Raw genomic sequence first — 144,179 nt, 5'->3', positions numbered from 1 at the left:
AAGAATGCACATCATTACCATCATTTGATATAAACAGACAACATTATTATCAAGTTCAAAAACGGTATGCATTAATAATGAACAATAATCCAAATGAATATTATTATTTTTAATATTGAGAAGGACAATGTTTGATAAAATTACTCAAGGACAACATCTCATTAACAATGCAGTTCATTTATTTTGTATAAAATCTATTTGGTAACTGTAATACACAATCTGCTGAAAATATCGTTAAAATGTAATACAACTTTGTGTTATGGCTGAATGCATTTATGAACACACATGTGACTGAAATGGTATGACAATAGTTGTATTATAAAAACCTGATCAATCACATCAAAACACAATGACTTCTGGCCTTAACATAGTCACACCATTGGCACTTTCTTTATATGAAATTAAACCGTTTGGTTGAGAGTAGAGACAGAAAACAGCTCCACCCATAAAGATAAATGTAGTGTTTTTGTTATGTTGAACAATAATACAGATCTCAGTTAAGAAGAAAGAAGTGGTTATAAAGACCTAGATAAAGCAGTATTGATCAAAATGATGGTTTCTTATTTGCACCAACAAAAAAAAAGATGCAACGTTTCAGTTGTGTGTCAGGAATAAGGTTCTCAGCCATTCAGGTTTTCATGTGAATAACAACCACAGGGGGACATGTCTGACAAGTTCTGCAATATGATGGTGAAGTAATCAAAGCAACAAGATCAAATGTGTAATGATAAAATAAATTATAGTTTGATGATGCTTCTATACCACATCTATACAAATCATTTATCTTTTTCACAGAAACCGTTTTCGCCCCTGCACCTCAGAAAGATGCCAAAGAGGCCAATAGTTTAATATGCGCTATTTTTTATTAAAAGCATAATAAATAAATACATATGTACAAAAAAAATGTTTGAAAAATGTACAGGCACTTGTAAAACAACCTTTTTTCTGACACTTCAGCTTCTGGATTCAATATACAGTGCTTTCTCTTGCATCATTCTCAGTAACCAAATATTGCTATTTACTGCGTTATTTTCATTGTTTTTGGTCTTTAAGGAATGGTTGCTATAAAGTGAGCTTCCATCAGAAATCCCCCTACATGTTTACATACAGCACTATGTAACAAGTCCATCCGGATGTCCTAGATTGTCATTTGAGAAAACAGTAAAACATAAAGGTTTAAGCAGCAGGGAAAGCGTATTTTCAGTGGCATGAAGACAGGATGGGATACTAACAAACATGTACTAACCTGAGACGACTGTCCTGATCAGAAGCATAGTTGGACAGGATGAGCAGCCCGCTAGACTAGATGATTTGTTTATTATCTAGACAGAGGACGTTTAATGCAGTGTTTCCAGTTCCAGTAAACAGCTTCTTTCTAAAAAAACGCCAGTCGATAACCTCACCTCAACAGGTTGCATAACAAAATTCCCATAGGGATATACAGTAAGTTTGTATACAAAGTATTTACAGTGAAACTGTTTATTATTTAGTAGATGACACTAGATAGTGGGGACATCAGATTACAGCTGCATTTTTTTAAAGGTATGCATACAAGTCATGTAATGGGGAATACTATGCAGCCTGTAAAAGTGTTTTATGACGTACTCGAGGAGCTTTGTCAAGTCCCAGAGAAAAACCCTGATCTTAAATTACATTGAAAAGATAAAAAGGAAAGCTGCAAATTAAAGTGAGGGCATGGAGTTTAAAGATGATGGCACTTAGGTAGGGAAGGTATAAAAAAGATTATTCAGCAGGGCTCCAAACTCACTTCTTGATACCCTTTTGGCACAACATGGTATTTATCAATGAGATTAACCAAATCAGACGGACTGGCTAAAGTGCCAGAGTGTTTGTGGTGCATGCAATGGCTTGCAGCAGAAAAATTGAAAAATACCTAACATTTGAAGAAACATAGCCTACATGTTCATGCATCATGTAACCAGCGAGTACTGTACACGTCCTGCCCTCACTCCAGCAGCGACACCTTGAACGTATATACAGTCAGAAGCCCTGTATATAGCTGTATTAAGGGAAATGTAGGCAATAATTAATCATTGGAGTACCCCCGTTGTTTTCCATCCTTGATAGACAAATGCAAGCAAACAGTGGTAAATGTGATATGAGACAAACAGGTTGCTCTTTTAAAAAAAAAAAAATGGTGGATAGTTCAGGATCAGAACAATAAAAAAAACACCAGAAGTATCTGAGGTTGAGATCAACAGTAAATCTATTTGTGGTACCTGAGGAAAAAGACGATTAGTCAGAAACTCTTTTAGAAAGACTTCTTTAGAATTAATTTGTGTCCATAGAGAACCACACCTGACCTGAGCACACAGTTGGTGTTGACTCTCCAGGTAGCAGGTAACAACACCTGCTCTAACACGGAACTGCACTTCATTGGCAGATAAAAAGTCTATTGTAACCACTCTTTTATAACCTGACACACACTTCCCGAACGCAGAGCTTATTTTCATAAAAGCAAACACTTTTCAAGGCGTTCTGGAATCAGTAGTGCATTGTTGAGTTCCCGCCCATGGAACCTGAATGATTGATATATTATGATTCCATTGCTCCCACGTTTTACCTCCAAGTCTCAGCTTTTAAGGTCCTTTTGGTCAAAGGTGATTTGACTGCCCAAATAGATGGCGATGGCACCGAAAATGGCGGAGCAGGCGATGTAGGCAGTGACGGACTGCGCAAACTGAACGATCATGCCCATGAAGAGGGTGGGGAAAACCTGAGAGAGGAGGAAGGTGCTGTCTAAGATGGCAAAGTCCAAACCCACGCCACGTTTCTCAAACCCCGACTCCACCTCCTCCTGTTCCGTGCCACCGGGGCTGTGAGACGAGCCGTTCTGCTTCAGGGGACCCGGGTAGTACTCATAACTGTCCTTGTTGAACAAAGGGAGCTCGTCTTCCACAGGAGGCGAATAGTCCCGCTTGGGTGGAATACCATTTATATGCACGCTTTTGGTTTTCCTTTTTGGCATATAGATCTGAAATGAGATAAGAAAGGTGTCAAGTCGCCAAAATATACAGATTAAGGGCCTAGAAAAATACATGTGGACACATTCTCCATAGTTAAGACATCTTTACGTACCTCTTTCTCCTTGTGGTAGTGGCAGGTGAGCGTGTAGGGCAGAGTCTGCAGTGTGGCGTACGCATATCCAGTGAGGGAAGCCATTACAGTGACCAAGACCACACTTTTGGACAGGCAGATGACCAAAGCAGAGAAGGTGAAGGTCACCATGCTGCTCATGTAGACCCACCGAGAGCCAAAGTGTCGAACCAAGCGACTCATGACCAGGGAGAAGAAGGTTGAGGTAGCACACTGCAGGAACAGGCCCAGGCTGCCCATACGGATACCTGGAAGAATACAATGGAAGTTGTGTTTACATTAAGTCGTCAGTACAGATGATCTTGGATGATGTGAATACCTAAATAAACACATTTAGTCAGTTACAGTTGACCTTAACATGTATCAGTGATTTTACTCTTGTGATGTGTCTTAATGGCAATCTCATTCCAACCCATAGTAGCAATGGGAAACTTGAGAAAAACCAACAGTCACTACCACTAAAGGTAAACACAATGCTCAAACAATAATATTACAACTGCTTTTCATAAGAAACTCACCTAATGTGTTTTTTAACCAGTCCAGAACAATCACACAAGCTTTTGCAGCCTCTATTTGACCTCTGCCACTACACTTGATGTGAAAATGAGCATTTACATCTTCAGACAGAATCACAGAAAGCTAGTTTTCAGTCATGACAACATTTTTATACATTTTAACCTTAAGGCTTGGAAAATTGTTCCATCTTTCCCGTTTATCCACACATATGCTTCATCCCTGAATACAAGGTCTTTTTTCATTAAAGTAATAATCTATGGAAGAGGGAGTGACGACATGTGTGGCTTTTATTTATTTCTGCGTGCTATCAGCCTGATCTCCCGGCTCTCAGAACAGTGAGGGTCAGGAGTTCAGCAGCGGAGCAGAGAATCCCTTCCGTGAAAGGAGTACCTGGATCATATTACTCCTGGAAAGCAAAGCTGCTGAGCCCACTTTACAAACACTACAGAAGCTAATGAGCACCGAAATGCAACCCTACGAGATACGGGGCAGAGCTACAATGCTACTGAATCAGTGCAAAGGGAAACTGCTGCATTATGGGTTAAAGCTTAACTACTTTGTATCCCAGTAGGAACATGATCACAACAAGAAAAGCAGCTACTGTTAAAACAACAAGCAACTACAGACAAAGCAGAATACTTTGAGCAACATCTGCAGGGTGTAAGATGTGGTTAAATAACATCTGCTGTGTTTCAGATTAAACAACCGCAGCTCAGTCTCAGACAGGCCTCAGAATTGTGTGCTTTGGCCGTCTACCTGACTTGAATGAACATGCTCTTTGTGTGCCGATTCCTTGACATTCATTCTTTGCGAGTGTGACATTCCTCGTGGTCCAGCAGGCACAGGGCGGAGAGACAGAGGGAAAGTAAAAGGTAAACAAAGTAGGGAGGGAGGGAGAAGAAAAGAATGTGGATGGAGGGATGAAAATGTGAAATGAAAGAGGGAGAATGGTGTGAGAGAGAAAGCGAGGATTAGGGGAGGAGAAAACAGGTGGAGGGCAGTAGGAAAGTTACCATTTAAATCATAAAGGAATGAGGGATGATGGAAAAGGAAACAAAGGGCAAGACAAATGGTGGAAGAGAAGAAGTTTGGCTGAACAATAAACTACACTTGACTCCGACATGACTCACTGTGTTAATAAATATCATGGACAATAGTTCTAACTCATCAATTAACATCGGCGAAACCTTTCCCCTTTTACGGTTCTTTCTCAAATTGTCTGTTAAAATCTACCAAAGAAAGAAGTCTTCCTCTTACACCACTTACAGCAGATTTGGTTGGGTCTATCTAAAAAGTTATAAGTAGGTAGAAACATAGGCACAGCATTTGCATAGCTTTACACTTTAGCCATTCAACTGTCTCGCAGGATTTGTTAATCAAGATTAAAGAGCAGGAACAGGAAAAGCTGTATTTTTGTTGGTGCTATTTATAAGTGCCAGGGTAAGAAGTTATACCTGAAACTCCTTGGAATGACAATGCGATAAACATACTTGTCCAAAGGCATACCTACACAAAATGTTCACCATCTCATTTAAAGTGTCCTGACAAAGAATCTATGGCAACTTCTTCTCTGCTGTCTGACACTTTGACAGGAGCTTAAATGAGGGCAGCAGCAGCAGCAGCAGGAACACAGGCTCCGTCATCCACCGGTGCCCGAGGAATGTGAGAGCATCCTGCCCAGCTGGGACAGCTCAGCCAGGACCCCGAGCCACTTTATGGTGGAGGAGGTGAAGACATGTTGACCAAGGAAGGACATGTCTCACTAGCTCAATGTGAGTTTGTTTCATTCTATGTTGTTACGATGAGGCAAATGAGAAAAAGACTTTGATCAAAAATGTTTTCTGTACTATGTTACCAGTTATGTACCAGGTTAAAAAAAGGCTTTGTAACATTTTGTATCTCAGTTCCTTAAATAAATGGATTTTGAGTAACATGCCGGGAAATATAGGATGCCAGGGTTCATTTGTTTGTTGTTGTAATACTCATTTCAGCCACAAGAGGCTGAGAAGCACCCCTTCCTCGTGTAATGAGTTTTCATTTCTTCAATTGGAACAAAAGGGACATAAAAATTGACAAAAGGAAAGAAACCCAGAAAAAGATGTTAAAGATAAAAATCTTGGTCGAAGAAATGAAGCTAACATAACACATTATTGTACTGTATAACGAGGAGATCTGACCTTCATCGTATCGTTGCTTGGACACGCTTCCCGGTGATGCGCTGGGCACGCCCTCGTACAGGCCTTCCCCCACAAAGTCTGTGTAGAAAAGCATAAAAGACATGACGGCCATCCAGCTGCAGAGCTGAGCCACACACAGCTGCCGCATCACCCGCGGGACGTGGCAGTAGCTCCTGTAGATGGCGGGGGTCATGGTCCAGCAGGTCCTCAGCAGGCACAGCAGGGGGCCGGACTTCAGGAGCCTCAGCTTGCACTTCAGCAGGTAGCAGCAGGAGCGCGGCACCCCGCACCGGGCCCCCTCTATCGTACCGGGCCCCGCCTCCAGCAGAGATCCAGGTCCCGCCAAGACGCTGCTGGGACACGAGGGTTCCTCAGACACCTTCATGGTGATGAGCACACTGGTGACGAAGATGATGATGAGGATGGAAAAGAGGCACTCGGCCTGGCCTCCTAGGTAAACAGAGAGCAGACCACTACTCCAGTCCAGTGAGGGGAGCAAATATCCCACACAGCCTCCCAAGCTGACCATGAAGGAGAACATGGCAAAGGCCTGCCCGCAGTCCTCCTCGTCCTTGTAAAGGTCCGACAGGAGAGCCTCTAGTGGTGTGAAGCACACCTGTCCACAGAAGTCAAGAAGCCCAACCCCGAGGATAAGGAAGCCCACCTGTAGCAAATGGTAGAAAATGTGTTAATTCCCGTCTTGTAGGAAGAATTCATAAAGACAATAAGCTGGTGTCTTACCTGGAGGGTGCGCCCGCCCCAGGCAAAGCGTGCAGCCAGTAAGTCGGCGTTGGGAATGATGAAAAGTGCCAGAAGAACTCCTAAAGACAGCAGCCAGATGAACGGCCGCCGCCTTCCATAACTGCTGTTGCACTGGTCACTGGCTGAGCCAATGAGAGGGATGAACAGCAGGCCGAGCACTGGACCAATACCTGTGGACAGAACCAGAAGTACAATGTGGTTAGGATAGAAGAACACGAGGAGGAGAGAAAGATGCAGGTGTCAGGAGCAAAGTAGAAAGAAATGTGGATATAGGAACAAGGTATTTTCCTTCTAAAACACAGTCACACTTGTCAAATTGGTATGACATCTTTGAATCACACTTAGCATTTCCACTGATACTTTCAGAGCAGATTTTCACAATATCCCACGCCAGAAACACAGGTGTCGGATCAAATCGCTGTCAGTTTTAGTGGCTTAAAACAGCTTCTGACTGGTAGACTGGCGTTTCCCTCAGCATGTCTTCGAACAGTCGTGTCTAGTCTTCCTTGTTGCCGCCATCATCTCAGACTGCTGGTGCTGTTTTCTACAGATGGCCCGCTGCCTGAAGGTAACCCTCCCTCAGCTCAGCCTCCACACGTTGTCGGTCTGGCTAATTAGAACACACCATGATACATGGGATGTTCACATACAGCCACACATGCAAGATCGAACGCCACCCGGTCTTCGCAACAGGGTTTGACTTTTAAGAAGTAGCCTGTGGAGTTTTCATTATAGACAGGGATGATTTTTCTTGCAATGTTTCTCATCAACAGGCAATTTGTGTACGGTGTACGTGCTGTCAATATTTCGGTATTTAAATCAAAACCAATTCTGGATTCAGTAGATAGAAAAGATTATTTCGTCATCTACTGCAGTCCACTGTTTAGCAAGTCATGGCATGAAAGCAGATTAAAGTGGGTATAATATTTTGGTTTTCACGACATCAATTCAAACAAAGACAATCAAATCTTACGTTGATTGATTTTTCACCTGATCCGTAATGCATGCAAGACATCAAATACTAAGAATTCTGGGACATTTTTATCAAAACATCGCTGTTAAAGCACCACAGGAGTGAAAATGACTCCACAGCAAGGAAGAATGAATGAAATATACAACCTTCGAGCTTTCTACAGTTAGACAAGAAACCCAGACAACACTTTGTGCCTTTCTTGTGTCTGAAATAAAGCTTCAAAACCTTGAAAAAGCAGAAAGACCATTCAGAGAGACGGTTAGACAGACACGAGGACTGCAGACCCCCACCACATTTCTTCTTGCTGCAGCTGTGAAGGCCCGTCATAACAATCCTCACCATACAGCTGGAAGACTTACTGTCTCACATATATCCCCACTCAGTAGCTTCTCACTGCTATATTCTATACATCACACCAAAGCATGCTTTACAGCCTCTGAATACATTACAAGCTGTCCACACACACACAAATTAGAGCGTTGTTTAACACACACAATCGATATAACATGTCACATTCCCCAATGCACTTTGTTACTTATAGACCAAAAGAATGCTTTAAATAACACGAGTAACGGACACCTCAGTGTCTTCTCGACTATCAGAGAGGAAACTAGAGAAAGACAGTAACAACTGGAGGATGAAGCAGCCAACAAATGGCTTTCAGATAAAGTAGAAAGCAGCCATCTGAGAAGCCGACACTTATGCGCAGGGAAATTAGCTTTAACCCTCCCAAGACACATTATCTATCTTCATGCAGATAACACTCAGGCACTCCATTATAACAAAGCGAGATTAGAATTAGGTTGAGTGCCATTTCCAGATTTGTTTACAGGAACCACAATCACATCATTTTTCTTGATATCACCGGCAGCTCTGTTAGAGGAGTAGAAGTGTATACTGTTTAATTCTTTATACTTGAATAGTCACTTCTGTGGAAGACGCCTTTAGTGAAGACCATGTGAAGGCCATATGGGATAGGATAATGCAACTATGCACACAAGTACTCTCAGTTACAGTGAGCAAACATATAGCGTACCGGCGATGCTGTCAGTGGGGACACGCATGCCACTCATTTGTGAGCAACCAGATGAGTGCCCTTTTTCTAAAATAAACCCGACCAGCTTGATGTTTGCATTAGGAAGTGTTTGGATAAATTCCTCCAGGCTATTGATAGATTGAAAAGGTCTGACGCAACTGAAGCCACGAATACACAACCAGAGACCAAACTGAATTATACGTTATCCAGACATAATGGAGCAGTCATCAGCTGCTCCACAAGGCCACAGAGCTAAATTAGCCACGTTTTACGACTCTTCCCAGAATCCCTAGATGATGTCGGTGTGTCTCATTGTAAAAATGAGTCAAATCTTTGGCTTCTTGTGCGAAGAAAAGAGAAAGATATAATCACATTAACCACCCTAGATTAAAATGTTATTTTTTCATTGAACCCGTTACAGATTCCTTCCACAGTATACTCATTTTAGAGGATATAGTGTTGTAATGCAATATATTTTAAACATGTTCTTGCGCTTTTCCATTATCAAAAATAACTTGCCTGAAATACATTTCAAAATTGCATGACCACAATATACTTTTTTGAAGATGTCTGTGCCATTTTGATTCAAACACAAGCTGCATGCATGATACTTATATTTAAAATGTGTGTATTGAATTTAGTCAATGTGTACATTTTCCACATTTTAAAAGATATTTCAGTAAAAACAATGTTTTCTATTTTTTTCCCTTTGTTTTTTGGTGGCAACCCTATTTTAGACTTATGTTAGAGGCTCTCAGTTTATCCTACTAACATCTTGCATTTTTTTATACCAAGGAGGGGTGTCTTTAACAGCAGGGGAACAATGTCTCTAAATTGCTGCTATAATGCCAAATGCTTCTTCCAGTTCAGATCCACACTGTAACTCAAACTCCTGACAGATCCCATGCTAATAAATACAGGACATTACATAAAACAGCATAACAAATACTTGCACATATTACACCGTAATTACACTACAATTACACCCATTTTAGACATGGACACAGCCTGCCAAATGACTGTATCCCCTAGGATACGGATAACCATTTAAGGGTTCAAGGTCACCTATCATGCAATTTTTAGGCAATAGCATATGTCTCAGATATATAATAATGTATACAAATAAAACTTGTCTCTGAAGTGTTTTGCTCAAAATACCAAACAGATCACCCATTCTAGCCATGCCTCATAGCCCTTTATGTAACTTCCTGTTACTAAAGTGCTGATTCAGGGTATAAAGCTTTAAAAAAAAAAAGAGAGAGAGAGGGGGCGGAGCTTAAGCCTGCTCATGCGGGAGCCGGCTTCTTCAAACATACTCTCTCCAGTACTGGTTAGCTCTGAGTGTTAGCGATGCTTGCTATAAACAAGACCAAATTACCTCCAAAACAGGTCGGCATTGATTCTGATAGCGAGTTTCTGATAGTGCTGTGGGTGCCATCCGATATGACGTAAATAACGTCATATCGGACACAAATCTGGATCAGCCCCGTTGTACCACCGTTTTCAGAGGTTTGCGCACCGAGGAAAAGAGAGAGGGTTTTATTTTCTGACACTTTGCGAGTTCCCTGATACACCGGGGACACATATGTATGTATAAAAGACATCAAAAAGTGCATTTTGCATGATAGGAGACCTTTAAGTGAATATATGCATCTGCCCTATAAAAAAGTAATAAAAAATACACAAGTTTACTTAGACCATGACGAAAATGTTATCCTTTCATAAAAAAGCAGATGAGATTTAGTGGAATCAAAGTTGCTTTTTGTTTTATAATGTTGGAGGTGAAGTGAATTCCATGAAATGTAAGAAGCAACCGTAAGGGTCGGTCTGCAGATGGTGGCTCTTCCTGCGGTACTTTGCTCTCCTGCTGCTTTTCAATTAGTGCCGATAACCACCTCAACAAAACAACAGGTGATTTGTGTTACGGCCTCAATTATGTCTTAATGACCTGCATGGAACGGAAGATAGGAGCCCTGCGGCAAAGGTACGCCTCCCCCTCCACCTCATAAACTTGGCTGCTACTGGACAAGTTCACATCTTTATGTATACTAGTTAACAGTCCTTGGACGGTACCAGCCTACTCCTCTCATGGTGTTTAAGGCAATTAATTAAATAATATTCCATTTGTATTATGACTAGGGATGCACGATATTGGTTTTTTGAAACCGATACCGATAACTTCCTGCTTCTCAAGACCGATACCGATAACCGATAATAATATAATATATATATATTAAATGTACCTGTAGTTTTTACACACCTGGTGGTAAAAAAAAAGACTAGTAGTGAGCAAATGACATGAGCATTACTACTATGAACAAAACTAACCCTGGGGTCGTCTCTGGCAAACTTCTTGCCTTTTTCAAAAACCTCGTCGATAGGTAGAAGCCCCGGTGCCTTTGCAGCTGGCTTTGGATTCGCCGCTAGTTTAGCAGCGCAGGCGTCTTCGTACGCTTTTAACACACCATCGTAGCGATGGCGATGTTTCAGGTGACTAATCAGGTTGGAAGTATTATAGCTCGTTGCCTTTTTCCCTCCTCGTGGAACTTCTGCATTGCATTTGTTAATACAAATAGCAAGCGAACTATCTAACTCTGAAACTTTGAAATAGTCCCATACTACCGACGACATGTTTGTTTACTGTCCTGGCTTCACGGCTGCACACCATTTACGTCACAGCCAGGCATGAGTTAGGGAACCCTCTTCCTAAACCACTAATACAGTGTTTCTCAAACTTTTTCATACCAAGGACCACTTAACCAATAAAAAAACACTCGCGGACCACCTAACTCCACAAATATCCAAAAACACATCGTTTTTTACAAATCGCCTGAAAATTGTACAAACAAGTGGCAACATGTGTGATGAAGGTGCTTATCTGGGCTATATCATGCAATCAAAAGTGAAACTTAAGCTCGTTCCATTGCGGAGATATTCCCGCGAGAGTGCGAAAAACTTAAATAAATTTGTGAAATTTTACCAATATACTCACGGACCACTAGGGGGCGCTCACGGACCACCAGTGGTCCGCGGACCACTAGGGGGCGCTCACGGACCACCAGTGGTCCGCGGACCATTAGGGGGCGCTCACGGACCACCAGTGGTCCGCGGACCACTAGGGGGCGCTCACAGACCACCAGTGGTCCGCGGACCACTAGGGGGCGCTCACAGACCACCAGTGGTCCGCGGACCACTAGGGGGCGCTCACAGACCACCAGTGGTCCGCGGACCACTAGGGGGCGCTTACGGACCACACTTTGAGAAGCACTGCACAAATACCACAGTACTGGCAAAACGGGAGGAGCCGAGGGAAAAACAAGCGCCCCTCATCCCAATCCACCCACACCGCAGTATTTTTTTCTTTTTTTTACCCAAAAAATATATTGTATATTATCGGGGCTATTAATACTTTTATCGGGTTTATCGGGATGACGTCATCATTCCTAATAATATCGGACCGATAATTATCGGACCGATAATTATCGTGCACCACTAATGACTTAAATGTTATACAGCTAACAGAGTCTTCAGACTGAAAACAACAACCTATTTATCTCTAGCCCCAGGACCATAGACTGTATATATAAATGGACGTAGTGTCCGTGACGTCACCCATAGGATTCTGCAGAGTTGCCGTGAAGCCCTTAGTAGGCGGAGTCGGCCACTAACGGCTCGACTGTGACGTCAGAGTCTAATCCCGCCTGCTCCAAATAAGGGCAAAGAGGCGGAACCGAGGCGGGACCTGCTGCCTCCGAACTGGAAGTAAACAGAGCTAGCTCAGGCTAAGAAGCTAAGCTAAGCTAACATGAAATACATGCATACCAAGTTACTGCTAACAGTGTAGTTCCCCTATATAAACGTTACATTCATAATCAAATGAGACAATCTGCAAGAGAATTAGCTATATTTTGTTATTCTTAATGCTTGTCATTCACACGTTGAGAAAAGACGGACTCCACCGCCCGGACCTAATGGAGCCGCAGTGGGCTAGCTCTGGGACGCCGGCTGGAGCTAGCCCCCTGCGGCTCCGTTAGCTCCGGCGGCCACCACTGGGATAATTGGGTCCCCTATTAACATTTGCTCCCATTTAGCATTATGGGCGTCATAGCCATAGACTATAAAAGTCTTACCCAAGGCTGAATCATAAACTAAAATGTATATGTATGCATAAAGGGTTATGTCCTTAGCTGGCTAATAAGTAACAAGCTAAGCTACCAAGCACACAAACACCAGCGAACGGGGTTAACATGTATAATATTATCATTTGATTGAGCCTTCTATTCCCATAGCACTCAGTAGTAATGATTTTATGTGCTTTTTTAACGATAAAATTGTTACTATTAGAAACAAAATTAATGACCTCTTGCCTTTGACCAGTATAGTTTTATCAACAGCTCCCGGAAACGTAAGTTCTAATATTACACTAGATAGTAAACTAGAATGCTTTTCAGCCATAAACCTTGAACAATTAAATTCAATGATTCTCTCTTCTAAACCATCAACGTGTATGTTAGACCCAATTCCAACTAAGCTGTTGAAGGAAGTTTTTCCATTAATTAGCACTTATTTATTAAATATTATGAATATGTCTTTATTATCAGGCTATGTTCCACAATCATTCAAAGTAGCAGTGATAAAACCGCTTCTTAAAAAGCACAACCTCGATCCAGAGGTTTTAGCCAATTATAGACCTATTTCCAATCTTCCGTTCCTCTCAAAAATTCTTGAGAAAGCGGTCGCAAAACAGTTGTGTGATTACTTAAAAAACAATGATTTATCTGAAGATTTTCAGTCTGGCTTTAGAACACATCATAGCACAGAGACAGCTCTGGTTAAAGTCACAAATGACATTCTAATAGCCTCTGACAAGGGACGTGTCTCTATTCTTGTTTTGCTCGATCTCAGTGCTGCATTTGATACTATCGACCATGATATCTTATTGCAAAGACTAGAGCACTTAGTTGGCATACAGGGAACTGCTTTAGACTGGTTTAGGTCCTATCTATCTGAACGCTCTCAGTTTGTACGTGTCAATGATGAATCTTCCACGCAAACCAAAGTTAGCCATGGAGTGCCACAGGGCTCAGTGCTCGGACCTATTTTGTTCACATTATATATGCTTCCGTTAGGCAATATTATAAGGAATCATTCTGTACATTTTCATTGTTATGCGGATGATACTCAACTATATTTATCAATCAAGCCTGATGAAATTAATCATCTAAATAAAATTCAAGACTGCCTTAAGGACTTAAAAACGTGGATGACCTTAAACTTTTTGATGTTAAACACGACCAAAACTGAAGTTATTGTACTTGGCCCGAAGAATCTACGAAACAAATTATCTAAGGATATACTAACTATGGATGGCATTAATTTGGCCTCCAGTGAGACTGTAAGGAATCTTGGTGTTATATTTGATCAGGATTTATCCTTTAACGCCCACATAAAATCAATTTCAAGGACCGCCTACTTCCATCTACGTAACATTGCAAAAATCAGGCATATCTTGCCTCAAAACGATGCAGAGAAACTAGTCCATGCATTTGTTACTTCAAGGCTGGATTATTGTAACTCTTTATTATCAGGGTGTACCAAGAAGTCAGTCAAGTCGCTTCAGCTGATTCAAAATGCTGCAGCTCGTGTACTAACCAGAGTTAGGAAAAGGGACCACATTACTCCTGTTCTGGCTGCCTTACACTGGCTCCCTATAGAACACAGGATATAATTTAAAATCCTTCTTCTCACCTACAAAGCCCTTAATGGGCAGGCGCCATCTTACCTTAAAGAACTCATTATACCCTACTGTCCTACTAGGGCATTGCGTTCCAAGAATGCAGGGTTGTTTGTTGTTCCTAGAGTCTCTAAAAGTACAATGGGAGCCAGAGCCTTTTCTTATCAAGCTCCACATTTGTGGAATCAGCTTCCAGTTTGTGTTCGGACGGCAGACGCCCTAAACGTTTTTAAGAGTACGCTTAAGACCTTCCTTTTTGATAAAGCTTATAGTTAGGGCTGATTAGATTCAGCCCCTAGTTTTGCTGATATAGGCTTAGTTTGTCGGGGGACATCTTACTTCTTCCTTCTCTCTGTCTATACCTGTGTACTCTCATGTTCCGATTAACCCAGCTTCCCCAAATGTCTTTCTTTTTGGTGTCTATATACGCCGGGATCCGGAGTCATGGATGATCCTGCACTCCTCTGTCCTGGATTGCGAGCCCTGGATCTTGAGTCGTGGCTGTGGTCCTGGATCATAGGTCCTGGATGGATATCCTCGTGGATTCATCTTCCTATTATACACACATGCATTTCCAAACATTTGGACTACCTATGTTGCAAATGTATTATCTTTTCAATTTACACACGGCATCTATTGCACGTCTGTCCGTCCTGGGAGAGGGATCCCTCCTCTGTTGCTCTCCCTGAGATTTCTCCCATTTTCCCCTTTAAACTGTGGGTTTTCTTCGGAAGTTTTTCCTTGTACGATGTGAGGGTCTAAGGACAGAGGGTGTCGTATTGTCATACTGATATTTTGTACAAACTGTAAAGTCCACTGAGACAAATGTAACATTTGTGATATTGGGCTATATAAATAAACATTGATTGATTGATTGATTGATCATTTTAGACTTCTTGGAAGTTCTGTTAGTACATTCAAGCGCACAGCACGACATTTTAATTGTCTGGTATTTGTAACAATATTCCCTAAAAGGCACAATCACCACGAACACGGCTAAAGCTAAAGGGTCAAGTACAGTACTATGACTAACTAACGTTGTAGCCTCTATGGTTGTAGCCTAGCAGAGTGGACAAGTTGCTGTTAGCTGACAGTGAGGCATGTACGTGTCCATCAAAGTGACCACGCCCTAATTTATGCAAAAACTTCAAGACCTAATATAAATAAAAGGGTCATGTTAGAAAACAATTCACTCACAGATTCATAATCATGAAGGTGGAATCTAACTATATCGATAATAATATGTATTGCATCCATGGGTAGAAACATGTTTTTTTCTGCTGTAAAGTTGGGCATTTTAACATGGGGGTCTATGGAAATTGCTCCTTTCTGCAGCCAGTCCCTAGCGGCCCATGTATGAACTGCAGTGTGTGGCACTTCCATATTGGCGTCCCGGCTGTTCCCCAGAGTTTGCCGCTTGCCCAGGACAATAGACTAAGTAATGCAAAGTAAATAAATGGCCCTCAAGATGTGTCATTTGTAACACTTGCACAAGGAACACTCACTTGTGTGGTCAATCAACCAGCCACAGAGAGCATGGTCGATTCATAGTGTGTATGCACGATAACTAGAAACATTTTGCCTTTCATGTTAGATGGATAATCTGTCAGACAGCGACAGAGGGAGAAATTATGAGTCGTTGAGACCTGCATTGATTACAATAGGTAAACTGTACAATTAATTGATCAACCCAAAAATACTCAACTATTTTGACACACACACACACACACACACACACACACACACACACACACACACACACACACACACACACACACACACACACACACACACACACACACACACACACACACACACACCACACACACACACACACACACACACACACACACACACACACACACACACACACACACACACACACCACACACACACACACACACACACACACACACACACACACACACACACACACACACACACACACACACACACACACACACACACACACACACACACACACACTGAGGTAACTAGAGGTAGCCAGACCCCACTCTTTCGATCTTAACCAAGTCCTTACCTAACACCATGGTCATGTAGCGCTCCTCCACGCCCGCCTCCAGCAGCAGGGGGGGCACGTATGTGATCCCAGCTGCCACACAGATCTCCAGGCCACAGGTCAGGGAGTTCAGCAGGACGAGACGCCACTGAGACCTCCATCCAGGCATATTTACAGCGGCTGGCTCGCCTTTCCTTTCCTCTGGGATGGACACTAGTGGGGGCAGGGGAGGGGGGAAGCACCCGGGCAGCGAGCGAGGGATCGTGGAGAGGCAGATGGTTACCCGCTGGGACGAGAGGGCTGTCGGGGAGGGACAGCAGCAAAGACACGTGGATGTCTCGGATGACCTGAAGGATTCATCCTCTTCTCAGCATTCTGTATCTGAAGAGCGGGGGAAGAGAGAATAATACACTTTTAACTATTTTTGAACAACAAGGTAAAGCGCCTAATGACACACACCATAAGCCTGTCATACAGAATAAGATGTGTGACGTTTTAGATTGTGAGAAATTGTGAGTAAGGGCTAAGGTATGCAGGTCATGCGTGACATGCTGACAAAAGAATCCCATCATGTCACATTCCAACATATTTCCATACATATTTTAACAGAAAAACTAGCAACAGCCCCAAGGATATACAGGGCTTGACAATAAACCAGTAATATACCATTATTGTGACATAATCATTTGCAGTGAAGTTTGTAATCTGGCATTTTTCTATTTCTGTAAACTGCACTACAGTCAAATTATGTAATTTTCTGAATTTACAGAACAGCTCAACCGTGCTTTTTTGCCTTTAAATCACTAAGTCATGATATCCACATTGCTGATTATTATAAATCAAATAAAAGCTGGTAATATTTAAGAAAGAAAAAAATAGTGTCTCAATATTGTAACTCTTCAGTATCGTCACAATATTGATAAAAGTATTTGATCAAAAACATTAGATTTCCTCCATATCACCCAGCACTAATATGAGATGGATGTGTTCTCAGAGCTCCTCACTAACAGCTTCAGGACAGCAGGGGAAACAACAGGCAGACAGACGAGATGAGTCAGCTGGAGCGACTTTGCAAACACACCAAAGTGTTTGCCAAGAGAATCCTTTTTTCCACTGCTGCTTTTTCTGCCTTTATTTAAGTCTCAAATGAGAGGTTTCAAAGATAAACCTTTAGAAAAAGGGACGTCATTTTCCCATCTCTCCCTACTACATGGACCTTTCCCTTCTTCATAATAACACCAGTATTAGTGGGAGCCTTTCCTTGGCTGACCCTGTTGTTAACTGTATTATTAAGCTCTGATTGGAGGGTCCTCCATTCTAGAATATTTAACAGATTACTACCATTGTTCAGCTGAGTGGGTCTGAGAAAGTCTTTAGCCCGTAAAAAGATTCTAGAAAGACAATAAGAAAAATGGGAGAAGAATGATATTAAACCTGTTATGTTTGGCCAGATGCAAGAACAATGACAACAAAGTCACTATGTTGTCAAGGTGATGTGAAGTCAGGGGTTGAGCTGCATCCAATCACATGAGCTTACCCCTAACCCTGTAACAAAAAACCCAAGGTGAATCACAACAGCTTTGTCCTCGTTATTTTCTGCACTATATCCCACAATGACAGACAAGTCAACCACATATTACAGGATCATTTTCTCCAGTGGCAATAGCTGACATGCTCGATACGGTATTGTCAACATGCCATATGTTCATCCTATCTCTGTTCTCCCACCCCCAAGTATAGGCTTCAATTCAACTCATATTCAGCTGAAGGAGAGAGGTGGGACTTTCATTCTAAAGACACAAAGATCTGGCTGCCTCCAGTGCATTCAGTGAAAAGTCAGACCAAGATTTCCGACATCGTCATCCACCAGCGGAGACGAAACGGGTCGTATCCGCTACAGTTCTCTATCTTATAGACGGTTCGGCCACACAAGGCCGCCAGGGAAACGCAGATAACGATAACGGGTCCCAAGGTGGGTAGATCTGCGGACGCAACGCTCTGGGGGGCCAAACGGCTCCGTGTCTACGCCCTATACGATCATTTCCTGATGACGCAATAGCCCCGCCTCTCCCCACCTCTGCTGCTCACTGCTGGTCAGTAGCTACTGACCATGCTACTGACCATGCTACAGATGTTAGTGCAAAATCTACAGCTCCTCTACCACAACCATCAGCCGGCAGTGGCTCAGTCAGTAGGGGCTTGGACTGGGAGCCGTAGGGTCCCCGGTTCAAGTCCCCGACCAGACCTAAATACGGAGTGTGGACTTCTACTTGGAGAGGTCCCAGTTCACCCCCTGCCCTTGAGCAAGGCACCGGAACTCCCCCTTCCGCCCCTCACTCCCCGGGCGCTGTACAATAGCTGCCCACTGCTCCTAGTACTACACTCCTGGTACTAGGATGGGTTAAATGCAGAGAACACATTTCACTGTGTGCTCTGCATGTGTGACCATTAAAGAGGGTTCATCTCTCCCAATTCTATTCTCTACAAGTGGACATGGAGAACTACATGAACTACATGTTGCTAAATCCACCACGGAGAATAAACAGAAGGGCAACCAGGCAACCATGGCAACCATGCTCGGGGGGGGTCTTCTTCGCTGCTTTTGGTGTATTTTGTGGCGGAAGTACAGCGCCACTTACAGGCCCAGCCGTACTACAGCGCCTCCAGCGGGTCGGAATACTTTTTTGATATCGAATTCGATTCGTTTTCGTTATCGTCTCCGTGTGGCTCCAGCAGAGATGTTCACAAGTCTTTTTTTGCAAGTCCAAGTCAAGTCTCAAGTCTTTGGTCACGAGTCCAAGTCAAGTCTCAAGTCTTTGTGGGGTGAGACTTGATCAAGTCTCAAGTCTTTGGTCACGAGTCCAAGTCAAGTCTCAAGTCTCTAAAAAATAAAAGTCTCATATCTCTTCTGGTTGTAATAAGCCTTCTATTGTCTGCTGCTATCCAGTCTGTTAAGAATACTGCACAGCTATATCTAAGAAATTCAAAGCATTTACTGTATTATTATCACTCCTATATCTATTAGCATACAGTATCAGTACTGATTAGTTTTTTGTTATATGATCACTTTAAACAGGCTATTGCAATGCAATATGAGGAAAAACATCACACTTTAGCTAAATGAAAACAACTTATAAGCAAAACACTTCAGTATCACAAATACTTTATTAATCCCCCGCAGGGAAACTGTGTTAAAAGTACTTAAAAGTAAACATTTGTTCTGTGCCATTTGCAACTAAAAAACTATTGCTGCAATATTATCTGAAATATACTGAACTGGTGATATTAAAACATGACCTGTTCCAAAAGAGATATCTACCATTAACACCATTTACCAGCCAAATGCTGGTAAATCATGCAAGTGGCTGGTACTGTATGTTGCATGCACCAGCCAAAAATAACAATGGCAATCTATTGAGTGGCTGGTAACATTTCAACATTCACTAGGATAGCCATTTGGCCAGTGGACAAAAATGTTAAAATTTGACATCTGCAACCGTATTGTTTAATTACACTGGGTCTCTAATGACATCTTTTAAGTCTACTATAAATAAACATATTCCTCTATCCTCTCACTCAAACCCAGTGTAATGGTAACCTGATAAACCTGTAACATTAACGTTACATGGTCAACAATAAACCTGTAACCTGCCTATAAACCGACAGATGTATTTATGTATGTAACTATGTATTTTTCTACGTTTAACGTTAGCGAGTAGATGGTGGCAGCGGAACGTAATGATTAACGTTACCGACCTTTTTTATGTCATGTCAAGAGTTGGATGTCAACGCCACTCAACGCAAACAAGTGTGACAAGCAAACATTCACTCATATTTTCAAATATTCAGTTACAAAGCTAGTAGCAAGCTAAGTTAACATTACATAGCTGATGCTGAGCTAAACATGTTTGCTAACCGTCCATTATGCGTTAATGTGACTGACCTCTCCGGGTGAATTTTCAAGTGCCTGATGAAATTTGACGTTGTTGCACCAGCATCCTTGATTTTAATATTGCAGACTTTGCAGTGTGCGCTCCTTTTGTTGGTGCCGCCGGCATTTTGATCGAAGTTTTTAATAGTTGAACCTAATTACAAGCGGTACAGCTGCAGGTGTGCCGCCGGTCGCCATGGTGTTACCATGATGTTAATGTTAAAGGTGGGGTAGGTAAGTTTGAGAAACCGGCTCGAGATACACTTTTTGTTATATTAGTCCATGGGCCAGACCAAATATCGGTACCACCCGAGGTGGCAAAACATTTGTGGTACCATTTTGTTCATAGGGTCCATATAAGTACATTAAGCCATGATAGACTTTCCAACTGAGTAGCTTAGCGGAGTTACATGCTACCCCATTATTGATCAAATAATGCATTTTGTCACTTACAAAGTTTGGCGGTATGTTCTGTGTTTGTCCCTGCTATGTGGAAAATGGTAATGAAACTTGCCTGAATGAATATTATATAAGCTTTGTATGTTCTATTTGGAATATATTTTCAGATTTTTGGGGAAGAAGCTCATTTTGTTGCTTTTCAGATAATGTTATTGGAGCCGCATGTTATTGCCATTTTACATGTTATCGGACACTGCGTCTGATGTACCGGTATGTAGACATACATTTTTAGTAAAGATGTATAGTTAAGATTAAGTTAATATTTCAGTCCCAGAGGCAGGACCCAGCGGCACGGCACCAAAGCGGCCACGCCTGGAGTGCCTCATTCATTGCACATCTCAAGATGAAGACTCAACCCTGGTATCACCAAAAGACATTGGTTCCTGGAAAACCCTGCTGAGAGCAGCAGAAATCAGACAGCATGCACCGATCTTAGACATCGCAAAGGACTTGCCAGATGATGTCATACCACCTGTCACCTACCATAGGAAGTGCAGAAGCATCTTTACTGGAGAGAGGCTCCAGGACAAGTCGCTGTACGTGACCTGTGGCGAGGCATGCTACCTGATCACCAAGGATCACTGGCATGAAATCCAAGATCTGAGATCAACCCAAGAAGAAGCTGATGCTACTTCATGCCAGACATGCTTCAGGTGATGGTTATAATAATAATAATAATAATAATAATAATAGATTTAATTTGTTAGCGCTTTTACAGGTGCTCAAAGACGCTTTACAGATATAGTGAAGGGAAAAGAAAAGGAAGGAACAACAAATAAATATATAGTTAAAGTTAAAGTCAAATAATACAAAAACAATCACACATTAAAAGCCAGATTGAAGAGGTGAGTTTTTGTGAGTTTTTTGAAGGTGGTGAGGTCAGTGCAGTCTCTGATGGGTTGGGGGAGTGAGTTCCAGAGGGATGGGGCAGCGACGGAGAAGGCTCTGTCCCCCCAGGTCCGGTGATTGGTGCGGGTGGGGATGGATAGGAGGTTGGCTTCTGATGAGCGGAGGCAGCGGGAAGGGGCATGGTGGTGCAGCAGGTCTGTGAGGTAGGGGAGGGCCTGATTGTTGAGGGTAGGGGTGCACCGAATGGGAAATTCTTGGCCGAAACCGATACCGAAAATAGGAAACAGTTGGCCGAAAACCGAATGCCGAAAGGCCGAAAATGATTAATAGAAATATATATATATAATGTATACATTTTTTACCAATGTTGTTCTGATTATGGAAATAGACATGATTATGGCAAAACTTAACTTAAATAATAATCACTATTATGGGTCCATAAAACATTTATTCAGCACTTTTGAATGCATACAGTACATTTATATATGTCATGTATTATTGCTAAAAAACATTATATCGCAGTCATAGTGTCGCCAACTCGTTTCTAATATGCAAAGACAACAAATGCGTCTATGATGTATTTTCGATCAGACGAGATCTCTCCCCCGTCTGTGTGCGAGGGGGCGGGGCAGTTTACACACACGCAGCTGCTACATGCAGCGGAGCACACTGCGGAGATGGCGGAGAGAACGCGCTCCAAGGTGTGGTTAAACTTTACCCGTCTCGATGTGGAGAATACTTGTTACCATAAGTGCAATAAGAGTTTAGCATGTAAGCACGAGCAATTTGTCTAAACATTTAGCAAAAGTGCACCGCATGCAGACGGAGGAATGTACCGGGTTCGACCGTCTTTCTAGCAGCTCTGTAGCCCCATCCACGAGTAACGTTTCCACGTCAGGTGTTATGTATGCTAGCAGCAACACACGGAGTTAACTACATGATACAAACATGGGTTAATGATTAGAGGAAACTGAGTTATTTAGTCTGTTAAAATTTCAGCTATTCTGTTTACAGTCTGTCATCAGATTATTGAATACGATTTGTTAAAGGCTCAGGGCAATCTCGATGACAAAGGTCAATGTTCCCCCCCCCCCCCTCTGAGCCAGCCGCGAGCATGGTCGCCGCGTCTTTATTACGTCATCACAACAACACGTTAGGTTACCAACGTAAGCCTGTTCTGACATTCGGTGATATTTTTTTTTCGGCCGAAAACCGAAAGGGCCTTTTTAACCATTTTCGGCCGATAATTTTCGGTGGCCGAATATTCGGTGCATCCCTAGTTGAGGGCTTTGTGAGTAATGAGGAGGACTTTGAAGTTGATTATTTGACGGACGGGGAGCCAGTGGAGGTTCTGGAGGACGGGAGTGATGTGGTCTCGGGAGCGGGTGTGGGTGAGGAGGCGGGCAGCAGAGTTCTGGATATGTTGGAGTTTATTGATTAGGTTGGATGGTATGCCGTAGAGGATGCTATTGCAGTAGTCGAGTCGTGAAGTGATGAATGCATGAATCAGGGTTTCAGCAGCAGAGGAGGAGAGTGATGGGCGGAGACGGGCAATGTTTTTTAGGTGGAAAAAGGCGGTCCTGGTGATGTGATTTAGGTGGTGGTTGAATTTGAGCTGACTGTCGAAGATGACTCCGAGGTTGCGGATGTGAGGGGGGGGAGATAGAGTGTGGCTGTCAATGGTGAAGTTGAAATTATGGATGTCTTTGATACGGGATGGGGGGCCGATGATGATGATGTCTGATTTGGCACTGTTCAGTTGGAGATAGTTTGTTTGCATCCATGCTTTTATTTCTGAGAGACAGTTGGTGAGAGTGGAGTGTGTTGTGGGGGTGATGGTTTTTGTTGAGATATAAAGTTGGATGTCATCGGCGTAGCAGTGAAATTGAAGGTTGTGGCGACTAATTATTTTGCCAAGGGGGAGCATGTAGAGGATGAAGAGGAGGGGGCCAAGCACCGAACACTGGGGGACACCTTGGGACAGAGGAGCAGTGGAGGAGGTGCAGTTGTTGATGTTGATAAACTGATGTCTGTCGGTGAGGTAGGATTTCAGCCAGGAGAGTGCAGTGTCGGTGATGTTGAGTGATGATTGGAGGAGGGACAGCAGGATGGCGTGGTTGATGGTGTCGAATGCTGCGGTGAGGTCGAGGAGGATGAGGATGTTAAGGTTGCCGGAGTCAGAGGAGAGGAGGAGGTCATTTGTGATTTTGAGAAGAGCTCAATGGGTCCATAATCATCACAGCTGAAGACACTGATGTGCTGATACTGTGGCTTTGCTTCAGCAAGACGATGGCCTGCCCTCTGTATCAGAAGTGTGGTACACAGAATCGTACACGATACATAGACATTGGTAAACTAGCGAGCTCCCTGGGCGAGGAAGTCTGCCAAGGTCTTGTTGGACTACATTCTCTCACTGGGTGTGACACGGTCAGTGCATTCACTGGTCGTGGAAAGTTAAGTGCACTGAAGCATCTGAAGGAGAATGAGACCTACCAGGAGGCCTTCAAGCGTCTTGGTGAAGCATGGGATGTATCTGCTGACCTATTTGATAAGATGCAGGACTTTGTTTGCCGGTTGTATGCATCCTCATCCACCACCTCTGATGTCAATGAACTCCGCTACCAACTCTTCTGTGCACAACGGGGAGAGGTGGAATCCAGCCAACTGCCACCATGCAAGGATTGCTTGCACATGCACGTCCTCCGCGCGAACTATCAGACCGCGATTTGGCGACGCTGTCTTGTGAGTGAACCTGTTGTGCCAGACCCCAAGGGCTGTGGCTGGACTACAGGTGACGACGGCAGTCTGGAAATAGAATGGATGCAGGGATCACCGGCACCTGATGCAGTATTGCAGCTGATGTCCTGCAAGTGTGCACATATCTGCAAAAACTTCCAGCCTGTGTGTGCCTGGAGAACCAGCACGGACATGTGCAAACTGCAGACATGCACCAACCAGAGAAGTGAAGATGAGGACGAAGTCGCAGTGGAACTGGACGAGTCTGACACTGATGATGAAGAGAACTGACAATGTTTTGTTTAGGCAATGGTCTGGACTTTATAGTCAGGGCTGCACATAACTGGTGCGCAGGTGCGCATGCGCACCTCCGCCAAAAAAAGAGCACCGGGTCATTTGAAACAAAGCGCATTTGCGTACCAACATTGAGAGAGGGAGAGAGGGAGAGAGAGAAGGGAAAAGAGAAAAGAGAAAATAGAGGATAGATGAGAGAGAGAGAAGAGAGAGAGAGAGAAAGATATTTGCGAGTTGTTATGAACAATATTCATAATTAAGTAAATGTAACAACCTTTTTACCCCGGTTACACGTTTCATTTGCCCTGTACGATGGGCGCTGTAAGTGATGAAAATGGGGGATGTTGGCTTATCTGGCGCCCGCAGCTCACAGCTAAAATGCGAGTGAGCGAGGGAGAGAGGGAGGGTGCACCGGTACCAGCGCTGTTGTTATTAGAATCTGGTGCCGTGCTAGCTGCTCTAACGGATATAAGAAGAAGATGTTTCTACAATAATGTGGAGGAAGAGTCCTCTCCAGTCAGACTGAGAGGCTGATACTACAGCTCAGTGAGGTAAAGGTGTTTAGATAGTTCACTTTAGTCTAAGTTCAAACGGTTTGGTCACAATTTATGTAAACACATATTTCCAAGGCACTCCTTTATAATTATTGGGATAAACAGGTTTGAAATCATTCCAATGTATATACTATAGGACAGTAAACCAGAAATATCCTTTAAAACTGAAGATAAAAAAAAATGCATAAATAAATAAATGTTAAGGTAAAATAAGATATGAATGAACAACACAAATAAAATAAGTTACATTCATTTGTTATTGGCTATGGTAGGTTATTGGTTATGTTCACATACTTATTTGATTACATCCACTTGTCTAAGATGACAACAGAGACTTTCGACCCAAAACCAGCTGTTGACTTGTGGATGCAAGCAGCTAATCGCAGACTCAACCAGAGAGAAAGAAGTAGGCCTACATCATCAGCTACCATGTCTGACAGAGAGGAAGACAGTGAGGAGAACAGTCAGGAGGGTATGATGACAGCTTGTAGGATGTCATGCTAATGTTGTCTTGTGTTCACCTCTGCATGTGTGTTCAGTGCCGTGTGTCTGGCAAATAAAGTCCAGACCCCCTCAAAAGTTACGGTTTATTTCATTTTAAGGATGAGCACCAAGCAACATCTCCAGGTGCTCCTTTGAGAACCAGGGCAAAAAAGTTATGTGCACCCCTGTTTATAGTCATACCGGTACAACTTCAGATGAATGTATAGTACCCATGAAGTGCATGGCAAGTCACTGTCGATGAGTATAAACTGATGTATACTCAAGTACTGGGTAAATATGTAAGTAAATCAAACTAGACTTGCCCCCATGAATATTTCTTGACCTTGTGAAGGAGTTCTACATGTAAAACTGGTAGTATAGTTGACTTTGTCTAGTTGGCTGGTCAAAGCTAGACACTACAGACATGTACATGTAACTATGTTATGCAGTTTCATGTTTTATGTTTTGTTTTTTTCAAGTAATAATAATTTTATTTGGCTAAAATATTGTCCAAGTTACTTTAGAATGACCTGTCTAACTAAACAACACCATAAGAACAATGCATTAGCCATTAAATGGTTGACTTCATGTTGGTATTTGAGTTATATGTACATTCAAGCCACATTTTACGCCTTCGAATTTGGCACTTCGGGTCATTGTATTCAATAGCTGATTTCTATGACTAAGCTACCACTCTGGAATGTCTATCATACCAAAATATCATCTATAGATATATGCCACTTGAAAACACTTCACTAAAATGTGCCACTTTGGGTGGTACCGATAAGTGGAAATCCAGGTATGGGCCCATGAACTATATTCCATGGAATGCTCTTAACATCCCGATAGCCGGCCCGGCTAAAATAACTGGATGGCCTACCTGCCTGTCAGCCTCCCATCGGGGCACAAACTTATCTCGTGCCCTCATTGGTCATGTGCGCGTTCGTGTGTGTTGGAGGAGGGGCTCTGTGAGGAAGTGGCAGATTTTCTCCGGTTGTGTATTTTCAAATTCTAGCGATCTCGAGCTGGTTTCTCAAACGTACCTACCCCACCTTTAATACGCCAAAAATAGAAAACACAATGATTGTTCGCGAGTCCCAAAACACGAGTCCAAGTCGAGTCCGAAGTCTTTTGAGCAGGAGTCCAAGTCAAGTCTGAAGTCTCTGTGTGTGCGACTTAAGTGCGACTCGAGTCCGAGTCACAAACTTGAGTCCCCATCTCTGGGCTCCAGCCTAAAGCAGGAAGAGCAGGAACAGTCAGAGCAGCCGCAAACACAGGAACAACAAGGTGCTATATTTGCATTTGGTGTGACATTTCTCAGCCAATGCTTCCCATCTGCTCTCTCTGTGCAAAATATAAATGGATTTCATCTCCAGTGAGATGTCACAGAAATGTGCTCAGATCAATAAATGAAGAGACAGAACAGATGACGTACTGTTTCCGCAAGGAACTAGAGTTGCTTCTTACAGCATAGTACTATCTGTGATTTAGTTGGACGATTTAAATGTTGTAGTTTAACACCACTAGCACAAAATACTGTCATCAGCAACGTTAGAAAAAGTACTCGGATTATTTACTTAAAGGTGGGGTAGGTAAGTTTCAGAAACCGGCTCGAGATACACTTTTTGTTATATTCCATGGAATGCTTTTAACATCCCGAAAGCAATGAATATCTTAAGTGCTTTGACAAAAAATCCATAAAAAAATGTCATCTGTGGAAGCCGTAATACTGTAAAAAGCACGACCAATCCGTTTAGCCGGGCCGGCTAAACGGATTGGATTGCCGCCCTGTCTGTCAGCCTTCCATCTCGTGCACGCACAAATGTATCTCGTGCCGTCATTGGGCGTGCCGTCATTGGGCGTGCATTGCAGCAGTACTTCAATGACTCGCCAGCAACAGGCGGCCACTTTCACCAGTCTGCTGACGTCATGTGCGCGTTCATGTGTGTTGGAGGAGGTGCTCTGTAAGGAAGTCTGAAGAAAGGGGCGGATTCTTTTCGGCTGTGTACTTTCAAATTTTAGTGCACTTGAGCCGGTTTCTGAAACTTACCTACCCCACCTTTAAGTAAAAGTAGCAATACTACAGTGTAAAAATGCTCAGCAGAAGTCCTGCATTCATAATTGTACTTAAGTCAAATAAAAAGGTTTTATCATAAAAATGCAAAATGGCCATTTTAAGCACCAGATATTTTGACATTATTTTATAAAATTGTTCGTTTATGTGTTGATCACTTCAATGGTGCACTTGGTGCACGTGGGGTTTATTTGAATGTATTTATACACTTCTGAGTAGCTTAACATACAGAATTATATTATAATTTGCGTTGACTTGTGTTATTAAGACATTTAAAGGTGGGGTAGGTAAGTTTGAGAAACCGGCTCGAGATACACCGTTTGTTATATTCCATGGAATGCTCTTAACATCCGATAGCAATGAATATCTGAAGTGCTTTGACAAAATATCCATAAAAAAAATGTCATCTGTGGAAGCCGTAGTGCTGTAAAAAGCACGACCATCATTTTAGCCGGCCCGGCTAAAACAACTGGATGGCCTACCTGCCTGTCAGCCTTCCATCTGTGCACAAACTTATCTCGTGCACTCATTGGTTATGTGCGTGTTCGTGTGTGTTGGAGGAGGGGCTCTTTAAGGAAGTGGCAGATTTGTTCCGGTTGTGTATTTTCAAATTCTAGCGCACTCGAACTGGTTTTCCCAAAATTACCTACCCCACCTTTAAATAAACACAAATTATAAAATAATATTATAGGAGTAAAACTTTTTTCAAGTACTTGAGTAAAATGACTTTTACATTACATCATCAGGCATACTCTTGAGTTGTGCACATTGTTATGATCAAATATGTGAACTGGTTTCCATCAGTGATGCTATCAGAGGTTCTGCAGCAGTCACATTCCCAGCTCGGTCATTATGAGTCCTTTGATACATGCTCTTTGAGGGTCCAAAGGACAAAGCGACAGTGTTGGAGCAGTGCCCTGGGTCACTGGGAGAGAGGACCATTTCACACCCGTCAGATCCCATTCCCACCCAGCCTGGGCACTCTGAAAGGCACCCATCGGGGGACCAGCCTTCGCCCCTACGGCCTGTCTGGCCAACACAACCCCCTGCCAACATATTCTCAGTGTGTATGTGTACATTCCCCCTCCCTCTCACTCTCCTCTGCATTTCTTCCTCATCCTTCCCCGAGCCCTGGGGTCAGCTCCGTCTCTGACCTGCATTCTAAAAGCACCCTTTTGACATATCTGTCCACGACTGGTCATGCCTTTGTGGTTTAGAATCTCAGTGAGAATGCTTTCTATTGGAGCCTCAGCTGACTTACTGTCAGAAGTTCTCACTGAAAACAGAAGCCCCCCCCCCCTCCCCCGGTGGCACGAATACAGAAATCTGATTTGTCTACTCAAGCGGCTGCGGCTTGTCTGCACGCCTACCCAAATGCAAGTCAGATTCCAGGGTTTTGAAAATTGAATGTTTGCTTGAGTCTTGACCCGTATGGCGCGGGAAGGAAGCGAGAGATGAAAGACGGTGGCAAGAGGAGAAAAGCGAGAGCAGCTCACAGACACATTCAAGTCCATTTATCCACCTCAAAGTCAAACATACAAATACAAATCCATTTGTTTGTTTGAAATATGGTGCTCGTAAGCCAATCCAATGTTTGTGGAATTGGCTAAAACAGAACAGAGCTCTCCAGCTTGCGTTTTAGGGAGAGAGGAGAGAAACAGGCACACACTGGCAACCCACACAGTCATTACACCACTCACTTATTGACACCTCTGACTCGGCAATGGATTCCAGTCATGCCCTTCATCGTCTTCCCATAGCCTCTGAGGCTCAGACGCATGCACACTGTTAGACAAACGGCTCTTCGTGTCACCTTATGTGTTTAAACTCTACAATCTGAGCCTTGGGGGTGAGAAGGGGGAGTGATGTGGGCGGTGGGCAGCTTTTGTCAGCTCTCCCACTGCTCCATTACCATGCCCCATTCAGCCGCAGGCCCCCCAAAAATCGCTCCTAATGACTCCGAGCAGTATTCTTACAATACAAAACGGCCTTTGTACACATTGTGCCAGAGAGAGTCATTTGATATAGTGGGGTATCAAGTCCATTTCCAAGTCTTTTATTAATGCGGTGTTCAAATAGATGGTAGGCTTTATAGAGTGTGTAGTGTGTGTGTGTGTGTGGTTGGATGGGCAGGGGTGGGGGGTCTCACAGCAGACAGCAGGGTTTTTGGGAGAGAAGAGGGAAATTAATTGCTCTGAGATGACATCAGAACCACAAGCACGGTGGATGTGTGCAGAAACCTCAGGAGGAGCTCTGGTTGTGTTTGGCTCAGGCTGAATGGCTGCAGCACCATGGCCATTCTCCCTTTTGAGTTCCGGCACAATAATGGACCCGGCCCTCTGCATTTATACACACTGCTTCCCTGGCTTACTTCCTGCAAACCTTCCTTTGTGGCTCTCCTTCTCTGCTCCTTGAATAACACCGACAAGTTAAGATGGAGCAAATCCTAATGAACGCTGCCAACAATGCTGCCATAATATCACTAGCTCAGCAGTTGTGAGCGGTGCCAACTTGGCATTGTCGTGGAGGTCATGGGAATGATGTTGAGCTTACAGGTTCCTTCTAGACAAAGTCCTCAGCATGTCCTCTGATATAAACGCCAGAATCCAGAACTGACGAACGATAAAAGTCGTAATGAACAGACCGGTGCACAAACTCAGAATATGTAAAACATTTTTTACGTGGATTAACTAAGATCCATGTTTACACTTCCAGTCCCACTCTGCACCACAAATTATTCACCTTGCATCCTCCAGGTAAAGGTGACCGCTAGCTAGCATCGAACACAATGACCACGTGCGTTATGGTGTGTGTGTGTGTTCAGCTCAGGCTATGACTGAAGTCAGCAGAAAATCGGGTCACCCTGTTTTTTCCCCTCCAGCTACTTTTACATATTTACTTTTACATCAATGTTTTTTATTACATTGATGTTTTATGACTCGGTGGTCTCCAGTGTGATCTTCTTTGCTGTAGTGTGTTGGGGCAGCGGGGTGAAGACAGCTGATGCCAACAGACTCAACAAGCTCATCAGGAGAGCAGGCTCTGTCCTAGGAGTGGATCAGGAGTCGTTGGCAGTGGTGTCGGAGGGGGGAATGCTGAGGAAACTTCTCAGCATTCTGGACAACGGGTCTCACCCCCTGCATGCCACACTGGTTTCCTACCGGAGGACTTTCAGCCATAGACTGAGATCACCGATAACCGATAACCACCACACAGCGCCACAGGAGGTCTTTCCTCCCAGTGGCCATCAAACTCTTTAACTCTTCACCCCTAAGTAAAGGGCACTGAGAACTTCCACACCAACACTATGTGCAATATACATATCAATATAATAACCATCATTACAATACACTCGCTGCTATATATAACAATGTGCAATATTATTATTATTAGTAGTATTAATAATGCTATGATAACGTGAAATTTACGTAACTGCCACTACGTTTTATTTTTTGCACTACTAACTACTAAATACTGCTAATAATTGCATTGATTGTGTGACCATCTATGTTTCTATGTTTCATGTTGTCTGTGGATGTTTAATTGCTCTTTTTGCTGCACTTTTAGTGTACAGTTTTGCTGCTGTGTTTATTGTGTTTATTGTATTTTGTTACTCTGGCACAACAATTTCCTTCGGGATAAATAAAGTCTTATCTTATCTTATCTATTCTCGTCTGTACCTTTACAAAAGCAGTTTCATGGAGCCCTGACACACACACACACACTCATTTTGTTGTTACTTATGCAAATGTCCTACATTTGCATTTAATCTGGACTTCATGTTGACTTTGTATGCCAACTAGAATGTGGTTGGTGCTATCTGAGAACACGGTTACACTTCAATGACATACCAGCTATTTACAAAGCTTCCCTTTACTATAAATAGATAATGTGTGTTTATGTAGGGGTGCAAACATGTGCATCTGACCACAGCAAATGTTGCACACTACCTGACCCATCAGCCTTTATCGTTGGTGCAAAGCTACGTCAATACAAATGCTTAGTGTTTGATTTGTGCTCTGCCTCTTCTCAATTGAAAGGCAGCACTGACAGTGCTGACCCTACCCCGCCCCCCCCAGCCTGTAATCTTAAGCCCACATCCGTCACTGTGACCCCTGACCCTGCCTTTCACCGCAAATCATGTGACCAACCTTACATTTCAAAGCCAGCGCCAGCATGCGGACGGCTGCTTGCTGCTAGTATTCTCCTCCTGTACGTTGCTACCTAGAGAATGAAAAGTGAACCTGTTGCCAGTTCTTTTAAAATTGTGCTTCGGGAAAGAAGATACGATATAAGGACATCAATCATGTGATGGAGAGGGAAAGACAACCTCGTCTTATTTCCGGAAGGCCTAATGACACCCTTTGCTGTGCCAAAATGTGAAGTGCTCTTTCCATCTCTGAACCTAATTAGGCCGATGACTCAGATCAAGTCCCTTAAGTTTAAAAGACGAATAGTTCATGTCTCCTGAGAGAGAAATGCGTTCAGTGTTTTCAAATTCATTTTAGGATGTCATTTATGGTTATAGGAGGGAAAACTATTATCAAAGCAATCATTAGATGTCCTTCATTCACAACATAGCAATTCCCCAGAACTGTTTAAAAAAGTATCCAAACACAAAAGGACTGAGAGTATCTGCTAATCCCAAGGACAGCGGATCCACGCAGGAAAACACACACAAACACCCACACAAAACGCACTTATCAGGGGTACGTTGGAGGAATGCAGGCTAGGTTTGGCTGCCCTGCTGTGGGATTAGCGTGTGTTTGTATCAGTGGGTGAACTGAAGGAACCCTCTGTCCACACCAGAGAATGCAAACGGCTACGGCTCAGGGTGGTGACCGTTATCATACCGTCCCATGCAAATAGCTCAACAATGGAGTGCAGCAGAGTTCAGTGTTGTAGCCTCTTGTGAGTCAATGTGGCTGATAACGTGCCTCCCCAGACTGTGGCTCTCCAGTAGCTGAGAACCTTTTGTGTCAAGGTGAAAGGACTAATAGGAGGGAATGCAAACGCTAATGAGTTCCAGTCAACCATGATAAAGACCGTTTACATTTAGTTAATAGAGCAGTCACAATTTTAATTAGGTTTAATCAATAAACAGTTCATTGCTGTAAGATGGTATTTGTGATCAACAGAATGTTGTTACAGGCAAGCATGAAATCCTGTTTATAAAATTGCATTTGTGTGCTCAGGTATTCAACTCAATTGAACTTACCTATTTACCTTGTATTTTAAGTCAATAATATATATTTACTTACTTTCATTTTAGCCAAATGTAAGGGAAATGTTCCTATAATCATGATAAGGTAAGCACTTTTTAGTTCAACGTGGCTTGAATTCCACTTTCCATTAAAAGAGAAACAGCTGACCTTTAGCTACCATTAGCTGTCACAAAACGGAGGTTCAGGTCATCTCATACGCTACAATGAGCTCATCACATTCAGAGGCAATTCATCATGCTTGAATGACAGCAGCTAGAAACCCCAAATGCATGACTAGAAATGTGCCATTACAAAGAAATATGTTTCCTTCAGTTGATTCTATGCTGTGCATTTACACCTCTTGTATTTAACACATTGAGGGAAGACGATAACAGAGAGTGTGATATAAAAGCAAAAACATGATGAGCCACAAAGGAGTTATTTCACAAAATTATACTCACCAGCCAAAGAAGCGAAGCTCAAAAGTGTAAATGACATCTACAGATTTGCATTGGAGCATCTCATCTATTTTAGCGGCTGCTCACACTCTTTATCCAATCAACACACTCCGCTCACTTGCAGAGCACATCTGCACTGACTCTGGACCACCTGCTTTAACTCCATGCTCCAGAGTCTGACTCGGTTTTTAGCCTGCTTCTGTTTGTGTCTCTCCTCTCTTATTTAGCCCACCTCCTTTTGCATCCCTCCCATGATTCTCACTCCCTCTCACTTGTGCCTCAGCCTGTTGTAAGGGGGGAATTGGGAAACTCCCAAAGCACATGAGGAATCCTGTCCGTCTGTGTTTGTCTCAAAATGACATGTTTCTGCCCCTGATTTGATCTGAAACACACACACGTTTTAATAGGCACACAAAAGGTGGTTAGAAAAAAAAAGCATGAATTGATATAATCTCACAACCCCACCCCTACTCTCACTATCTTTAACCTACCCCTGAAAGTTCTTTATTATAGACCCTGACCCAGTATCATGTTCAGCCGCCTTATCAGGGCCGGGCCAGCACTCCCCCCTCTCTCATTACCTCCCCCCTGCAGCCTAGTCTTAGTTAAGCCCATACTCCTGCATGACTGCTTGTCCATGGACTGCTTTAACCCTTTTCCTGGTTCACCAGCTCAGCCAGCAATAAGCCTATTTGAGTAGACACGTACATGCACACACACAGCGCATACTTACACTCAAGATTGTTTGCACGCACGGCACGCACGCACACACACACACACACACACACACACTCACACACCATCACTCAACCCCCGGCTGGCTGCCATGTCGGTACCCCACGCCTGGAGGCCAGGACCAGCCCTCTGTAGAAAGGCTTTTAATTAGATAACAGTGAGAAGGGGAAAAAAAGTGGAGCGGAGGGAGCTCTAGAATGGGGAGGGTGGTTAATGGTGGGAGGGGAGGGGTGTCCAGTAATGCCATTAGACTACGGCAGGCTTTAAGGAATCCCTGTTTCTGGAGCCCAGAGGCAGATCAATATGAAGACAGAGTGGAGAGCGGCTGCTGGCAGCTTTCTCTCTGCAACAGGAGCGGCTTGCCTGGAATTAAAAGAATTCTGAAAATCCCTTTTTGGAGAAAAGCCTGGCCCGACCCGCTCAGCGAGGACTTTGCTGACTCACCAAATATGTCCTACCCCTTTAAAAATATGTTGTCCGGATAAATCCGGAACATAAACAAGCACACATAAAACTAATGAAGTCACGCCCATCTACTTCCGGTCCATGGGACCTTATTTCGGAAAAATAATGTATTGAAGTCAATGAAGAGAGAAAACGTATCTTTCGATCCCGTTTGAATTGTGCCATGAATTACACATATGATGTTTGTCAATCTTAACAAATAATTTCCATGTCAAAAAAGTCACAGTTTTGTCGTAAAACTGTTGAAAAATACGCAACTAGAAAGACTACAAATCCCAGAATCGCGTAAGTGATGTCACAATTGTTTTCCTCCACTAAGAGATAGATTATCTATATGGCGCTGATTTTAGCTATCTATATGGCGCTGATTTTAGCTATCTATATGGCACTGGCTAAGATAAGATAACGTTAACAAGATGCCTGTGTGCTTAGTACCAGGTTGTTATCATACCAGCAATGGGTCTTGCTCGTTCTTTCGCTTCCCGTCTGATGAAAGGACCACGAGTGGCTGGATCAAGTTAGCTACCTAGCTAGTAGCTAGCACATTAGTTAGCATTACAGCCTTGTCATTTTTATTAGCCTTAATATAAAGTAACATTAAGTAACCCAAAATGTTAAACAGTAAGAGTAGTAGTCATATTTCGTGAACCCTTTGAAGAGTACTGTCACCGGTGTGATCATTCTATAATACACAATTTAAGCCCGGGGGAGAAATGCTAACGCTAGCATCGGCGATCGCCGATCTTTTCTACTTCATGCTATCTGCACAAATGGTTGACATTAAACATTAAAAAGACCATGCAGTTCAGAGAGAATCAAAGGAAGGCAGGCAGGCAGCTTTGCATGACATTCTTCTGGACGTGTTTCATTGTGGTGATAGTGAGGGTAGTCAATCGTTTTGTTGACAGTAGTGACGGCCATCTTGGTGACGTGTGTTGTTGTGAGAGTCTGCGAGACCAGAGATGTAGTTCATTGAGCGTTTCACACAAACAAATGTGTTACTTCACAGTTTTACGACACATTTTTATTTTTTTGACTTGCAAAATTATCTTTTAAATCAGGGGTGGGGAACCTTTTTCCTCTCAAGGGCCATTTCAATGTTTTCAACATCGTCCGAGGGCCGTACAAATTATTGACCTCTGCTTAAAAATACTCATTTCACCTTTCTTTCATGCTGTGCAAAGAAAAAGCAACCTCTTAATCCAGATATCTTACCATGACTCGTGCATGCATGCACATGCACAGTTGTGGCATGACCACCAAAACAGAAAGTTATGGACACAAGATGTGTGCAAATGTATTTAGTTTCCTATCCATTTAAATGGGGGGGACCTAACCTCTTCTAGGGGGGTCCGGGGGCATGCTCCCCCGGGAAGATTTTTTTTTAAATGTTGAAGTTAAAAGCATCAATCTGGTGCACTTTGAGAGCAACATTAGATCTATGGATACATCTCTCAACATCCAGATGAAACATAACTGTAAGCAGATTTTCTTTTTCTTTATGGATATTTTACAAATCACTCTCCTTTTAAACTGTATTCTTGTTTATTAATAACAACTTTTTTTACTGTCATATAGTATTTTATACCCGTTTAATTTATTCTCTTATTTTTTTATAACTATAATGTTCATATAAAGATGTGCCTTTACCTCACTGGTTGTAGAAAAAGCTTCTTATATTCGTTAGCATAGCTAGCTAACCAGATGCTAATAACAACAAAGTTATTGACTGTATGATCAGTATGACAGATCGCCACTGGGCTTACAACTAAGACACAGCCACGCAAAAACTGCAGCATGTGTACGGCTCCTTATGGGTAGCCTACTGCAATTTTTGGAAGTGCCGGAGCGGAGCTGCGTTCTGGTGCTCCCCGAACTACACCCCTGTCAGACGACACATATACCAGGTGAACATGGTGATTACACGTTAGGCTTGTGTTGTGTTCAAGGACCCTGACCTTGGCCAGGAAAAACAGGCACTCACTTGTTTAATTATTTTGCGGTCTAGATTTGTTTAATTTTTTGCGTGTGTTTATAAATTACCTCGAGGGCCACACCAAATGGTCTCGCGGGCCGTATACGGCCCGGGGGCCGGAGGTTCCCCACCCCTGTTTTAAATTAACAAACATCATGTGTAATTCGTGGCACAATTCAAACGGGATCGAAAGATAATCTTTCTCTCTTCGAAATAAGGTCCCATGGAGCTCCCCCGGAAGGGGAGGGACTTCGCCACTCTATAATGCCCTTCCTTGCAAAGATATATTATATCAACGGTGTGCAATCACACACCCCAAGTACAAATACGCATATATTTAAGCACACACACTCCTAGTTGTCTATTAATTAACTAGTAATGGAAAACTGCAAAATAAAATAAAAAGGTATTCACATTAGGGCTGCACGATTTGGGGAAATAATCTAATTGCGATTTTTCTGACAGATATTGCGATTCGATTTGCGATATTTGTTTTTAAGTGACCCAACGGAAGTTTATTGTAAAATGCGGCCATATCTCCGGCTAGGAAGGTCGCATCAACATGCTCCCGTCTCTAGCACCCCCGCAGCCCGAGCTACGAGTGAAAGAACTAAACTTACATGAAACTTCCGTTGGGTTGCTTTAAAGCCAAGCTTCAGTTTAAGATTCACCCTGTAATAGAAACATGTGATGGAGCATTACTAACCTGACTCAGATGCTTTGTTTCACCAAACCATCTAAGAAAGCTCCATTGGAAGCCATTTGGAAAGGGCAGGCACTTTCAAAAATACTTGGCAGGTGATTGGATCAATCCGTCTATCACCTTCTATCATGGGCCACTTCTGATTGGTTAACAATGGCTGGTAAATGTGGAGCACAGCACTTCTGATTGGTGTGGATGACTGACACACGAGAAGAACAAAACAAAACAAACAACAAAGAATTTGCAGGCTTTGCGATTTGATAATTGCAGCATTTAAAAACGTGATTTCGATTTAAAATCGATTAATCGTTCAGCCCTAATTCACATGACGTGTGGAGTTTTTCAGACAACTGTACTTCCCCAACCAGCCTACAGCTCTTTCTACCAAAGGCTCTGTTGATACATACAATTATCCTGCCCCAGAACCTTTCAAATCTTCAAATTGTTGTTCTCAGATGGTTGTTAACATAGTGTACTTGACTATAGCTTTTGCTAGAGATGCTTTAGCAATCTGGGCAGGCGCAGAAGGCTTTAATTCCACGTTAGCCTTTCCACAAACCAGACTTTCTTCAGCACTGGCCAAACCCTACGTGCCCATAATAAGCTACAACACACTGCTCTCCGCTTTGATAAACCAAGGAAACCAAAACAGTGTGTCAGAAATAGAATTCAGGGGCCACTTCTCTTGGCATAGCAGCAGGATCCCAATAAAGCCTGAATGTCACCCACATTACACATAGCAAGAAGGATGAGACAGATCAATCACTCATTGTGTGCTCTCCCAGCAAATTAACCTTTAAGTAAATCCGTGACGTTGATGCTTAAACACAGAGCTTCTACACATACATAGCTTTTAACATGTAGCGCCCTCAGGATTAGCACTACTCCAATGGCCATAAGAGCACATGACAGTTAACAGTCTCCAGGAGTTGAGGACATAAGATAGATTGTCCAAGAGTCTTCTGTAGTCCCTAAAGGCTCAAGAATCCTATCAGTGGGGTTTTTTTTACGCAGGGCCAACTGTTGCACACCGCCACAGGACTGTCTCAACTACCTCGCTATTATTTATAATGAAAATGTAATTATGCAATGTTGAATCGATCCTTTAAGCTGCACCACGAGGCAAACGTGGTGCATCCCAGGCCTACACAGAACTGTTTAACACGTTTGTTCTTGCGTCTGAGAAGAGAAGAAGAACTCGTAGCAACAAAGATAACTTCGGTTTCTAGGGTTTTTCCTGCGTACCGGATTTCAGGACGGAAACATGTGACACTTTCAAAATCTTAATGAAAATTAGACGAGATATGCAGGGTTTTCCCCAAAGAATGCAGTTTCTATTTTGATATGGCTGCGCATATATGTAGTTAGTTTAATTAATGTAAGGCAAGGCAAGGCAAGTTTATTTATATAGCACTTTTCAACACAAGGCAATTCAAAGTGCTTTACAAAAAACGAAAGACATTAAGAAAAAGACATTTAAAATCAGTCATTAAAAAGAAAAGCTAATAAAATAAACATTAAAAGAAAAAATACATGGATAAAAGTTTCAGTGCAGTCTAAGATATGAATAGTTCAATTAAAAGCAGCGACAAAAAGAAAAGTCTTCAGCCTGGATTTAAAAGTAGTCAAGAGTTGCAGCGGACCTGCAGGTTTCTGGGAGTTTGTTCCAGATATTTGGAGCATAATAACTGAATGCTGCTTTACCATGTTTAGTTCTGACTCTGGGGACAGAAAGCTGACCAGTCCCTGAAGACCTGAGAGATCTGGGTGGTTCATCATTTAGCAGGAGGTCGGAAATGTATTTTGGGCCTAAACCATTCAGTGCTTTATAAACCATCCATCCATCTTCTCCCGCTTATCCGTGGTCGGGTCGCGGGGGTAGCAGTTCCAGCAGAGAGCCCCAAACTTTCTTTTCCCTGGCGACATCAACCAGCTCTGACTGGGGGATCCCAAGGCGCTCCCAGGCCAGCGAAGAGATATAATCCCTCCACCTGGTCCTAGGTCTACCCCTTGGTCTCTTCCCAGCTGGACGTGCCTGGAACACCTCCCTAGGGAGGCGCCCAGGTGGCATCCTAACTAGGTGCCCGAACCACCTCAACTGGCTCCTTTCGACGCGAAGGAGAAGCGGCTCAACTCCGAGTCCCTCCCTGATGACCGAACTTCTCACCTTATCCCTAAGGGAGACACCAGCCACCCTGCGGAGAAAAACCCATCTCGGCCGCTTGTATCCGCGATCTCGTTCTTTCGGTCATGACCCATCCTTCATGACCATAGGTGAGGGTAGGAACGAAAATGGCCCGGAAGACCGAGAGCTTTGCCTTCTGGCTCAGCTCCCTTTTCGTCACAACGGTGCGGTAAAGCGACTGCAGTACCGCTCCCGCTGCTCCGATTCTCCGGCCCATCTCACGCTCCATTGTTCCCTCACTCGAGAACAAGACCCCGAGATACTTGAACTCCTTCACTTGGGGTAAGGACTCATTCCCTACCTGGAGTGGACAGTCCATCGGTTTCCTGCTGAGAACCATGGCCTCAGATTTGGAGGTGCTGATCCTCATCCCAGCCGCTTCACACTCGGTTGCGAACCGATCCAGTGAGTGCTGAAGGTCGCAGACCGATGAAGCCATTAGAACCACATCATCTGCAAAAAGCAGTGGTGCAATCCTTAGTCCACCAAACTGCAGACCCCCTCCCCCATGACTACGCCTCGAAATCCGATCCATGTATATTATAAACAGGATTGGTGACAAAGCGCAGCCCTGGCGGAGGCCAACCCTCACCGGAAATGGGTCCGACTTACTGCCGAGGACCCGGACACAGCTCTCGCTTTGGGAGTACAGAGATTGGATGGCCCTGAGTAGAGACCCCCTCACCCCATACTCCCGCAGCACCTCCCACAGTACCTCCCTGGGAACTCGGTCATACGCCTTCTCCAAGTCTACAAAACACATGTAGACCGGATAAGCGTACTCCCAGGCCCCCTCCAGGATCCTTGCGAGAGTAAAAAGCTGATCCGTCGTTCCACGACCAGGACGGAATCCGCATTGTTCCTCCTCAATCTGAGGTTCGACAATCGGCCTGACCCTCCTTTCGAGTACCTTAGAGTAAACTTTCCCGGGGAGGCTGAGTAGTGTGATGCCTCTGTAATTGGCACACACCCTCTGATCCCCCTTTTTAAATAGGGGAACCACCACCCCGGTCTGCCACTCCTTCGGTACCGTTTCCGACTTCCACGCAACGTTGATGAGACGTGTCAACCATGACAGTCCCTCAACACCCAGAGCCTTCAGCATTTCCGGGCGGATCTCATCCACCCCCGGGGCTTTGCCACTGTGGAGTTGTGCTTTATAAACCAGCAGCAGTATTTTGAAATCTATTCTTTGACACACAGGAAGCCAGTGTAAAGACTTCAGAACAGGAGTGATGTGATCCACTTTCTTAGTGTTAGTGAGGACTCGAGCAGCGGCGTTCTGAATCAGCTGCAGCTTCCTAATAGATTTTTTAGTGAGACCTGTGAAAACACCATTGCAGTAGTCGAGTCTACTGAAGATAAAGCATGGACAAGTTTTTCCAAATCCTGCTGTGACATTAGTCTTTTAATCCTAGATATATTCTTTAGGTGATAGTAGGCTGATTTAGTAACTGTTTTAATGTGACAGTTGAAACTCAGGTCAGAGTCCATGACTACACCTAGATTTCTGGCTTTATCTGTTGTTTTGAACATTGCAGACTGAAGCTCAGCGCTAACTTTTATACGTTCTGACTTGGCTCCAAAAACCATTACCTCAGTTTTATCTTTGTTTAATTGGAGAAAGTTCTGACACATCCAGTCATTGATTTGTTCAATGCACTTACTCAGTGTTTGAATTGGAGCATAGTCTCCTGGTGAAATTGTTACGTACATTTGTGTGTCATCTGCATAGCTATGGTAACTTATTTTGTTGTTTTTCATTATCTGAGCCAGTGGTAGCATGTAGATGTTAAAGAGAAGAGGCCCCAAGATGGAGCCTTGAGGAACCCCACATGTCATATTTGTCAACTCAGATGTGTATTTACCTATAGAAACAAAGTTGTTTCTGTCCTTTAAGTAGGATTCAAACCAATTTAGAACTATTTCCGAAAGTCCCACCCAGTTTTCCAGTCGGTCTAGTAATATGCTGTGGTCAACAGTGTCAAACGCAGCACTGAGATCTAATAATACTAACACTGAAGTTCTGCCACTGTCTGTGTTTAAGTGGATGTCATTGAAGACCTTTACAAGAGCAGTCTCAGTGCTGTGGTTTGGACGAAAGCCTGACTGGAACACATTGAAACAGTTGTTTAAATGCAAGAAATTACTCAACTGTTGAAAAACAACTTTTTCAATGATTTTACCTAGAAATGGGAGGTTTGATATGGGCCTGTAATTGTTCATTACTGAAGCATCTAGATTATTCTTTTTTAAGAGCGGTTTAATGACTGCAGTTTTCAGGGTCTGTGGAAAAATACCTGAGTGAAGAGATTTGTTTACTATATGAAGTAGATCTGAGGCCATGCAAGGCAAAACATCGTTGAAAAATCCTGTTGGAATAATATCAAGGCAGCAAGAGGAGGATTTCAGAAGTTGTATAATGTCCTCTAGGTTTTTATCATTAATCTGATGGAATTGTGTCATGGTGTCTGAATTGATTTTAAGTGGACACAGAGACAACACATCTGCTGTTCCTGATGCAGAGGCACTGACTGCTTGTCTGATTTCCTGAATTTTGTCAGTGAAAAAGGAGGCAAAATCATTGCACGCCCTGGAAATTCAGAGGCTACTGACACTGGGGGGGTTAGTTAGTCTGTCGACGATAGCAAACAAGGCACGTGCGTTGTTTTTGGTAATGATGTCAGAGAAGGACGATTATCGTGCGTTTTTCAATTCCAAATTATAAAGGCCCAGTCTCTCTTTATAGATTTCAAAGTGAACCTGGAGATTTGTTTTTCGCCACCTGCGTTCAGCTTTTCGACATTCTCTTTTTTCTGTTTTCACGCTCATGGCCTTTCTCCATGGAGATATTTTCTTGCCAGACACTTCCTTTACCTTAGTTGGAGCAATGGCATCTATAACATTTTTAATTTTTGAATTAAAATGATCTACTAGCTCATTTACTGAGATGTTAGCAGGGGCAAGTGTGGAAGAAAAATTCTGAGTAAACATTTCCCTAGTATTTTCAGTTAAATATCGCTTTGTGGTTATCTCTTTTTGAACATTTTTGTGAACAGAAATAGAGCTCTTAAAGAAAACACAGGAATGGTCAGACAGTGCAACATCAGTCACCACAACCTTAGAGATATTCAGACCCTTTGAGATAATTAAGTCCAGAGTGTGCCCCTTATTGTGCGTGGGCTCCGTCACATGCTGAGTCAGTCCATAGCTATCAAGAACACAAAACAGTTCTTTAGCCCCTCTGTCCTGGGGGTTGTCAACATGGATGTTAAAATCACCAACAATGACTAGACGGTCAAAGTCAATACATACTATAGACAGCAGTTCAGTAAAGTCATCAAAAAAGCTTGCACAGTATTTGGGTGGTCTATAGATATTTAGGAACAGAGCTCGAGAGGAGCATTTCAGCTGAAGGGCCACATATTCAAAAGAATCAAAGTTTGTAGACATTTATAAAAAGAATAACCTTGGAAGCACAACATGCTCTGTACATATTTTATCTCATTTCAAACAACAGTTAAATAATACATATAAGCATCACATAATTACGCCGAGATTTAATTTAAACCCTTTTAAATCAAATGTAGTTAGATGCGACATCTGACATAGCTTTAAGTAAGCGTAAGCGCAGACAGATTCAGACGTTGATAAGAGGAATGAGTGGAATTCTGAAATGGCTGCAACAACATAAAAACAGTGGTGAAGCAAAAATAACAGAACAAGATCGGGGTCTGAAACAGCTTTAAATGCTTGTTCAAACAAAAGACTCCAATAAAAAAAGAACCATTGTTGCATTTTAAGGGACCATTTTTTCGTGCTGATGCTGAAGATATCCCTCACGGCCATATTGCATTTAAGGGTCTTTCACGCCCTGTTTAACGCAATACCCATAAATATATTGGGCAGCCCTACCTGACTGTTTGTGCAGACATTTAAAAAATGCAGCAAATGTCAAAGAAAGCATGGAAAAGAGTAGCAGTATGGAGTAACAGGAAGTAGAGGGCTGAAAGACATTAAGGATGGAGGAAATGGTGCCAGCGAGGCACTTCCAGCTGTTTATCAAGAAACTCAACACACCAAGGTCATGAACCCTCCAGCTGCATGGATACAGTTAATACTGCAGAGCAAAGAGGACTGACAGACTTAAGGACAGATGGACATCAACAGGTCCATCTCCTTTTTCCAGTTGTTGTCAGAGCAGTAGTGGGCCCCAAGGCACAATGATTAACGCCTCAGTCAAATGCTACACAAACCAGATGGTAGAGATGGAGAAGAAGGGCAAAGTCCGTTCTCTCCCTCTCCAACCAGCAGCACACAGAGGAAGGACTGAACCCACACACACACCGTCACCCAACACGCATGCTTAATCTTGGACACACAATTACATTTACATACATTTAAATAAACATACTGTCCACAGTCATGAAGTGTTCTGCAGCGACATTGTAATCACGTTTAATGCAGCCTATACAGTATGCTTAAACATGAAAACAGCAGCATAAAACACAATTACACACGCGTTTTACAACGTTACTATACTTGCATTCACAACCCATAAATGAAGACTAAAAGGCAGAAGGCTACCCGGGGCGTGCTGGGTAAATAAGAAATGTCAGTCATCAGCTCTACAAGACGGAAAGCTTGCTACCAAAAGAAACATGTAATCAAGACAAATCTTTCCTTCGTTTAACATCCTGTCCTCTAAACCTCGGACAGGACGCTCCAAACAACACAAACGAAACATTGTTTACCATCATCTTGGATGGAACAGCCCATTAGATGTGGCTTTGTGCATCTGTTTGTGTGTTGCGCATGAGCAGCAGCCTTTTCACACATATGTGAGCCCATCATGGCTGTTCTCCAAGACTGCTGTGTAAAACATTTCGGACAAAACACTGAAGTGGCAGGACGAGGCATCAAAGCACACACAACACATATTGACTCAAATCATAAGCTTGATCCTTTCACAAGGCTCAGAGTATCTCACATATCAAAGGTCTCGCTCAAACACTAAATAGCATCCCTTTCAGCTTGCTACATGAAAGAGAACACTGTGGTGTCTTATAATATGCCGTGTTCCCATTCACAGAGACAAACTTCAAAGAGGGCTTATACAAGTTGGAAACCTTTTACTGTCTCTCTCGTTTGGTGATTCCTGGTAGCTTTAGTAAGACTATTATCAGCGAGGTTGCAGGGTCATTCATAATATGGCACACTCTCCAGCCTTCTTTAGATCAGCTTCTTCACACACTCTGTGGGGCGTCTCTGGCTTCAGTCAAAGACAGAGTGTGAATATGTATTACAAACATCTGGCCAAGTCCTTATCACCATGGGAAAATGTCTCGGGACAAGCCTGTGTTATCCCCGCCCCAGGGCCCGTCTCATCTGGACTTGGACTGTGGCTCAGCAGCCATGTCAAACTCTCAAGTAGCCTTTCTCATTACTGGTGAATTACGGAAAAGCAATAGGCTCGTTTGCCGTGTGTTCCCCTTTCTTGTGTGAGAGCTGGACCTGAGGCTGTTTTGCCTCCAATGCCACGCAGTTCCTTCCACACTTGAACCACGTGGGCAGAACTAAGTAAGGTCGGTCAATTGAATTAGGAAAGCAGAGTGAAACAACGCAAATAGAGTCAGACTGTTGAGTCTGTTGTTCTCCTTCTCTAAAAGGAAGTGAGCACTGCCCTTGTGGCTACACTTTTCCAAAAGTGTAGTTAATAAAAGAGGATCCATGCTTATAATAAACATATACAAAAACCAGACGCAAGGCACTGATATAAGATGTGTTCTTACTCTGAACTTGTTTGACTTGTAGAGTTACACTCACGTTATGGGTTTACTTCAAAAGAGTATACTGCACTGATTTAACATTGCATTCCTATAACATTGCTGGACTCTCATTGCACAGCGCCTACGTTAACCACAATGCAAGGCAAACGCCAACAGTTTGGTCTGAGAGTTAGGTTTGTTATGATGGTAGCTGCTACATTTGCAACCATCCCTGGGATTTATGACTCAAATGTATGAACACAAGAGGAAAAAGGAGCAAAGAAGAGACGTGGTTCTTGGTGACTCCTGAGATCAGTCAGAGGCCATTTGGAGCGAAAAAATAACTGATAGGAAAAACACTCTAATGGCCGATTTGACATGAATAAAGCCAGACAGAACATTTTGAAAACCCTTTCAGAGTGCTGTTCCAATGCCTTGGATACCCAATTTGACATGACAGTGATAAGTGTATGCCTCAGTATGGTTATAATGGAGTTTAGAACAAAAAAAGCACCCATCATATATTCTTGTGTTGCACAGAGAGAAGGAGGATACATTTAAGTAGAGACTAGGGCTGTACCCGAATATCCGAATATCCGTTCGTTGGAGTACTATTCGGGTTTCAATTTCGTTATTCGGATATTCGTTTTTTTCCCAGTTTTTTTTGGCAGCCGCTTTGCACTGCGGCTGCCAAATAGAATTTATTGAAATCTCCAATATCAATGTAAGAGCTTGTGCCTCTTCGGGGTGCTAACACATAACCATAAACGTTATTGTTTACTTTCTCCGTCTTTATATGTAGATATTACTTTTTCTCCTTTACATTGTTTCCATAGCAACAACAACTTCCTGTCAACAGTGCTAACTCTCCTTCAAAATAAAAGCATGTCCATACAAAATAGGAAGCCAAGCCAAATTACACTTAAGACATATACAACTGCAACGAAAGTAACAAACACAATGCAATATCCTTTTCAATTTCAAAGAACACAAATTGGGTTAATACATTAACTATAAAACAACAATACTGTAGAATAACAAAATGAATCCCGTGAATAAACCGAAATACACGTGTTGAAGCGGTTCGCTGCTGACCCCGCCCGCGCAGGCTGAATATTCGCGGCTGATTACTACTGAATATCCGGAGCCCGAAAAATGGTATTCGGGACAGCCCTAGTAGAGACCACTTCATTTTCCAGCATTACCAAATGACTGCCCCTTATATGTTTCCCTCATTTACTTAATGATTCTGCTTCTAGAAAACTGTTGTGCACTTGGCACATTTCACCCATTGTGTTGCAGTACATTCAAGATTAAATGACAAAAATACAAAGCAACAAATTAGGACTAGAGAGAAAAGCAGTTGGCCAAGCAAGCCACTAGAGAACTGAACCGGTGCCAGCGCACCCACACACGCTGGCATGGGGCGATTTCATGCAAAACTGAAGATGAGATTCATATTTTCAATCAGAGAACCCTATATTAAAAGAACAAAGATAACCAAAATGGCTGAATTGAATATGCCATCACCCTCTCACAACAATTAAAATCAACCATGGTCCGAGGAGTAATCCCTGGGTATTCCTGACAGAAGTTCAGCCACGCACATCCTGATCAGAGGACTTTCATGAAGGTGTATAAAATATTAACTTAAAGGAGACCTATCATGCTATATTTAAATGATATAGTGTATGACCATACCTATATAAGGTATATTTATACATTTTATTTTTCAAAATACCAAACAGATCATTTTTTAGCCATGCCTCGTTTCGCTCATTTTCGCTCTTTTCCAAGCCTGTCTTTGAAAATTCTGAGCAGCAGCTGACCACGCCCCCTGCAGAAGAGGGGGCATGAGCCGGTGAGAGTCACGTTAACATGCTTGCTGTGATTACGAGTGTGGAATAAACATGTCATCTCAGAGCAATGCATGTGTTCAAGCGTATTATCAATTTGATCCAGAGACTGACCCTGAAGCAGCGGAGGTTTTGGTGGAGGTGCAAAGATCTCGGTTGCAGCAGGACGTTTCTGAATGGTTAGTTGACAAGCTGTTGTTCCTATTTATTTTACTCTGTTACGATGCTTGCTACTTATTCTGTTCATATTTTGGCTAATTAGCAAGAATGCTATGTGTACAGTTTATAACTTAGAGCTTGTAACGCAAAAACAGCGATACATATATATATTTATAAAGGGAGACATTCATATTTTCAGCATATATACAATGGCCTCATTGCGTTTATTAATAGTTTAGTCCTTTTCTTCCAACATCGTGCAACAACCGTTGGAAAGTTCAATAACTTAGGGTGATAAAAAGTATAACTCCAACAACACCTCAGTTGTCAGCAATGTGTGTAGTTTCATGTGTTTTTTAAAAGCTCAGTTATTGACTTCTTTCTACAGGTGTACATGTGCAAATTGCGCCACGATGCCTTCTGAACGGAGAATGTGTGCTGCATGGAGATACCACAGGTAACATTTTTGATAGCTTCACTAAGTTGTCTGTTTAGAGAATACATTTTTAACATGTCATTCAATATATCTTTATCACACTAGGTGTCAAGACGGATGCAGGAACTTGAGGACTCTATAACCTGTATGGTGGACCATCCTGGATTGGAGCCTGTGTGCCTGAATGTGTTCTCCCTGCAGAATGCATTGAATATTTACAGAGCTGAACATGGTGGACTACAGTTGAGGCAAATAGAGCAGTGAGTGGTTTGTTTCTTTTGACTGAAATTGTAAAACGAATGCTAATATTGTTCATGGAAATAAATACTGGTGTATATGGCTTTATGCAATCTTTCATTGTACATGTACTATTATATATATATATTATTACACAGCAATGGCATAACACACCCATGTGTACGACAAAAAAAGTCCACACACAACCTTATGCTTTTGAAATCAGAATATTCTTTACCCATCCAAACATGAATAATCACGACACATTTGATATCAACTCTGAACTTTATTGTCAAAATGAACGGTTCTTTGAACCCATAAAAAAAAACGAAATGTACTTGTATTTTGTATAAATTACACTAAATATTTTTTTTAATGATTTCAGGCGTCACAGGTATCTAGCCTACAGAAGCTTTGTGAGCTGGTGCTGGGGCTTCCTTGGACGCAGGATCAGAGTGGTGATTCCGGCCTGCGTTGTCCTCAGGGAGGCAGGAGTTTCTTGATCCGCAAAATGTCTATGTTGGGTTCAGACAGTCAAATTGAACCGTGTAGCATACCCGGCGATGACCTCGTCCCTGTCAGGTCGCTCATAATGGTGCAGGGTCCACAAAGACTTGGTCGAAGATGAGGTCCATCAAGTTGGCCACGTAGCCTGTGCAATGTTAAAAAAAAGCACAACAAAAAATGTGGTTTAGATTAGTATATGCATGTAAAAAACTGAAAGTTCTTTCTAATTTTATATTTGTAAATAGTTGTATAATAAATATTTTAAACACTTACGGAATGTGGGGTCAGTCTTTACTGGTTTTGCTCTGCATTCTCCCTTCCTGGCCTTTGGGAACTGCAGTTTATACAGAGGGTTTCCAGGGGATGTAGTGGCTTGTGCACGCTCAGCGTTTTCATTGTAGTGCAGGGCTGCCAGGTACAGTCTTTCATTTCCGCCATGAGAAAAAAAATGTAAATAATAGCAAAGGATGTACAAATTGTCACTAATTAGTAAGTATGTGAGGTGCTGGCCTGTAAAGAAGAAAACATAGTTGGAACAAAATCATCTCAATTTAGTATTCAGGATGAGAAAATACTATTTGGATAAATATAGTCTGAAATCCCAAAAGATGGGGCTTAAAACTCTCTATTTAGCAAAGCTCTTTGCTTAGCCTTTTCCAATCTGAGTTAGTTTTGAACCGTAACGTGCATGCTGTGTTTCTGACTCAATACAGATGATGTGTTGGAGAGGGGCTGAGCTCAGTAGACTGACTGTAATGAGTGCTAGCCACTAATTAGCCTGTTGCTAGGTAAGGCCTTGTCAACAACAACATACCAACGGGGCTTTAGCTCCGTTTTACTCGTGGTGTGTGTCCCCCCTCGCATACATACACACAGTGTTGTATCCTCACACACCCCCATTTATATTCATGTGCGCAACAAGTAAACACACAAAAGCTTTTACATATAACGCTGCAAAAAACGGCATGTCTCATTAGCGTAGCGTAGCTTAGCTTACAGATCTGATCGTTCTTAGAGACTACAATCACAAAAGCTTTTACATATAACGCTGCAAAAAACGGCACTTACCTACAGAAGATTACGTTTGTTATTATAACTTACTCAATATGATTTTAGAGGATACAAAATACTAATAAATAGGAGAATAAATACTTGTGTTATCGGCTAGGGCGTGGCTTTACAGCCTTCACACAGATGGCCATTACGGCAGTATGTCTGAACATGTTAGCAAATGCCTGATAATTAAAATAAAAGACAAAGCAAAGACTGCGGAGCGTACAATATAAAATGTTACAAAAACATATAAACACCTAACCGATTACTATTTGGGTTTGAGGCGACATTGATACGGCAAAGCTACATGCTACATGCTACAAGCTAGAGATAGCTTTATCAGGAAAAACACCGCTAAATAAAAACTTACAGCTTCAAAATTGGATGTGTCCTCACTGGCCTGCTCCCGGATGGTTGGTATTGATCCCGGCAATGCACGTGGCCGTGGCTCATTCCCCTGATAGGTGGAGAGTTGACCAATAAGCAGAGCACGTCTCTTTGTGACGTAGGAAAGTGTTGAAATCTGGATCCGTTTTTTTCAGATCCGTTTCAGCCACTTTTTTAGAGATTTGGCGAAGGAGGAAAATAGAGAGGGTTGTGTTTTCTGACACTTGGTGAGTTCCCTGGAACACCGGGGACACATATTCATGTATAAAAGACGTCCAAAGGTGCATTTTGCATGATAGGTCCCCTTTAAACATTGCGGTATTAACTTGTTTGATACTGTTTCGTTCTCAAAAACTAGGTGAATGCATCTTACATTGATAACATATTTCAGGACTAAATGAATAGTAAGAAAAGGTTTACAGTATGGCGATAGACATTGTTATCCCTGTATTATGATACATATCCTAAATGCTTGCCAATATATAGCCCTAGGTGTGCATGTAATGGAACAAATGACTTAACTGGAGTTTGTCAACGCTCTTGAATAAAATTCTTTGTCACGGCATTAAAATGGAAACTGGCTGATAACATTCTCAAATAACAACAGTGGAAAAGTTACCATAATGTCACAAACAATGAAAACTCTGAATGATAACAATGTCACAGAGGTGACATTCCTTGGTGGTAGGGATGCTGTCATCTTTTATTTGAGCTACAGCCCATTAGAGAAGCCAATAGGCGCTCATCTCTTACCTCATTCACACCAACGGTGTTTCAGGGCCGGTTCGGAGCTGGAGCTTGAAAAGCACCGGGTTTTCCTGTTCACACCGCAGCGGAGCAGCCTCTTAGCTCCGGAATCCGGTTCGTTTCAAGCACCAAAAAATTGTCCGGCCAGAGCAAAAGCACCACATACGCCATGCTTACGTCGAGGCGGGGGCAGGGGCAGGATCAACTCCTGAACAACAACAAGAAGCCCGCGTTTTAGCCAGCTTGTACACAACGATGGAGAAAACTTAACAAGCAGCAGTGGTCCACTGAAGAGACCAGCTACCTACTGGGAATCTGGTCTTCCGAAGAGGTACAGAGGAAGCTGGAGCACAATCGGCCATTGTTGTTGTTGTCGGTGTGAGGGGTTTCCGCAAGGTTTGGCTTTATGAAGCAGGCACGCAAACGGTTACGTCATGACGCAAACGATGACGCAATGACGCAGCACCAGTCGGACTCTGGGCGGTGTGAAAAGAGCCTCCGCTAAACCGAAGAACCGGTTCTGAACCTGAAAAGCTCTAGCACGGAGCTTGAACCGGAGTTGCTTTGGTGTGAATGAGGTATCTGTGAGCTGGCTGCAGAGCACTATTACAGGGAAACAGTTTGGACTTTGACCTTGCAGCCTGCAGAGAGCTGGGAACAACTTATGCGCCCCTCTGCCTCCCATCAGTGAGAGATCCCGGAACCAGACAGGTTTCTTAATATTCAGCCCTTTCCCCTGCTGTTAGTGAGTTATGGCGCTCTAATAATGTGCATTCCAGCACTTGCAAGATGTTCCCAGTCTGTGCGCAGGTGTTGCTTTGCCTTTGATTGGTGTTTGTTGTACTCCAGGGGGAAACATATACGGGACAACAAAAGTAACTAACTTTTTTCCCCCCCATCAACTTTCTTTTACCGTTACATGTTTCTCCCTCCTGCTGTTTCAACAAATGAGCTCAGTGTTTTTACAATGATTAGCACTTGAGGGACACATTCACTTCAGCAGGCAATGTGCAAAGCCCAAGTGGTTTGAATGTTTGCCTATGGATATCAACAAAATACAGAATTCAGATCCTAGAAATGAAAATAATTGAAGTTCACACAGAGACAGAGAAACCCGACAGCATGGATTCTGTCAATATAAAGCCAACAGCTCAGTTTACATAAAACCCTCAAGGCAATTGGTCCGACGTAAGTGCAGACAAGTTTTCATCTAAACTGACAGAAATTCAAAAAAGGCAATATAATGCATAAAACTACGGAACAGTGACAACTAGGATAAATCTCCTGTGACAACAAGAAGTATAGAAAGACACAGTTTAGATTATTGGAGCACTAATCTGACCAAACTAGGACATGAAAAGCAATGTAAAGAAATCGGATTGTCACGGGAGCCACACAACAGCACTTTTCCCACTGAAGTGAGTGTCTCCTGCACTTCTCTGATGTGAGAGACAACCATTGAACAGATCGCATACCTGTGATTGTTCATGGCTACACACGATCCGAAAGCAACAGCAGCACACAATGCTTTGAAGAGGACAGAGCTTAAGAGAAAGGGGGGGAAAAGCCAAATACCCTTCCAGCAGAAGCTCTTCAAGCCCTCCCCATTGGCTAAAAAGAAAATCACACCCACCACATAATCCACTACCTGCCTTCCAGAACATATGAAGAAGTGTGATTCATCAAGGTGTTCACAGCGCAGAGAAATAGAAGCGAGAGATAAACGGCCTACGAGTGATTAAAACTGCAAAGCCTTCAGTCTGCCTAAGTAGCTCGGTGTCCTCCTCGGCGATGGGTGATTATCGTGCGCTTGGCTTTGGGGAATGTGAGATTGTCAGAAAGCAGTCGGAGAACAGCCAGCTGGTCTAGCCACATCATCCTGGGTGAAGCAGCATTTCCATCACCGTGGAGCAGATGAGCTCTACAAACTCCTCCTGGGGCAACACTTAGAAAGTAGTGCGCGCTAAGAATGCGGCTGCTGCTCTGAGATCAGAATGACTGCTAGTCACTGATCATTCATTACTGCTCATATTCTTTTGCATCAAACCTCAGGGATCTCACGTGGAAACTAGTTTTGCGTATACTAGCAGAGGACACAATCTGACTTTGTATCATTTTAAACCAAAAGAGTTTGGGTTTGTAAATGAAATAGTGTCAAGAGAAGAGCTGGCGGGGCAAATAAGGCTAAAGAGAAGAGTCTATTTTCAGGGGTAGAATGAATAACACACTTGAGTGGACCATGGAGAGGGGAAAGAGGTCTTTGTGTAGCGGCAGAGTCACGGTCATGGTGACAATAAAAGTCTCTCTGTCATGGGTTAGAGCGGTTTAACCTTTTGATCCGCTTCCTTCTTAATGTGGTCTTTGAATCTTGAAGGGTCTTGTACAAGTCAGAAAACACATTCAAACAAGCAGGGAAACTTTTAGCTCAGGACTGCAGCTTGAAGGAGTTTACTTAGTACAACATGTAGTTTACATTCTCTAAATAAAGTCATTTACATCAGACAGAGGCTTTTAAAAGTGAGACGACACTAAGGCAATGTGATTCTTATTGAAAGAAATTTCAACAGGGTGAAAATAAAGTGACAAAAGTATGTAGCATCATCTTTTTGATCACAATTGTGTCAATTGCTTTACAAATAAATGATATATAGATGGTAAAAAACAATTAGTAGACAGTATTTAATACACGATTTTAAAATGTGAGTCACTCTAATTTCGCCATTAACATTGGTTAAGTTCCTGTGGTACTTGTTTGTGCTGACAATCACAACATTAAAAGAGAAGAGATATCAGTGAGTAATCCGTTTCACAAGGAAGTTGAAGATTTGTACAAAAAGAATACATGGAAATTGTGAAATAACTGTCGGAGTCATTCATCACAACAAATGCTGACGCACTGTTGAACAAAACAAGTTCTGGGGAAAAGTGTTTCGAAATTGGGACCTCAGCCAACGTTTTCCAATCAAGCCTTCTTAAATGCAGCACAATCTTTTTTTATTTTTTTATTTTTTGCCATGAAGTGTGTGCATCTGCATCTCTGACTCTCAAACCTACTATTTGAAGCTTCTAAACCCAACAAAAAACAACTATAATTTAAAGTGCTTTATGCCACTGCCAGTTGGAATAGTTAGGGAGCCACTTTCCAAAACAGGGTGTCCTGAAACGCCTCCACCCCCATATAGTCATGTGTCAAAACAGCGGGGTTCTCGTCAACACAGCGCCAAATGTTTACAGCAAATCAGACCAGGGCTTTCGTGTGGACGGAGAGAGGAGGTTATAACGGTCGCTAAGCGTGTGTAAAGTTAATGCCACCATGGCACTTGGCATCACATCAGTGTGCCCGAAGCCTGGTGGAAGAGCAGCAGGCAACCACGCAGAGTGGAAAAAACTTCCAGAAAGCACCATGCTGCTGGACCCTGGCTACTCTACACCTTTCAGCCGCAGGCTCGAACCAAACACAATCACACGCATCCATTTTCAGCTCTGACAAATTACTGTTTCTGACGTCGTATGGATTAGGAACAATAACCTGCGACACACGCCGACGCTTTGGTCAATATTTAAACCCCTTTTCAGCTTTTTTCGACGCGGTCCACCGTTAGGCAGCCACATACAATGAATAAATTGTAACCCACACAGCGACCGTCAAGTTATAAAGTGGCGAACTGCGTACGGTATGTGTCTTTTTAGCAAGGCTAACGATGTGTAGTAGCAGTCAAATACATATGTTACTCCATTGAATCACTCTGTTGATTGCAACCTCACCTTAATTTAAGTGCAGCTCCGGGAAATCCGTGCAGCAACTTGCTCGCTCGCGACGTATGGCTGTTGTTCAACTTGTAGAGAGCCAGACTCCCAGCTGTGACACGGCTGTCAAGCTGCCTGCTATTACAGATATAACTTCCGGTCTGGACTTTCAAAATAAGTGGACCGAAAGTGCTCGCAACTGGCGCCTTTTGACTGAATAACAACTTGTAATACTGGAACAAACAACACGGATAAATACTTTGAAATGCATTAATACTAAGCTAAATAAAGCCGCACATGATATGTTTTGTAATATTTATTTCCATTTTGTAATGTTTATTATTGCCTCACACTCACACAAGCTTTTATTTCTTTAGCCAGAAAGATGGCAATTTCCGGTACTTTCAAAGCCGGTGAAGTGAAGGAAACGACCGTATAAAAACTGTTATTTAAAGGTCTTCTGATATTATTAGACCTATTTAGTCACCATTTAAAAAAATACACATCTTCTTCACAGCTTTGTACTACTTTTTCGTTTCTATCTCTCTACTCCTATGATGCATCCTTCCTGTATTTACCTTGTAAACAATACGTCTCACAGGTCATCCCACTTATTTTACAGAAAGAAAGCGCACTTTCTAATTTACTTAGATACATGTCATGGCTTTGGATCATTACATGAAGGCACACCTTATCCATGTGGGGGAAAACAGATAATGTCTTCCCATGACTATCCCTCTTTTCACTAGCTTCTGCACTATATTCTGGATTCATATCATGCTGTTTTTGTAATCTTACGCATTTTAATCATTAGTGAACCATCAAAATGTTTTTCCTCCTTTAATGTCCGTGTGGGCCCACCAGATTGTTATCCAGCCACTGCTGGCATGCCATTCCTCGGACTTGTAATTCCCAGGCATTTTAAAGAAGTGAGGAAATCAATTATCACTGAATAATTCTATTCTGTGGGGAACAACTTCACTGGCAGCGAAAACGTTACTACTTTCCAAGAAAAAGACAAGGTTTCCACTTACAATTGCCTATTGTCATGTGTGAGAAAACACATTGATACAATGTTCAATTAAGAACAGAGAAGATGTTATGGTTTATGTCTATGACTATGATATACGTTAGGTTTCTTGTTATTTTCCTTAAGGAACAATTATTACAATTCTCTCTATGTATATATTTTTGTTTTAATTAATCATACTTAATATTCTTCCACCGCACCGTTGTGACGAAAAGGGAGCTGAGTCAGAAGGCAAAGCCCTCTGTCTACCGGGCCATTTTCGTTCCTACCCTCACCTATGGTCATGAAGGATGGGTCATGACCGAAAGAACGAGATCACGGATACAAGCGGCCGAGATGGGTTTTCTCCGCAGGGTGGCTGGTGTCTCCCTTAGGGATAAGGTGAGAAGTTCGGTCATCCGGGAGGGACTCGGAGTTGAACCGCTCCTCCTTCGCGTCGAAAGGAGCCAGTTGAGGTGGTTCGGGCACCTAGTTAGGATGCCACCTGGGCGCCTCCGGTGTTCCAGGCACGTTCAGCTGGGAAGAGACCAAGGGGTAGACCTAGGACCAGGTGGAGGGATTATATCTCTTCGCTGGCCTGGGAGCACCTTGGGATCCCCCAGTCAGAGCTGGTTGATGTGGCCAGGGAAAGGAAAGTTTGGGGCTCTCTGCTGAACTGCTACCCCCGCGACCCGACCACGGATAAGCGGGAGAAAATGGATGGATGGATGAATATTCTTCCAGCCAATTGTAATGTGTTCTTCTCTCTGAGGCTTGGCCCCAGAGAGCTCCTAATAGCTCTTTGGTTGTTTATGTTTATTAAGGATCCCCATTAGCTTTTGCTCTTGACAAAAGCTACTCTTCCTGGGGTCTGACACTTAAAACAATACAACAATAATACAGCAACATTCAGGACATAAGTCATAAGACACCCACCAGTACAAAGTATGCGATAAATTAAATTAGGGTTCACAGCTCACAAGGGTACATGGTCATTAGTAGATGGCCCTTCAATCTCTTCTTGAAAGAGGCTCTGGACTCTATTTCAGCAAGGTAGTTTGGCAATGAGTTCCATTCCTTTATAGCTCTATAAGACACAGAAGATGTGTCCTGGGTTTATAGGTGCCAGTAGATGGCCTGATGTAGCTTGTCTAGTCTTATGGTCATGCTCGTCTCTTGTGTAAACTATTTGATCATAAAAATACAGTGGTTTTTTGCTAAATTGGACATTTTTAAGTGATAACACGAGATTGCAGACATTTCTCAAACTTCTAACTGATATCATGAATGACAATCCAAGATTAAGAATTACAATATTTTATTCCAATGGCCTATCAAAATTCAGTCAATATTTCTGAATATAAACATTCAGAAACCAGAGCAGTGTCTACTCTAGACATCCTCTCCTGAGCTCACCTTAGCCAGCTAATGTTACAGCCCAGCCAATGAGGACCCAATTTTATATGTATGTTTTTTGCACAGCACCATCTCGTTCCATTATATTGGAGAAAAGGCAGACAACTCTACGCACGATATCTCCAACAATGGGCAACTCACAACAATAGAAATTGATTTTAAAAAAGCACTGATCTCTTAAGAGGAAAACAATTGTTTGGGGTGAACTGTCCCATAAAATGAAAAAGGCTTCATGTGAAGCTTTGCCGACCTCTAGTGGGGGTTGGTTCTGTGCTGTAGTTCTTTAAGGAAACCTCTATAGGAATTCATACTGGTCATATCAAGTGGTTGAATGTTGCTCTGATCATTTTCACTCATGTGACACAGAAGTGAGAGGAGGGAGAGGTGGACCGTCATGCTGAATCGGCACACTGCACTCTCTTCCCAGGGAAACCCAACACTGCAGGCCACTGAGACCAATCCCAAGAATGCCAAACACTCGCAATACATATTCTTACAATTGTGTGGGTTACCAGCATGGCAGCATGATATAAACAGTTGCAGGTTTCAACATGATGCTATTACATCTCATCAATCTCTCAGGGCTGCTGGCCTTCTTGTTTTTATCTTGAGTAAAGGGAAAGCAACTTGCTTTGATTGCTACACTCAACTCTTTTAATCTTCATAATTCCACCGCTGAACGTGGCTGTGGCAAACTTTCCTGACATGCTGAACTGATTACAGTCTGTCTGAAATGGCTTAGAGGCCACCAATAGATGAAGGAGGAATGTAATTCAAATGAATGACGTGGATTATTAACTTCAGAGAGATTGTGTGCCGGTGGATAACCCATCAACCTTAAATAAAATGCTGAAAGAAATGCCACCAGAAGTGTATCATTGGGGAGAAAAAATGTAAGTCAGTAAAAATATCAAAGTTTGTCATGAGCTTATGAGCTTAAGAAATGGACATATCAGTTGTACATTTATTAAAAAACATAAACATTTAAACATATATAGTAAATATACAGAGCACACATTTTATTTAAAGTGTTCACATTTGACAAACCTTAACAGCTGAACATGCGAGACCACTGAGGATGGATGTTCCAGAGGAGCCCTGCTAACAATGAATATGAACATTTCTTGAGATGAATCTCCACTGGCGACAGATGCTGCTTTACGTTTGTATCTCTTTTAATAAGAGAAGTGCCTGTGTAATTACCCTTTCACATATTTGTCTTTAGGAACAGTGCCATCTGCTGTTACAGAGGTAGAGGGGAGGGACACTCGCAAAGAGTGATCCTCACTACAACTCACTGCAATGCAGTATAAAAAACACCTGCGTGTTGCTCATCTCAGCAGCAACAGCATTCATTTTGAGGACTTAAAGAGCCACGTTTAGTTACTTCTCTCTGGTCAAATCAGCCCCTAAATATAAAGCTACATTTTCATCGGTTAGACTCCTTGTGATCATACATCAAATCTAATTTGCAAACAAAAAACAGATGAAATGTGGGACCGAATACTGTCCATCAAAACACCAACAAATAAAAGCAGAGATCTGTGATGTTATTTTTATAACCAACATAGTAATATTAGATCCATCTGTATGGTAATGTTTAATAAAACATTACAATGGTTGCTATAACAGTTAGGTCTCACCTGTCTAATGGCCATTGCCAGTTCCATCTAGCTTCATCGCTTTAGTAAACTATACTGTGTATTCAAATTTACTTTTTCGCTCCGTTGATGGCAATTTCAGTTTGTATCAGAGTTAAAACAACTTAACCACCACAATGCTGGGTCCTTGTTGTGCTGCAGCTCGAACATGCGTTAAGTTACAGATTGCAGCATTAAAGGAAACTGAAATACCCACTGGCGGCTGATGTCATGATGTCATAAAACTCTGTCACCATGACCGCACCCCAGAGGCCTGAAATGATAATTGCAGCAGCTGCTTTGGTGAGCCACTGAATCCCGTCCTCTCTCAGTAACAAGCATCTACAGCATCAGAAGGTGTAAAATAACAAGGCTCAACAACTAGATAGAAATGTTCTATCTGGTTTAAAATCCCTTCTTTTAAACCACTACTGTAAGCGCTTTGATGCTACCTTATTGTGTTGACCCCGTTTGAATGAATAGGGCCTATGTGCTACTTCATCAAACCTCCACTTATTTATTCTACAGTTCCTGATATTAAAAAAAACCTTGTTGTATAATTGTTATTATAAATGAGTCTCTGTTAGTTGGAATGCCTCGTGGATGCAATGTGGTCCATCTGTATCCATCTCTCAGTGCTTTGAGGTGAGGGTCAGGGTGGAGGAGACACGGAAGATCTGAGGCAGCATGTTGCTTAACTGGTAGAACATCTCCTCTGAGATACTCTGTCGACATGAGAGACACAAAGACAGGGTTAGTGAGAAACAAGGGACTGAAAATACTGAGCAGGGCATGTTAATAATACATCCAGGGTCCATGCGCGACAATAGATGTGCAGGCACTCAATTCAACAATTTTCTTATAGCTTTTATGACATGTGGAGATACTTCAATAACGTTTTTTTGCTAGGCTTAAGGGAACCATTGAACCGTTTTTTTCTTGATAAATTGGTTCAGGAATGAGTCTTTAAACCTGGGACTGAGTCAGCATTTAAGCATTCCCAGTTCCCAGGGTCGCCGTCATGGGGGGTCATTCGAGGGCCATGTCCCCCCAAATGAATCGCTGTGCCCCCCCAACGCAGAGCTTATTTTTTTATCATATTATAAGTGAAAACGTTTCCACTAAAAGTTTTTTGTGTGAAATAAATCAGAAATAAAGAATACAAATAAAAAACACAGCCTGAGGTGTGCTCACTGCTGCTCTTTGATTGGTGTGTTGCTTGACCAATGACCCCAACCTTTGTTTTGTTGTCATTACGGCTGTGTGTTTAGATGAAAGCCCAGTGGCGATCTGCTATGTCCATATGTTTCTGTTTTGGTGGTTGTGCCACAACCGTGCATGTCTGCACAAGTCATAGGTGCGCTATAAAATAGCACTACACCCCTGCAATGTGTGTGAAAGACAATAGACTTTACAGCATGTTTTGAAATTGAAGTTGCATTGGTGTTTGTGTGTTGGTTGTTGACGGCAGTGTGTTCCCCCCGTGGTAAATGATTGCCCCCTCCATTCGATTTGTTCTAGAGCCGACCCTGCCAGTTCCCTCGTCTTGAAGTCTGAGGTTTTTGAACGTGTTTTTGGTTAGAGGCCTTAAATTAGGTCTGTGGTTAACACACTCTCAATAAACTTTTATGTTTTGTTCTACAACGTTAATATACGTCAGTGAATACCCCAGTTGTAAATGTATGACAATTGTAGGGGACTTTAAAAAAGGCGGTTGCTAACAAGTGGCTAAATGAGAGGCATTTAGCTTAGCTGGGATGACATGAAGCCCTGGGACCGTTATAAAGTTAATTTGTGGCCTAATGTTTGCTCTACTTACAGCGAGTGATTTACACTTCAAAAATGATGAAAGTGGTGTTAATATGTGGAAAACATTCTGCATGAAAAACATGTAAGTATCAAAATCGTTTGTTAACCACCGATCAATATATTTATCGGCATTATTCCATAATCCAATGGTAACATCCCATTGCTTTTTGTCATGGAACCAGTGCGATGCTAACTTCCAGGTCAGCCTACAATAACTATTCTGCCCATGACAACAGCAATACATCTGGACTGTTTGTGTACAGTCAAGCGTTAACAGCCCCTTTAGTTCAGTGCCCTTCAACATCAGAGGGTCTTTTTCCCCCCTGAGGGAACAGTAGTCAATACGGCGAAATGATGCAAGCTCGGGCAGCTGTGATTTAAAAGGGGGGAACATGATTTGTCCCTAAGCATCGCCACCTGTCAAATAAGAATGTTAAGTATTAATCCGTAAGCATTCACGCATCATTCATCCACACAGAGAAAGGGCGTATATTTAGCCGGCGCATCTCTTTAAAGTGCAGAAAACAATGTTGTTTCAGAGGTGCTATTTTGAAAGTTGTCTGAGCATGTAGCTGAAGCCAGTCAGGGTCCTTTGATGCCACTGGTTTTATCCTCTTAACCTGTCAACATGAGATTGTGCTTTAAGCTGTGCTGCCTTCCCGACAAACCACAAAAGCTATAGGCATACAACATCAAGATAAGCTAAAAAAAAAACAACAGCTTAGCTTCATCCAGCTCTGCGTCACAACTACTTTAAAAAATATGACAGAAAACCTAGCTTCAAAGCTGATGCTGTATGTTCATACATTTACTTTTACATAAAGTTAGAGCTGGATATTCAAAGCAGTCCCAGATTATGCCTCAGTGTTGGGAAGCTACACGTTAATACCATTTATTATCACACAATTATAGGGATAAGTCTCCAAGCTTTCTTTTATGGCAGTAGTGTAAATATTGGTCAAGAGAACCTAAAGCTCCATAATCTCTGATTAATGGTGTGCTTTTCAAACAGTCTCTCTTCTCTGCCTGCATTCAAAGCAAGGTACTGCAAGCCCAGGTGTGCCTTTTGTGATGATGTGTACATGCGAGGCCTTACTGTAAGTATACACTTCTGTTGAATTAACAGAGATCTGCTGGCAAAGCATTACTCAAAGCATGAGTGTGTCGACTAAGCTAAGAGTTGAGGAACCAAAATGACATGTAAAAGGTTCTGCTCTTACCTTTGGCACTAGAAACTGGACGGTGCGTGATATTCCTCCATCCCATGAGGCCATTTCCATCATGAAGCCTGCAAATAAAATCAGATTCAAGTTCATTCACATATATCTATCTGCAATGTTCAGTGTATTCAACTGCTGGGTTATGCTACAACCTCACAATAATAATATGAAACATTCAACACGATACATGTTTATTTTAAATAATGACTATGTCCTATGAATAATTTACTACAAAAACTCTGTCTCCCTGGTGCATAGAGTTTTTCCTCCATTCTGTTAGTCTAAATGCGATTACTTGTTTTAAATGTAAACATGCACTCTGTGAAATGTGGATTGGTATTTGCTGCAACCTTTTGGCTTATTGTGCAATGCATCATAGGTTATTTTTATTTTTTCCAAAAGGCCAGACACTTTATACAGCACTCATATATATATGCTCGTCTGCAAAAAACGTTGTGGATAATGCAGCACTGCATTTTTTTTAAGCACAGCCATGGTTTATTAAGGTGTTATTTCGTTTTTGTAATTATACTTTTTTGTATATCTACCATCCCTCAAGCTGCATCGTCAAGGAGCAACTTTCTCAGTGTTGAGCGACTTATGTATAAATTAGGGTTGTAAGAAATAAGATATAGTATTGTATCACAATATTTTGTTGTTGTACTGAATCGAGTCTTAAAAAAACTATCATTTTTGTATGAATAGTTTACATGCACGGCTCAAATATTTTGCAAATGGCTGTGTGTTGTTTTTTAAATGACAGCTGCCCTAAACTTAAATTGTATATTTTTTTTTCATTAAAATATATTGCCTTACTTACAGTATAGCAATATATTGCACTATAATGAATTGTCATCACTGTATCATGATGCATATCATCTCGCACGATTCTTGCAAAATGCACAGCCCTAATAACACAACATGTTTCATTCATCAGCTTTGCATTATGGGAAATGAAAAACACTGTCAGTGACCACTGGTACATTTCCTCAAAGAAGAACAAAAGTATCCTTTGCTCTTTTAACTTTGAGGGAATGAAAACAAGACCTCATGTTTTAAAGAACAGTAAAAGGCTTCACAGATCTCTGCTATCAAATGTCAGCTTGGAATTCAAAATAAACCTTCAGTCAAAATAACTTACCTTTGACACATTTGAAAACCAGCTCTGCTCTCTTAAGACACCACGGTATGGTCATCTCCTGCAGGGGTAAGGAAATACAAAGGAGACAAATAAATAATGCTCAAAATAATAAAAGGCAGAGGAATGTATGTTGATTACATTGGAGTTGGATATGTTAACTGTTCAAATTGTGTTACATGATTGACCCAACTAGACAGATTCCAACGCATGTGTGCAATAGTGTATATATGACATATGAACTGGGTCAAAAGTCTCCTGTAATGTGACTGTATCTAAACTCAACATGTTTAAGAGCAGGCATGTCTTCTGCACAACCTCTGATCACAGCGTCAGAAACACATTATTTATCAGGGGGAAATGGGTTTAGTGACAGTCACTGACGATCTTTTATTTGTTCATATATATAAATAAATACAAATATTTATATAAACGTTTACTTCAAAATAAGAGTGTGCAACAAAGGGATACAATAATATAAAATTAAGAAGTTATGGTAAAATGCCCCACATAATGTCCTAATAAAACCCCCAAAAATATATGACATGTTCATTAGAATATTAATTGTGTGTGTTAGTAGGCTGAATCAGTTCAAATGTCTCCACATGCCTTTCTCCCACTTTCGAGTGTTTTGCACCCATTCTGAGTCAACAAACTGGGCGATGGCAGGGTGTCATCGAGGCCCAGGCTAAGACCTGTGTTTACTGTGTTACCCACAAACTATTTGCCCTTAAGATAAACTGAGCAATGGATCCTAACAATAGGATAGTATAGAGTCAAGTTTCATGAATCCATTTCAAGGTGTTATTGTCACATGTCATGTCATGTGTCACAATAACTACAGTGTCGTTTTGGCACTTCAATTCCTCATTTAACAATGAAACATAAATGTATGCAAGACTTTAAACAATAAAAATAGTGCAAGGAGAAACAGAAAGAGATATAAAACAGTGCTGGAGGCTGTTGCAAGTGACCAATGTGCAAGCAAAAGCAGACATAAGTTAACTATATACATTGAGAAGACAATACAAAGTGTTTCCCACAGAATTTGATTCTATTTGTGGGGGCACCGCACCCCCCCCCCCTCCCGAAAAGAAAAACCAAAGGCCCCTTAACCTATTCGGTTGGCCCACGCATCCACCCCCCCTCAAATAAGAAAATACATGCAAGTTCATGGCTACTGTAGACAACATTCTTGTTGCTCTGTGTTGCGTTGTTAATGAGTGAAACACACCAGAGTTGAGGATCTGTGGGGTTTATTCTCCCAAAAATATAATTTACAATTTAGGCATTTAGCAGACGCCTTATTCCAAAGCGACTTACAATGACCAATTACAGGGACGTTCTCCCTGGGCTAAGTGCCTTACTCGAGGGCACACTAGTAGTGGTGTTCCAGGCGGGATTTGAACTCGCAACCTTCCGATCATCAGCCCACCTCACTATCCATTAGACCACCAAAAAAAAAAAAAAACTCGTGAGATCCATTTGTGGCGGACGATATTTATTTGTGGCGGCCCGCCACAAATAAATCAATGTATGGGAATCAAATGCTTATTGTAATAATAAACAGTCTGTTTCTTATTAGTACTGAGGTAGGAACAAGTGCTGTTGTTGCTCAAGGAAAACGTAAGGCTGTCTCTGTCAAGCAATTGAGGCAATTGTTTTCAACCAGAAAAATTAACATAACAAATGTTTTACCCGTCACTGTCTGGAAACTTAAACTTTTATCTGGTTGGTATAATATTCAATTTCCTCTCTACAAACTTTTAATCATGTATTTCAGCATAATTACGCAATTCTCCATTCCTTTTTCCACAAAATGCTCAGGGGAAACAGAAACACATGTAAACATAAGACTAAGAGGCACAGCTCTGTTGTTCATTGAATAGGCGTGTCCAAACAGGCACACATCTGCACTAAATGGCAAACAAGACTAAAGAGAAGATGACACAGGAGAAAGTGTGGAAAAAGTGGAACCAGAAGCTATCAATTAAAGCTCATCTAGTTCCTGAGGCTTCAAAAGTTAGAAGTCTTTGGTTATTTAAACAAAGACTCTTGGACATGAGAAGATCCATTGCACAGGGCATGTTGTGGCATGAGCGCGCCACAGACAGTCTTAATGAGAATGTGTACTCTCATGTTCCGAATAACCCAGCTTCCCCCAAATGTCTTTTTGGTGTCTATCTACGCCGGAATCCTGAGTCGTGGCTTATCCTGTTGCTGTGGTCCTGAGTCCTGGACCGCGAGCCCTGGATCCTGAGCCCTGGATCCTGAGTCCTGGATCCTGAGTCCTGGACTTCGAGTCGTGGCTGAACCTGTCTCTGCGGTCCTGCCTGACTTTCATCATACTGCTTCCCTGATGGCTCCCACAGGATTGCTGACATCCTCGTGGATTCATCTTCTTATTACAGACACATGCATTTCCAAACATTCGGTCTATATGCTGTAAAATGTATTATCTCTTCGATTTACACACGACATCTATTGCACGTCTGTCCGTCCTGGGAGAGGGATCCCTCCTCTGTTGCCCTCCCTGAGGTTTCTCCCATTTTTCCTTTAAACTGTGGGTTTTCTCTGGAAGTTTTTCCTTGTACGATGTGAGGGTCCGAGGACAGAGGGTGTCGTATTGTCATACTGATATTCTGTACAAACTGTGAAGTCCACTGAGACAAATGTAACATTTGTGATATTGGGCTATATAAATAAACATTGATTGATTGATTGAATGTACCTTCCCTCTAAAGAAATGATCAGATTATGATGTCTAAATGTTTCTAATTCCATCAAATTCCAGCAGATTTTCTTTTCCGTTCCAATTTACATATACTATAAGAGAGAAATAATCCTTATTGTGTATTTACCAAATGTCTTTTTGATTTGGACTCATAACTGTTTAACCTGGTTTCAAACCTGGTAAATGTGAAGTTCAAGGCCAAGGATGCCGCGAGCGCAGTAGGATGAAGAGGAAGAAAAGAGGACTTTGTCAACAGCCACGAAAATGTGTGTAACTAGCAGTCATCTTCCCATCCACAAATAATTACCACTGCTTATGTTAAACATAGAAGTACAAGACCAAAGCACATAGAAGTACGATAATATGGTTAAAGTGTAGGCCACTTTGGGGAAACCAGCAAGAGTAAGGTAGAATTTAAATGTTTAGAACCAAAATAAATCCCAGCCTCTCCCTTCAGGATTCTGTCTAATACCTCATTCACACCAACGCAACTCCGGTTCAAGCTCCGTGCTAGAGCTTTTCAGGTTCAGAACCGGTTCTTCGGTTTAGCTCCGGCTCTTTTCACACTGCCCAGAGTCCGACTGGTGCTGCGTCATCGTTTGCGTCATGACGTAACCGCTTGCGTGCCTGCTTCATAAAGCCAAACCGCGCGGAAACCCCTCACAGCTGACACCGACAACAACAACAATGGCCGATTGTGCTCCAGCTTCCTCTGTACCTCTTCGGAAGACCAGATTCCCAGTAGGTAGCTGGTCTCTTCAGTGGACCACTGCTGCTTGTTAAGTTTCTCCAATGTTGTGTTCAAACTGGATAAAACGCCGGCTTTTTGTTGTTGTTCAGGAGTTGATCCTGCCCCTGCCCCCGCCTCGATGTAAGCGTGACGTATGTGGTGCTTTTGCTCTGGCCGGACAATTTTTTGGTGCTTGAAATGAACCGGATTCCGGAGCTAAGAGGCTGCTCCGCTGCGGTGTGAACAGGAAAACCCGGTGCTTTTCAAGCTCCAGCTCCGAACCGGCCCTGAAACACCGTTGGTGTGAATGAGGTATACGTGCGTTCACACCTGCCTTGTATAGTCCGGTTGAATCGAACCCTGGTGCGTTTAGCCGCTTGGTGCGGTCATTTGGGTTGGTGTGAACACAATCCGAGACCTCTTAATTGAACTAAACAACCGGACTCTGGTCCGCTAAAATAGGTGGTCTCGGAGCACTTGCTTGCGAACTCTGGAGCGGTTCATTGCTGGTGTGAATGCAGTCCGCACCAAAACATAGGAAGCGTAGTATTTACGTGTCACAAGAACGCGGATATCTTCAAAATCTTTAGCGAAAGAGTCTTTCAAGACATCCGCGGTTCTTTAGTTAAAGAGTGAAGCAGAATTAAGTGTTGAACAGTGTCGTGTCCACTTGTCGTGTAAAAATTATCCGTCAGCTACATAAAAGTAAGAACACCTGTCGTCGGTGAAACGCCCCTCCTTACTGCAGAACGTCTCTCATTATGTGTTAATGTTTTTTAACAGACGTTGTCTGATTATATAATCATATGCGCGGGCCGCTAGTGTCTGTTGATCTCCAGATTAACAGCAGCATGAGAATAACCTGCCGAAAGTGCCGATGCTCCATGGCGGAGGCTCCGGTAGAAATTGCCGGGATTTGCATTTTTACCCCCTTAATGTCTGACCAATGGTTGAACAGCATTTACGTGCACATGACTTGTGTTTAAAGTTTATAGTCCGTTTGAGTTTTGCCCGTGTGAACGCAAACCGAACCTTCTGAAAAATGAAACAATGTAACAAACTGTGGTCTGGTGCGCATCAGAGAAGCGGACTATTAGGTGTGAATGCACCCTAAAGTCGCTTCCCAACAAAACTAACTACTGTATCCATGAGACAAGTACCCCATGTCTCATTCACATATGAAGAGTGAGAAATCTTTGCCTGTGGTAGTACCGTTAGATACTAGCCGCCAGCTCAGCCAATGTCCAGTTACAGTGGCCCTATTATGCTTTTTGGGGTTTTCCCTTTCCTGTAGTGTGTTAAATACGTTTTTGTGCATGTAAATGGTCTAAAAACGCTAAAATCCCAAAGTTCCCTCCAGAAGGAGTTTCTCTCCCAACAAATCTCCCCCTGCCTGAAACGCCATGCAGTATGATCAAAATACTGAACACTAAAGCATAAAAACATGTCACAGCAGAGGTACAAAATGAATATGATCCTAAACATGAGTATAATAGGACCCTTTCAAGTATTGTATTCAATTTGGGCTTAATTATTCCCTTGAGGTATCTTATTACTATATTATTATAATCCCTAAGAAATGTGTTTTGACGCTGCTGGAGAAAGAATGAGTGTTAGATCCCGTTTCACGGTGCTCTCAGCTGCTCTCACCTCTGACATGTCGTGGACCAGCAGCAGAGGGACGGTAACCGTGGTGACGTCGTGTGTGCAGCAGACCTTCAGGATGTTCCTCAGCCCCATGATGGCCGGGTCTCGCGCCGTGATGTTTCCTGAACGCACATTATCGTCCACACACAGGTGGAAGACAGCATGGACCTCAGACAGGTTGGAGTGCCGCGAGATGTAAAACTCACCTTGAGGAAGGAAGAGTGTAAAACATTACAGTATGCAAAACTACTGTGGTCAGAAAATAATATTGCTAAATAATGTGGGATTAATGTATGAGAGATTCTTTGCTCTGTTAGTCCAAAAAAGAGTCAGTTTACATATTGATGGGTATTGATTACCTGGTAAGATGTTAGATGGATTTCTTTCAACATTTTTGTTCTTATCGTCACCTCCATTCCTTGGTATCTCTGTAAGGATAAACATTGAAAATCAACAAAAGTAAGCATGTCAAATGGTGACATTGATCAAATAAATAAATGTCTTCTCTGTGTCCAAGCTTTTGATTGTTTAGAGAAATGTAAATCAAGAAACAGTTTTGAGGAAGCATCTGTCTTGCCTTCCGCTTTCTTATCATCTTTGAATGTTTGGTCTACATTATAGCTGTACCGGAGCAGCCCAGTCTCACCTGGCTGTTCTTTCTGCTTGCTGCTCCGCTGGGCTCGGGCGTAGAGCAGCACCTGCTGAACCTCGTCCAGCTGTGCCTCCAGGAAGGGAAAGTGGAAGTCTGTACACTCCTTCGCCACAGTTGCAAATTCTGAACAAAAAGACAGGGATGAAATGATGCATCAAATAAGAGTTATAAAGCCAGGGCTCTTCTTTGTTATCATGTCTCCAAGGGTGCTCCGATTAAATGGCTGATATTCATTCTGAATAGTTTGATCATTGGTCTATATAAAGGCTAATCAGAAGAGTGACACATAAATTAAAAGAATGCCAATTCTTATTTGCCTGTTTTTTCGCCTGCTATATACACTGAACAAAAATATAAATGCAACACTTTTGTTTTTGCTCCCAGTTTTCCTGAGATGAACTCAAAGATCTAAAACATTTTCTATATACACAAAATAACCATTTCTCTCAAATATTGTTCACAAATCTGAAAAAATCTGTGATAGTGAGCACTTCTCCTTTGCCGAGATAATCCATCCCACCTCACAGGTGTGGCATATCAAGATGCTGATTAGACAGCATGATTATTGCACAGGTGTGCCTTAGGCTGGCCACAATAAAAGGCCACTCTAAAACGTGCAGTTTTGCTTTATTGGGGGGGGGGTCTGGGGGGGTCCGAAAACCAGTCAGTATCTGATGTGACCACCATTTGCCTCACGCAGTGCAACATATCTCCTTCGCATAGAGTTGATCAGGTTGTTGATTGTGGCCTGTGGAATGTTGGTCCACTCCTCTTCAATGGCTGTGCCAAGTTGCTGGATATTTGCAGGAACTGGAACACGCTGTTGTATACGCCGATCCAGAGCATCCCAAACATGCTCAATGGGTGACATGTCCGGTGAGTATGCTGGCCATGCAAGAACTGGGATGTTTTCAGCCTCCAGGAATTGTGTACAGATCCTTGCAACATGGGGCTGTGCATTATCATGCTGCAACATGAGGTGATGGTCGTGGATGAATGGCACAACAATGGGCCTCAGGATCTCATCACGGTATCTCTGTGCATTCACAATGCCATCAATAAAATGTACCTGTGTTCGTCATCCATAACATACGCCTGCCCATACCATAACCCCACCACCACGGGCCACTCGATTCACAACATTGACATCAGAAAACCGCTCACCCACACAACGCCACACACACTGTCTGCCATCTGCCCTGAACAGTGAAAACCGGGATTCATCCGTGAAGAGAACACCTCTCCAACGTGCCAGACGCCATCGAATGTGAGCATTTGCCCACTCAAGTCGGAAACGACGACGAACCGAAGTCAGGTCGAGACCCCGATGAGGACGACGAGCATGCAGATGAGCTTCCCTGAGACGGTTTCTGACAGTTTGTGCAGAAATTCTTTGGTTACGCAAACCGATTGTTGCAGCAGCTGTCCGAGTGGCTGGTCTCAGACGATCTTGGAGGTGAACATGCTGGATGTGGAGGTCCTGGGCTGGTGTGGTCATGGCCGTATCTACCATTGAGGTCACCGAGGTCCGGACCTCGGTAATTTTTTTCGAGCTGTGTATATAACAAAACTTGTGAAATAATTTCACTAAACGGGGTTCTTTGTAATACTTCCATTGACTGACGATGGGGGCGCTGCATAACTACGTAGCCTTGATTAAAGCAAACAGAAGAAGACGACATGTATCAACACACCACCGCAGACCGGACTTGTACCGGAGCAGCGGAGGAGTGATGAGGTATCTAGAGATCTGAGTCCAGCGGGCTACTTGTGTTTCTGTTAATCAGGACATCATATGACCAGCAGATCCTGTGTGAACGCTCTACGTTAGTCAGTGGACGTCCGACAACATGCACACTAACTGATATTGCAGCTATAGGCTATACTTTGGTTTAAAATTGCGTGAATAAACTAGCTAGAGAGCTAATGTGAATTACATTCATCCAATGTCAGAAGGATTACCTTTTAACAAACGTTGTAATGCTTTTCTTTCATTTCAATTTGAGTAAAACATTGAAGATATAACATTGTATTGTTTTCTTTTTACACTGACTCAGATATAATGAAAAGACTACGTCAGTCGAAGCTCAGCTTTGGTAAGGAAGAGACAGGACAGGCAGAGAGAAATAGAGAGAGTGAAAGTGATGGAAGTCAGGGAGGAACTGCAGGTACAGTCACACAAAAATAATGTAGGCTTAATAACCCCATATATCTATCTATATATATCTATAACAATAGTCTTCATTTACAATAGGCATCATTTTTAAACAACATACATCTATTGCAGTTATGATGTCATAATAACATACAATTGTATAAAACACAATTTGCTTACATCTTTGTTCTCTTTTGAGAATCAAACAAAACTGATTTTAAAAAAATTAAAATGCAAACAAACAAGTGAAATGAACTAAACTGCTGAATTGCTTTTAATTCACTGGCAGGAGAGACAAGTGAGGAGGAGCAAAAAGTAAACAACAAGGGAGAGATTGAACAAAGAGAAAGAGTAGAGGACAGAGAGATTAATGAACAGGAAGAAGACGGAGAGACCAAAGAAGATGGAAGAGAAGGTGCAGGTTATGGAAAGGAGAGAGACATGGAAAATGAATGTTGACAATGTTTTGTGATCATTTTAGCCTCTTCTGCATGTCCGGATCATTAATAGTAACAATCAACTGATTCTTATTATGTATTACACTTTCAAAAATAATTGATGCTGACATTGTCAGCCCACTGACATGGTTTGAAATCAAAATATTATCCAATGTGTGACCCCCCACAGGACTTAAAAAGCACCTAACTAGATCATGAAAATCCCAAAAATCTCGGGGGGTATCCCCCGAACCCCCCTAGCATGTTTGGACCTCGGTATTTAGGAAATCCTGGATACGGCCCTGGGTGTGGTTACACGTGGTCTGCGGTTGTGAGGCCGGTTGGATGTACTGCCAAATTCTCTGAAACGTCTTTGGAGACGGCTTATGGTAGAGAAATGAACATTCAATTCACGGGCAACAGTTCTGGTGGACATTCCTGCTGTCAGCATGCCAATTGCACGCTCCCTCAAAACTTGCGACATCTGTGGCATTGTGCTGTGTGATAAAACTGAACATTTTAGAGTGGCCTTTTATTGTGGCCAGCCTAAGGCACACCTGTGCAATAATCCAATAATTGATATGCCACACCTGTGAGGTGGGATGGATTATCTCGGCAAAGGAGAAGTGCTCACTATCACAGATTTTTTCAGATTTGTGAACAATATTTGAGAGAAATGGTTATTTTGTGTATATAGAAAATGTTTTAGATCTTTGAGTTCATCTCATGAAAAATGGGAGCAAAAACAAAAGTGTTGCATTTATATTTTTGTTCAGTGTATATAATATAATCTGATTGAAAGAAATTGAAGATAATTTGCATTCCATACTTGCTGTTAGAGCCAGTATTTTGATTTGATAAGAAAGGCCACCTAATTGTGACGTCTGTAGTCAACGCACTATAAAGAACTACAATTCCCACGGCGCCTGTGCTAACGCCACAGTGATGGGCAACCTGTTGAGAGACGCCGTCGAGGAACAGTTTTTAATCGTACTCGTAACCGTACTCGTAACCGTACTCGTAACCGTACTCGTAACCGTACTCGTAACCGTACTCGTACCGTACACGTACATACAAACCGTACAAGTACCCTTTAAGTTGTGAAGTTATAAGCATTATCACGAAAGAAAGAATACCTAAGTTGTTTGTTTTATTTGAGTTTTGCCTATTTCTTTTGAATATTGTAAAGGCCTATTTTTCTTTGTTGCATGTGCAAAAGTTTATTTTATTTTTGAGCAAACACATCGCAACATCTTCTAAACCATTGGAGGCCAGGCAACACTTCAAACTGTGAGTAATTTAAGGAAAGAAACGAGTTAAAACTGTCTGTTTAAGGCGTCTAGTGGCTTGGTGGAAAAACAAGGAAGGAAGCCACGACACTTGCCAACCTTAATAGTTTTCCTATTTTGAGAGAGTAAGAAAGTTTATTGCAAAAGAAAAAACAAGATTGTTGACCAGCGCTGAGAAATGGCTTATTTTTGTCCATGTAATCGGATCAGCCAATGCGGTTTCTTGCGATCGGTGAAGGCCACAAGAATTCTAATCAGGGCACCCCATGCTGTATTGCATAAGGATAAAGTGTCTGTTCTTTGAATAAATAAATAGGAGTGAAAGAATAGTGTAATCCTCACAGTAAAAGTGAGAGGTAATCAGTGAGTTGTGAGTAGAACCAACATAATGTCAGAATTCACTAGTGGCAAAATGTAACACTGTTAGGAGGCAAACGAAAATGTTCATCTTCCTACAAAACGTCACCAACAATTTCTCTGAAGATAAAGTATGTCCCGCTGACCTCTCTTGATGCCGCTGTAGGAGTTGACCCTGTTGTCCACCAGCAGCACCAGCCCACAGAGGGAGGAGGAGTAGAGCGACAGGGCCGTCTGCAGACGCCTCAGCTTTGCCCCCGCGCTGCTATGCTGACGGTGTTTACAGAAGTCCAGCACGTCGGCCCGGACCAGCCGCAGGTTGTGCATCGTCTTCAGCTGGGCCCCTGAACACAACATATATATAAATATAGATAATTAATACACATGGATACATTTAGCACAACACTACTGTAGTTCAAAACAAGTATTCTTCTCATGAATAATGACATGTCTAAGTGTTTTATGCACGTGGTAACCGACATTTCAAATGGCACAAAACGGTGTGAAAACACTACGCTAGAAGTGCACCTAGGTGTATGGTGAAGCTCTCCTCCAGCTGAGGCTGCTCCTCAAACATCCGGGCCCCGGGGTCTGCAACCTCCAGCAGCTGGCTGGGCTGCACCTTGATCTCCTCCCTGGGAAACAATCGTGCAAACAAGAAATGTATCAAAAACAGCGTGTTATATAGGTTCAGGGAAGAATCTGAAAGCATTTCATCCAGAAAAAAAGTTATATTTTCACATGTAGGGCTGCACCATTTGGTGAAAAAGTCCTATTGCGATTATGTTGACTAATAAACTGATGGTATCATTGGTTCACAAAGATTACTAATCATTTAGAAAGTGTATTGCATTGAAAGCCATATAAACCAACTTAAAGTATCAGATCAAATACAAAAATGTAAACACGGTTTTCTAAATAACTTAATATTTAATAAAAAAACAAAAAAAAAGTATTTCAAAATTAAAGCATTTCTGCTAACTCTTTAGGTTTAATCAACAGTTAAACAATAAATGTCAACACTGTTTTCTTAATGTGTGGTGCATTCCTTTGGATAAGGCAGTGAAGCGTTTTTGTTTCTTTGTTTACATTTGTAACCCTATATATTAGTTGGAGTTTCTCGATCAAACACTGCATTAATTGTGCAGCACTACTTTATACAGCTATGACAAATCCTTTTTTTTTTTTTTAAAACCCACTCACTAAACAGCAGTTTTCTGTGGCTACTTCCTGAACAATAGTACAAGAAATAATGTAGTACACAGTTTGATGACAAGCATTTTTCGGGATTCAGCATTTAACTAACGAAACATTTTGAATATCAAAGGATCATCCAAATCCGTTCTGATTTCCTTCATGCGTTAAGCTTTGGGAATGCATATTTAAAAAGTGTTCAAAGTGCTGACGTCGAAGTATTAGGTTCCACCCTCGCATAATAACATAATGATATTCATCATTAGAACAAAAACAATGCATACTCAGCACTTTGCCTGAGTAGCTCTTAGCCTACAGGTCCCGGTGGTGTTTGTGTTTTGAAGGAAAATCCAATATATGCAGAGGAGAGTATGACCAGCACTCTGCAGGACCACATCACTGATAACCACTATTAAGATTTCTCCCCAACTCTTATCCCAATGTCAGTCCAAATGGGGCTGCAGAGCTGAGTGTCAATCAAACTAAGAGGAGTTTTTTACCTCACGATAATTTCTATGTAAATGAGCTGTGTACTTCAAAGCAGACACACTGTGTTGGGTTATTCTGCTGCAGAAGTGTGAGTTATAGGGGTGTTGATTCTTAAAAACAATAGTTGAATTATTGATTTACATGTATGTAAAGATTAACTCAGTCTAGCCTGAAAAAGTATATTTTCTCAGAGGTTATGATTGTGTATTCTTTATACTTTTTTAAACAATATTGTAATGCTTAAAGTATAGCAATATATTGAACGTAACCCCTGTGGCATTTTATTTGGTCAGTTTCATACGGTTTAACAGGCTCCTATCGTCACTTAAATCCCTCTTTAAAATGTCACTAATTCTCCTGAGCTAGCTAATCATTGCGTTTACATCTCGCTCTGTTAAAAGCACAAGCCTTCATGAGTAGATGTACGCTGCGTTCTGTGCAGTGATACAGTACAAAGAAAGTAGTTCCTACATAAAGCTACTGACAACAACCTCTGTGGAATATCCTGAGTAACTGTGTTATGATTTCTGAAAAGACTGTTTACGTTTTTTATTGTGTTTTTGGCACTTTGAGCACCAGAAAAAAGCCCCATCCATTATAAGGGAGAGAAGGAAGAAATCTCTACGACATACAGTATATATCAACCCTGGCCAACTCACACAAAGAATGTAGACTGACAAAAAGCACTACAGGTAAGAGGAAAATGTGCATTTTGAGGCGAACTGTCCCTTTAAGCTGAACTTCAACCCCACACTTACTGCCGTTAGGTGCGTGCATTTCGACAATGGCACTTCAAACATTGTATTCATTCATTCGTCTATGCACAGTAGCTGTTAACTAACCAAATGAAGGCACAAAGCACCTGACTCAAGAGTAATTATGTTGGATAAACACCTGCTTTACCCCGAGATTTAATAGAGCAAAGGAAATAACTGACTCTGTTAAGCTGCAGGCGGGTGTAAAGTAGATGTGCATACACTAACCATGATCCTGTGAACACAAACACTAATAACTCACGTGATCTGGCTGCTGTTGGACTTCTGCAGATCCTGGTGCAGACTGATGACCCACTGCTGGTACTCGTGCTTCTGAATGCCTGTCACCTGCTTCTGCTCACTGGCCCACTTGTTCTCCAAGACCTGTTTAACGAAGTCAAACACTGAAGAACTTCATATTTTGACTAAACAGGCCCGGGTGAATTGGGAAATGGACACATTTCTTTGGAGAAATTACAAACGTGTTGTGAGATCGAGGTGCACCTGCTTTTTTACCTGTTGTGCATCAAAATGTTGAGAGGCCACTGCATTGACATCATGGTCACTCAATGTATTCCCCAGCTCGTGCATCACTTTGTCCATTTCAGATGCTTGCCTGACAGACACAACAATTATCACAGATGTCAACAGAATAATAAAGAATTCAGCATCAAAATCCTCATCTACAGTGCCTTACAATATATATTATGTACCCCCTTTGCTATGATGCCTCTTAACTAAATCTGGTGCTACGAACTCTATCCAGAGGTCACATAGTTAAATGATAGTTCCCTAATACCAACCTCTCTTGGAGCTTCTTTAGCTCCATGTCTCTCTCACTGATGAGCTCGGAGATGCTAACAAAGTAGTTGTGCTCCAGGTTGAGGAGGGTATCTGAGGCAGGGGAGTGGATCAGCTCGTGGTAAACATCGGCAAAGTCCTCGTCCCAGCTGGGCTCCTCGGGACGAGCGTGTTCCAGCGTAGTCTGGAAGCGTCATAGAAGAAAGAAACAAAATGGTCAAACAGAAAAATCAACTGAAATAATTCAATAAAAACTGAATTTAATTAAAACTGTTATTTTGGGTAATTATCTGCTGCACCAAAGTGGCTAGCAATATTTTAATTTTTTTCAGAATAAAGTGCAAAAAACGACATCCTATGTGACCACAGGAAGATATAAACGAAGGGCAACACATGGTATATGTTCAGCTCTGCTCAATAAACACCCCACCCATAATTAGTAATGCAGATCAGTATTAGAATGTGAAACCTTCTATTAATACAGGCTCAGGAATCCTCAGGCCACAAACACGGCGGACGCTGGAAGACTTCCATGTGTATTTGTGTGACTGCAGTGAAATGCAAATGCATAGTCAGGCCTTAAATTAATGTCTGAGTGCAGTGGAGCGGGGGGGATTTCACAACACGTGCTGAGGCAGCTTTGTCTTTTTTTAAATGCCCGGTCAAGTGACAGCAGAGTTCAGACTCCTGAACTTTGAAGGATCAACACAGAAAACCATATTGCCCTTTCTAAAATAAGAAATAAGAGACATTCACTCTCAGTGTTTGCGTAGGTGAGAAAATAATACTTAATATTAATTAGAAATCCACTTTTGTGTGTCACTAGAGTATTTGGTATTGATCCTTATTTAAAGTGTTGACCCTACTCTTAAATGATGTGTAAGACGCCACCACATAATGGATCTCTGGGAAGAACTCATGAATAATTCATTTGCAGATACACCACTTCATTTAAATTGCATTATTGATGCGTCTCCAAAGCAGGAGCATTCGAGGACCCTTCCTAAACATCGCTGCAATACTACAGAAACGTAGAGTAGTGGATATTCGAGCAGGGTAAGTCCAGTAGCGCCTGAGATTACCACCGACCAAGAATAAAACATGCTGTCCACATTATTAATAGACATGCATGTATTGCATATAAGTATCTTCCTGGAGTCTTTTAAGCGTTTTCTGTCATCACAAACTGAAATGATCGTCCAGGAGAGGAAATATAGCGAGGTTAGGATACCACGTGGAGTTATTTAAGATCTTAATATCCATGTTATATTATCTTTTTGAAATAGACTGTTATTTTAGCTGAATATTCTAATGTAATATGTAGAGGTTGTTGTTGAGTCACAGGGGCTCTGTGAGGGTGATCCATCTCATTAGTTGTGTTTATGGCCTTGTTCTCAAATCGAATATTATTTTACTAATACAATTCAATAGTTGTAGTCTACAACAGCCACAACATTGTGTAAAGCCAGAGTCAATAAACACAACTAACTAAAAAACTGATGTTCATCTTTAACAAGAGACAACATTTTCAGTCGCAAATGTGAAATAAATCCTAAAAGTGATCAAAACAGTGAATTTGTCAATAGCTGCCCATAATTATACTGTACATACATTCATACTGATACAACCCAGTTTGCTTATGGTAAAGAAACTGATGTGTATTTGTTTTGATGCACACCTCCACATAAGACCTGGTCCATGCGTTGGTCAGCTGGTTTATATCCACGTCTCCTGCTGTGAGTCTCTGCAGCGCCAGCTCTGCCTCTCTGTCATAATCCAGGATGGTCTCCTTCTCAACGAAGCTGGAAAGGGAGCTTTTTAGATCTGCAGAAAGAGATGCATACAAATAATACAAATAATTATCATTGGCTAGATCTATTCCATTTCAAACTAACAGCATGAATGCTGACAGTACCAACTCTTTCCCCAGTGATATTCTTTGAATACTTTCATTTTAGCAACCAAATATGATGTTACTTGTCCAACAGGGTACATTTTAGTTGACATACTTGGGGAGGCAGGGGGCTGTTTAAGAATATTTGGCAATTTAGCTGTTATATTTACCGATAAAGGATAATAAATTAAAAACATATACTGTATGTATGATATGCAGCATTGAAATGTTGACAACAAGAACTTTAAAGGAGTGTGATACATTTTGGCACCGGTGCCACCACTGGTTTTATTAATGGCAGCTCAACCAATCGGAAAAAAGTAATAAATGTGTAAAGAAAATGTTTGGGATGTGTTGAAGTGCTGCATGCCAAATGATCTTTCTCACAGCCATTGGCAGTTGTGTGGTCTGTTATTTTCAATAGGTTTATTGATTTTGTAAGTGCATTGCTGATAACCAAAATTAGTGAAAGGTTGGTGTTCTCATAATTAATTACAAGTTTAAAAGTGTATTATGTTGCTTTGCATGTGGCCTATATGGATGGAATACAATTATAGATCCATTAGAAAGGGGTCTACAAATCCCTGTTAATATCAACTGCACCTGGGATCTGGATACAAATGCAAATACAAAAGTCCTCCATCAAGTTTTCTATTACCAAGAGCGGCAATCTCACCGGTTTCTATGTAGCAGGGTATTTTATGCAGCAGCATCAGGCGTCCATGGAGGTCATTGATGATCTCTTGAACAGGAAACTGCAGAGGCACTTTGAGGACACAATTGTGTTGCCCTGCCCTGAACTCAAACACAAACTCCTTTTCGTTAGTACTGCTGGCTTTGCCTTTGTTCTTCTTCATGGTCGCGCAGCTGTGGGTCCGGGTTGGGCATTTTGAGGAAGAAGAAGAAGCAAAAAGAGAAAGAAGTTGAAAAGGGAAGGAGAAGGAAGACAATGAAAATGAATATGGTCTTTAAAAAATAGGGTGTCTTTATTGCACAAAGCACAATGAGCACCGACCTGGGCTGGCGAGTTAAAACCACATATTGCCTGAAGCTAACCTTATTACCTAATGATCGTTGACATCTTTATTTATATATCTACAGTACATGGGATAGGACTGAACAGTTTTCTTTAATTTCTTGCATGAGAATGCCCATTTTTTGAAATAATAATGTAATGACTGACGGTTAAATACCGGTTCCTAATTAAATGTCTGAGAGTCTAATGGTATATAAAAAAGTGAAGTCTTCAAATATGTGAAATGGAAATAAGCAAAGGAAACCACCTGACCCCAAACAGTACACGCACCAGTTAGACTACTTATTTATGAATAGCTTGTTTGACTCTAAGTGGCAAAAGACAAGGGTTTTAAAGTTTTTTAAGTCAATATGTTTAATTTCCCAATCATTGACAGCCTGTTGTTGTTGTTATTGTAGCTCTACGCTAGCTAGCAGTGTAGCTAACGTTTAGGTACGAAGCTACAAAAGAAGCAGTGTGTCGTGGACATGACAGACTGAGCAACGCTGTTTGCTTTGTTTTGGTGAAAATGTACATCTCATATCAGAGATATTTACCTGGGCATGAATGAATATGATGTTTCCGGCTGCAGAGAAGGAGGCTCTCCTGTTTGGTTTAGTCAGCTGACAGCTGTGGTGTAACGGTAGCGGTGTGGAGGAGCACTTTCGCGACATGAGCCGCATGGGCTTAGTATGTTTTTATTTATTATATATTAGCACTGCTATGTTTGAAATTGAAAGGTTAATAATTTGGATGATTCCATTTGTTTGTTGGGATTGTTTTCTTTCACGTACAAAGCAGATTTCTTGAGCCACGAATCTGATTACCCTGAAACTTAATTTACCCGAGCGTTTCTCCTTTGACGTGGCTGCCCCTTGCTGGACAAACATGATACAGCCAGTATCGTCTTGCTCAGAGAATAAAGAGTTTCAAGGCTTTATTGTCATGTGCACATTAGCTACAGTGTAGATATGGCAATAAAAAACGTAAATCACAGGCTCCTCCAACAGTGCAACATAAGAGATAAGATCTTACTTTCAAGGGTGACCTGCAGAAGATGCATATAGGTAACACCTATCTATACTTCAATGTAGTACTATACAAAATAACATCAATGACAATAATAACAGTAATAAAGTAAGCAGTTTGAGTGTGTAAACTTCTAATAAAATGAAGAACATGGTGAGAACAAAATAATCTGTGTCATGCACCCAGGGCCGTTTCTTCCTATATGCGGACTATGCGGGGGCATAGGCCCCCCGCGGCCACTAGGGGGCCCCCAAACTGAAAGTATTTTTTTTTTTTTTTATTCATCAAAAAAACGAAAAAAGTTTCATTCATACACACAAAAATGAACAAAATTAATAGAAGCGGGAGGGCTGAAGCATAGCTTGTGGAAAGTTGCCCTCCCATGCATCATCCTAATACAGCGGCATTATTCCGTAAAAAACGTATATAGAAATGAAGGAGTACAAAGAAATAAAGAAAACAGGAGAAAAAATTAAATAAAAGTTAGGGCAGGAAAACAATAAATCCAAATTTTCTAAATTTCTCCAGTTAATTACTTACAATAAGGCAATTGTTTTTTGTATTACAAGTTTTCTGAAATAGCATGTTTTAATATGCAAATTATCCAATATCTCATTAAATATGCACATATTTTAACACATTTCAGGAATCGAAATCTGAACTTTTGATAAAGCCAGGTTCAAAATTATTGTTTCATTTTGTAGTCATATTAGTATCTAAGGCTTTTACAGAAGGGATATTGGATATCTCTTTTTATCACTCCATAAATCAGAAAATACTGTCAACAGCCCTAAAATATCAATTTTCGCCATGTTTTTATGTATACAATGTTGTATAATTCAGGCTATGAATGATATATGAACAAACCCTTCTGTAAAAGCCTTCATAATATTGATAGGAATATAACTGGAAGGTTTGGTGTATGTAAGTGCTACTGAAGTTGAAATTTCGAACTCGGAGTAGGAGAAAAAACTAATTTTGAGAAAACGACCTTTAAAGATTGCAGTGAGGCGCTAGCTAAACCCTCCTGTTCTTTGGATGACAGCTTGCGCATCAACACACTCCGTGAAGGTATTTCATGTTCGGGGTCATTTGTTTTTTGTATAACCTTGCTTCGTGCAAGTGACAATTGTTGTCGTCTTCTCTGTGAACGTTTTTTTCGCCGTTCTTTTGCCATTTTGAGATTTCAATTTCTAGCGGAAAGCTAACCAGGAAGTGTTTTAGCACAACACGTGACGCATCTGAACGAATCACGTTGTCAGAAATTGACACCAGCCAATGAGATTTTGTTTCTTGGTTTAAGACCCCTTTGTGCTTTCACGATTGGTTGCTGATACAAAGAAAATGACCATATTTGGATCTGATGAGATTGTGCAGGAGAGACGGAGCTTTCCAGCGATACCTCTGTTGACATGGTGCACACAGCGGTCGCGGCACTTTATGTTACGTTAGAATTAGGGCTGTCAGTCGATTAAAATATTTAATCGTGATTAATCGCATGATTGTCCATAGTTAATCGCAATTCAAAATCAATTGCTTGGTTTTCGTGAAATTAGCCTGTTTTCCTATTAAAGTGCACAGATTGATGCATCTCCACAGATCATCTTAAAGGCTTCGGAATCCCCCCCATTGTAGTTAAAAAAACTGTCAAAACTAGGGCCCCCAAACAGCATCTTGCATACGGCCCCCAAAAAGCTAAAAACGGCCCTGCATGCACCTTACAACAAGAGCCATTCAGCACCTAAGAGTTAGCCAGATTTATAAAATAAATTATAACAGTATTCATGAACTAATAACTGCTTAATTATTCATTAATACAGGATGTGTGGTATTTCAGCACTATCTACATTATAGTACGATTATATAATTATTAGGGAAGCACTCCTTAAAGGTTAATTAATTAATAATTCGTTCCTCAGCTGTTTATCAATAAGCTGATCATACATTTCTTAATAGCATTTGATAACACATTAAGCTATTAACGTATGGTTGTCAAGCAGTTCGTTTTGAAAGTAATCTGACCCAAATTCCCCACCCTGTTTCCGTGTTTGAAATGTGACTTGTGAATCAGTCAAAAATAAGGCTTTTTCAACTATATTTTATTGGATATGTCTGGAGTTTGTTATTGGTCATGTGTCTGTATTGTGCATGATCGCGTTCATGCTCATGCACGCGTGCGTATGTTTTATTCAAGTTTGAGTAGGTAAGGGGTCGTCAAAAAGTAACACTCCTTCATTCATCCGGATAACTCTTCTCTTTAATCTAAAAATAAAAATCCCACCTAATCTTTGCTGTTCACATGGAATACATTGCTGTATTAGAAAATGTTTTTTGAAGTAGATACGTTTTTATAAATATTCTTATGAGGTGGTGTGAGTATTTGCCTTTATATATACAGTCCATGGTATTTGCACACGCTCCCTGTGACGACTGAACCGTCCCTTCATACCTCGCGTGGCCAACGGCTCTTCTCCACCGATCGCTCGTTCATTGAATTACTGTTTTCAGCCTGTTCAGCGCGATTTACTGCACTAATCTGGAACCAACCAGGCCGGACTAGCTCATTTAACATCTGTTGTTTTGCACACACTTTTCCGGCCTTCTTTTCGTCTGACTGCAGCGTTGAGGCTTGCTTTCCTGGTCTCGCTGGCTGGGTTTGGTCGGGGAGGCAGGGGAAGTACGAAGCTGCTCCCGAGCTATGATGGAGCTAGAGTCGGCCAGTGGCAGAGGCGAGCTGGGGGCTGTGGGGGACTCGCTGCAGCCACAGACTCCCAGCAGGCACGAGAAGAGCCTGGGACTCCTCACCACTAAGTTTGTGACTTTACTACAGGAGGCGAAGGACGGAGTGCTGGATCTGAAAGCGGTGAGTATTCAGTAGTCTTTGTTGTTAGCTAGCACATGTCATTTTGAGCCTGCCTGCTGTCGTTAGTTTACATGCACTTTCGATAGCCTGCCTGTTAGCCTAGCCTAGCTGTGTGACAAACTAATTTGATTGGGTGACCCCTTTGCTAGTGTTTATAGTTTTAATTAACCTCTACCACTTTATTAACCTACTCTAAAATGCGCTGTCGTGGTATTTGGTCTTTCTGGAAATGAGGTTACAAAGTGAACTTTGAGAACACAGGTCAACTTCTCAGACTCTGCCCCCTGGAGATTCAGAGTTTAAAAAGTGGGTCAGCTTTTGTCGTTCCTTTCTAAGCAAACGCTTGTGCATCTTCACACATGAACAGCCTTTTTTCCTGATTGATAACGTCTTTGTCACTTAACGACATCCATTCAATGCGCTAGTTTCCGGTATGCAATCTAAATGCATATACTTTTAACCACAATGAATTAGCTTTGTAATTAAAGCTACATATCCATTAACCTACGTTAGCTATGTTTTTCACAGTCAAGGATCTTTTTAATTAACCTTCCCAGGAAATGATCACCCTTCCTGCTGAGAAGCATGTGGTGAGAGTCTATAAAGTTACTTATATAAGTAGTTTGTGTGTCAACTTCTAATAAGATGAAGTGGATCTGTTTCTGGCCATTTTCAGCAAATATCACTCGGCACAACATGGGGTTACTCTGATGGCAGACTTATACAAAATGCTAACCCTTGTCCTCCTGCAATATAAATAGAAACATTTAGAAAACCAACTGCCAGCCATGTTTTTCTCAACTGAATCCAGTAAACCAGATGGCAGCTTGACCAGCCAAGCATGACTTTTTACTGTGACCTCACTGACACTCATGTTGCCCCTCTGCTTTGTCTTTCACTTTCACCTGCCCATAACAACATACGGCATCCTTGAAAATGAAACAGACTGACGTAAAAGCAATTCAAATCAGCCTCTCCTCAATGAAACAGAATAATTGACAGACAAATAATATGTGTGTCTATCTTAAATAAAAGGCTTGGAAATATGGCCAAAATCTTATATCCCAATCATTTTGTACCTCAAAAACTATATGAATCATGATATAGCATTTTTGTATTGGTTATTAAACAAATAAATAGTCTAAACTCTAAACTAAATAATCACATGGTACATTTTATTTTTGTATTCTCCCGTGGGACTTGCATAGTTAACCAACAACAACTAGTATTTACTTTCCAAAAAGAGTATTTCACAGCAGATTTTCTGAGACAACTATTGCCTGTTATAATGACTTTATATAACATAATAATGTATCACAATATTTGATTATATCCCTATATAATTCCATCTGAAGACAATTACTATTATATTGAATTATAGCACCGCTCTAGCTCAAATGTTTAGAACCTTTTATAACACATATTTTACATACTCTAAGGTTTTATATAAAAGAGCTTAATTGTGTTTAGTATTAAAGATGGAAACGTTGCTCGGTCTAAAGTCTGTGTCTTGACATTGATGGATACATTGAAATGGCATTAGGGAAGATGTCTGGGTCTCTATCCTTTGGTGAAAAAGCCTGCACTTATCTGCACCAGCCATATGGTTAAACAGCAAGAGGTTGGGCTGAGGAGGAAGTTGAAATGACAGTCATACTGTTCCATGTGCGGCTCCAGGGCATTGAACTCACCGGCACAGATACAGTGGTCTCTCTCTGTCTGTGTCTTTAGATATGAGCCCACTAAATGATATACTGCCAGTCATCTTCACTGTTATTTTAATTGCTTTTGTCCTGCCTTCAGGCTGCAGACACCTTGGCCGTGCGGCAGAAACGACGAATCTATGATATCACTAATGTGTTGGAAGGAATTGGATTGATCGAGAAGAAGTCCAAGAACAGCATCCAATGGAAGTAAGTGTTCAGTCAATGTTTTATATATCTGAGAATCGCAAGACAAGTGGTTGATGTCACGTTATCCTTGTGTGTTCGCCTGTGTTAATGTGTGAACAACTGACTCTGACTCAGTGACTGTATGTCTCTAGTTGTAACAGTAGAGACATTAATGTTGAGGAGGGTGTGTAGCCATATGAAAAAGAATTAGAATCTAATTCTTATTTTTCATTATAGAACTGACCATAGGCTATGCATGTTGTATTTGTCACTTTTCTTGCAAGCTCTTCTCACGGGTAATCATTTCATAACAACGCTACTAGTAAATAAACATGAATAAAAAAGACGTTGCATGCTCATGGTCCTGCGAAGCTGACTGTTTGTCTGTGTGTTCCAGGGGCGTAGGTCCAGGATGTAACACCAGAGAGATAGCCGACAAGCTGATCGATCTGAAGGCCGAGCTAGATGACCTGGCTCTGAGGGAGAATGAGCTGGACCAGCAGAGAGTCTGGGTCCAACAGAGCATCAAGAACGTGACAGACGACTCTAACAACAGCCCATATCCTTTTTCATTTTCAATTCAAGATTCAAAGGTTTATTGTCATAACATCTACAAAACTATGGGGAATGATGTAATGTAATCCTTTACTGTTCAGTGTGTTTGTTTAAAACTAGAAATATATTTTTTAAGAGGCATCCTATGGTCAGTGCTGGTCCATCCGGTTAATTTGGTGTAAACATAGTCGCCACCTGATGGTTCTAGAAAGATTGTTGGGGGAAATGGTGCTCCTCCAAGCCCAGGCAGGCCATCCATTCTGATATTGAGTGGGTGTTTTTCTCAGACGTGATAACCCAAGAAGATGTTAATGAGCTGTTTTCACAACTTACAGACAGGGCCCCCCCAGCCAGAGAATCGTACAGTACTAAAGATCAATAGAGTATCCAAGGAATACACAATAGAATATATAAAGAATAAATGAAAAATCTCTACAGAAGACAAATACACTACAAAAACAGAAACGTATTGACATAGGTTATATACATCAAAAAGGCTTCAAATGTATTCAGTATTGTATATGTATGTTTGATTTGGGCGGTGGACATCACATCCTCTAGGGGGGTCCGGGGGTAAGATTTATTTTGAACATTTGAAAGTAAAATGCTTCAATCTGGTGCACTTCGAGCCTAGAGACTAGATCTAGGGAATACAACTCTAAAACACCCATATGAAAAGATCGGTTAACATTTTAATAATCAAATAAGTATGTGAACATAACCAATAACCTACCATAGCCAAAAACAAATAAATGTAACTTAGGCCTATTTTTTTTTTTTTTGTTCATTCATATCTTATTTTACCTAGTTAATATTTATTTATGCATATTGTTTTATCTCCAGTTTTAAACAATATTTTTGGTTTACTGTCCTATAGTATACATTGAAATGATTTCACCCACTGAGATAACTTAGACTAAAGTGAACTATCTAAACACTCAGAGTCCTTTACCTCACTGAGCCTCTCAGCCTCCACCCATGTTGTGGAAACATCTTCTTCTTATATCCGTTAGAGCAGCTAGCACCAGATGATAATAACAACAGCGGCGGTACCGGTGCACCCACTCTCTCGCTCACTCGCACTTTGGCTGTGAGCTGCGGGCGCCTGGTAAGCCAACATCCCCCACTCAGACAGGGCAAATTAAACGTGTAACCGGGGTGAAAAGGGTGTTACATTTACTTAATTATGAATATTGTCAAGGCCAAAAATTAGGATGAGCGCCAACGGTCAAAAATTTTTTTTTCCCTCCCAGATCTGGCGCCCTAGGCGACCGCCTATGCCAAAAACCAGCCCTGCTTACAGATAAACAGTTTATTTCCCCTTTTTATGTGTGACTATATCAGTAGAGCTGTGTAAGCCTATTGAACTACTGTAACCTTTTAACGATTTTTGGAAAACATTGAATCAATTTGTAGGCTCCTACATGTTGCTCTGACTTAAGACTGAAAAACAAGGACTACAGTGTCTAATATTTTTGCTTCAGTTCTGACTTGAGAGGGAATGTTTGGTCAAACACTTTGTGTTTTGTCTCATAGTGGCGTTTTGGCACTTTTAATGAGCACCACGGTCTCTGAACAAATGAGACACACTGGCTCTGTGCTCCCAGTGGGCCGGATGAACATGAATGAGTCCACTCAGGGTTAAAAGCTCTGTTCTCACTGTCCACTTTCCTCTTCTTGGAGAGCGCCATGTGTAATTATTTGTCTCTCCCTGTCTGCCGCTAACACGCCTGTTCACTCTCCTCTCCGCTTCTCTCCCTGTATCGCTAATTATTCTCTTCACTCACTTTCCTCTCCGCTTCTCTCTGCCGCGCTCTCATCTCTTCTTCTGTGTTTCTCTCCCTGTATCGCTCACTCGTCTCTTTCGCCCCCTGTCAGCGGCGGTTAAAATAGAATCGCCCCGTCAAAATTGAAATCCCCTATTAATGTATTGATTATAGGTCCAGGTCCGTATAGGTCGGTGCCTGGGTCCGGATCCGGACTGCGGTCCGCCTGTTGCCGACCCCTGGCAAAGAGCATCATCTGACACAAACGGCCCGTCTACACTACAGGCGTGAAAAAAGCTTGAAGCTGGGCGTGTCTGAGGCTTGGCGATTTTTTTGGGAGCAGCGTGACCAACAACCAATCACATGAATCTCCCGCCCCCGACATACAAAGCAATAGCAATGTTAAAACGAAGTAAACTTGATATAAAATCCCCAAACAGGCGAAAACCTACCAGTTTCACCCACTGTCTCTGCCACCTCCCTCCATGCCTGGTTCCTCCGGTTTGTATCCCGGTAGATGAACAGAGACTGATCATACAGCACCGGGTGATTCACTACCGCTATAATGAATTTTCCCTCCATTTTTTTGAATATGAGGAAATGACCTGCGTAGTCTCTCCCAGCATACACGCGGTTTGATTGGCTAGCGCTTGTACTGGCAGATTTTCATAAACGGGATTTCATTGGCTGACGCCAGCTTCGAGCAAGCATCGAGCCTCAAAAGTTGAACATTGTTCAACTTTTGAGGCCGATAGACGCTCGCGATGCTTGCAACGCCTTGCCATGCTACCCACAATGCAGTTCGGCGAAGTTTGAAAATATCCTACGTCACCCCATTCAAATGAATGGGCGAAGCGTTGAAAGCATTTTTTGACGCCTGTAGTGTAGACGGGCCGAAACCGTGACGCATATTAAAGAGGCCCTGTTATGCTTTTTTTGGGTTTTCCCTTTCCTGTAGTGTGTTTTTATATAGGGTTTTGTTCATGTAAATGGCCTGCAGACACTACAATCACCCTGAATGTATATTTGTGTCATTGATGTGTAATGCCAGCAAGCATATTGCTGAGATGATCATTATTGAAATTGGACCCTTAACCCCTTCATACTATGGCGTATATAAAACATGATGACCTCTGTGGAGCCTTCAAAGGTAATTATTTCAGATGCTCAGTCATTGTAGACAGTGTTCTCTTTCTGTGACCCACATTGACAGTCTCAAACACAGTTTCCCTCACCTGCCTGTCCTTCTTCCTCAGGTGATACACTCCTAGCGATCCGTGCTCCCATCGGCACACAGCTGGAGGTCCCCATCCCAGAATCGGTAAGTGATGAGCGTGCTTTTTCTGAGCTCCATTGCTCCAGCTACTGCGTCATCTCATGTCTTGGTTTCTGTGTTCTGGTCCAGATCCTCAACGGACAAAAGAAATACCAGATCCGTCTCAAGAGCTCATCAGGTCCCATCGAGGTCCTGCTGGTCAATAAGGACCCCTCCAGTGCCTCTCCCGTTGTTTTGCCCGTCCCTCCTCCAGATGACATCCTTCAAAGCCTCCCAGCGCTGACACCTACCTCTCAGACGCCCACTGCTGCCCCCCAGGTCCACGCTGATCTCCATTCAATAACTCTATTTGTACATTGACTATCAAAGACTGGATGTTCAGATGTCTGCCTTTATTGAAACTAATAAAGAGGAGTAGAAATAGACCCAAGGCAGCAGCATTTTGAGGTTATGTTTAAGTTAGTGTTCATAAATGATTTATCACTGTGGGGAAGAAAATAAAACGCTGACTTCTGCTTTTTATTGTCTTCATCATGCAATTTTTAATGACGTTCCTTCATCTTTCCACCATCAGGTCTCTAAAGCAGCCTCTATAAAACCTGCTCCACCCTCGGTTACAGCATCCAACCAGACAGCCTCAGTGACGGGTAACAATGATCTTCTTTTTTACTCCAGGAATTGGACTTTCCTAATGCAAAGAAAACAAATAAACATCCACAGTCCTTTGTTTTTGCTGTTGAATGTCCCACTGCACCTGTCTGCTGCAGTAATAAAGTGAAAGGAACCAGAATGATCTTATTTCCACTCTATTTGTTTCCTTTCAGAAGTGACGAGCACCACGCCACTCACGCCAACAACAGACACCCCCGCTACATTAACTCAGCAGCTCCAGTCTTCTGCCTCTTTGGACGGATCTGTGTCAGCTCCTGCCTCTTCACTGTTTGAACCTATTAAGTCAGATCCCTCTGAATGTGAGTTTTACCTTTTTCTGAAACTTTAATCTGAAATGTCTAAAGTAGAAATGTCTTGAGGTCAGGATGATGATGATGATGATGATGATGATGATGATGATGATGATGATTAATAATATGTTAGCTTGACCTGTTTTAACCATTTCACTTCTTGAAATTCATTTTTGTTGAGCTTCTTTTCTTTGAAGTTCAACCTCAGCTCCTATAATGCGTTTATATAGAACCGTGTAGCCAAAATCTAGATGCTCAGACTGTTGAGGCTTAAAAATGTCTCAATTGAAACTACTATTTTTGATCCCACAATTATTGCCTCGTAAAATAATGCATTTTTATAAAAACAGGCTTTCAATCTACAGCCCTCCTTTTGAAAAGGTTGTAATATTGAGCCATATTCTAAGGTTCGCCCTCTGAGGCAAATGGATGCTATTTTCCCGGCTGCAGTGTTGGATACAATTCACCAACATTCATGTTGCTGATGGTCATTGACATATTTTATACTTTAAATCCCCCTCGAATTTAGTAAACAAAACATTCAAATTCTGAGGGTTTTCAAAAATATTTGGTGTTAAGATCAGAACTGAAGTATCTTAAAAATATTTAACCTCTGTAAAAGTGGGCATTAATACTTAAGTGTTTTTTTGACAGGGACATGTTTTGTATATGCATAAGGACAGCAGAGGAACTTTTTAAAGTGAGGCACAAGGGTTTATTTGTTATTTCTTGCTGTTCTGTATCTGTATGGTTTATTGCACTTACTGTAAGTCGCTTGGGATAAAACCGTCAGCTAAATGTCATATATTATAATTTAGTGACTGACTATGTAGCTTAACTGTTTGTTGTTCTTCTTCTAGTGCTGGACTTTCCCAAAGAACTCTCAGATATGTTTGATCCAACAAAAGGTACACTCATCTTGATTATTATATTAATTACATATTTATGTCTCCCATTGTCAATGTGCTAGTTACCCGTTTACCTACCAGCTGATGGTCATTATTTTCTCTATCTCTGACAGAGATGATGAGTGGAGACCTTTTAGACGACTTGATGTCATCAGAAGGTGAGTTGCTTCACACACCATACCCTTCTTTTTTTTTTTGTGACCAACCTTTTATTGTTTTGTTTTTTTTGCCCTCACATAGGGACTTATATACACAGATACAAATTATATAGAAAATAATACAAAAAGAAAAAAAAGACACAGCATACCCTTCTAATAAAGTTGTACGACATGTCCGCTCCCCTAAGAGTGACTCCTGGAGGTCTCATCTTCTCTCTGTCTGTTTCGTCTGCAGTGTTCTCGCCACTCCTCCGTCTGTCCCCCCCGCCCAGCGACCACGACTACATTTACAACCTGGACGAGACAGAAGGGCTCTGCGACCTCTTCGACGTGCCCATCCTTAATCTCTGACCCCTAAAAATATTGTCAAGACTTGCTAATCTACCCTAGTGTGGCCCCTCGCTTACAGTGGAGGTGCGAAGAGGTGCAGGAAAGCCAATATGATGATGCGCGTTCAAGGACACCTCTGCACCGACACGATAAGCTGAGCTCAGTCAGACAGTAGCTCCTTGTACAGCCTCGTGAAGAAACACAGGCGAGAACAAAACATTTTTACTTACTGCCTTCTCAAGGAAACAGTCAAAACAAATGACAGATATTTCTATTTTTAGATCGTTATGTATGATAAAAACGTCATGTTTGTATATCAGCTTTCCCATGTGCTTGTGAGTGACTGGAGTTTGCATACCTGTGCGTCTGTGTGTGCTTGAGTTTTGTATTGAATGCTCTCTTGTGAGATGTCTCCAGCAGAAAAAGAGAAACCCTTTTCCTGTCAGGTAAAGAGTCCCGGCAGACTAACGGAGCCGCTCACGCATGGCTCGAGTCCAAACACCGCTGGTTAAATATGCACTGTCCTCATGTACATAGAGAATATATATTTTGTATTACCAGCAGATCACAAGACTATTGTGTGATAATGAACTACATTTTCAACACCGGCAGAGCAATAGTTTGCAAATAAACGAAGGTTCCAGACACAAATAATCATTCATGAAGTGCTTTGTTTTGAAATATGGGAATTTATCTTCATCAAACCTGTCAAAGTTTAAAGTGTTTTTGTGAACCAGTTAGAGAAAGAGGACATTTATTAAGTGTAGTTACTGCAGCTAACACACTTTGTGACACAAAGAGCCAAGGACCAAAATGATGCAGGGATGTAGTGGAGGGTTTAAGAAATGTACGTTTTTATAAATAAATACTTTTTAGATCAAGGAGTTTATTTAAATGAATGTCTCCTCCAACTGGTTCAATAGTGCCACTGCTGCTACGACAGGTCTGATTTTGTAACAACTGGAACACGTCATAAGAAAAGCTTTTCCCCCCCTCGCCAAAATGATTTCAATTATTATGTATATGAATACCATTGTACTCAGTTCATTTGTATGTAAAGGGTCATGTGTGTATTTTTACTGATGCACTGAATATAGTAACGATGTCATGAAAAACACTCCTGTATTTTTCTTGTTTTTGTATATTTTGCAAAGATTAAATTGTTTTCTCTGAAAAGACACACTGCTTATCAGTCTACATTTTATTTTTCAAACGCTTTTATTTTTCTCTGTGCATGGGGCAGGTGAGTCCAGGATGCGTTATTCATCTAAGTACAATATGGAGATTATTCATATTTCTACAGTGCTTCTTTTTATGTAATATCCTCCTGTTTTCGCCCTGGATGTGTTGTACTGTTTATATCCTTACCGCTTGTATAGAATAGCATTTATTTTTTATTCTGGATATAAATATTATAACTGCTACTAATTCAGGGCTACACTTCATAGCTTTTGAATTTCAAACACAAAACCTGCTGCTTAATCAAAGCATCCTGTGTCATTGTTGCACTTCACATCACACATCATCTTATCTGGTCCGATCAGGAGCCAGTCATTGTGTTTGGACAGTGCCAGGGAGTTCAACAGTACTGGGGGCAATGGATTCTGTGTGAGACTCGATCCTACTATTGCCAAGCTGTAGATGCATCAAACGAAACAAAATAAAAACTCTTCTCTGATATTCTTTTGTGAATTGTATAGTTTCCTTGGTTCCTTGTACACTCAACATAATGTCAGTTGTACACTTGAATGGCAGGTTACTATAGAGCTATTTATAGAAGTCAGTGGTGTTGGCATCTGATCATGAAGGCTTTTTCTCCAATTGTGCTCATGCATTTATCAAATGAACGCAGTTTCCACATATTTATACACTCATGGTTAACAATGAAGGTATGACACTTCTGAGATCTCCCTTAACATTGGTCAACAATGACAGTCAGTATATGCTTCAAAGACTACATCTTTTTAAAGCCTTATGTTATGATGCAAGAGGAAATCCTTTACATGCATAGCAAACATACTCATAATGTATTGGTTTGATGCCAAAATATAATTTATTTTGTAGTTAAGTGTGCATTTCCTTGCTGACCATCTTATTGCAACACCCAGTGTGAGTTTAGTTGCCCTTCCTCTGATCATTTCAGCTCCCTACAGTCAAATGTATATGATAACTACAAATATATAGTTATATACAAAAAGGGACATCACGTGCAGGACTGCATTTCCTTGTAATCAGTTCAGTGAGGTAGGAGGTGGTTGATACTAGTAAAGTATCAATAAATATCTCTGGATACAGTCAGACAAGCTCTTGGCGACTGAAGTGACAGCAGGGGGCGGCTGTACCCAGCCGTACCCGACCCGGAACCTTGATTTAGTTCATCTACTACTTCTTGGACATTTGAAAGAAAAACTGTTTTGAATCAACATAAACGGCAGCAGCGTTTCCAGAATTGATATGATTTCTCCTTCAAAGTAAAAGCCCTTTGTCATACTCTTATGTATTGTCTGTCTTACACGCAAAGCATGGAACATAGGTTCAATCTTACATAGGTACATATGGATGGAAGTAAATAAAGCTATGTATTTAAATAGCGACGGTTTTTTTCTCATATCATTATGGAGTATGCGTAATAAGCCAAATTCATGCTGAACTGGGTTTTATGTTGAAGGTGCTCACCGGAAACTCTGATCTAAATCATGCTAGCTTGCCTCACACCCTCGACTGAACGACTCCAACCAACCCGGAACTTTTTAAGTCAACTAATCATTCCTGAAAACGTATTGCAAGAGTTTTCTCCTTTTTTCCTAGCAGTTCACAAGTAACTCTAAGAAAAGTCACTTCCACATACGGGGTGTTCCTCTGAGGGGAAGAAAAGGACAGTTGCAAATGTTTCTCGATCGGACTGCGGCAGCTCCTGTGGGACAGTAGCCTCGACTTGTCTTTTCAAACCAGGTAGGACCCAGGCAGGAGGAAAGCTCTGCAGCTGACTAACTTAGTTCACCACCTTTGACTGTATCTTTCCACCATGCTTGTCATGTCATTTTTAAAGTACTGCCAGTTCAGTTGTGGATTTGTTGTTTTATATGCATATGTTTTACTTCTTAAAAATAAGCTTTGACAACGTTTGTTGATTCGCTTAAGCAGCACATTACTTTATTTTCAACTAAAGAAGTTCCACTTAACTCAGGTTACATTTTATTGTGTAAAGCAGAACTGTAATAACGTTATTCACCAGTGTATTATATGTTATCATAAATGGTATACCATACATTACATACCAGTAGAAGCCTAGGGTCAGTCTTTCTCTTGTCTCTCCTCTATCTGAGACAAACTTTGTGTGTGTGCGCGCGTGTACGCGCGCGCGAAGGGGGGAAGCTCTCAGCTGCCTGAAATTCCTAACCTGACAGGACACACACACACACACACACACACACACACACACACACACACACACACACACACACAGAGAGAGAGGAGAGGGGTCTGTCAGTCCAGGGGATCTGAGACACACCAGTGAGTCAGCAGGCTAACAAAAGGTCTGGCTGTGCTGGTGGTTTTAAGCTTAATGAATTAAAGTGCTCATAGAAAACAGGGGGAAAAAGCACTGCCAGCTGGACCTTTTTAATCTGTACATCTGTGTAGAGTCTAGATGTTACACCATAGGAAATGATGTTGTTAAGGGGGAACAGAACACTATATTGTTTTACAGCACCATATGTGTGCTATGCGCTTAAGGCTCCATTGGTTTTCTCTGTACTCTAGCTATCCTGACTTCCCGTTACTGTCGTAACAATTATTTGCCATCAGTCTGTTGACAACTGTCCTGATAGTAATCTATATGTTTGTACTTTTGCATATATAAATCTTACATGCTAGACAAACAGAATTTATTTTCTTCTGTTAAACCTTTATAATGCTGTGACTAAGGATTTTTGTAATGATATGATATTTAGATGTGTGGTTTCTGTTTTGTTGATATATTAATACTTATTTGTATTCTTTTAACTGTCATAACATTCAGAAAAGTCCCCATCAAAGTCGAAGATGGCGTGAAAATACATTGCTTTGTCATCAACCTCGCCAAATATATAACAATATCTGTCATAGCCAACAAAACAAGCAAATATTTACTTTTAAATGTTAATGGGACCAGTATTCATTTGACCTAGATTTAAACCAGTAACTACATCAACATTTTTGCCAATAAATGTATTAAGATTAGTAGCATTTAGCTTAGCAAACAGACAAACATTTAAGGTGCATCCTTCATGTACTTAATTGAGGGGAAATCACAAACATGCATCGACAGGTAGAGACACACTGTCATCAGCAATAACCTCTATTGAGAGGAGGAAAACCTAACCTCTTTTCTGTTGAGTTAAGTTTACTTTACATTTCAATTTCCATTCAATCCGTAAATCATACACATTTACAGTAACTTAGTCAAGATTTTCAGCGGGTATGAATGCAATCTATGCACGACAACAATAAGAAATACATTTGATGTGTAAGAATTCAGGTTACAACACTATCTAAGCTTTTTGTTTTGTAGTTGAGGAAAACAGCTGACGCTCAAAGCACTAGCTTAGTTGTATCCTTAGTCTTGTTATAATGAAGGGTGGGGGGGTCAATGCAGGCTTGGCAGTATCCAGTATTACAGAAGACCTGAGCGTGTACGGACAGGTCATGATGAATGTGGACTAAAAGTGCTTTACTGTCAGCGCGGGAAACCCCAAGCTGTTAGAACACATTTTTTCAGCTGACTACATTAGACCTGCATCTGCTCTTTTCATTCTTGTGTAATATAATACGTTACTCAATGAGAGTGCACTAGGAAGTGTGTTTACTCAGAGTCTGAGGATCTAAAGATTTAAAGGCAGAAGATCAATGAAAAGCTGATTAATGTTAATTCTTTTATTATATGAGACAATACATTATGTATGTTAAAAGTCCCCTATTATATTATAGGTCTCAGATATACAAAACATGTTTCTGAAGTGTTTGGCTCATACACTGTAAAAAATACCAAACAGCATTGTAACACCCCTCTTTTTCAGCCCTGTTCCAAAAGTGCTGATTCTGTGTCTGTAGCTTTAAACGCAAAACTTCCAACTTCGGGCCCCTCTGCTAGATGTTCAGTTTTAAAAAACACAATGGTGTCTAGGAGGAGAATCAGGTGACAAGGTGGGCGGGTGTTACCTTGGTTTGGGATTGGCTCATAATTGCACAACCCAAAAAAACATTGGTGGCCAAAATCTGATCAGCTCATTTTCAGACAGGTTTTTATATAAATGGATCAGGACAAAAAGAGAGAGAACTTTGTGAATCTCTAAACAGAGAGGGGACAGATATTTATGAATAGAAGAAATGTGGATTTTCCATAATAGGTGACCTTTAAATTTAACATTGAATATTTCTCTTCCCGCTTGGTTAAATGGTAGATTTATTGTAAACATTTAAACATAATCTGAAAGTATCAAAAGTACATGAACAGAATATTACTGCACAATCGTTTTTAATAACCATTAGATATTTATGATTAATCATCAATTAAAGTTAGAGTTTAGGAAAACAAGGCTAAGAGCGCCTTGCTAGCATCACTTCAAGTACCTACAAACTTGCTCAGCATGCTCACATGCTCACAATAACATTGTTATGAAGTCTTTTGTTGTGTTGCGTTTCTGTCAAAGTTATCAGGAATAATTGTCTGCAAACTATGAATGTACAAAATGTTGTACTAGTATTTGTAGTAGGTATTGAGATATTTCAGTCTGGAACAAAGTTGTGGCCGACCGATAACTTCAGTTTTCATATTGCCAGCCTTTTCCACAACTGGTTTAAATCACTTTAAAAAAGAACGGCCAAATCATGTCCTTCCTAATGGGTAATCAAATACAACACCTTGTTGTCCAAGTACAGTAGAAGCCATATTTTTACATTCTATATTTCACTATAAATACTCACCAAAACAAAGCTACCTATCCTTTGATCTTTGTAGTGCAAACCAAAGCAATAATTTGTGTTCAACTGAAAAACACATGGGCTCAATTTCACATTCATCATTATGCAGCTCAGACGGATACTCAGCTTAAAACACACAGGCACTCTTTGTTTTTGCAAAGACATGACATGCCATTACCCCGAGTTTGGCCTTGAATTTGCTGACTCATAAGCTGCTAGAGAACAAATCTGCATTCACAACCAAATGAAGGAGTGGACCTTCTGCACCACTACCAAAAAACACCTTGAGTGATTGTTTTTCCATGCTTTAGTCAAATTCTCAATCGGTCCTGCTGTAGAAAGATATTCCTCCCTTTCATTCCTGTTTCGTAGGCCTTCATTATCAGGAAAGATGCTGCCTCAGGCTGAGGGAGACGGTAAAGGCGTGTTGGTGTTTTGACAGGAGTATCGCTTTGAACCCCACCATAAACTGACTTTTTTTTAGACTGGTGGTGAAGGTATGTAAACTATCCAAGAGATCAAGCAGAGGGTGGGGGTTATTAATCACAAAAAACACAAGCAGGCACACGCTCAACCTATTTTCTTTCACCAAGAGCTCATGAATGTACAGAAGAATTTAGATCCAGCTGTATTGTTTCCATGTGCTGAGAGCGAGGGAGAGACGGAGAAGGACAAGAAAAAGGGGAGGGTTGGAAACACAACTGCTTCTTCTGTATCCTCTGGGAATGCTGTCTGAAGGCTGGATAGGAAGTGTGTACGGCGTGTGTGAGTTGGAAAAGGGGGGAAGAAAGAGTGAACAATCCGTAGTGCGTGTTCAGACAGCGTTTAACCCACTCAGCTGTACGCAACGCAACATAAACACACGGTGAAAGAGGAACATGGTGTTCTACAACTTCATATTGAAAACGATAGTGGCATTGACCTCCATGAGACCTTCATTAAATGACTGCTCACCAGTCCAGACTGCAACAGGGTTGGTTAGCCTTCACTTTATCAAGTTTTAAAATGACTGAACTAGTTTTTAAACAACAGCAACGGGAACGAGCAATGTGAAGTGTCTCTGTTGCCAACATTTAAATGTTGAACAGTTCTTCCTTGCCCAAATCAAGATCAGGCCCACACTTGTGTAGATACATGAAATTAATAATATTCTTTCTGTTTGGGATTTGTAGGCTCATCAAATACAATCGCAATCTCATTTTGGTTGTAGATTACCTACTTTTTCTCACAGTTGTCTTTTTGGTGATGATGAGGTCAATATAATGTTTGTATCAGGTTCCAGTTAGTTAAGGTTATGACATTTTAATCAATGAGTATACAGAATCTACTTTGTGTTGACACTTTCCTCTCATGTATTATCTACAGCCAGTGAGTGGTGGACTACAGACTTGCCAACATGCCTCAACAGAAGGACATAGTGAAGATTGCCATCCAGATGCCTGGGGCCTACCCCCAGCTCATACAACTGGACCAGGTAATGCACACACAATTTCAATAAACCTGCTTTAAATCACTAATGCCTGTGTTAAAGTTGGATGGGTTTTTTCATTTGTTACTCTGGTTGGTAGTATTTAAAAAATGATGTTGTCTTTGTTGTAGAGTCTCTGGTGTCTGCCTGTTTTCAGGGCTAGCTGTCTGCTGTATTCTCCAACAGTGAACTTCCATGGGAATTTCCTTCCCTTAGATCTAAGCCTTTAGCCCTCAGCCTTTTTAAGTAGCGCTTCACCTTGGTAAACCGCTTAATTTGCTTATCATGGTGACCGCCAGACAGCTAAAATGACCTTCACCCTCACCTTCAAGTGATGTTCAGATGTTAGACATACAACGTACAGTACGTTTCTGTTTGCACTGTGGGCCACAACTGTATCCCAAAACAATCCAGTTTGTTTAAGAACATCAGTGTATGGCTACACACCCTATCTTTAAAATATTTGTGCTGCTGCTCAAGTTGATCTCTGACCACAAGACAGCTTTCCTAGCTAGCACTCATAAACTAAATCTAACCCTAACTATTTATTGGAGGAGCTTAATATACTGTAGGTGGTTAAACATTTGGGAAGCAACAATACCCGCTGCTTTGACTTCCTCAACCTGATGCTGAATTCATAGCAAAAGGCTGACTCTTGCTCTATACACAAAGTATTCAAAAGAAACACATCATAAAGTAATTTACAAAGGGAAAGCAGTTTTTTGCAGGACGATATTTTAGTTCAGCAGCCTTTGACATTCTTGGAGATTTTAAATAAATGTCCTAGCCACGAAAGGAAGCAGCATATTAAACAAGGTTTCAGATACTAGAAATAATGTCACAATAACATGTGAGTTCATATTATCAGTATACAAAAATATAACTAAGGTAATCATGTCCTGGATAACAAAGGGGCTATTAGCTCAGTTGTCGTTATAGATGTATCTTTCACCATCTCCTTCATTTATTCTATTATTGATAACAAAACAAGTAAAGTGTGCAGTGTGTGTGCCTTTGCATAGGGTAATTATCACACTTCCCACTACCAGTGTGGTTTGACACAACTGCTGCTGCGTGAGATATTTAAAATAGTCTGGTACATGATACTCTGTGGCATCATTAACATATTTTACATAGGTTTCAGCATTGTTTCTTTAGCAAGCTAGCGTAACAACTGCTACCAGATTTAACAAGTTCGCTTTAACTAGAGCAAAAACATTATAATCATTCTAAATGAAACTATAGGTGCTGCTGTAAATAAATACAGACACAGAAACTAACATTTATTTTTAATACACTGTGTTGCTTAACCAAACTTCACATGCTATGTACCTAGCATCAAAGTGCAGTAAGGTTAGCTGGTTAGCTCACATTTACCTCGGTAGTTTTTATTGTAATGATGTTCCTTAGAGAAAGATACACAACTCTGTGAAAAAAAAGAAGACATGGAACCTTTCTCTGTTGATCTATTCAACAGGAGGTAGCAAACACTGCTAAACATTTCAAAGCTGAGTAATAATCCAAGAACAGAAGTCGGTTTAGCTAGTTAGCCAGCTAGGTAGATAGCTAGGCTAAGGCTGTTGTTAGATGATACGTTTTTCATTTATTTCACAAATTGTTGGTTCATTTATATATTTTTGCACATAGGATATCTTATTGTGTCATGATTATTTAAGATATTAAGCACTTTTATACCCATATGAGTTTTGTTCTTCAGCTTTGACTCAATGTGATTGTGGGGAAGTTTCCCATGTTTTTCCCAGAAACTATGGGGAAGTTGTACTTTTTTTTGCGCAAGACTCTTCGCATGAGTAAAGGTTTAAACTGTATCCCTGTGTATCACATCACATACTGTACATCTCCTGAGAAGGTTTTAACAGACAGAGAATGGATTTAACAGATAGGCTACTCACGAGACTATCTGGTAAATTCAACAGAGAAAATGTAACACAACTCAAATTAAAGCAGACACCAGATGGACACACTTTTTCAAGTTTAACTTATATTGTCATGTGCAAGAAGACGAAATAGTTAAAAACGTAGGAGTTTTAGATTGTGACGTAAATGCACATTTTCTTCTTTAATATTGCATCATAACCATTGCTGTCTGCCCAGAAGTATCCCCAAAAACTTCTCATTGGCCCAGTTGTCTCCACTAAACACATCCGATCACTTATAACAGAGCAGCCACTGGGTCTACCACAGAACCCGAAGACATTTTGATTGGTTGACCGCGGGGCTGACCACTAATAGCAGGATAGCTGAGAGTCAGACATGGAAGTAGTCTGGCTTTATTTACGTACAAAGACAGATCTGGGCACCCAGGGTAACATTGTTCAGAACGCGTTGAGGAGATGGATATCCTCTTCTTGGCAAACACAGTTTGCAGCCAGCTTGAATAGCTGTGGTACCGCGTTCCCATAACAGCATGTCATTACTGAAGCATGTGTTCAGCTCCCTGTCAGGGAAAATACGTTGAGTCTTAGTCCTGTTGTTATGATTCTCATGTGTGCAGCAGGTGTGTGTTTTTTTATGTTGTTTTAATGCATTTGTATGTATCTAACAGCTTGTGTCTGTTGTGTCTTTCCACAGAAAAAGCCTCTGTCTGCTGTGATAAAGGAAGTGTGTGATGGGTAAGTTAATAATGATAATGGATCAGATTTGTTTTGCTGCCTGTACGCTGTCCTGTGGAAATGTTTGACATCATTAACTGTATCTATTACTTTGAAAGTGATATTGCTTTGTGTGTGTGTGTTTGTGTGTGTGTAGCTGGAATCTCCCAGGTCCAGACAACTACGCCCTGCAGTATGCTGATGGAGTGCAGACGTACATCACTGAATCGGTGAGTCCCATCTATGTACAAGTCATACATACAGTATACCATAATATGTCGAAATAAGGGAATTGGTGGGTAAATGTTTAAGCACTTCAGATTTTTATATTTGTAAAACAAGAAGACGGTTCATCTCTATTTTAAGACATCAAAGCACAGAAATAAATCAGAAGAAGAACTGTGTCATCACCTCTGTCCGCTTTTGTGAGTATTTCCCTTAAGTACACAAGTACATGTTATTACTTTAGTTAACACTACATGTATTTAGTTTACATAAAATGAAGCCCAGCCCCCTCAATGTCATCAATGCTATTAAAATGAGTGTGAGACAGACTAAAAAAACATAGGACAGAGAGAATGAAAAAAAAAGAGTAAGGTAGCTGTAAGTACACTCAGCTTCTTGGTGTGTAGTGACCTTTTGAAAAGGTTGCCAATGAAGTGCCCTCCCCCCTCTCTGGCCTGAAGTGGGGCTGCAGAATCCATTACGATGTCATCAGAGATATGCATGGAAAGATGCTTCATTTATTGTAACACTGGAGTGTTTGTGAAACACACAGCAGGCTTGTGTGTTTAATCCTAACAATTTGTACAAAGCATGATACCTTTCAGAGTTGGTTGTTATTCAAATACAGATGTTTAAGTCCAATAGAAGATTCATTCCTAGGCCGAGTAAACATAAGCTTGAATGTGTGCAGTGTGATAACAACATTATTTCCTTCCTTAGTAACTGTATATCTTATTTCGGAGTGCACACAAGTGCAATTGGGAGCACAAGCTTAGATTGTAAACACACCATCTTCTACAATGTTGCTGACAGAAGGGATTAATCGTGCAGCTCAAGTGAACAAAGTAGCTTACAGTGACAATTCATAAATGACGCATACATGTAGTATTCACATGCACACCGTTTTCTTTATCCAACTGTCTTTTGTAATGGGTGAAACTCGCTTTAGCAAGAACTTCTAAATTCAATACATCAGCTTTATTTATTTATGTAGCAATTGGTATTTGTCTGTGTTAAACAAACCTTAGAAATGAGGTAAATGTACATTGTATGCATTGTTAAAAGAAAGAATACTGGATCAGCTGGTTGAGTTGGGGCAGGTACATCACATTAGTCTTTTGCTGATGTTCTGGGAGTCCAGTGCAGCTTCTTCTCAGAGAAAACTGTTTTTGGTCGCAGAGATGCAGAGCTTGTTAACCGCGCGCATCTCACAGACAACACAGTTTTACCCTCAACATTTAACTCTCTTCTACTACCAGTCATTAGAGTGTCTGTGCTAATTCAGTCCAAGCTTTTTCTGCACTTTATAGGTGACTATATTTGTAAGCGTGAGTTTGTGTATGGGTTACTGTGTGTATTGGTCTTCTTACTGAATATGTGTCTGTGTGACTGTGGTTTACTCATTGGTATAAATGTGTGTTTGACTTCCTCTGCGTTCCTGTTTATGTCGGTCTGTTTTAGTTTTCAACAGTTTGTAAATCCCCCTGTGTGTTTGTTTGTGTGTTGTAGAATCGTTTGGACATAAAGAATGGCTGCATTCTGCGTCTGACCAAGGCACCGGTGAGTCTGCATCGACCACGCTCTCAGCCACGCTACTCTTTCACCTCATTCCTCCAGCCTCTGTCTCTCCCTCCATCGCTGGCCCGACACACTTTTATTTATGTTATGCGTGCCGGAAATGTACAGAATCAGATGAATATACAGACAATAGGATAAGTCAGCACTGATCGGTCACTAGAGAGTACACAATTGTTGAATATGCTGTGTGTGTGTGTGTGTGTGTGTGTGTGTGCGTGTGTGTGATCATGTGTGTTTTGCTTGCAGGGCCGATGTGCAGAAGACTTGTACAAAGGCATCCAGAGCTCGGACTCAGGCGTGCGCTGTGATTCGCTGAAGGAACTGGCGAGCGTTTCCACAGACGTGACCTTTGCTCAAGAGTTCATCAGCCGAGACGGACACCTCTTATTGGTCAAGATAGTAGAGGACTCTAATGAGTGAGCGCTCAATGTGTGTCTGTCTCTGCATGTGTACTTTTTCAAAGGGTGTGGTCAAAACTGTTCCTCAAATAGATACCAGTGGTGCCATGGGGTGAAGTGGTTCCAACACATAGAGCAACATATCCTGCTGAGCTAAACATGTAAAGAATATAAAAAACACCTGCTGAATATTTGTATTTAAGGCCACACGTGAGTTACATCTTCTGCTGAAAGTTTGTTGACACATTTCTTCCATTTTTTCTTTTCCAATTTTGTTTAAAATCTAATATTTAGTTTATTATGAGCAAAGTCTGTTCAAATGCTATTTGTCAATGCAAATGTGCAAGTAAAAGAAATACCTGTATTAATGTCCTTCAATGTACTTATCATTTCATTGTATGTGTGTGTGTGTCATTCAGGAGTAACGCGATCATGACCCACACGCTGACAGGCTTCATGGAACTGATGGATCATGGGATAGTTTCATGGGAGAACCTCTCCTGTGTCTTCATCAAGAAGGTACGGTCTGTCTCTGTTGTTTTGTCGGATGTCTTTTTCTCTGACTGTGGTCACACTCTCTCTTACTCTTCTTCCTTCTGTCCTTCCATTCCTTCCAGATTGCCAGCTTTGTCAACGCCAAGTCGACCGACGTATCGATGCAGCAGGTGTCCCTGGACATCCTGGAGAGCATGGTGCTGAGCAGCCACAGCCTCTTCCTGCAGGTCAAACAGGAAGTCACCATGGAGCGGCTCATCGCTCACCTCCAGGTGTAAGTAACTGATAGATATGGACTCACTCTTAGAAGCCAATCATAAATGAGCTGCCACACCTGCCTGATATATGATTTTCTTTGTGTTGCAACCTTGATTATTCCACCAGTTTTAACACTGACCAGAAATGTCATTGATTTGATGTTACTAAATCCCACCGGCTGCAATGCAAAATACGGCCAGGGGTCTAAAGTACTTCCTATCCCCCGACCTTTCCCTCTCTTACTCGAACAGACCTGTTTTAGAAACTAATTTGCCTTCACTTCGCTTTAAAATACACACCTGTGTAGTTTCATGATTGCATCTGTCCAGTTACAGACACATAGACAGAAATATAAACATCTGGAAAAGTGCTAGTGCATGTAACAATGCATTTAACAAAATATTGTCTGTATTGCTTTATTGCACAGAGACCACCTTGTTCATCCAGAGTAAAGCAAATCTAATCTAATCCAAACCACTTTCAGAGGTCCCTCAGTGGCAGATAGTGGAAGAAAATAAAGACTGATAGCATAAACAAATCCCACACAGTGTTCAGGATGTGCTGTAAAACGAAAGAGAAAACTAACTCTGAAAGTGACACATCTGCGGGGGGGGGGGGGGGGGGGGGGGTGTGTGAGTGATAAGTGTCAGCATTGTCTCTGAAACAGGAAGTTTTTAAATATGTAAAAAGACTAATGCTGAGAATTCCACTGTCTCTACCATTTATTACACCAACATTTCACAGTTGTCAGTTCACAGAATTGAATCTGTTAAAACATCTTTCACTCCTAAAAACCTCTTTATGAAGCCGTAGAACATTGAAATGATGTGCTTGTCTCACTTCCTGTGTCCTCTGATTGATTCCAGGACCAATCCGCAGATACAGACCAAAGCCATGGCTCTACTTATGGCACTACTCCAAACTGCCGGAGACTCGGACAGACAGGTGCTGCTGCAGTGTGTCTCTTAATCTCTAATGTTTCAATGACTTCCTCTTCTCATCCAACTTTCAGGCATGCACACAAGTTGGTATTCAGTTAGTTTCAGGGCCTTCCTTCCAGATAGTGTAGCCTGCAGCTGTTAATCGCTATGCACTGTGAATACTTTAACTAAGCTGTTGTTTTTCCTAATAAATCATCTCAATGTTTTACAATTCGAAGCTTCAATATCCCAGGCTTATGGGCATGCATGTGACCGGGAGTGAAGGGTGGTTATTTGCGTCATCAGGCCATTACTGTGCACGCGCAGTTTCTTACAGACAGTTTGGAAATGAGCCATTTATCTCGTTCTGCCCGCTCATCACAGTCCAGCCTTTCTCTCCCTCTGCTCTGTTCCTGCTCCTCTCTCATTGTACGGGAACAGTTCCCTCATTCAGCCCCTGTCTCCCTTTCTCTCAGACTCTCTTTGTTACTCACACACACACTCACTTCCTCACTTTTACAGTAAGTCAACAAATCCACCCTTCTTATCAGTAAATGTAGCCCTGAACCAAACTAGGCTGGGCTAGAGATGCATGTACCAGCAAGTGATGATTGTGTCATAGAGGTCAAAGTCTTTACACTCACTAATATCAATGTCCCGCCCACTGATCTGTAACTGACTCTCTGTCGCCTCCACATGTTAGAAACATGTTATTGCTCCACAGTAACACATTTTACTCACTCTTTGTTTTCTGTTTTGCAGGATATGTTTGCGTTCCTGAATAAGAAGAATCTCCGACAGTACATTTATAAAGTAAATCATCTCACTCTTGACATTTCATATTGTTTTCTGTGTCTCAGTGATAAAATGATCTCATTATTGTGCAGAGGAATGGAAATAAAGCAACAATGTTTTGTTATTTGTTGCAGAATATCATCCACAGTTCTGGGTCGGTCCAGGACGAGATGGCCCACTACCTCTATGTCCTACAGTCCGTTACCTTGAACCACCTGGAGCCTCGTATGAGGACGCCTCTGGACAGCTACAACCAGGTGAGCTACAACACACAAGGCACACGTCTGATCGTCCGGGACGTGTTATTTACAATATCGGACAAGTACATCTTTCCATTGACTTGTCCGATGGACAAGTGACGTTTTTCGCCCATATTTATTGACAAATTATTGATAAATTCAGCTTACAAAAGGCAGAACTCATTCGCAAATTGTCCGTGTCCCCGCGGACCGCAGCTCTCTCTCTCTATGCTCCGGATCAGCTCAGCGTCTCCCTCTCTCTCTCTTTCTCTCTCTCTCTCTCTCTCTCTCTCTCTCTCTCTCTCTCTCTCTCTCTCTCTCTCTCTCTCTCTCTGCTCTATTTAGATCACACTTTAGCTTGCGGTTTGACAGCCCATTCTGACAGGAAACTGAAGTCATTATCTATTCTCTGTTCAAACCACTGTACTGCGTTCTTTTGGTTAGCTTATCCAAACTAGAGATGTGCCCACCACCATTTACTGAAGAAGATACATTAATATGATAAGTACCTCATAAAACTCAACTTCAAAACAACTCCACTTTTAAATTGTACATATCTAAAACACAATAACTTCTCACTGATCACAGATGTTGTTGTGCTCAGCAGTTCCTTGGTGTAAAGCCAGTTTGTTGTTTTTTTCTGAGCAAATGTTTTTATCTTTCATCTTAATAAATGACCAAAGTATGAAAACACCTGTTAACACTAAACATCCACCTTTCTTCTGCCTCCGTCCTGCAGGAGCAGAGAGACGTCCTTCACGGTTTGCGGCAGGCTGCGTTTGAGACGGAAAGCGAGAACAGTCTGAGCCACGAGAGGCGCCGCTCGCTCTGCGCCAAAGAGTTCAAGAAGTTAGGCTTCTCTGTAGGTGGCCGCTGTCAGAAGTCATTCCCTGATGTTTCTGTTCCCTTCTGCGACTAATATTCTCTTTGATCCTTTCAGAACAATAGTAACCCCGGGCAGGACTTGGTGCGAACGCCTCCTGGTCTTCTGGCTCTGGACACCATGTTTTACTTTGCATCACGCTATCCTGACGCCTACAGCAGGGTGAGCAGGATGTATCTGCTTTTATTCCACCATATAAAGAGTTTATGGCTCAGTTCAATATTTTCAACACATTTTCGGACTTTTGCAATGTTGTAGCTAGCATTGTCCTCAAGTATGTCATTAACCTGAGCCGTTTCATATTAGAAATGATAAAGAATATCCCATTTTGATGACCTGATCTAAATATCTCATACATGTTTTGGTTGTCTAATACAGGGGTTCCCAAAGTGGGGGTCGCGAGATGATTACAAAATAAAAATTGGGGGAAAAAAGTATCAATCCAAAAAAACACATCGTTTTTCTAGAACAGATTACAAATGGCCTGAAAATGGTACAAACAAGTGGCAACATGTGTGATGAAGGTGTTGCGCTGGGCTATATCATGCAATCGAAAGTGAAACTTAAGCTCGCTCCATTGCGGAGATATTCCCGCGAGAGTGCGGAAAACTTAAATTAATTCACCCCCCCCGTTGACAGGGGGGTCGCCAGTCTCTGGCACTGTTATTTTGGGGGTCGCGGGCTGAAAAGTTTGGGAGCCCCTGGTCTAATACAGGATAAAAGTGCAAGTGCTTTATAACAGCTGAACAAGTCAATACTGTCATGTTCTTATTGTCTGTGTAAGCTCTATGACAGAGGCTTCACTTCCTGTCCAGCTGAATGTCCATTGTGTCTTTCCCCCAGTTTGTCCTGGAGAACAGCAGCAGGGAAGACAAACACGAGTGTCCGTTTGCCAGGAGCAGCATCCAGCTCACACTCATCCTGTGTGAAATCCTTCGTATCGGAGAACCCCGTGAGTTCACCTCCAACCTGCGGCATAAGAACCATGTTGAACCTCTGGTAAAACGCACTCTGCAACTGATCATCTCCATTTGTTTTGCTTTTCCTTTCCATCTTTTCTATTCCCTCCTCTGTTAACAGCCTCAGAGACGAGATCTGATTACCACCCCATCTTCTTCAGTCAGGATCGGCTGATGGAGGAGCTTTTCTGCGTCTGCATTCAGCTGCTCAACAAGACCTGGAAGGAGATGAGAGCCACACAGGAGGACTTCGACAAGGTAGGCTAGCTTCAAACTTATCAGGCTGTATATTCACTTTAAAAGACCAGTTCCACTTTTCAGGAAATATGTCCAGCGATGGATGAAAATATCAAAATATACCCACTCCTCGTTTACAGTCTTGGCGCTAAGCTAGCCAACTGTAAGTAAAGCTGCACATTTCCATATACAAACACGAGGGGTGCCTTATTCTGTCTCAATACTTCCAGGTCATAATGAGGTATGATAGGTATAAGATCCAGAGTTGTGCTACTCGACCGTAACCCCTACATATAAACATGATAGTACAACAAATGTACAGTTTGAGGCAGATCTTAGTACATACTGTAAATGCTCTGAAAGGGTAGACCTTATCCTAGTTGTACTGTTGGCATGTTTGTCTTCATTTCCACTCAGAAAATCAAATAAAGACAGGAGGAAGGAGGCATGCTGAAGTAAAAGGCAGATAACTCAGTCTGTCTGTGCTTTTCTAAACATACGTAATGCAACATAGTCCCCTGATACAGTCACTGCTCCAGCATGGCTTAAAGCTGCTCCGACTGTTTGTGTGTGTACAGAGAGGACTAGGGGTATTCAGACCTCAGCCCCCAGCAGGTCTTGCAAACAGCTCCCGGGACATTATGTTGACCAGGCCATATCACAGATACACTTCTTTAATGATGAAATCTGGTAAATAAACCCTTGGTGTGTGGATTGTTGTCTTGCACTGTAGCGTCATGAATCATGATACAGCTCAGCAGCTCTAACTGTAATTTCACTTATATTACATCAGAGCTGTGATCAAAATAAACACCAACTATTTAGATAATATATGAATACAGAGATTTCTGGATTTTCTGTTTTATATCAAATTCAAGTGAATAATAATATGTTAAAGAATTGGGTTTACCAAGATGAATCAAGCCCACCGTGAGTTATGTTAATAAACGACATGAAGGTTTCAAAGTCATTGAACAAAAGGGCAAGATCCTCCAGACTCCCAGTTTAACATCAATCTTTTACGAGAGCCTTTTAAAGAGTTGTTTTATGGTGGATTTGTGTAAGTTTGTGACTTTGAATAGCTTTATTCTCATGCTAACCGTCCCAGAGCTGCCCCCTTATGGAGAGGTGACCCTGCATGAGGAACACACATGGAGCCCCCAGCCTCAGTGTAGTGCCAGCTTTCAGCAGCGGGGTCTTGTCTGGGAGAGATACTGAGGGTCCTGAAAAGGAGAGTGGTCTCGCTTTTGTCCCGAGTCTCATCTCAACATCACACACAACCAACAAGGCCCCTCTCCCGGTAGTCATAAAACTCGGTGACCTTTCACCCCTCGGGAGCGGGCCAGTGTCCCGAGCGCCAGGCAGGCAGACCAGGCTTTTGTTTCTGACCATGGACCCCTACCCAGGGTGCTTTGGGGCTAGCACAAAGGGGCATGAGGTGGACAAAGAGAAGGGTGGTGGGCGGCAGAAACAGAGGGAGAAGGAAACGGGGAAAACAAAGCGCTCGGGGAATGAGGAGTAATTACAAAACACCAGAGAGGAAACCTCTGGAAACAATATGAGAGGGAGCAGGGGAGACAAGAGAGGGGAAGATGGTGGGATGAATTAGAAGTGTTTCAGATTGTGCCCAGGTTGCTCTAAACACCCTCCGTCATAACGGTATTCCTCCACACACACACACACACACACACACACACACACACACACACACACACACACACACACACACACACACACACACACACACACACACACACACACACACACTTATCACATGCTGCAGGGTGTTAGGGAACAGCTGCCACCTTCGCTCCCATTGGCCGCTTCAGCTAAATGACAGAGGGGCCGGACCAGCGTGTGTGTGAGAGTATCTGAGGCTCTGTTTACAAAACAGCCACAGGCCTGCACTCTCCTGTCATGCAGTGATCGCTGCCTCTCACTTTCACTCCGGGTCGTCCACGTCACTCTCCTCCCATTGTTGACGAAGGGCTCACTTCATAGTAGTACTGCAGCAAGAAAAATGGAGGTACGGTTGTTTTTGGTTTTGTTTCTTAGTCAGTATGCGTGTCAAGCAGTTTGTTGTTTGTTTGTTTGTTATTAGGCAGTCGATATCAAATGGTCCAGGTGCAGAGTTAAGGGCAATTTGTATCCATACTTAAAGCTAAACTGTTAGAAATATGTGTCAACATGACACAACAGTGTGAAGTGGCTGGCTGGTGTCATGTCCCGGACAGTGAGGTTATTCTGGCTCGGGGGGGCTTCAGCAGGGAGAGACTGTAGTCGCGTGTTCACACAATACAATGTGAGATTCCACCATCTGTACTCCCACTGCTGCCAGACGGAAAGACTCTCCATGGCACCAACAGACTGTCATGACATTTCAGTTTTTTATATAATGGAACATTTTCAGAGCGGTCTCGACGGAGCTGTGCTAAAAATAGGTCAAATGACTCTTTCCTCACCGATTGTTCCCAATCAGTCAAATGGGGTGTGAGCAGGAATGATGTAGGTCAGCAGAGTGTGAGTGTGTGGACGAGTAGAGCTGAAACAGGCTTGTAGCTTTATAGATTTTTGATAGATGTTGCACTATTTACAGCTGAGGCACGCATACTGAAGGCAGTTATTGGTTTTACACATGTGCAGATTTTGACCAACTGCCCTTATCTCAGGGTACCGGCCCTCGGGGTCTCCCCCTGTCTCTCGGAGTGAGCTTCAGTTTAACAAGTCATGCTGAATACAAACACACACACACACAATCACACGGGAATGGCAAACGCTGAGTCAGTGCTAAAGCCTTTCAGTCTGTGGGTACAAATTGTTTTCAAACTAAATATATATTCAATTGTTTGAAGTGTATTATTATATATGAACCCCAGGGAAATAACATCCCAGTTATTGATTGTTCTAATACAGCGTTGTTGGGTGAATGTGTTGGGGGGGTGGCAGATAATTGGGTTAATAAAGAGCGTGCTGATCAATGGCTAGCCCCTGAGAGAGGAGGGTACTCAATAGGTGGTTGGACAGTGTGAATCTTTAACCTTCAACTGGTGAAGGATTTAGGAGGGAAACTATTTGAATGGATTATTTTCCATTAGGAAAGGGGTTTGAATAAGTCATTAACATTTGAAAAGGCCATTGGTTAGGGTCTTTTGTATTGACAACCCAAAGGGTAATTGTGTCAGGAATGTATTCTATTCATCTAAAAGTAAGACTTTGATAGGTAATCAAATATCTTCAATGTATCTTTTAAAAGAAAAATATATATATGGGAAGCAGGGTTAAATGAATCTGTTAAAATGGTTTTCTCTGTAACATGTTTTTTTAAAAACATGAACCAAATTCTTTGAGCATGAATGTCATTCAGATCAGGATAGTTGAACAAACGTATTTTATTTGTGGCTGGGATTTTCCACCTGTTCCCCTCTAATCAAATAAAACATTTAGGATAATCATTTTACGTTTTACTGGGCCAAAATGTTTTACATTACATGTGATATTTCTCATTGTCTAAACTTAAAGGATGTCTGCTGCTGTCGTTGGATGATGAGTACAAGTTATGTCAATCTCACTGAATCTCTTTTGAATGGCACTAAAACCCAAAAGCATCTCTGAATCCAGGAGACATGTTAGTAGGAAAGAGAAGCTGGGATTACAGCCCAAATATGAATACATCTCAACTTAACACGTTCTTATCGCTCATCCCGGCCAGACAACCTGGAGGCAGTCCGCAGGTGTTCCTACATGAAACAGTAAGTGTGTATCATCTCTCTCTGTCCTCAGGTGATGCAGGTGGTGAGGGAGCAGATCACCAGGACCCTCTCCAGTAAGCCCACCTCCCTGGAGCTCTTCAAGAACAAAGTCAACGCCCTGAACTACGGCGAGATCCTCAAACTGCGGCAGACGGAGCGGCTGCACCAAGAGGAGACCCTCGCTCCCCCCGTACTGTGAGTAGCAGGATCTGTAAACATTAGAAACACTTCCCATGTGCTCCTTCTTGGCACAATATGTGGATGCTCTGTTCCAAATGCTTGGCCGGAGACCCAGCAGCTATTGGTTTTCCAAACATTAAAAAAGGGTTCAGATCCTGATTTAGATTGTTTGTTAATATGTAGAAAAGTCCAGCAACAGTGTCAGAACCAGATCAGCTGCTCGACTGATGACTGCAGAGAGTTTCCACCCCTATGGAAGCTGCTGTTTGTCACTGAACACTGCGTGTAGCAGGGTGATGCTGTCACACTGAATGTGGGGGGCAGAAGTTATTGTCCATGCTTTAAATCCCCATAGGCTTTCTTAATCAATTAACAATGAGGACAAATGTTTTTTCTGGCGATGTGTTTTATTTGTTATGTTATGTGTCTGGGTTGGGTTTCCTTTGGTTAGGTTGTGAATGCTAACCAGGCATGGGACAAAAGGAACATTTCAAGTCAGGGCTAAAATAATTGGGATTCCCAATTATATCCCTATTATCATCAAAATATGCTTTAAACTATTGAAATAGCCAAATATAATCCATTTGGTATACAGGTATTCAGGGTACCTTACATTGTATTAAGAAACACATATTTGTATTGCATCTAAGATATGACCGATCTTTCTTTAGTAAAAAACAACCTGAGATAAGGTTATTATTCATCATAACGCCAACCTTCTATTTACCATAATAACCTACTGTGGGAGGGTTTTTTGTAACAATCTGCGATTAAAAAATGATATATATATACTGTATATATTGTCCCATCTCTAATGTAACACCATGTGATGAAGCATTTTGGAGTATTTTGTTGTGTGTGTGTGTGTGTGTGTGTGTGTGTGTGTGTGTGTGTGTGTGTGTGTGTGTGTGTGTGTGTGTGTGTGTGTGTGTGTGTGTGTGTGTGTGTGTGTGTGTGTGTGTGTGTGTGTGTGTGTGTGTGTGTGTGTGTGTGTGTTAATATCTAGGGAGCTCAAAGAGCGCCTGAAGCCGGAGCTGCTGGAGCTGATCCGCCAGCAGAGACTCAACAGGCTGTGTCAAGGAACCATGTTCAGGAAGATCAGCAACCGACGCAGGCAGGGTGAGAGGACACACACACACACAAACACACACACACACACACACACTCACTCTTACACACAGCGTACAGTGTGTATTTTTCTTCTAACCTCTTAGACTGTTTGCTTTTCCTCAGATAAACTGTGGTACTGCCGCTTGTCGCCCAATCACAAAATGCTTCACTACGGGGATGTGGAGGAGGACACGGACAATCCACCAATAGAAACACTGCAAGAGAAGAGTGAGTTGAAGCTGGGCTGGGGTGTTGCAGTTGTTAAGATTCACATATGTTCTGTATCAAGACAAATCACACATCACATCCCTTTCCATTTGTTCCCTTCAGTTCCAGTGGCAGATATCAAAGGCTTGCTGACGGGAAAAGACTGTCCTCACATGAAGGAGAACAAAAGCAAACAGAACAAGGTGGGCAGCACCTCCTCTCATTATGATGTATATCATCGATGCAAAGTGATCCCCTCATCTTTAAGACTCTTCTTTGGAAATTCTTATCTGACGAAAATGTTTTTTTACTTAAAGGTCCCATGTCATGCTTTTCTGGTTATCACCCGTCCCCTTGTGTGTTATGTAGCTTTTTCTGCATGTAAACGGTCTGCAGAGTCACAAACCCTCAAAGTACACTCTGTAGGGAGTAAAACTCTAGCACAGAAAAGACCTGTCTATGCTTCCCCAGAACGCCTCGTTGGACATTTCTCCTTTTCCATTGTTTGCTTCCTGGGTTCTGTGACGTGCCCATACCCAAATGGACCCATTAGTCCAAATGGACCAATCCGCGGTGCCGTTACGTTACGTCCTTAAGACTTCCTCACACACACACACACACACACACACACTCAATCTTTTCTCAACTCCGCCGATTTCTCCTCCCTGAGACGGCGGGAGGCGGCGAGGCTGTGAGTGAGCACACACACAAACTCCCAGCCAGGCTGCGGGTGTGTGTGCTCGGGCTGGGTCTCGCTGTGTCTCTCTGTCTCGCAGCTCCAACAAGCCGTTTAGGACAGAGTGAATACACAATACAGAGATGCTGTACGAGAAACCAATGTGAGTTTGGAAAATTAACAATATAAATGTATTCGACCTCAACAGTGGAATTATGATCAGTAGAAATGGCCATGACATGGGCCCTTTAAGTCTGAAGTGCTTCATTTCTCATGTTTAACAACAGGTTATTTAATCAATAAATAAAACATAGCTTTTTATTTAAATGTCTCAAAGAGCCCAGTAATACAATTATGAAATCACCATTCTAATTCATTTTATGAGTTTAACTGATTTGTTAAACATTATTTAACTTGATATAACCATATTTAATTTTGTCTTAATGCACATTATTTAATTTCATATTCTGTTCTTGTACATATCATATTTTATTTACGTGTATATAGACTTTAGCACTATTTTGTATTTTATTACCTATGTTGCATTGTTGGAGGGGCTCAGGTCAGAACCATTTCATTGCCATTTCTACGCTGTAGCTATGAGCATGACAATAAAACCTTTGAATCTTGAATCTATTAACACCCTTTGTGTCCCTCGCTGCAGGAGGTGCTGGACCTGGCCTTTAGCCTCACATATGATGTAGAAGAGGACAGCCTTAACTTCATCGCCCCCTCCAGAACTGATGTGAGTGTTATGGAGTATCTTCCTCTTCATCACAGTTAAATGTTTCTGTGTGCATGACGACAGTGATATTCAACCTCCCTGGCGTCCTCTCAGTTCTGCCTGTGGACAGATGGGCTGAGCGTGCTCCTGGGCCGGGAGATGAGCAGCGAGTCCACGCGCAGCGAGCTGGAGATCCTACTCTCCATGGAGATCAAGCTCCGCCTCCTGGACCTGGAGAACGTTCCCATCCCCGACTGTGCGCCCGTCATCCCCAAACCGCCCAGCAACTACAACTTCTGCTACGACTTCAGCCAGACGGAGCAGTAGAGCAGGATGTGTGAATGTGTAAATAGATATATACTGTATATGTGTGTGTGTGTGTGTGTGTGTCTGAAATAAGAAGTGTGTGTTTGGTGAGAACTGACCTGTGCATCCGTGCACTTATTCCTATTACACAGATTTATAACATTAGGTTTATGTGGTCTTCTGCATCCAAGTGAAGAAAACCTGTGGAAACTGCTACCATTTGCCTATTGACTGTATTTGCATTAATTCAACATATTTCCTCAGATGAAAATGAAATCCTTCTTCTTCAGCCACTCAATTAATGGTACTATGATTTAGTTTTGTTATCATTTTATATCTCTAAATATATCTTAAACGATGTATGGTGCATGGAATGCTCCTGCGTGCGAGGGTAGTTTTTATTGGTCGAGACGATAGACGTTGTGTCTCTAAAGGCTGGCTGTGCTCATGTTTTTATGTTTTTGAATGAGCATGAATTTGGACAGTGCTTTTTCACGATGTGGTACACATTACACTCATTTCCAACATAACAAAGACAAGTACAGTATGTGTAGGTGTGGGTCAATGTGTTGCTTAAATGGGTACTGGCCTTGGTACGGATCCCAGAAGCTGTGGATCCGAGATGATCTGTACGACTTTTATTAGATGTGTTATAGTGATGCAGATCTGCATTAGGTACCATGCTGACTTCACATATCAAGTTTTACAAAGAGAGACACAAAGCTTATCAAACTATATCTGTATGATACAGAATGCAATAAGTGTTCCTGCGTAGGATTTTTTTAAATGTGTTGGATCAGATCCTGAAATAGAGAGATTTTATAAAAGGTACTGATAATAATAATATGGAGGCGACATGCCTATCACAATGTGCTGCACTTCGACTCAGCAACACTCAGTGGCTTCTCAATAACTGACACAGGTTTGTTTGTTTCGCACCATCACTTTTCCTCTGCAGTGCAAACTGGCCCTCTGTAACAAATATCCACTTTATCACACACTTTGGAATAAACAGTTTGATTTATACTGGAAATAAAACAAGCATGTGTTTGTGTTTTAGTCATCGCATAATAGCCAACATTTGACTACTATGCTGATTGTTTATTAAAAAAATGTTTATTTCTCATCTTTAGAGTCTATAATTCCTCCTCGGGCATAGTGCAGCAGACAGTGTTACAACAGTACAACATTATTCAACATAGCACACTATAAAGGGATGAACTGCTATTATGGTAAGCTTTTAGTATCCAGTTATCACAGGTAATGTCCAGATTTTCATTAGAAAATAATAAAGACGTCATGCTTATTACCTCAGATAAACAGGCAGTTTAAAAACTTTATTTTAAATGGAGGCTGCTGCTGACATGTTAAAGGTCCCATGTCATGCTTTTCCGGTTATCACCCGTCCCCTTGTGTGTTATGTAGCTTTCTCTGCATGTAAACGGTCTGCAGAGTCACAAACCCTCAAAGTACACCCTGTGTAGGGAGTACAACTCTAACACTGAAAAGACCTGTCTATGCTGCCCCAGAACGCCTCGTTGGGGATTTCTCTTTTTCCATTGTTTGCTTCCTGAGTATGGTGACGTGACCTAACCCAGGTCCAAATGGACCAATCAGTGGAGCTCCTCACACACACACACTCACTCAGCCTTATCTTTTCTCAGCCGTGGCTCCGCCTAGCTGTGAGTGTGTGTTTGTTTTCAGGCTGAATTCCACGGAGTCTCGCTGTCTCGCAGACCCCACGCAGCAACCAGGAAACAACACCAGTAATCCAGCTCACACTGGCCACTCCTCAAACCTCAAAAGGCGGTGCAGCGAGCCCCGCGACGTCCCACCAACACGGCACCCAGACCCCACGCAGCATTCTCATCTGTTTGTCATTACTGGTGTCACTTTCTGGTTGCTAATAAACACCATTGTAACACATCAGAGCACAGTGGGAGGGGGGGGCAGGAGCTCCAACAAGCCGTTTAGGACAGAGAGTGAATACACATACTATACAGAGATGCTGTATGAGTTTGGAACATTGAACAAAGTAAATCTATTCTAGTAGACCTCAACAATGGAATTATGATCAGTAGAAATGGCCATGACATGGGACCTTTAAGGAAAGCCATTTCAGAAGAGACCATGCTAAATAAGTCATTGGCCTTAATTCTGGTCTAAAAGTTGGAAATATTTAAGGACACCTATTTCACTTCATATCAATCTTTCCTCCTACTTTAGCAACACAGATACGTTATTTTAAGAAAGAATTATTCTCCTGTTTTGTTATAAATAAATTATCAAGAAAATGAAAAACACCTTACAGTGTGAGCTTTAAAAATACCGTCTTCAGCTGTTCAAAACAACATAAATGTGCTCATGTTAAGCAAAAGGAGAAATGTAAGAATTTAAAATATATAATTACATTTTTATATAAAAAATGTGCTTTAAAATCTCAACAAAATGATTTCTTATGGGATAGCTTTTATATATTGTTTCCTACCTTACCTTCAACTATGCATGTCTTTCTGAGTTACTTTTTACGATAACAGGACCTTGTTTCTGCAAGACAATTAAAACAAAAAGCAAAATGTGATTTATTGTGAGCATTATTTCCTTCAAACTGTGGCAGCTGTGTCTCAGTTTACAGGGTTTCTCTTGGTGTTAACAGATCCATGTAGAGGGAAGTATGTTTTCAGTCAGTTGTCTCCACCCTGTCTAGTTATTTTTGACGCCACGCAGAGCAACAAATATTAGTATTTCCACATTAGAGGTACCTCTCTCACACTGAAGACACTTTTATAAACTCACTAACAGGGTGACGTTCAGGAGACAAGCTGCTCCCATAGTACACACACATACACACACACACACACACACCTTTCCTTCAGTTCTTGTGCAAATTGCTCAAATGTGCAAAACTCATGGAGCATTCTTTGGTGAGCAGGTTTTTGTCTCTGAAAAAGGACAAGTGGTCTTCCAGGACATTCAGTCAGTCAGAATGTAAGGGATATATCAGCCCCACCTATGAATTTGTGGTGGACATTCTCCAAGAAGGGCAGCCTGGATTGAAGGAGGTCCACCGTTGTTGGAGAGATGTTTTTGCACCTTGAGATGTCGAGTGTTTGCAGGCGGTCACAGTGCTGCAGCAGGAGGAACAGAGACCTGCAGGAGCAAAGGTCAAGAGATCAGGAAGCAATCCTTCAAAATACAAACTTCATATCTTCACCAAAGCCTGGTTTATCAATCTAGATAGTTAAATTGGATGTTTGTCTAACTTCTCTTCAATATAATGGAACTAGATGGCCCTTGCGTGTGGTTCTCAAAGCGCCAAAACAATACATTTTGGGGTGTTTTTTTTCAGAAACCATGACCCGGTTACTCAAAATAACCCACTGACGTTGTTGTGAGCAGTTTCATTTAGGAACTATTTTCTCTCTACTAACCAAACTGTATCACCATCAGGAAGCGCGCATCTATTTAGACAGCTAACGTTAAAGCTCAGCTGAAGAAGACAACATTTACATGTGAGTAGATGCACCCAGAACACTCTGAAACCTAGAATACATATATCATTTGATAAACAGAACTACAGGTAAAAGGAAAAATATCTGTTTTCAACATTAGAATGGAATGAGAATCAGAATACCTTTAATCGTCCCACAGAGGGGACATTTGCATCAAGAAAAGAGCCAAAGGCAGCTTAATATTACCCAAGGAGCATGCATTAAAAAATATTAAAGATACAAAATAAAGATTACACAATTTACAAAGTACACATCCTGTATTAGTTCTGAGATATACCAGCCAGGTATATATTGCACAGTTATTAACGGCATATATATATTGCACATAATTGGTATTGCAATTGGACTGTCCCATTATTTAAGGGGAAACAGACACACATAGAGTTTGGTGCCGCTCACCTGTCAGTGATGTTGCTGCAGCCGGAGAGGCAGAGGTGCTGCAGCCGGTGGAGGTACGGTGCAGCTTGAGCCACTCCGCGGTCGCTGATGCCCGGGCAGTGGCTCAGGGCCAGGCTGGTGAGGCTGCGGCAGTGCCAGGCCACCGAGGCCAAGCTGGCGTCCGTGATCTCCGGAAGCATGGAGAGCGACAGGCGACGAAGGTCTGGGTAACGCAGCACCTGAGGAGAGGAGAGACAGTATTATCTCCTGTATTCCTGCACCAAACTAAAACATTTGGCTCTCCTCCGCCCCCCACCTGGGTGATGCTGCTGTCGGTGAGCTTGGGGCAGGCGGAGAGGTCCAGCTCCTGCAGCCTGTTCAGAGCTAACAGAGACGCTCCAGCTTGCTGCTTGAACTGCTGCAGGTCATTCTGCGTCACCAGCTTGGGTTTCTCCTCAAAGGGTAAACGCGGAGGCTGGAAGAAACCCATGTTGCCGAAAGTCCGGGTGAATCTCGGACCCTTATCTGCCTGTTGAGAAAAGACAATTAAAGGCATAGTTTGGAAAATTTAAAGTGTAATTTAATGATTTAGACACCCCCATTTTGGAGAAGCCAACCGTATATAACCCCACAATTTTCTAACACGTGCTTCTTACCGTCTCCTGGTCAGGCTCACATTTGGTTGCTTCCACCATCCCCAGCAGACCCCAATCTGTGATTTCTTTACACAAGCCCAGCCGCAGAACCACCAGCCCCTGCAGGTAAGTGGCTATAGCTCGCACAGACAGGTCAGTCACATTAACACACAATGTCAAGTCCAGCTCACGGAGGCTATTCCCCAGAAGCTGTGTGAGAGAGAAAACTGCAAAATCCTGAAGACAGAGACAGAGACAACGTTATTTGTAAATGACAGACTTACATGTTAAAACACACAGAAATACAGCCTCATACTGTCACTGTCCACTGACTGACCCGTATGTAAGTGCAGCTCTTGAGGCTCAGTGTGTCCAGCTGTGCTCGGGCAGTGGTGCATCCTGTCAGGCCTTTCACTATCTCTGTCCCGCTGACGTGCAGACACTCAGACAGGTCCAGACTCCTCAGGGAGGACACTGACAGTAATTCAGCGAGGCCTGTGCCGACACAAAATCATCTCTTTGTAAAACATTTTCCAACAGACAGAATTCTAGGGTAGTTGATGTGTAATTTTATTTCGTTTCCATCCAGTTTTGCATGAAGTTTGTTTTACATTCAAATAACAAATCAATTAATCAATGTAATTGTTGTTAACAGAAAGGAACGTAAACTCAGAAGGAATGTATTTGTATTTTTCTGTTAATGTGTAAGAATATTTTCTTCCTTGACTATTAGTGAGTTTATTCCTGGTAATTTATTTGACTTAAAAAGTAAAACAGTTTCTGTAACATAGTGTCTTATGCTGCTCAACAGCAATCCATCGTGGTAAATGAAGTCATGTCCAGCATGTGAGCAGTTTTCTCAATCAACATGCAGCACACTTGGGATTCCTTCATTGGACTACATTTACCATCAGCACTGTTATGACATCCACATCAAATATGGCACATTTTTGTTTGGCTTTATTTGCAAATTCATTTTCAACTCTATGATACACACAAAAACTAAAAATACATAATTTGCACCTTTTTCAGTGATCCTCCAGTCGCGGGACAGAGAGAGCTGTGTCAGTCCCTTCAGGCCCTGAGCTACGGCCTCCACAGACCTGCTGGTCAACTCCGTGCAGGCACTGATGTCCAGCCTCTGGAGGCTCGGCTGGTGCTTCACCAGAACTTCTATTGAGTAATCAGTCAGCTCCTTACAGCCGTGCAGACGCAGTTCCTCTAAGACCAAATCTGGAACCTGAAACAGAAGGAATATAAAGTGTAAAAAAAATCCTACAAAAAGTGTTATCTATGAGGTGAAGCAGTTAAAACGTTTTATCTTCGAAGAATGTAAGGACCACTCAAGTAATAGAGAAGCTGCAGCAGAGCCAGGAGGTAATCCCACCTGTGCAACAGTGCGTAGTGAATCTGGTGTGATGGAGGTTCTGCTGAGGTCCAAAGCTACGAGAGTCCATCTCTGCTCCGTTACCAACCTCTTCAAGTTCCTCAGTGACAGCAGTGCTGACGAATCCTTAACAGCCCCCGCTGGGCACCCTCGATACAGGTCGAACTCAAAGGCGATATAGCAGCCGGCCAGCGAGAGGCGGCGTAGGCCAGGGGTACAGCTGGTGAGCCGGTTGAAGGTGAGGTCGGAGAGGTAGCGCAGGTCGGACAGGTCCAGCTCCTCCAGACCAGACAGAGCTGACCTCACCTGGAACAACAAGATGGAGTTTGACCTGAAAGCCTTACTACGTTTACAATTAGTATGAAAGGTTACACTTATCAACTTTTACTGAGGGGAAACACCCATCTGTTAGTCACCATGATTGCAATTATAATCACTGCAGATGTTCTTATTCCCCAGGGCACTACTGTCTACAAAGAGACTAACACTAGCAGAGCTACACAGGCCAAAATGTAGGAGAAAGCTAAACCTAATACTGCTTCAAAGACAGAGAGCAGAAAAAACCCACAAAAAAGGTTTAAAGTTTGCTGACTCACATATTTTATACAAAATAAATGACTTTATTTGCTATTTGTTATCAAACATAATATAATTGTATTAGTTTATAATTTATTATACTTAAACATGTGATTTAAAGTAGCTTAACCACAAAAACATGTCAGTAATTCCACTAGATTCAAAAGCTAACATGGCAGTAGCTGTAACTTTGCTAAGCTAGCTTTAGCAGAAGCTAGGTTGGGGTTTTATCTTCACCATGACAACATTTAGCATGTGTCTTATTCAGCTATGTGGAATAAAACACTGAGATACCAAGATGTTGGTTATTCAAAATATTTGTTTTTATTAATGTGATTACATTAAGGTTTAGCTAAGGCTAGCAGTGGCTACCTCGCAAACTAGCTGCTGTCTCTTTGCTACAGAGGGTTCAGTCAGTGCAGATTCCAAATTGGCTGCTATATTTACATGTCATTTTCATCTTCACATCACAGGGCTTTTCTTCTTTTTTTCTACATGGTAAACTTTCTTCTTCCATGTACAGTAAATAGATTGGTTAACTGACTAACACTGCATGCCAGATGGTACTGCCACACTTCCTCTACACAGTGTAGTTTCATGGGGGCTGGTTAGTGACCTACATTCTGCAGTAATTAACCAGTCCATTTAATTGACCAGTAAATAAGTAAAGCTGGGCAATGTAGCACTAAAACTAAGCAATGTAATAACACAAAGAGATGTTTGTTCAAGATTGTGCAGCAGAAAGATATGAAAACAACACAACTGCTGGTGACAACTGACATGAAGTCCTGAATATTTACCAAGGGAGGTGTAAGAAAATAACAAATGAGGAAATATTAGTTACTGAATTATTCTTAATAAAGCAATCAATACTAGAGAATGGACTTTCTTGAGACCAGACTGCAAAATAATATGTTAAATAATCAGCATCGAAACATAAGCTCAACTCTGATATCAACTCTAAATAAAGTGGTACAACCCAATAGCTTATCTCTTCCTTCTTCCCCCTCGATACAGGTCAAACTCAAAGGCGAGATTTCGGACACATATGATTTATTATTATTATTAATATGAAGACATTTTTTGTTGAATATACAAATATTACCATGAATGTGGATAAATACTGTATTATAACAATACGGTATTCTGTTTTTCACATTTCTTATTTGTTATTTTTTAATCTGTTCGAAATAAAGACTGAAAGAAAGAAAGAAAGATATGGCAGCCGGCCAGCGAGAGGCGGCGGGGCGAGGCTTCTGCTTACATATTTCATTAGCTTGACTTTAAACGAATGCACCATTACTTCATTAAAGCCTTACTATTGCTGTATACGTTTGGATCCCCCTAGAAAAAGTCAAACGGACAGGGTTCGAATCCAACCCACAGCCCTTAGCCGCATTTAATTTCCTTCTGTCTTCTTTCATTTCTCTTTAGCTGTTTTATCAAATATAGGCCAAAGCACACAGACACATTTTACAGAAAAAAAGAATCCCACATTTAGAGAATAGAGTATATAATACCTGGTGTCTGTGCTCCTCTCTGGAGAGGAAAGCCCCAGACATGAAGAGGCTGTCCAGACCCCTGAGGTCCAGCCTGCGGAGGGAGGTGAGGCGCGGGAGGAGGCTCAGCAGAGAGGCCTCTGTTATACTGCTGCCGGGCAGGGCCAAGCTCTCCAGCTTAGAGCCCAAACACAAACCCACCTGAGGCAAAGACAATCACATAAGAAAGAAAAAAGAAACAGGTTAGCACTTGGGAACGAAGAGACAAGCGTGGCAAGAGAACAGAGAGTTGAATTTACTATCTGCTGGATAGGACCTTTTTATGGGAGTTTGATGGGTAATCAAAATGATTAGAGTGATACAATGCAAACACTCAAGATAAAACAGGTTTCAAATCATATTTCTGGCTGACTACAATGTGAGCCTTTGAGCATTTTTAGCCAGATGATGTTCAGGATGAATACAATCCAAACAACTTTGGTTTGCTCAGTGTTTTTTTAAATGGCTCTCACATGAGCCCTTGAGGTAGGGAAAATGTCTGGACCTACGATAAATCGTGTGATCATTTTAAGTGAAAATACAACGCTAGTGCTATCAGGGTTCACATGACAACAGCAATAAAGTTCCCAAAACAAAAGCTACTGTTTTAGTAGAGAAGGATGACTTGTCTTAACACACCCTATTAGAAATACTCAGCAATTATATATTTCATCCATCCAAATCTGCCCCCAATGATTCTCCTTTGGCCTTAGTCACAGTGACTCCACCCAATTGTTGGGTCATTTTTTAACCCTCCAGTAACGCATCTTGGCCCGTGGTCATCTTGTCTATTTTCAACTACAAATGTGACAAGAGGATACAGTAAAGTAAAAACTGAATGCCAAAAAAAGATCTATTTTACTGCAAATGGGACCTTGATTTATTAATGGTCATCAGGATGTAATAAAGAACACTTGAAACTAACAATTGAAGCCATCAAAATGTTACCGAGTCAATAAATGAAGATAGAAGAAGGGTCATTCTCTCATAGACTTCTCTACAACCAGATACATTGCTTCCTGCTGGATATTAGAAAGTATGCAGGTTAAGGAACTTCCACTTTTTGGATTCGGGGGACATTTTCTCTTGACCATTAAGAGCGACTTATTTTCGGTTAATACGGAAGCTACAGGTGTTCTTCAGTTAACACCTGCACACATCCTAACCCAACGAGTAAAGACTTTTTTAATCATGTGAGCATACTGTACCTCCAGGAGCAGTGACCTAGACATGCTGAACCCATCGAGCTGTTTGATAATCAGACTGCAGCGGGACTTCCTTCCCAGACCCTTGATCAGCTCCAGGGACGAGGCTGAAGCCGGGAAGCTGAAGGTGAGGTTCTTCTGCACAGAGAAAAACAAACAGAGAAGAGGCATGGAGTTTACTTTGCCCCAAAGCTTTACACACTCATGAGTCATGCAGATCCTTCTACAGTCACTTTTCAAATAGTTAACACCCTGTTTTTTAAGTATGCACAATACCGATTCATCATACTTTATTCCCTGAAGCTAATTACCTGAAAGTGGAAGTCCTGACTGGCGTAGTACCAGCTGCGGCAGACCAGCGAGGCATCCTTCCTGTCTGAAGCGTGAAGAAAGCTCTGGATGTAAACTATGATCTGAGGACAGAAATACAACGTTAGATTACATTCAAATGTGTTGATCCTGGAAGAGGAAATCCACCCCAGGGTCACTTGACAGTATTTATTCCCTCAAAAGACAGCATTGCATGACTGAATGACATAATGTCATTTGACAAGAATAGCAATGTCATAACACGTCCTAATCCACCAGCAAAGGACTTCTGCTCTACTGAGACCCGGGAATTGACTTATGGCCTCTGCCAGGGACACGGCACTGAGGCCTTTATTACAAAACCCCATGCATACAGCCTGTTTGAGTGAGGTTCTGTGAAAATGTAAACCTTGGCTTTTTGGGAGCCAGCAAAGCACATTTTCTGTCATTTCAACATAGCAGATATTTCACATGTATGTTTTTTATAGGGACATGAGAGTCTTAAATATATTATATTAAAATTCTAGAAGTGTATGATAATTTTAGCCTTTTAAAATAGCATTTTAACCTGTATCCCTTGGTGGGGACATTGGGACTTCCTTTTTCTTCATTGTATTTTCATACTTCAGAAAACAAGACAAACGTGCAAATGCAGAACGGGTCATTCTACAGAAAAGGTGGAATCTGGGTGATACAAATCTGCTGAAATATATTCCTTCTAAAAACATCTAAAACCTGTTAAATAGCAATAACTAACCCTTAACTTGATGAATCCACAACAAGTAGAGCTTAAAGTATTTTTATTTTTTTAATTATTGTTATACTTTATACAAAGCTTATTTGTATAGGAATGTCACTGGTGTTACGTGTTACCAGGAAGAAGAATATCACCAGTGACGGTAACACCAGTGACAATTTGGAGAAAACACTACCATTTTAACAAAATGGCTGCAATGTGTCAGACCATGGTTGCGTTCCGATAATCCAAAAATCAGCTCCTAAATTATAACCCTATCTCCTATTCCTTGACCTCTGAGTGAAACGTCACGGTGTTAAGGGATAGTGGATAGGAGAATTCAAAAGGATTTAGGAGAAGAGACAGCGGTACTTTAGAGAATCCGAATGCACTTTCACTATCCGACGTGTTTATGATGCGCCAGCGGACGTCATGAATGTGCGTCTGCTGCTGTGGGGAAATATGGAAACTACAGTTTTCTATACAGCGGACTACAACATGGATGTTTAATAAGAACGAGGGACTACTGTAAACTCATCTAGAGACTCTGCACCGTGCTCTGACTCTGTTGCTTTGCTTTATGAACGGGGACAAGAGAGAAACATATTCTTCATGACCAAAGTTGGAATTGAAATAAAAAAGGAAAGTGAAACTTATGCTCGTCACCCTCTCCCTCCGGTCCACATTAATACAAATGATCCCAATACGTATGATTGTATGAAAAGATCTTAAAATAAATACAGATGTATTTATTATAAACGTTAGTCCTTAACATCTATCAGTGTGTATATCACCATTCAAACATCTTTTAAAAGTTGAACAAACCCCACACAGCTCAGTAAACACTGTGAAATGTTGACTTTATTTGATCATTTCAGTAAAAACTAATGTTCATATTTCTCTTTTTGATTATAATACTGATGAACGTTCAGAACAAAGCACTTTGGCAACTTACCACATACGTTTTAAAAATGCTTAATAAGCACCGTAACTTTCATGATATCATTTCTCCGTCATAATCGTTTGTTTCCGTGAACGGCCGACTGTTGAGTGACGGCAAATGCTTCGGCTGCAAGGCATTGTGGGGCAGCATTTTCTCCTCTCCTTTCGTCAAGGGAGGTCCAGTGGTTCCTAAGCTAAAGGAGGTTATAAAGGAAGTTTGAAACCTCCTTTCCTTTCATTTAGAGAATTGGAACGGCACTTAACATGGCTGCCACTGACGTACTTCCGGGTCATTTCACTTGGTTAGGAAGGTTCCTAAGCTAAATGGACTATTGGAACGCAACCCAAATGTGGCTTCAGTCGCCCTCATTGGGCGTGCCGTAATTGGGTGTGCATTGCGCGTTCATGTGTGTTGGAGGAGGTGCTCTGTAAGGAAGTCTGAAGGAAGGGGCGGATTCTTTTCGGCTGTGTACTTTCAAATTTTAGTGCACTCGAGCCGGTTTCTGAAACTTACCTACCCCACCTTTAACTCTTCAATACAATACATGTTCCCATTCAAATGTTCACCCCTAGGGCTATGCAATCAGTAACACTAATGACAGACTTGAAAGACGCATGTAAAATTTGAAGATAAAATGACACCTTTAACAAACAAAGTAAGAAGTATCTGACTTTCCTTATGTCTTTGTCCACTGCACTGCCTCAAATGATCTCTTGTTACAGGAGGCACTTCAGAGACAGTACATTATTTCAAAAATAAAAGCGTTTTGTGTAGCAGTAACACCAATGACGTAATTTTGGGTGACTGACATTTATTTGATATTATTAATAATAATTTGCGCTTATTTTTACCATTTCAGTGTTATATTTAATGTATGTAATGTTATGTAAATATAAATTAGATTTATTTATTGAAAAAAAAATCTTTTAAATTAAAACTATAGGCTCCACTTCCATGTGACAAGGCAGTTCCTTGAACTTGGCATTTTAAATCAATTGCAATTTACGTATAAAACCATTTATTTATTTATTTTTATTTAGTACCATTGCAACGACAATCTCTATTTATTCAACATATATAATGAATGTGAGTATTAGGTCAACGTCATGTATTTTGGTGTCTGCAAAAGTAAGTGACAGCACTTCCACCTTTTCTGTAGAATGACCCAGTTACATAAAACCTGTTAAAAGCATGCACACTTCCTTCGTATTACATGTATGTATTTGTATATTACAGATTGACTATACAAAATAATGACATTTTCTTTTTGAGATATTTTCGTGATATGTTCCTTAAACCCCAGTTCTTATATGAAGTAAAACATATAATAATTCATACATTAAAACCTTTTTTTATTCTGGGATTCAGACTAGAATAAACTGTTATGAATGTTTAAATAAACAGAAGAGTCTGTTGCATCTTCTTATTTATGTCTACTAGTACATGAACTCACCTCCAGAGGTAGCTCAGGTGTTACTATAATGTCCTCCCCATTGCAGTCTTCCATCTCAGCTTCTCCTCTGTTATTATAAACAAGTCCGCACCATCACGAGGGGCTCAGTTAGCTCTCACTGATGCTAGCTAGCTGCACAAGTAATTACCAATGCTAGCGTTTATGCTAATAGCTCATGCGTATATTATAAACCGTTAAATGTATCCGGAAACTGAGCAGTAATATTACCAGATCAATGGAAGCCAACAGAGGTCTGTGTTGCATGCTGTCATGTCACTAAGCTACTTTATCCTGCACTGTACAACATTTCCGTAGGCAGTCTGACTGGGATCAGCTGAGCCAGGGAAAACACTGACGTCAGAGGGGGCGGGGCCTTGTGGGTATAATGAGTTTTTCTCATTATCTATAGTCTATGGCTTTTCTCCACCTCTCCTTTAGCTGAGCTTTTCACCTTCATAAAGTGAGTTAGTCAGTATGTTTTGACCTATGGTTTTGACCTAGATAAATGGCACTGGAGTTTCCACCGTGGTCATTCTGAATCCATTGCAAATCAATTAATATACATACACAAATTACAAGGGAGGGAGAAGTACTAACATGTTTACTAAAGTGAACGCAGTACTTCCACAGTGTAGAAAATGTTTTCCTGCATTCAAAAGTATGAACATACAATTATCCTACACGATTTTAAGTAGGCAAACGGTAAGTAAAAGTTGCCTCCTCATAATGCAGAATGGCCCATTTTGAGACTTATTATGTATAGATAGTAGATAGCTTTGTATTAATAATTTAAATATGTCAAGCAGCTAGTTATAAACTAAATGTTGTGGAATTAAAGTTAAATGTTTCCATCTGAGATGCAGTGAAGTAGGAGTATAAACAAAATAGATGTTACAAGTGGGTCAAAATTGTACAGTATTATTTGATTAAATGAACATAGTTATACAGTACCACTAGTGATGGCAGTTCTATTTCGTCCCTACTGACCGCCAGAGGCGGTGCTTTAAGCACTGGATATGTCCATCGCGCGCATGCGCAGCTCGAGTACCAATAACAACAAAGTCACCTGTGACCAGAGTTGGGTGTAACGCGTTACTGTAATAATATTACTTTTGTCGGTAACGGAGTAGTGTAACGCGCTACTTTTACAATTCAGTAATCACACTACAGTTACTAACATTGCCCCGACACGCATTACTTACTAAAATCATTCATAATCACACAAACAGACAAGAGGGGTTTCCGCCGCAGGTTTATATGTACATAATCTACGCGACTTGCGCGTCCTCATCTCCACGTGCATAAACATATGGCTGAGTCAGCGATAACTTTCGAGGGGTGGAGGCAGGGCCGTTTCTAGCTATTTGGGGGCCCTATGCAAGATGCTGTTTGGGGGCCCTAGTTTTGACAGTTTTTTAACTACAATGGGGGGATTCCGAAGCCTTTAAGATGATCTGTGGAGATTCATCAATCTGTTACACTTTAATAGGAAAACAGGCTAATTTCACGAAAACCAAGCAATTGAAAATTACAAAAAATGATATTAAAAAGGTAAACAATAAGGCTCCTCTATGTCAATAAATGCAAGAGATGCAGCATTTTCTCAGCTGTCAGCCGAACAATGATTTGGACTTTATTACCCCAAAAACCCAAGCCACAGCTTTGCTATCATTGCAGTTTAGTCGTGTTTATATCCTACATTGGATTTGTAAGCATATAATGCTTCACCGAACACTCACAGGAGGGGGCTTGGCTGTCTACAAATAAAGATGGCTCATTTTAATTCTCCCCAAATATATTGAGGCTGAACCTGAACTTTGAATTCTCTGCTCCCATCATAATCTTGGCAATCTTGTTAAAATTGTGAATGCAGAATTAAAAATACTATGTAACTGGTTTGCAGTTAATAAATTATCCCTTGTTATTCAATACAAAGTCTGAGAGTAGAAATGACTGCATTATACGGATTTGCAATACAGAGATAGAAAAAGTTGGTGCATGTACATTTTTAGGACTGCTTGTTGATGAAAAACTCAATTGGAAGCACTATATAAATTATGTACAGACTAAACTGTCAAAAACAATAGGTATTTTGTATCATACTAAGAACATTCTTGAAGAAAATATACTCTTTATAACAGTCTATTTCTCCCTTACCTTTAATACTGCTCCGAAATATGGGGAAACACGTACTCAACAAATCTACAAAAAATAATAACATCCCAAAAAAAAGTATTACGAATAGTCTGTGGTGTTGGTAAATATGAACACACAACTCCCATATTTAAAAAAAAAACTCAATCTATTAAAATGTGTTGAGATAGTACAGCTTAAAACAGTACTGATTATGCACAACATTTTCCATAACAAAATGCCTAATAACATTCAAAAGCAGTTCCAAACCACAGCGTGAACATATGAATGTAAAAAAAGTCACTTGAAAATAAGTGTTCACAATGTTTATATACAATTACGCATATATTATTATTATTATTATTATTATTCATTTGCCAAGTGCATGTGTACCTATGTATATATTTATATATAGTATTTTAATTTCCAAAACAAGATAGTTGAAACTGCTATTGACATGTGCAGAAAATGACCCTATATCTAGTTTTCGTATATATATATATGCATTTATTGTTTTCCTGCCCTAACTTTTATTTAATTTTTTCTCCTGTTTTCTTTATTTCTTTGTACTCCTTCATTTCTATATACGTTGTTGACGCAATAATGCACGGGAGGGCTACTTTCTACAAGCTATGCTTCAGCCCTCCCGCTTCTACTAATTTTGTTCATCTTTGTGTGTATGAATTAAACTTTTTTTGTTTTTCGGATGAATAAAAAAAAAAAAAATACTTTCAGCTTGGGGGCCCCCTAGTGGCCGCGGGGGCCCTATGCCCCCGCATAGTCCGCATATAGGAAGAAACGGCCCTGGGTGGAGGTATGCCCATTATTTTGAGTGTGTTCGAATAATAGACAGGAATGTGACGGTGAGGTGCAAACTGTGTCCAGGCCAGAAGCTGTTATCCACTGCTGTAAACACCACGTCAAACCTCAACAAACACCTGCAAAGAACACATATTAAGGTTAAGCTAACGCACAAGCTATTTGTTTGTTTATATCATGTAGTCTGTTCTTCTTCTCTGTCTTCCGGTTGTTGCCTGTTTTGAATGACGAATACACACTACCGCCGCCTGCTGGTAAGGAGAGTTATTGCCACTCACGAATGCGCAGTTCGTACGTGCTCTGCGAGTAAAGTAACGAGTTACTTTGTGTAGAGAGTAACAAAGTAGTGTAATATATTGCTTCTTTTTTTTAAAGTAATATGTAATATGTAATATATTAAACATTTTTAGTAACGACCCCATCTCTGCCTGTGACCCACGTGACACCGGCTATATCAGCCGGTGTCGTCAGAGGATCTGTTCCTTTCATCTTCTCGCTGTGCGAGAGTACCGTGGCTACATTTGTGTAGCCTACAGCGTTCAGGTTTGAACGTTTGATCTGAGGGATTTCTCTGCAAGCAGCTGGCCGCGTGCAGCTTCGCGACTGACAGTCGGAGCTACGGGTCGTTAACGCGTCCTCCAGGAGCTGTGGCCGGCTGTGCGCTGTGCAGAGCCTCGACAGACAGGTTTGTGTCAGCTTGTTGCTGGTGATGGCTGTGTCCCGCACCCTCTCCCAGCCAAGTTGTCCTGATTGCCGTCTTGTTTTTTGTTTGGCTTAGACTTTCTGGTGACGACAGTGTTCCCGCTTCCTCTCCCATAAAGTTGCCCTTATGCTCTTTTGAAAGTTCTGTTTGTGGCGTTGTGCCCGAGCTATCATTAGCATTTGAGTCCCAGCTTTGGCTACGTCCCTCATTCAATTTAGTATGGAAAGCCCAGAGTGTCATATTTTAAACCCGTTTTTCGTTTAGATGCAGAGAGTAAGGTAAGTACTTTCTATTTCATAGAAGCTAATTATCTGGTCTTAACATTTGTGTTCTGACTTGGTCGCTTGATTGTTAGCAGCAGCCGCTTGGCTAACACCTTGCTGTTAAGCTTAATTATTTAACTCAGCCGGTGAGGGCAGTGCTCCCGCTCCCGGTAACATAGGGTTTGATTGCAGTAGCGCTATATCGTTGTATTACTGCTCCTAGTACTAGACTCCTAGCACTAGGATGATATGCAGAGAACATCTTCACTGCGGGTGCTGTGTGCTCTGCATGTGCGGTTACTACTGTAACCATGGCCTACGGTTCTATGCGGGCTATTCTCTTTCTTAGAAGCTAATTATCTGGTCTTAACATTGTGTTCTGACTTGGTTGCTTGATTGTTAGCAGCAGCCGCTTGGCTAACACCTTGCATGTACTGTTAAGCTTCATTATTTAACTCAGCCGGTGAGGGCAGTGCTCTCGCTCCCGCTCCCGGTAAACGCATGGTATGGTTGCAGTAGCGCTATATCGTTGTATTTACTGCTCCTAGTACTAGACTCCTAGCACTAGGACGATATGCAGAGAACAATCTTCACTGTAGTGCTCTGCATGTGTGGCCATTAAAGAGGATTTCATCCTCCCAATATTATATTATCTAGTGTGCAGCCGTTTGGCTGACACTTTTAGGCACCGGCCACAGTTACTACTGTAACTACGGTTCCAAGCCGCGTAAGTACTGGCCATAGTTACTACTGTAACTACGGTTCCAAGCCGTGCAAGTACTGGCCATAGTCAATACCGTAACTACGGCTCTATGCTGTGTAAGTACTGGCCATAGTTACGACTGTAACTACGGTTCCAAGCCGTGTAAGTACTGACCATAGTTACTACTGTAACTACAGTTATATGCCGTGTGAGCACTGGCCATGGTTACTGCTGTAACTACGACTCTGTGCTATTCTCTTCTTTAGAAGCTAGTTATCTGGTCTTAAACATGTGTGTTATTTGACTTGATCTCGCTTGATCGTTAGCAGCAGCCGCTCGGCTAACGTCTTGCGTGTACTGTTAAGCTTCTTTATTTTACCCAGCTAGGTGAAGGCAGTGCTCTCGCTCCCGCTCCGTCTGCCGGTAATGCGGATTTTCATTTCATTTCAAACCTTTATTTATCCAGATAAATCCCATTGAGATCATTGAACTCTTTTACAAGGGAGACCTGCTCAAGTAGGTTCCACATGAAACATAAAAACATTAACAGAACAACAAAAGGACATCTTACATCATCATCACAGGGATTACAATTTACATAACTATCCACATGTACAGGTACCAACAGCTTCCGATTGAGTAAGGTAAGGCAAGGCAAGGCAAGGCAAGGCAAGGCAAGTTTATTTATATAGCACTTTTCAACACAAGGCAATTCAAAGTGCTTTACAAAAAATGAAAGAGATTAAGAAAATGGCATTTAAAATCAGTCATTAAAAAGAAAAGCTAATAAAATAAACATTAAAAGAAAAAATACATGGATAAAAGTTACAGTGCAGTCTAAGATATGAATAGTTCAATTAAAAGCAGCGACAAAAAGAAAAGTCTTCAGCCTGGATTTAAAAGTAGTAAGAGTTGCAGCGGACCTGCAGGTTTCTGGGAGTTTGTTCCAGATATTTGGAGCATAATAACTGAACGCTGCTTTACCATGTTTAGTTCTGACTCTGGGGACAGAAAGCTGACCAGTCCCTGAAGACCTGAGAGATCTGGATGGTTCATAATTTAGCAGGAGGTCAGAAATATATTTTGGGCCTAAACCATTCAGTGCTTTATAAACCAGCAGCAGTATTTTGAAATCTATTCTGTGACACACAGGAAGCCAGTGTAAAGACTTCAGAACAGGAGTGATGTGATCCACTTTCTTAGTGTTAGTGAGGACTCGAGCAGCAGCGTTCTGAATTAGCTGCAGCTTCCTAATAGATTTTTTAGTGAGACCTGTGAAGACACCATTGCAGTAGTCGAGTCTACTGAAGATAAAAGCATGGACAAGTTTTTCCAAATCCTGCTGTGACATTAGTCTTTTAATCCTAGATATATTCTTTAGGTGATAGTAGGCTGATTTAGTAACAGTTTTAATGTGACTGTTGAAACTCAGGTCAGAGTCCATGACTACACCTAGATTTCTGGCTTTATCTGTTGTTTTGAACATTGCACACTGAAGCTCAGCGCTAACTTTTATACGTTCTGCCTTGGCTCCAAAAACCCTTACCTCAGTTTTATCTTTGTTTAATTGGAGAAAGTTCTGACACATCCAGTCATTGATTTGTTCAATGCACTTACTCAGTGTTTGAATTGGAGCATAGTCTCCTGGTGAAATTGTTACGTAAATTTGTGTGTCATCTGCATAGCTATGGTAACTTATTTTGTTGTTCTTCATTATCTGAGCCAGTGGTAGCATGTAGATGTTAAAGAGAAGAGGCCCCAAGATGGAGCCTTGAGGAACCCCACATGTCATATTTGTCAACTCAGATGTGTATTTACCTATAGAAACAAAGTTGTTTCTGTCCTTTAAGTAGGATTCAAACCAATTCAGAACTGTTTCCGAAAGTCCCACCCAGTTCTCCAGTCGGTCTAGTAATATGCTGTGGTCAACAGTGTCAAACGCAGCACTGAGATCTAAAAATACTAACACTGAAGTTCTGCCACTGTCTGTGTTTAAGTGGATGTCATTAAAGACCTTTACAAGAGCAGTCTCAGTGCTGTGGTTTGGACGAAAGCCTGACTGGAACACATCAAAACAGTTATTTAAATGCAAGAAATTACTCAACTGTTGAAAAACAACTTTTTCAATGATTTTACCTAGAAATGGGAGGTTTGATATGGGCCTGTAATTGTTCATTACTGAAGCATCTAGATTATTCTTTTTTAAGAGCGGTTTAATGACTGCAGTTTTCAGGGCCTGTGGAAAAATACCTGAGTGAAGAGATTTGTTTACTATATGAAGTAGATCTGAGGCCATGCAAGGCAAAACATCTTTGAAAAATCCTGTTGGAATAATATCAAGGCAGCAAGAGGAGGATTTCAGAAGTTGAATAATGTCCTCTAGGTTTTTATCATTAATCTGATGGAATTGTGTCATGATGTCTGAATTGATGTTAAGTGGAGATAGGGACAACACATTTGCTGTTCCTGATGCAGATGCACTGACTGCTTGTCTGATTTTCTGAATTTTGTCAGTGAAAAAGGAGGCAAAATCATTGCACGCCCTGGTGGATAGAAATTCAGAGGCTACTGACACTGGGGGGTTAGTTAGTCTGTCGACGGTAGCAAACAAGGCACGTGCGTTGTTTTTGTTTTTGGTAATGATGTCAGAGAAGAACGATTGTCGTGCGTTTTTCAATTCCAAATTATAAAGGCCAAGTCTCTCTTTATAGATTTCAAAGTGAACCTGGAGATTTGTTTTTCGCCACCTGCGTTCAGCTTTTCGACATTCTCTTTTTTCTGTTTTCACGGTCATGGCCTTTCTCCATGGAGATATTTTCTTGCCAGACACTTCCTTTACCTTAGTTGGAGCAATGGCATCTATAACATTTTGAATTTTTGAATTAAAATGATCTACTAGCTCATTTACTGAGATGTTGGCAGGGGCAAGTGTGGAAGAGAAATTCTGAGTAAACATTTCCCTAGTATTTTCAGTTAAATATCGCTTTGTGGTTACCTCTTTTTGAACATTTTTGTGAACAGAAATAGAGCTCTCAAAGAAAACACAGGAATGGTCAGAGAGTGCAACATCAGTCACCACAACCTTAGAGATATTCAGACCCTTTGAGATAATTAAGTCCAGAGTGTGCCCCTTATTGTGCGTGGGCTCCGTCACATGCTGAGTCAGTCCATAGCTATCAAGAACACAAAACAGTTCTTTAGCCCCTCTGTCCTGGGGGTTGTCAACATGGATGTTCAAATCACCAACAATGACTAGACGGTCAAAGTCAATACACACTATAGACAGCAGTTCAGTAAAGTCATCAAAAAAGCTTGCACAGTATTTGGGTGGTCTATAGATATTTAGGAACAGAGCTCGAGAGGAGCATTTCAGCCGAAGGGCCACATATTCAAAAGAATCAAAGTTTCCATAAGATGTCTTCCTGCATTGAAGGGAATCATTGAACAGAATAGCAACTCCACCCCCTTTCTTATGCATTCTTTCCTGACTCATAAAACTAAAGTTGGGAGGGGTTGATTCGATAAGAACAGCTGCACTGTTATTTTGTTCAATCCAAGTTTCTGTTAAAAACATAAAATCGAGATTGTGCTCAGTGATAAAATCATTGATTAAAAATGTTTTTCCTGCCAAAGACCTGACATTTAATAAAGCTAGTTTAAGTTTGTTAAACACACTATCAGTCATGTTTTTTGTAACAAGCTGTGGCTGACATGGAATCACTGCTAAATTAGATACACTCACACAAACGTTTGAGCGCTTCCTGTTTCTATGATTCACCGCTCTTAATCTATTACCTATCAACACAGATATCGGCAAAGCTACTGGCAGGCAGGGCCCCGACATGTCCTGGAAAGAGTTGAGAGTGCCATACGCCCTTGAGCCTGGACCCATCACATATCAGTAAGAGTTTGTTGTGTTTTGTACACACACATCCTTATCAGGCTTCGGAGACTGCAGAAGCCCCCTCGAAGGGAGGGGAGGTGGTCGACGTAGGCACGGTGATGGAGACGGGCTAGATGGTGCGGGGGTAGAGGACATGCTGCCAGGGGGGGGAGGTGGTTGACGTAGGCGCGGTGATGAGGACGGGGGAGATGGTGCGCGTCTCCGCGGTGATTTTGGTGGGCGTCGTTGAGGAGCGGGGGTAAAGGACATGGTGCCGGCCCTGCGTATCGCCTTCGTTTGGTCTTTGAACTCCAGGAAGGAATCGGTGCCAACCCTCTGTATCTCCTTTGTGTGTTCATCGATCTCCAGGAGGGTGGGCGAGGGTGAAAGGGTGAACGGAGTATCCTCAAAGGCGTTGACAGGGGGGGGGGGCAGTGGAGACTCCTCCATGTGTCTCATATGTCTCCCATAATCAGAACATTCCTCAGGCGGGTGCAGTGATAATTCTTCAGGGTTTTCTGCATGATGTGTTGTGTCTTTCTCGTGTTTTGATTCCTCTTGCCGCTTGTCCTTGGCAGAGGGAACAGATTGATGACGCAGGCAGTTGAATATGTTAGAGATAAACAATTTCACTCCTGACTTGTTCAGGCAAACTCCATTTGCCTTGAAAAGATGTCTGCGATCCCAGAAAAAGTTAAAATTGTCAATAAAATGAACAGAATGGTCAGTACAGGCCGTTGAAAGCCAGGTGTTCAGTGCAAACAATCTGCTGAATCTCTCCACTCCTCTTCTGACTGGCGGTAGAGGGCCACTGATGAACACCTCTGCATTTAGAGAGCTGGCAGTTTCCAACAAACATTTAAAGTCTTCTTTCAGCACTTCTGACTGTTGTTTCACAACATCATTTGTTCCAATGTGCAGTACCACATTCTTCACAGTCGGATGTTCAGCCCCAATATGCAGGATCTTCTCAGCCAAGTCAGAGACCACATCCTTGGGAAAACAGAGTACTTTGGTGTTGTTCTTATTACACAGACCTTTTACATCTCTTACAGTAGCATCCAACCGAGCTTTAAAAACATTTAGTGGCATCAGATTGCTCAGTTTCCATTTCAGTTGCAGACTATTCCAAGACAGTGGCGCTGCACATCTAAAAGCTGTCTTCCCTAAGACAGTCCTAGCAGTTGGCACATTTAATAAAACTACAGCATGCGATCTCAGGCAGTAGCCACTTACAATTCGCCGTGAGATCAGGGAGCAGATATAGGATGGAAGTTTCATGGCTTTGTAAATAAAAATGTACCAGTGACTGAGCCTCCGTACAGTTAGTGAAAGCAAACCAGCCCTTGCATACAGGGTACAGTGATGCGTTAATGCTTTACAGTTTGTCACAAATCTTAGCGCGCTGTGATACGCAGCATCTAACTTGATCAGGCAATTGGCAGGTGCATTCATATAAATCAAATCACCATAGTCCAGCACAGGTAAAAAGGTCACAGTGACTAGCCTTTTCCTGGCCTCAAGCGAGAAACAGGACTTATTTCTGTAAAAGAAACCTAGCCTAACCCTCAGCTTTTTAAGCAGGTTATTGACATGAAGTTTAAAAGTGAGACAATCATCAAGCCAGATACCAAGGTATTTGTAACAGGCAACAACTTCAAGTTTTGTTCCTTGTGTAGTTACAATATCTAAAACATGCTCTGGTGTCTTTTTAGCTCTAGAAAAGAGCATTACCTTGGTTTTCTCAATATTTAAAAGAAGCTTTAATTCAGAGAGCTGAGTCTGAATAATGTTAAAAACAGTCTGTAATTTAACACCAGCCTCCTTAATGGAGGGACCTGCACAGTACATCACGGTATCATCCGCATAAAAATGAAAAGTAGCTTCATCCACATTTTCACCTAAACTATTGATGTAGATGGAGAATAAAAGTGGACCTAAAACAGAACCTTGAGGAACACCATTAGCAATATTTAACCACTCAGAAGACAGCCCATCAAAGTGAACACATTGGGACCTTTCAGAGAGGTAGTTTTCAAACCACCCCACTGCATGGCTGGACATGCCTATACTGGCTAGCCTCTGCTTTAAAATGTGATGATCGACGGTATCAAACGCTTTGGACAGGTCAATAAATAGAGCTGCACAACTCTGCTTATTGTGTAAAATACTCGCCACATCATTCACCACTTTCATTGTCGCAGTGATGGTGCTGTGTTGCTTTCTGAAGCCTGACTGATGTTTAGACAGGATGTCATTTGTACATAAAAACACCTTTACCTGCTCACTCACTAGGCATTCGAGCACCTTAGCCAGAACTGATAATTTTGAGATGGGCCTATAATTATTTAATAAAGTGGCCTCCCCACCTTTTAGTAGAGGCAGGACATACGCTGACTTCCACAATTTTGGAATTGTGTTAGTGCTGAGGGAGAGGTTAAAAAGAGTAGTGAGCGGTGGAGCAATAAAATCAGCAGCTATCTTTAAAAAGAAAGGCTCTAAATTGTCCGGGCCAGCCGGTTTCTTAGGATCTAACTTGGTTAAAACTTCACAAACGACATCAACAGTAAAAGGAGTAACTAAAAGGGTTTTCCAAAACACCTTTTTCAGAGTTACAGACTATGGTATTCACAGAAGCAGAGTTAGTGACAGAATCAAACAGAGAGCCACAAGACACAAAATGCTCATTAAAACAATTTAACATAGTGGCCCTGTCCGATATAGTGCCAGATGCTGTGGTAAGGCACGGAGGTAGCTCATTACGGATATCACCAGTGGATATCGATTTTATGGCTTTCCAAAATGTTCCAGGATTATTCAGATTCTTTGTGGTAACTGACAGATAGTACTTTGATTTAGCACTTTTGATTTGCGATGTGAAGCTATTTCTTAGCTGCCTATCAGGACACAGATCGATTTTACCCCAATCAAAATCAAACAGATCATGCACAAAACCCTGCTCCACAAAATGTTTTTTGTCTCTCTTACTGATAATGCGAGGTTTAACTTTTAGGACCTTAGTGTCCCTAATTGTGGCTACAACACAGTGATCACTCAGATCATTCGCAAATACTCCCACAGATGAGTATTTATGGGGAACATTAGTTAAAATTAGATCAATTAGGGAGGATTTATTTGGGGACTTAATGTTAGGGCGAGTAGGACTGTCAACAATCTGAGTAACATTTAAAGAGATACAAAGGTTTTTTAAATCCTCTGACACTGCAGTTAACCAGTCCCAGTTAAAATCACCAAGCAGTACTATTTCCTTGTAGTCTAGTTAAGATAAAAGTTTTGCCAAAGAAGATAAAGAGTCCTTGACAGCTGAGGGGGGTCTGTAGCAGCCCACCACCATGACCTGTTGCCCCTTTGCTACTTCAATATTTAAAGCTAAAAATTCTAGTTGTTTACTAATAGATTTGGAAACCATCTTGGTTACGCAAAACTTATTTTTCACATAAATGGCAACGCCACCACCTTTTTTAGTACGGTCGGTACGATATACACTATAACCATTTAAGTAGATGTCAGAGGCCAAAATAGATTTATCTAGCCATGTTTCTGATAAGACAATGACATCAGCATCAGTCGAGCTCCCCCAAATGCGGACAAAATCTAGCTTAGGTAACAGACTGCGCACATTTAAGTGAATGAATCCCAACCCAGATCTAGAATTAAAATCAGCAGGAGTAGCGATCTGACTACTACTGCTGCTGGGCGGTCCAGGGTTTAGTTGTACATTCCCTGATAGTAATAATAACAAAAAAAACAAGCACTTTTTCCTCTTAACCGATATACATACATTGTCATCTGCTTTAAAGTCACCAGTAAACTCTGCGAAAGTGAGATTAGAGCTCAAGAAGCAGTCCTGAAGAACCATCATAGCAGGCAAGTGAGCAAGACAAACATTTGTCGAACTGAATGTCTGTGACAAGGCAACCAGTAATTGTCTGTGTAACACATCCGAACCTTTACAGGGGATGTCCACTGCGGGCGGTAGAACAGACCTGAATCCAGTCGACTTCTCAGGACAACGAGAGAACTTCTCATTGTCCAAAATAGCTAACAGGCATAGCAGAATCACGATATGGGCCATTTTCCCAGACCAGCACAGCATCCGGATAGGCGCGCAAGCAGGCCCGAAACGTGGAGGCGCTCTGGTCTCTTCGCGATATCCCCGGTGCAGAACCTCCTCCGTACAGCAGGATAGGCGAAGCAGGCCCCGCTCGAGGCGTAGAGGCGCTCCGGTCTCTCCGCGATATCCCCGTGGTAAAACGTCCTCGGCACCGTAGAGCACGACAGGTGTAGCAGGTGGATACAGGCCTCCGCTACAGCAGGTGTAAAGCAGGCCGCAGCCCGAACGCGAAGCCGCTCCGTCTCTCCGCGACTTCCCGGGGAAAAAACCTCCCCACAGCAGCACAGCACAGGTGCACAGGTAAACCTCCTCTCTACGCCGACGGAGGCGTACTGATTTGCTGATGGATTCAGCTGATCAGATCAGCTGCTGCTGACGGAGAACACGCAGCTCTGCATGATCACAGCTCCGCTGCTGAATTCACTCTGCACTTGTCGTATGGAACTGACTGATTCTTCCAGCAGCTCAACTCTGTCCCTCATCATGTTGACTTCACGTCATGGGTAGAGTTCCTCAACAATGAGCTTCGTAGCTACATCCCTTTTTCTGTTCGGCGAGTAGCAGCACCGCTCTACTCTTCCCATTCAGCAGGTAGCTGGTGAAGGCTGTGTTCCCGCACCCGCTCCTGGTAGACGCTGAACTGCCTCGTTTTTCCGTTAAGCAGGTAGCCGGTGAAGGCTGTGTTCCCGCACCCGCTCCCGGTTACGCTGCATCTGGCGTTCGTCTCTAACTCAACCAGTGAAGGCAGTTCTCGCCCTCGCTCCTGGTAGACGCCGAACTGCCTCGTTTTTCCGTTAAGCAGGTAGCCGGTGAAGGCTGTGTTCCCGCACCCGCTCCCGGTTACGCTGCATCTGGCATTCGTCTCTAACTCATCCAGTGAAGGCAGTGTTTACGCCCCTGCTCCTGGGAGACGCTGAACTGCCTTGTTTTTCCGTTAAGCAGGTAGCTGGTGAAGGCTGTGTTCCCGCAACCGCTCCCGGTTACGCTGCATCTGGCATTCGTCTCTAACTCAACCAGTGAAGGCAGTGTTCTCGCCCCCGCTTCTGGTAGACGCGGAACTGCCTTGTTTTTCCGTTAAGCAGGTAGCTGGTGAAGGCTGTGTTCCTGCACCCGCTCCCGGTTACGCTGCATCTGGCATTCGTCTCTAACGCAACCGGTGACGGCAGTGTTCTCGCCCCCGCTCCTGGTAGACGCTGAACTGCCGTGTTTATTAATCCAGCCAGGTGAAGGCAGTGCTCTCGCTCCCGCTCCCTCTGCCGGTAACGTGGGTGTAATTTCATCCCTCTTTCTGTTCGGCGAGTAGCAGCAACGCTCTACTCTTTCCATTAAGCAGGTAGCTGGTGAAGGCTGTGTTCCCGCACCCGCTCCCGGTTACGCTGCATCTGTCGTTCGTCTCTAACTCAACCAGTGAAGGCAGTGTTCTCGCCCCCGCTCCTGGTAGACGCGGAACTGCCTTGTTTTTCTGTTAAGCAGGTAGCTGGTGAAGGTTGTGGTCCCGCAGCCGCTCCCGGTTACGCTGCATCTGGCATTCGTCTCTAACTCAACCAGTGAAGGCAGTGTTCTCGCCCCCGCTCCTGGTAGACGCGGAACTGCCTTGTTTTTCCGTTAAGCAGGTAGCTGGTGAAGGCTGTGTTCCCGCACCCACTCCCGGTTACGCTGCATCTGGCATTCGTCTCTAACTCAACCAGTGAAGGCAGTGTTCTCCCCCCCTCTCCTGGTAGGCGCTGAACTGCCTTGTTTTTCCGTTACGCAGGTAGCTGGTGAAGGTAGTGTTCTCGCCCCCGCTCCTGGTAGACACGGAACTGCCCTGTTTTTCCGTTAAGCAGGTACTGTAGCTGGTGAAGGCTGTGTTCCCGCTCCCGGTTATGCTGCATCTGGCATTCGTCTCTAATGCAACCGGTGACGGCAGTGTTCTCGCCCCCACTCCTGGTAGACGCTGAACTGCCGTGTTTATTAATCCAGCCAGGTGAAGGCAGTGCTCTCGCTCCCGCTCCCTCTGCCGGTGACGTGGGTGTAATTTCATCCCTCTTTCTGTTCGGCGAGTAGCAGCAACGCTCTACTCTTTCCATTAAGCAGGTAGCTGGTGAAGGCTGTGTTCCCGCACCCGCTCCCGGCTACGCTGCATCTGGCTACCTACAGAATGGCTCATTCATGTAGCGCCTGTATGGCTTCTCTTGAGCCCGAGGACGGCCACAACCGCTGCCCCTCCTGCCTCAGCCGCCTCTGGCGGTCAGTGGGGACGAAATTCGAGCATCTGAGGGAGGTTCTCACGGTAAACGCCTGCATGAGCTGTAGCTGCATGCCTCGGGCGCTCAGAGAGGCTAGAATCACTGAGGTGGAACGTCTGGCAGAAGCCAACAGACACCTCTCCTTGTCACATCCTCCTCCAGATCAATTCGGCCGTTCCCGGCGACTTGAGGGAGCGATGGCTATGGGTGCTCCCCCCAATAGAAGGACTAGAAACAGGCTGTCCTCTAAAGTGGATCGGCTAGCTGCCGATAGGGGCATGATGAAGTCGCCTCTTGGCCCTTCAGCCTTGGCCGGTGTAGGGGCTGCTAGCAGGCCGCTTGCCCCCCCCCCCCCCCCCCCCCCTTCGGTTGGCGCACCTCCTTCGGCTGACGCACCTCCTTCGGTTGACGCACCTCTGTTGAGGACGCCTTGTCGCTGGTACAGACTCGTCACCAGGTTTGGCTGGCCCAGTCACCACTAACGGAGGCATGTAGGAGAGTCCTCCGTAGCGTACCAGTCGAGCCAGGGGAGCTGTTTGGGTCAGCTGCCCTGGAGGCACTGGAGCGTGCTGCCCAAGCTAGGCAGACCAGGCAGCAGCTCTCGGGTCTTCGCAAACCTGTGCCCACTCCCAGCAGGCCCAGGGGCCGCTATAGCCGGCGCACTCAGCCGCCGGATTACAGGGGTGGTCTGCAGAGGTCTTAGCGGCCCACTCAACTGCCTCCCAATGACATTCGTGCCCCAGGTCGCCCGCCTTCCAGGCGGCCTTGTGTCCCAGAGCCTTACCGGCGCCCCCCAGGGGGCTCCAGGGGCCGGGGGGCTGGGCCCTGAAATCCTGGGGGCGGTCGTCGGCTGCTTTCCCAGCAGCAGCTCAGTTACTGGGCGGTCTGTACTTCCGGCCCTTGGGTGGTTTTCACCTTAACCCAGGGGTACGGACCGCAGCTCCGGCCCCTAGCTTTCGGCTGGGTCTAATTGACAGTCGTCAGCGATCCGGCAGGGGCCCTAGCTTTGGCCCAAGAGTTGTCCGTCCTTCTGTCCAAGGACGCAATCGAGCCAGTAAGACCCTCTGCTTAGCCCAGGGGGTTCTACTCGGCGTACTTTCTCGTGAGCAAGAAAGTCGGCGGATTTCGCCCGATCTTGGACCTCAGAGGAATCAACAGATTCCTGAAGGTGCTGCCATTCTATATGCTGACCACTGCACATGCACAGGTGGAGTGGTTCTCAACCGTGGACTTGAGGGATGCCTACTTCCACGTGGGCCGGGCAAGATGGTGCCTTATATTCAGTTCCTCCGGCCCTTGGGCAGACTGGCGGCTGCCTCGGCCGCTGGGCCCTTAGGCCCGCTGTCGTTGCGCCCTATGCAGATGTGGCTAAACAGCCTTCACTTGGACGCCAAGTGGCACAGGCACAGGGAAGTCAGGGTGTCGCATTATTGCCTCCACTCTCTGTCACGCTGGAGGGGCAGGGCCTATCTCCTGATGGGCGTGCCCATGGGCGCCATCCCATCCCGCCAGGAGACCATCACCATAGGTGCATGTCTCTCAGGGTGGGGTGCAGTGCGGCAGGGCAGGACCATTCAGGGTCAGCGGTCTGCCCAGGAGGGTGCGCGCCAGGTCAACGTGCTAGAGCTTCGGGCTGTGCAGCTTGCACTCACGCACTTTCTACCCCAACTGGGGGGCAAGAATGTGCGTGTTCCTTGGGGACAGCATGTACGTTGTTGCTTAGACAACAGTCCCTTCTAGATAGTGGACGTACTCACTCCACTCTGAATTTATGTGGCTGCTATTTCTGCCCGACATGTTCGGGTCGACGGCGCCACGGCGGGGTACCACAGGTCGGTGTCCCTCTTTATGAGAGGGGCTTTACGGCAGTGTCCCCCTAGCACCCCGAGGGCTCCGGCTTGGGACCTGCCCCTGCTGCCGGATGCCCTATCATCTCCTCCCTTCGAGCCCCTGGCCCAGGTGGGGCTTAGGTGGCTGCCCACGAAGGCAGCATTTCTGCTTGCTATAGCCTCAGGGAAGCGAGTCGGGGAGTTGCATGTCCTCTCCATAAATGATACATGCCCGAGGTGGGACTGTCAGGCGTTGCCCTTTGGGCAAATGTGGCATTCCTGCCTGGGGTCCTTCCACAAACCCACTTCAATCAGCCTGCCCAGCTGGCACGCTTTAACATTCAGGAGTACGGCGTCGAAGTTGCTGTGCCCTG

The 144,179-nt window shown here is 42.2% G+C and overlaps 5 protein-coding genes across 9 annotated transcripts; 2 read left to right on the top strand and 3 right to left on the bottom strand.

Moving 5' to 3' along the window:
- Positions 1–158: 158 nt before the first annotated feature.
- Positions 159–54,461, bottom strand: LOC117542787 (solute carrier family 45 member 3). 2 transcript variants are annotated; one of them, XM_034210630.1, is made up of 6 exons: positions 54,356–54,461; positions 16,357–16,716; positions 6,552–6,742; positions 5,811–6,474; positions 3,100–3,365; positions 159–2,995 (listed from the first exon to the last, which is right to left on the bottom strand). In XM_034210630.1, exons 2-6 carry the CDS (start codon positions 16,502–16,504, stop codon positions 2,594–2,596), a joined length of 1,671 nt encoding a protein of 556 aa, XP_034066521.1. In that variant the 5' UTR covers positions 16,505–16,716; positions 54,356–54,461; the 3' UTR covers positions 159–2,593. The 2 variants fall into 2 exon arrangements, with proteins under 2 accessions (XP_034066521.1, XP_034066522.1); XM_034210631.1 differs by lacking the exon at positions 54,356–54,461 and adding an exon at positions 33,381–33,602.
- Positions 54,462–57,706: 3,245 nt separating this feature from the next.
- On the bottom strand, positions 57,707–79,391 carry cunh12orf4 (chromosome unknown C12orf4 homolog). Its single transcript, XM_034210627.1, has 14 exons — positions 79,276–79,391; positions 78,380–78,570; positions 77,488–77,633; positions 75,812–75,993; positions 75,525–75,624; positions 75,271–75,392; positions 73,099–73,205; positions 72,717–72,914; positions 68,327–68,455; positions 68,040–68,108; positions 67,684–67,886; positions 62,573–62,630; positions 61,432–61,499; positions 57,707–59,127 (listed from the first exon to the last, which is right to left on the bottom strand). Exons 1-14 carry the CDS (start codon positions 79,281–79,283, stop codon positions 59,035–59,037), a joined length of 1,674 nt encoding a protein of 557 aa, XP_034066518.1. The 5' UTR covers positions 79,284–79,391; the 3' UTR covers positions 57,707–59,034.
- Positions 79,392–82,181: 2,790 nt separating this feature from the next.
- On the top strand, positions 82,182–92,137 carry e2f4 (E2F transcription factor 4). Its single transcript, XM_034210687.1, has 11 exons — positions 82,182–82,610; positions 84,414–84,523; positions 84,900–85,061; positions 87,930–87,973; positions 88,080–88,144; positions 88,229–88,417; positions 88,674–88,746; positions 88,924–89,070; positions 89,922–89,969; positions 90,083–90,127; positions 90,363–92,137. Exons 1-11 carry the CDS (start codon positions 82,446–82,448, stop codon positions 90,476–90,478), a joined length of 1,164 nt encoding a protein of 387 aa, XP_034066578.1. The 5' UTR covers positions 82,182–82,445; the 3' UTR covers positions 90,479–92,137.
- Positions 92,138–93,158: 1,021 nt separating this feature from the next.
- Positions 93,159–115,478, top strand: elmo3 (engulfment and cell motility 3). 2 transcript variants are annotated; one of them, XM_034210644.1, is made up of 21 exons: positions 93,159–93,409; positions 97,784–97,892; positions 100,479–100,519; positions 100,656–100,728; positions 102,233–102,283; positions 102,548–102,717; positions 103,119–103,218; positions 103,317–103,468; positions 104,319–104,397; positions 105,135–105,185; positions 105,302–105,424; positions 106,146–106,268; positions 106,347–106,451; positions 107,133–107,241; positions 107,370–107,506; positions 111,266–111,429; positions 112,421–112,533; positions 112,648–112,752; positions 112,855–112,934; positions 114,072–114,152; positions 114,246–115,478. In XM_034210644.1, exons 2-21 carry the CDS (start codon positions 97,815–97,817, stop codon positions 114,456–114,458), a joined length of 2,148 nt encoding a protein of 715 aa, XP_034066535.1. In that variant the 5' UTR covers positions 93,159–93,409; positions 97,784–97,814; the 3' UTR covers positions 114,459–115,478. The 2 variants fall into 2 exon arrangements, with proteins under 2 accessions (XP_034066535.1, XP_034066536.1); XM_034210645.1 differs by lacking the exons at positions 93,159–93,409; positions 97,784–97,892; positions 100,479–100,519; ... (10 more) ...; positions 107,133–107,241; positions 107,370–107,506 and adding an exon at positions 109,360–109,511.
- A 7-nt stretch (positions 115,479–115,485) lies between these two features.
- On the bottom strand, positions 115,486–127,445 carry lrrc29 (leucine rich repeat containing 29). Of its 3 annotated transcripts, XM_034210647.1 has the most exons (12): positions 127,110–127,445; positions 123,980–124,081; positions 123,672–123,806; positions 122,446–122,625; positions 120,350–120,655; positions 119,986–120,202; positions 119,300–119,457; positions 118,984–119,199; positions 118,644–118,856; positions 118,349–118,566; positions 117,448–117,587; positions 115,486–116,984 (listed from the first exon to the last, which is right to left on the bottom strand). In XM_034210647.1, the coding sequence occupies exons 1-12, from the start codon at positions 127,161–127,163 to the stop codon at positions 116,956–116,958; spliced, it is 1,968 nt and encodes a 655-aa protein (XP_034066538.1). In that variant the 5' UTR covers positions 127,164–127,445; the 3' UTR covers positions 115,486–116,955. The 3 variants fall into 3 exon arrangements, with proteins under 3 accessions (XP_034066538.1, XP_034066537.1, XP_034066539.1); XM_034210646.1 differs by having other exon boundaries at positions 115,486–117,587; XM_034210648.1 differs by lacking the exon at positions 127,110–127,445 and adding an exon at positions 125,676–125,700 and having other exon boundaries at positions 115,486–117,587.
- Positions 127,446–144,179: the final 16,734 nt, after the last annotated feature.

The sequence above is a fragment of the Gymnodraco acuticeps genome, unplaced genomic scaffold, assembly GCF_902827175.1.
Source record: "Gymnodraco acuticeps unplaced genomic scaffold, fGymAcu1.1, whole genome shotgun sequence".
Classification (NCBI taxonomy): Eukaryota; Metazoa; Chordata; class Actinopteri; order Perciformes; family Bathydraconidae; genus Gymnodraco; species Gymnodraco acuticeps.
The sequence above is the reverse complement of the archived record's forward strand: the minus strand, read 5'-3'. Positions and strand labels throughout refer to the sequence as shown.

Excerpts from the sequence above, each read along its gene's own strand:
- e2f4 (XM_034210687.1), top strand. The coding sequence starts at position 82,446 with ATGATGGAGCTAGAGTCGGCCAGTGGCAGAGGCGAGCTGGGGGCTGTG. Across the intron at positions 82,611-84,413 it reads GAGTGCTGGATCTGAAAGCG|GCTGCAGACACCTTGGCCGT; the intron begins GTGAGTATTCAG and ends TCCTGCCTTCAG. Across the intron at positions 87,974-88,079 it reads CCTCTGTGGAGCCTTCAAAG|GTGATACACTCCTAGCGATC; the intron begins GTAATTATTTCA and ends CTTCTTCCTCAG.
- LOC117542787 (XM_034210630.1), bottom strand. The coding sequence starts at position 16,504 with ATGCCTGGATGGAGGTCTCAGTGGCGTCTCGTCCTGCTGAACTCCCTG. Across the intron at positions 6,475-6,551 it reads GGGGCGGGCGCACCCTCCAG|GTGGGCTTCCTTATCCTCGG; the intron begins GTAAGACACCAG and ends CATTTGCTACAG. Across the intron at positions 2,996-3,099 it reads ACTACCACAAGGAGAAAGAG|ATCTATATGCCAAAAAGGAA; the intron begins GTACGTAAAGAT and ends ATCTCATTTCAG.
- elmo3 (XM_034210644.1), top strand. The coding sequence starts at position 97,815 with ATGCCTCAACAGAAGGACATAGTGAAGATTGCCATCCAGATGCCTGGG. Across the intron at positions 102,284-102,547 it reads TGCGTCTGACCAAGGCACCG|GGCCGATGTGCAGAAGACTT; the intron begins GTGAGTCTGCAT and ends TTTTGCTTGCAG. Across the intron at positions 114,153-114,245 it reads TCGCCCCCTCCAGAACTGAT|TTCTGCCTGTGGACAGATGG; the intron begins GTGAGTGTTATG and ends GCGTCCTCTCAG.
- lrrc29 (XM_034210646.1), bottom strand. The coding sequence starts at position 127,163 with ATGGAAGACTGCAATGGGGAGGACATTATAGTAACACCTGAGCTACCT. Across the intron at positions 118,857-118,983 it reads GTGAGCCTGACCAGGAGACG|GCAGATAAGGGTCCGAGATT; the intron begins GTAAGAAGCACG and ends TTTTCTCAACAG. Across the intron at positions 118,567-118,643 it reads CCGACAGCAGCATCACCCAG|GTGCTGCGTTACCCAGACCT; the intron begins GTGGGGGGCGGA and ends TCCTCTCCTCAG.
- cunh12orf4 (XM_034210627.1), bottom strand. Across the intron at positions 75,625-75,811 it reads CTAAAGAAGCTCCAAGAGAG|GCAAGCATCTGAAATGGACA; the intron begins GTTGGTATTAGG and ends TGTGTCTGTCAG. Across the intron at positions 59,128-61,431 it reads TCCAGTTTCTAGTGCCAAAG|AGTATCTCAGAGGAGATGTT; the intron begins GTAAGAGCAGAA and ends TCATGTCGACAG.